General features: G+C 43.4%; 5 protein-coding genes and 1 pseudogene across 10 annotated transcripts; 3 read left to right on the top strand and 3 right to left on the bottom strand.

The window, feature by feature from the left end:
* The first annotated feature begins 12,591 nt into the window (after window positions 1-12,591).
* On the top strand, window positions 12,592-60,876 carry LOC311144796 (neurogenic locus notch homolog protein 1-like). 2 transcript variants are annotated; one of them, XM_084180931.1, is made up of 34 exons: window positions 12,592-12,677; window positions 14,521-14,602; window positions 26,602-26,864; window positions 27,066-27,404; window positions 36,601-36,723; window positions 37,057-37,290; window positions 37,582-37,737; window positions 37,961-38,146; window positions 41,307-41,420; window positions 43,273-43,386; window positions 43,517-43,750; window positions 43,887-43,997; window positions 44,792-44,984; window positions 45,214-45,359; window positions 45,500-45,613; window positions 46,474-46,593; window positions 46,767-46,919; window positions 47,174-47,402; window positions 47,690-47,891; window positions 48,155-48,308; window positions 48,456-48,640; window positions 49,071-49,203; window positions 49,740-49,997; window positions 50,366-50,478; window positions 50,655-51,226; window positions 51,483-51,914; window positions 52,206-52,354; window positions 53,331-53,544; window positions 53,900-53,990; window positions 54,411-54,576; window positions 55,924-56,222; window positions 56,365-56,512; window positions 56,814-56,911; window positions 57,914-60,876. In XM_084180931.1, the coding sequence occupies exons 1-34, from the start codon at window positions 12,620-12,622 to the stop codon at window positions 59,306-59,308; spliced, it is 7,578 nt and encodes a 2,525-aa protein (XP_084037057.1). In that variant the 5' UTR covers window positions 12,592-12,619; the 3' UTR covers window positions 59,309-60,876. The 2 variants fall into 2 exon arrangements, with proteins under 2 accessions (XP_084037057.1, XP_084037058.1); XM_084180932.1 differs by having other exon boundaries at window positions 54,414-54,576.
* A 1,087-nt stretch (window positions 60,877-61,963) lies between these two features.
* LOC311145036 (dipeptidyl peptidase 2-like) lies at window positions 61,964-65,940 on the top strand (annotated as a pseudogene). The gene is made up of 13 exons: window positions 61,964-62,047; window positions 62,092-62,221; window positions 62,349-62,445; window positions 62,694-62,703; window positions 62,809-62,969; window positions 63,318-63,441; window positions 63,521-63,602; window positions 64,291-64,457; window positions 64,577-64,635; window positions 64,939-65,052; window positions 65,541-65,606; window positions 65,647-65,717; window positions 65,895-65,940. The product of its transcript is annotated as a dipeptidyl peptidase 2-like (transcript).
* A 107-nt stretch (window positions 65,941-66,047) lies between these two features.
* Window positions 66,048-72,533, bottom strand: LOC311145037 (endoplasmic reticulum mannosyl-oligosaccharide 1,2-alpha-mannosidase-like; the record flags this gene model as incomplete). The annotated part of the gene is made up of 6 exons (XM_084181235.1): window positions 66,048-70,147; window positions 70,418-70,549; window positions 70,715-70,909; window positions 71,041-71,161; window positions 71,976-72,166; window positions 72,357-72,533. The coding sequence occupies 6 exons, from the start codon at window positions 72,531-72,533 to the stop codon at window positions 69,941-69,943; spliced, it is 1,023 nt and encodes a 340-aa protein (XP_084037361.1). The 3' UTR covers window positions 66,048-69,940.
* A 15,494-nt stretch (window positions 72,534-88,027) lies between these two features.
* On the top strand, window positions 88,028-90,074 carry LOC311145038 (dipeptidyl peptidase 2-like; the record flags this gene model as incomplete). The annotated part of the gene is made up of 6 exons (XM_084181236.1): window positions 88,028-88,048; window positions 88,211-88,371; window positions 88,687-88,810; window positions 89,007-89,088; window positions 89,777-89,943; window positions 90,063-90,074. 6 exons carry the CDS (start codon window positions 88,028-88,030, stop codon window positions 90,072-90,074), a joined length of 567 nt encoding a protein of 188 aa, XP_084037362.1.
* A 1,444-nt stretch (window positions 90,075-91,518) lies between these two features.
* LOC311144799 (endoplasmic reticulum mannosyl-oligosaccharide 1,2-alpha-mannosidase-like) lies at window positions 91,519-102,827 on the bottom strand. Of its 4 annotated transcripts, none has more exons than XM_084180938.1 (15): window positions 102,564-102,827; window positions 102,347-102,467; window positions 100,312-100,471; window positions 99,666-99,774; window positions 99,453-99,568; window positions 99,199-99,317; window positions 98,890-99,002; window positions 98,445-98,621; window positions 98,198-98,346; window positions 97,783-97,971; window positions 97,402-97,592; window positions 96,467-96,587; window positions 96,141-96,335; window positions 95,844-95,975; window positions 91,519-95,573 (listed from the first exon to the last, which is right to left on the bottom strand). In XM_084180938.1, the coding sequence occupies exons 3-15, from the start codon at window positions 100,414-100,416 to the stop codon at window positions 95,367-95,369; spliced, it is 1,923 nt and encodes a 640-aa protein (XP_084037064.1). In that variant the 5' UTR covers window positions 100,417-100,471; window positions 102,347-102,467; window positions 102,564-102,827; the 3' UTR covers window positions 91,519-95,366. The 4 variants fall into 4 exon arrangements, with proteins under 4 accessions (XP_084037064.1, XP_084037063.1, XP_084037061.1 ...); XM_084180937.1 differs by having other exon boundaries at window positions 98,445-98,624; window positions 100,312-100,453; window positions 102,564-102,826; XM_084180935.1 differs by having other exon boundaries at window positions 98,445-98,624; window positions 102,564-102,826.
* A 1,451-nt stretch (window positions 102,828-104,278) lies between these two features.
* LOC311144809 (collagen alpha-1(III) chain-like) lies at window positions 104,279-106,052 on the bottom strand (the record flags this gene model as incomplete). Its single annotated transcript, XM_084180951.1, has 5 exons — window positions 105,907-106,052; window positions 105,065-105,171; window positions 104,872-104,952; window positions 104,593-104,775; window positions 104,279-104,437 (listed from the first exon to the last, which is right to left on the bottom strand). The coding sequence occupies exons 2-5, from the start codon at window positions 105,167-105,169 to the stop codon at window positions 104,279-104,281; spliced, it is 528 nt and encodes a 175-aa protein (XP_084037077.1). The 5' UTR covers window positions 105,170-105,171; window positions 105,907-106,052.
* Between the last annotated feature and the right edge of the window lie 38,127 nt (window positions 106,053-144,179).

Raw genomic sequence — 144,179 nt, forward strand, 5'->3', positions numbered from 1 at the left:
CCTGTACTCTCTGTTCACCCATGACTGCATGGCCAGGCACGACTGCAACACCATCATTAAGTTTGCCGACGACACAACAGTGGTAGGCCTGATCACCGACAACGATGAGACAGCCTATAGGGAGGAGGTCAGAGACCTGGCCGTGTGGTGCCAGGACAACAACCTCTCCCTCAACGTGACCAAGACAAAGGAGATGATTGTGGACTACAGGAAAAAAAGAGGACTGAGCACGCCCCCATTCTCATCGACGGGGCTGTAGTGGAACAGGTTGAGAGCTTCAAGTTCCTTGGTGTCCACATCACCAACCAACTATCATGGTCCAAACACACCAAGACAGTCGTGAAGAGGGCACGACAAAGCCTATTCCCCCTCAGGAGACTGAAAAGATTTGGCATGGGTCCTCAGATCCTCAAAAAATTATACAGCTGCACCATCGAGAGCATCCTGACTGGTTGCATCACGGCCTGGTATGGCAACTGCTTGGCCTCCGACCGCAAGGCACTACAGAGGGTAGTGCGTACGGCCCAGTACATCACTGGGGCCAAGCTTCCTGTCATCCAGGACCTCTATACCAGGCGGTGTCAGAGGAAGGCCCTCAAAATTGTCAAAGACTACAGCCACCCTAGTCATAGACTGTTCTCTCTGCTACCGCACGGCAAGCGGTACCGGAGTGCCAAGTCTAGGTCCAAAAGACTTCTCAACAGCTTCTACCCCCAAGCCATAAGACTCCTGAACAGCTAATTATGGCTACCCGGACTATTTGCACTGCCCCCCCAACCTCATCCTTTTTACGCTGCTGCTACTCTGTTAATTATTTATGCATAGTCACTTTGACTCTACCCACATGTACTTATTACCTCAACTACCTCAACTAGCCGGTGCCCCCGCACATTGACTCTGCAACGGTACCCCCCTGTATATATAGCCTCCCTACTGTCACTTTATTTTACTTCTGCTCTTTTTTCTCTCAACACTTTTTTTGTTGTTGTTTTATTTTTACTTTTTTTGTTAAAAATAAATGCACTGTTGGTTAAGGGCTGTAAGTAAGCATTTCACTGTAATGTCTGCACCTGTTGTATTCGGCGCATGTGACCAATAACATTTGATTTGATTTGATTTTATACTGGATTAAGCGTACATTTTCGTTAACTGTAATTTCGTTAGTTATGCTCCAACTTTCCCTCCATCTTGTGCCAACATCAGTTCTTTTAAGTCTTGGTTCTAATAGTTTATTTTTTCTAAGAGATTGTCAGTTGGATATGCTTTCTGCAAGGTTTTGTATATCTTCCCTACATATTAACATATTTTTCGGACTCAAATAAGAATCCCTCAAGGTTGCTCTGATGTTCAAAAGATTTCAAATCGAAATTTTGTGATATGTAACTTTTAAGTTGCATGTACTGTATTTGAAACTATCTACATTGGTCAATCAAAAATGATTTTTGAAATCTGTCATGGAAATAAATGTAATTCCTTTATGGTTATTTATGGTTTCTATGCCTTTAGTTTTCCAAGTGGATAAATGTATCTGTGAATTCTGAAAAGTTATCCAAGGATTGTTCCATAAGGTTGTGTTTTTAGGAAGTGATATTGTTTCTTGTAGAATACATTTAATTTTCTTCCATATCGTTATAGTGTTCTTAACTATGAAGTTGTTAATGTTCTTACCTTTATCATTTGAAAATAGACACGGAAAACTATTCTGGGGATGAGCATGCACATCTTCAATATGTACCCATTGTTCCTCTTTAGTGTGTTTAACTATACGTTGCAAATAAAAGCCTTGGGTAGCGAGTTGATACAATTCCAAGTCTGGAAGGTTAAAACCACCCTCAGACTTAGGAAGATGTAAAACGTTCCTTTTTATTCTATGAATTTTATTTGCCCATATAAAGTCTGTTATGACCGAGTATACTTTTTAAAAGATTGCCTTCGGTGGGGTAATTGGTATTGCCGAAAATAAATACAAAAACTTTGGTAGCCATGCCATTCCAAAGAGGCTTCTTCTACCTGTTAGATTTATGGGAAGATTACTCAATTTAATTAGATCTGCTTTCAAATTGTTGAGTAATGGAATAAAGTTATCTTTCATTTGTTGTCACTTATTAAGTATCCTAAGTATGTAATTTTTTTGTGGTCCACTTAAAGGATTGCTGTAGATTGTGAGTTCTCTTTTTCTTTTTCCTATTGCCATTATTTAGTTTTTTTCCCACATAAATTTTATATCCTGAGATTTTTGAGTATTCTGAAAATATTTTCTGCAAAGGGGGCATAATAGAGTTTTCAATATTAGTCAGCTATATTTCAGGAGATCATCTGCAAATAAGTTTAGTTTATATTTATGTTTACCAATACTGATACCTGTTACGTTTGGGGTTCTGTCTAATTCTTTCTGCAAGCGGTTCAATTGCCAGTGCAAACAGGAGGGGGAGAGAGGACATCCCTGTCTTGTGCCCCTTTCTAAAGCAATTCCATCAGAAAATGTATTGTGTGTGTATATTTGTGCTTTAGGATATTTATATAACAGTTTTTATAAAATGTATGATTTCAGCTGGACAGTTGAAAGCTTCCAAAGTTTTTAATAGAAAAGGCCATTCAAGATGGTCGAAAGTCTTTTTGGCATCAACAGCCAATATTGATAAATCTATATATGATTTTTCTTCGTATTGTATTAAACTGAAACATGTTCTTGTATTTCTTTGTAAGTCTCTATTTTTAATAAACCCAGTTTGATTGATATGTGCCAAGTCTGGTAAGACTTTTGCCATTCTACTGCTTATAAGCTTTGTTATTATTTTATTGTCACAATTTATTAAACTTATGGGTCTATAATCCGCAGGGGACTCTCCAGATTTTCCTGTTTTTAATATAACTGAAATAACTGTTTAATACATGGAATTAGGAAGTACTGAATTTAGTGACGTGTGATGTCATTGGTCTAAATAGGGGGGGGGGGGGCTACTTTGTCCCAAAATGATGAATATAATTCTATTGGAAAGCTATCCATTCCTGGTGCTTTTCTCTGTGAGAATGTTTTAACAGTATTTAATATTTCTTTTTGGGTGATCTCTGTTTTTAGTGATTATTTTTTGTCTGCTGATAATTGCTTCAGAGTTGTTGAGTCTAAGAAGACTATAGAATCTGTCCAACTGTTGTTTAATTCTGATTTACACTAAGTTGACTGTGCCTTTAAACAGCTTGGAAAATTCCAGAAAATGATGTCATGGCTTTAGAAGATTCTGATAGGCTAATTGACATCATTTGAGTCAATTGGAGGTGTACCTGTGGATGTATTTCAAGGCCTACCTTCAAACTCAGTGCCTCTTTGCTTGACATCATGGGAAAATTAAAAGAAATCAGCCAAGACCTCAGAAAGAAAATTGTAGACCCCCAGAAGTCTGGTTCATCCTTAGGAGCAATTTCCAAATGCCTGAAGGTACCACATTCATCTGTACAAACAATAGTATGCAAGTATAAACACGATGGGACCACGCAACCATCATACCGCTTAGGAAGGTGATACGTTCTGTCTCCTAGAGATGAATGTACTTTGATGCAAATCAATCCCAGAACAACAGCAAAGTACCTTGTGAAGATGCTGGAGGAAACAGGTACAAAAGTATCTATATCCACAGTAAAATGAGTCCTATATCGACATAACCTGAAAGGCCGCTCAGCAAGGAAGAAGCTACTGCTCCAAAACCGCCATAAAAAAGCCAGACTACGGTTTGCAACTGCACATGGGAACAAAGATCGTACTTTTTGGAGAAATGTCCTCTGGTCTGATGAAACAAAAATAGAACTGTTTGGCCATAATGACCATCGTTATGTTTGGAGGAAAAAGGGGGTACTTGCAAGCCGAAGAACACCATCCCAACTGTGAAGCATGGGGGTTGCAGCCTCATGCTGTGGGGGTGCTTTGCTGCAGGTAGGACTGGTGCACTTCACAAAATAGATGGCATCATGAGGAAGGAAAATTATATGGATATATTGAAGCAACATCTCAAGACATCAGTCAGGAAGTTAAAGCTTGGTCGCAAATGGGTCTTCCAAATGGACAATGACCCCAAGCATACTTCCAAAGTTGTGGCAAAATGGCTTAAGGACAACAAAGTCAAGGTATTGGAGTGGCCATCACAAAGCCCTGACCTCAATCCTATATAAAATGTGTGGGCAGAACTGAAAAAGCATGTGCGAGCAAGGAGGCCTACAAACCTGACTCAGTTACACCAGCTCTGTCAGGAGGAATGGGCCAAAATTCACCCACCTTATTGTGGGAAGCTTGTGGAAGGCTACCAAAAACATTTCACCCAAGTTAAACAATTTAAAGGCAATGCTACCAAATACTAATTGAGTGTATGTAGACTTCTGACCCACTGGGAATGTGATGAAAGAAATAAAAGCTGAAATAAATAATTTGCTCTACTATTATTCTGACATTTCACATTCTTAAAATAAAGTGGTGATCCTAACTGACCTAAGACAGGGAATTTTTACTAGGATTAAATGTCAGGAAATGTGAAAAACTGAGTTTAAATGTATTTGGCTAAGGTGTTTGTAAACTTCCGACTTCAACTGTATATACATTTTCATATATTCATATTAATTGCGTTGTTGTTTCTAATTACTGCTTTTGTATCTTTATCTTTTAAAATTATAACTGGTTTAGCATGTATTCATTTTGTGAGAGTTGCGAGATATTTACCAGGTTTATTTGCCATTAAGTAGAATGCTTTATTTGAGTTGAACCTGTAGTTGTTGGCTCTCTTCAAAAGTAAAAGATCGCATTCCTGCTTAAATTCCGACATGTTATTTTTTATGGGCTTTTTCTAAGATAGTGATTTGTTTTTATTTGTATTCAATTTTTTAATCCCCCTAATATACTCCATAAAGGCATCCCCAATTATATCGGTGGTCGGCTTTTCTCTGTCCTCTATGTCTACATTTGTAATGGTAAAGGTTTTTATTTTTTCGTTTACGCATTTAATACATTTCAGGTCCAGAAGATGCGCTCTGTTCATTCTCCAAACTCTGTCGCTAAGTGTATTTTCTATTGGTGTGATTAAGAATGAAACCAGAGAATGATCTGATATTACTATATCATGAATTTTTGAATCCAGTAAATTGTTGAGTGCATTATTTGGAAATAAACATTAAGTCATTTCTTGAATAGTTTTCCTGACTTTGAGAAAAAAAAGGAATAGTCTTTTGAGGTTGGGAATAATAATCTCCAGTCGTCCTGTAAATCTTTTGTACAGATTAGATTTTTCAGCCTCTTTGGGGTCTCCCTAAATTTGCCTTTTTTATTACAACGTTTATTAATTTTTTGTATTATACCCTGCTATAATAATAGTTCCTGTCTGGATTTGATTTAATAAAGTTTTAATTCTATCTAAAAACCATCCTGGTGGGATATAAAATGAAATCAATGTGTATTTTTTCACCATGTAAGGTACAGTATGATTCAACATTCGAAATGGCCTTCTTGGTCAATGTGCTGAGATATAAGGGAAAATGGTGTATTCGTATTTATCAGGATCTGCTCTTACTACAGTAGATAGCAGCATAGGCCTCGCCAACCCAGCTCCTCTTTAAATGTTCAAGTTAATTTTTTTTAAATGTAACTCTCTGCTGAGTTCTAGAACCATATGCTTGTTTTCTCCATCATGGAGTCCGTGCACATTCCATGTGATTAGTTGGATTTTGTTGGTCTTTACCTTTATGTTCTGTCTATCATTAAAGAACCAAGTTAAAAAAAAAAAAAAAACAGGTACGGGACCGCCGAGTGCTGAAGCGCGTAGCCTGTAAAAATCGTCTGTCCTTGATTGCAACACTCACTACCGAGTTCCAAACTGCCTCTGGAAGCAACGTCAGCACAATAACTGTTTGTCGGGAGCTTCATGAAATGGGTTTCCATGGCCGAGCAGCCGCACACATGCCTAAGATCACCATGCGCAATGCCAAGCTTCGGCTGGAGTGGTGTAAAGCTTGCTGCCATTGGACTCTGGAGCAGTGGAAACATGTTCTCTGGAGTGATGAATCATGCTTCACCATCTGGCAGTCCGACGGACAAATCTGGGTTTGGCGGATGCCAGGAGAACGCTACCTGCCCGAATGCATAGTGCCAACTATGCATTCGGATATCAGTTTGTCTCTGTGAATGGTCTGTCCTCCGACAAATCAACTGTACATTTCGGTGTTCCTCAAGGTTCCGTTTTAGGACCACTATTGTTTTCACTATATATTTTACCTCTTGGGGATGTTATTCGAAAACATAATGTTAACTTTCACTGCTATGCGGATGACACACAGCTGTACATTTCAATGAAGCATGGTGAAGCCCCAAAATTGCCCTCGCTAGAAGCCTGTGTTTCAGACATAAGGAAGTGGATGGCTGAAAACTTTTTACTTTTAAACTCGGACAAAACAGAGATGCTTGTTCTAGGTCCCAAGAAACAAAGAGATCTTCTGTTAAATCTGACAATTCATCTTGATGGTTGTAAAGTCGTCTCAAATAAAACTGTGAAGGACCTAGGCGTTACTCTTGACCCTGATCTCTCTTTTGACGAACATATCAAGACTGTTTCAAGGACAGCTTTTTTCCATCTACGTAACATTGCAAAAATCAGAAATTTTCTGTCCAAAAATGATGCAGAAAAATTAATCCATGCATTTGTTACTTCTAGATTAGACTACTGCAATGCTCTATTTTCCGGCTACCCGGATAAAGCACTAAATAAACTTCAGTTAGTGCTAAATACGGCTGCTAGAATCCTGACTAGAACCAAGAAATTTGATCATATTACTCCAGTGCTAGCTTCCCTACACTGGCTTCCTGTTAAGGCAAGGGCTGATTTCAAGGTTTTACTGTTAACCTATAAAGCGTTACATGGGCTTGCTCCTACCTATCTTTCCGAGTTGGTCCTGCCGTACATACCAATACGTACGCTACGGTCACAAGACGCAGGCCTCCTAATTGTCCCTAGAATTTCTAAGCAAACAGCGGGAGGCAGGGCTTTCTCCTATAGATCTCCATTTCTATGGAACAGTCTGCCTACCCATGTGAGAGACGCAGACTCGGTCTCAACCTTTAAGTCTTTACTGAAGACTTATCTCTTCAGTAGGTCATATGATTGAGTGTAGTCTGGCCCAGGAGTGTGAAGGTGAACGGAAAGGCTGGAGCAACGAACAGCCCTTGCTGTCTCTGCCGGGCCGGTTCCCCTCTCCACTGGGGTTCTCTGCCTCTAACCCTGTTGCAGGGGCTGAGTCACTGGCCTGCTGGTGCTCTTTCATGCCGTCCCTGGGAGGGGTGCGTCACTTGAGTGGGTTGAGTTACTGACGTGATCTTCCTGTCTGGGTTGGCGCCCCCCCCCCCTTGGTTTGTGCTGTGGTGGAGACCTCTGTGGGCTATACTCGGCCTTGTCTCAGGATTGTAAGTTGGTGGTTGGGGATATCCCTCTAGTGGTGCGGGGGCTGTGCTTTGGCGGAGTGGGTGGGGTTATATCCTTCCTGTTTGGCCCTGTCCGGGGGTTTCTTCGGATGGGGCCACAGTGTCTCCGGACCGCTCCTGTCTCAGCCTCCAGTATTTATGCTGCAGTAGTTTATGTGTCGGGGGGCTGGGGTTAGTTGGTTATACCTGGAGTACTTCTCCTGTCTTATCCAGTGTCCTGTGTGAATTTAAGTATGCTCTCTCTAATTCTCTCGTTCTCTCTTTCTCTCTGAGAACCTGAGCCCTAGGACCATACGTCAGGACTACCGGGCATGATGACACCCTGCTGCCCCCAGTCCGCCTGGCCTTGCTGCTATTCCAGTTTCAACTGTTCTGCCTGCGGCTACGAAACCCCTACCTGTCCCAGACCTGCTGTTTTCAACTCTAAATGATCGGCTATGAAAAGCCAACTGAGAGACCTGAGCCCTAGGACCATACGTCGGGACTACCGGCCGTGGTGACTCCTTGCTATCCCCAGTCCGCCTGGCCTTGCTGCTATTCCAGTTTAAACTGTTCTGCCTGCGGTTATGGAACCCCTACCTGTCCCAGACCTGCTGTTTTAAACTCTAATGATCGGCTATGAAAAGCCAACTGAGATTTATTCCTGATTATTATTTGACCATGCTTGTCACTTATGAACATTTTTGAACATCTTGGCATGGTTCTGTTATAATCTCCACCCGGCACAGCCAGAAGAGGACTGGCCACCCCTCATAGCCTGGTTCCTCTCTAGGTTTCTTCCTAGGTTTTGCCTTTCTAGGGAGTTTTTCCTAGCCACCGTGCTTCTACACCTGCATTACTAGCTGTTTGGGGTTTTAGGCTGGGTTTCTGTACAGCACTTCGAGATATTAGCTGATGTAAGAAGGGCTATATAAAATAAAATTGATTGAAAATTGATTGAACTGTAAAGTTTGGTGGAAGAGGAATAATGGGCTGGGGCTGTCTCTCATGGTTCGGCCTAGGCCCCTTAGTTCCAGTGAAGGGAAATCTTAACGCTACAGTATACAATGACATTCAAAACAATTCTGTGTATCCAACTTTGTGGCAACAGTTTGGGGAAGGCCCTTTCCTGTTTCAGCATGACAATGCCCCTGTGCACAAAGCGAGGTCCATACAGAAATGGTTTGTCGAGATCGGTGTGGAAGAACTTGACTGGCCTGCACAGAGCCTTGACCTCAATTCCAGTCCTAATCGCCCAACATCAGTGCCCGACATCACTAATGTTCTTGTGGCTGAATGGAAGAAAGTCCCTGCAGCAATGTTCCAACATTTAGTGGAAAGCCTTCCCAAAAGAGTGGAGGCTGTTATAGCAGCAAAGGGGGACCAACTCCATATTAATGCCCATGATTTTGGAATGAGATGTTTGACAAGAAGGTGTCCACATACTTTTGGTCATGTAGTGTATTTCTGAGCACCTCCAAGATGTATGATACCTACTAATGATCTAGTTACTTTAGTCAGAAGCAAAAGTAAGGAAATTGGTCGGGGAGGATGGGTGGGTTTAATTCATGACTGTCCCTGGTTGCGTGTTCAAATTGTGTCGGGGACAACTGTAGCATTTGGTTGGTCGGGGTGGATGGTTGGGCGTAATACGGATGGGGGGCGTAATCCGTGACTGTAATCCGTGACTGTCTGGCAATCCAAAGGTTGCGCGTTCGAGTCGGGTCGGGGGACAACTGTAGCATTTTAGCTAACACTTCCCCTAACCTGCTACGTAAATTCACCTAACCTTTGTCGTTTTGTTCTCCTAACCTTTTAAGTAAATTATCCGCCAACGTAAATTCTCCCCATAATTCTCCTTTGTTGTTATGGCGCAACAAGCAACCTGGTCTCAGAGAAAGACGTATAATAATATATGTCCCCCAAGAAATTAACCAATAGATCTGAGACCTTAGGCTTGCTTACGGCTGCACAATAGGGTCGGACAGGACGTTTGCTTAAATTAAGACCCAGCAGAACCGTCACGAGATAAGGCTTGGAAAACATACCTCAATCCAGGGATGAGAAGTGCTTTGTACTCCGAATTGTCCCATTATCCCAACTGTTACACTGAGAAGATTGAATGACTACTAAGCAAGCCTAAAGTGTTGGTTCAAGAAATAAGATACACTTCGTCATCCAATTATTATGCTATTGTACGACTGGATAAAACGTATGATACTATACATCCTATAATTCGTATGATATTGTATATATGACAGCTTCCATTCATAATGTAACCTAATGAGTGTCACAGATTTAATTACAGAATAAACGAATTGCCCTGAGACCACGTTGTTTAGATAAACCATGTCAATGTTTGGTCATGCAGTTGTTGCTCTGAGATTAACTCAGCAATAATAAATCTCAACCTAAAACAAACAGAAACTAGAGCCTCTCCCAACAGTGATAAACTCAATTTGGAGTGCTAACAAAAACAACTTTAACAGGACAGGCACTAACAGGTAGAAAAACACAATTATTTTCCAGGTAGTGATCAAAATAGTGAGATTCTACACCGTACAGTAGTCTGTTTTCAGAGGCTTGAGTTGATAGTTGGTAAGAGAGTTCAATCTCCGTAGGGATCACATATACTTAAAGGTGGAATCCATACTTGGTGAAACTGCCACGTCCATTTGGGATATTACAACAAATAAGTTACTTCAAACAATGAACACAGTTTTTTTCCCCCCTCAGACATCATTGCACACGGGATAGAACACCAGTGTCACGACTTCAGCCGAAGTTGGTGCCTCGCCTTGTGCGGGCGGCTATCGGCGGTCGTCGTCACCGGTCTTCTAGCTGCCACCGATCTACGTTTCTGTGTTCTTTGTTTTGTCTTGATTGTACACACCTGGTTCCCATCACGTTATGATTATTTCCCTATTTAACCCTCTGGTTCCCTCATGGTTTTGTGTGTGATTGTTCTTTGTTTGGTGTTTATGACTGCTGTGAGCTGGTGTATTTCCCTTCGTGGAATTAGTATTTGTTTCTTTCCGAGTAACGTTTGTCTGTTACTCAGTTCTGTGTCCTGCGCCTGACTTCGTCCTACCGCTGCACACTGACAACCAGAATAGGTAATGCGATTTATTGTATTTGTTTTACTCTGCCGGACACTCCTCTCATCCGTTTCATCATCAAAACAAAAACAATAACAATCGCTGGGTTGAACCGTGGCACTGTTTCCCCATTTACGTATTTCAACTTTAAATAAAAATGTGTGTACTCTGAACAGTAAATTGCTTTGGATAAAACGATTTGCTAAGTGGAATATGATGGTCCTGCATCTGGAATGTAGGGCATTGAAATGGCTCAGGTCAAAACAATGACAAGCATGGCAACACAAATCCTGTTTACACTCAGCCTTGGAATGTGACACAATACAGATGTATATTTTTATCACACTGGACATAAAACCATAGCCGTTTATATCATTTACATAATTTTTATCTATGTTTTTCTGTAAAAGTTAGAAAAACAGGTTGTTATTGCTGTTTTTTGTCATCATCGCCACCTCAACCACTTTACCTTCTCTCCATCATATTCTCCCCCAACCCTTCACTCCTTTACCATTCTCTCCATTATCTCCTCTTCCAACCCTTCTCTCCATTCTCAGGCCCCAGGGCCACAGAGTTTGCTTCAGTCTTCCTCATGCCACACTCCAGGCTGTTGTTCTACCTGGAGGTCCTGTTGCGTATGCAGCTCCTTTAAATGCCATACAGTCAGAAATATGGATTCACCACTGAACAAATGAAGCCCTGCAGGCATAAAAACCACCAGTTGCTAATCTTTTCCCTTCTTTTTGGTTATGAGTAGTGATACTTCGAAAATGTTTGTACCAGTTCCAAATTAATTATAGCAAAATTTTGAAATGAATGAATGTTGTTTGTGAGTGGAAGTTGACATTTGTACTAACAAGCCTAAGAAACAAAAGTCACCATAAAAATACTAAAACAATCTCATTGAGGGCCTTCTTGATTTTTACCCATGATATTTAGGCATTGCAAAGCCTGTACCTGTAACAAAGGATAATATATATATATATAATCCTTTGTGTCATTGGATGGAATAAATTGTGTCATCGGATGGAATAAACTGGAAATCTGACCTCTGTTTTGCTGATTCAGCACAACCAGAATGTATTTACCTGTGTTTCAGGCCTACTGTCAGCATTTACTTATCAGCTATGGAGGATTAGATCTGTTATCATGGTTCACATGCTAGATGGCATATTTTTAATCATGCATACCTCTGTGAAAAACAAATACATTCTGAGAGAACTAGGGTTGTGATGCTCTACATTAGCTGTTCAAGAGAATTGGAATACATCCAACACATGGGGATTGGGAGATTAGGAACATTTCCTACAAGTGTGAGAGCAAAACAGAATGATTATGTTTGTATGTTGAGTATGTGAAGATGATTGTCACCAGAGAACACCTTCACTTGGGCTGCTTAAAGATAATATCTCTTCTACATTTGTATTTTAGTGATGTGAAAGCCACACTGTAAGATATGCATACATTCAAAGTGTGGGCCTCCAACAAAAAGATAAACAATGTAGGAATTGGTTATAATTTGGTTATTACATAAGACATACATAACACAAACTACATATTCTTCCAAACTAAGGGTAAATTGGTTTAACCTGGATTAATTGAGGATTCATTCTGTTATTTATGTTTTTATTCATAGAAATTAGCCTAGATTTACTGGACATTCTACATACTGTCGCTTTAAAGTATGTGTTTTGTCAGTGATTGCATAGCCTAACTACAGGAAACGCCTGGGATTTATTTTTAATTTTTTATGTGCTACTTTGATAGTTTTACAGGGTGGGCGTATTTTCAAACTGCTCCTCAGAACATTTCTGGATTCAAATAATGAATAGTCGTGGGTGAAGTAGACCTAGTGGCGCGGAACCCTAACGCCCCTAGATGTGGATACGGGAATGGAGTCATTTACAACTCGGAAGCTGGAGTGACAGCATCGCATGTACGAAGTTCACAGAAACGCGCCGCAAACGTTTACTTTTTTGGATCTATGAAATGATGAATTTGATTTTTTTTTAACTGTCGAAGAGGAAAATAAACAGCATATATGATAACTCCAAGTGGAATTATACATCAATTTTAAATCAGAAAAGAAGGAATGCATCATTTCTTTGTGAAACTAACTTTCCTGCTGTCGCTGGTTGCTCTAACACGAGGTAAGTGCAATAATAATATTCAACTATGTTTGGTTCGATACACAGTGGATAAATATTCATAAAATAAGTGATTGTACATTTATTACGGAGATGTTTTTCATGAATTCACTCATAAAATCGCATTAGTGTACAGTAAATGCTGATGTGAAGGAAGAACAAATAGGAAGAAGTGGCAATTATGATGTAGAACGATCTCAGAACGTTGCACTTGTTGCATTCGAACTTCAAAAGCCTTTTTTCAAAGGCAGTTTATCTTTGAGGATAGCTTGACAGGAGGGAATTGCTTACAATTGCGTCTTTAGATGTGACAGTTCAGAATTTAATCTACACAATGTCGGCTTCTTTTTTATTCCTGCATCAGTTTTCTTTATTTTCAATATGCTCCTGAGACCCGATTATATAAAAACAAATTTAAATATTGTTTATCGGTTATTGTAAGTGCAAAATTGTCCTCTGTAGTGGTCATTTGGACGTAAATATGAAAACGTTTACATTACAGTCAATGGGTACAGTGGGTGAAAAACATAGTTGCGGTGTCCGGGTGTCCACCACAGCGGACATTTCTTGATAAGCTCCTATTTAACTATTGTTTAATGTGAAAACATTATTAAACAGTCCTGACAACTCACTTAACTATTCCTGAGATATTCACTTACTAGAAACAATTTGAATATAAAACTCACAAAAATTATAATTTATAATTACACTTCTTTTCAAAAGTCCATAAAATATGATGCAGACATTTCTTTAAGAACCGGGAAGATAAAGTTGGCAAAGTCACACCCCCACACATGTGACATCATTGAAATGCCCAAAATGTCCTCTCAAGGGGACAACAGGACATAATATAGTGGCTTGTATGGCCTCAGAGATACAGACCAAGATCTGATGTCCACTAGAGGACAAAAATGATGGAGCTCAGGAGGATATGTAACTTTTTGGGTGACCCCACCAAATTGACATACAGTTGTGAGATATAGATCCGCCATGCTCAATGAAAGCAAGTCTGAGAAGCGTTAAATCTGTTCTATGTGCACTATTTCTATGCTTCTCGTGCTTAAGTTTAGTTTTGACCTTGTTTTACATTCGGTTTTATACACCAGCTGCACACTATTTTTGGTTATTTAAAATATATTTCACAGCGGTTTACATGGTAAAATGATTTTCTACACTATACATTCTTGTTTTGTCACAAACTGAAATTAGGCAAACTATTAAAATGTTAGCAATCAGGAAATGGCGGAGCGATTTCTGCATATTGCACCTTCATGTTTATTTTCCATTCACAAATAGCCAGGCAGGACATTGTATTGTCATCATAGGATCCCGGATAGCACTAACCGTTGCGCTCTCGGCTCACAGATGCAGCTTGCGCCAATCGCTGTGCTTTTGCCAGAAAGTTCACTGTTCAGCCTATAACTTCACAGGAATATCAAAACTCAAGCCTTAGCCATTGAGGCAGGTTTGAGTGGAGTTACACAGAACCATTTTGCAGCGCTATGTTACTCCCCAAATATAGTACATTCTTTGGGACAGCTGCAAAGGGAAGAATGCGCCTACCCGTGTGTCAAGTCCATTCACCACAAACTGCACTTCAAGGTGGCAGAAGTCACACCTAGGCCATACAATCATCATCATGAGGGATAGTTCTGTCATTTACTACTCAAGCATTTTGATGTTATTTTGTTCACGTCTAGCTGCTTTTCCAGAATCATCCATCGATGAGAATGGAGATGACTGTGTATATCAAAATCTTCTCCTCAATTGTGAAAAGAAAGAAGAGAGAACTAGGGTTGTGTGTGTGTGTGTGTGTGTGTGTTGTATTGACTCATTCTGTTTGCAGGCCTAAGATGCTCTATGTCCACCGAGTCATGTTTGAACCTGGGGAGGTGTGAGGCCACGGCTGATGGAAATGGAGAGTGCAAGTAAGTTTCAAATCCCTTTATTTTACATGAGGTAAATATGCACAGCAAACACCTGCATAAAACACATATTATACATTCCAGAGATCATTTAGTAAATGACATATCCAAGAAAGTGAAGTTGTTTAATTTTATCATGTTGAGCTGAGGCCCAGCTTGGGCCTCTGAAGGCATTTTCAGTTCTCTAAGACAGCAGCACATGCCTATTCTTGGAAGACAAATACAACCCAAGCCTGGGCCAGCCAATGAATGAGATGTGTGGGTTTTGAAGAGGACTGCACCGGGGGGTTGCTATGTCTGTGTGTCTTGCAGCCTGCCCAGCCCAGCCCAGCCCAGCCGACTGCTACTGAATGCAGGCTCCCTCTCCCCTCTCTCCAGCAGAAGTCTCCGTTGGAGACACTCACTCTTAGTCCTAAATCTTGTTTCTCCTTTCTTTCACGGAGCGACAGCTGGGGTTTGCCAGAAGCTCGGTGGCCATTGTTCTCCAGTCAGATTAATTCTGTGTGACTAATCTGGGTTAGGCTTCCCAGTGAGTGCTGGCTGCACCCTCTGTCCTACCCCACTCCCCCCTGTCCTACCGTCTCTCCTCCGTCCTACCCCCTACTCCCCCCTGTCCTTCCCCCGCTCCCCATGCTCAAGGGTTTTGTCCTCCTGTTGAATGGGCTTTCTCTTTCTGAGAGATTTTCATCAGAAGGACAGATGGCAGTAGAGGGTAATTAGACTGGATGGTTTTATAATAGGGAGCCGATACATAAGGAGACTGGAAGTTAGTATACAAGTTGTAATGCATATCTGAGGTTGTTGTTGTTGTTGTTCTCCATTTTTTAAGTGAAAGGAGCAGGTCAATACAAAGCGTTGAGTAGCTCTTCTACATCAACGACACGTAGAACTTCTATTGTCCCCTGACCCCTCTTACCCCCTGTTACACAAAGGCTACCTGAACATTGGCTGTTTCCAGCCTGTAATCGGAGTGCCAGTGTTGCCTTACTGAGCTGCAGTGGAGTGTGATGAAACTGGGCTGGCACGGCGGCTCAATCAGGCCGGGTCGGCTCTTGGCTCCTGCAGGCCCAGGCAGCCATTTTGGCTCTGGGCCACATCTTAATTCTGTCTGGCAGTGTTTCACCCCCCTTGTTGGGCCACAAAGCCATCATTGTGCCTGTCACTGTCCTCAGACTCTCCTAATTAAACATGGAGATTGTGATGAGTGGCCTGCTAGACTGGAGCACCATGTTTTTTGGAGAGGGCTGATATTTGTTTTTTACTAGACCTTCCTTTTGTGTATCTTTTACTATGCCTTCTTTTTTTGTATTATCCCGCGGTAACAAGAGTTGACAATCACACAATGTGTCTGGAATGAACAGGCAGAGGTCAGAGGTTGTGTTGTGTCTTCTCTAGTGTTCAATGCTGGAAATGTTTGTTTATGGATATACAGTATGTTTGGACAAACTTTAAACAGTGCTGTGATGTGAAAATGATAACTAAAATGGGAACATTTAGCAGAGCAAGCTAAGTGCAGCCTATCAGATTAATCTAATACTAATACTGTGGCCTAGTGTCAACAACGCTGCTAGTCTCTTTCCACAATTCTTCCACTAAACCTTCAACAAGCATTTCTCATCATGTAGGCTAACCTGGCTTGCTTTGTCTTTTCAAAATCAAAGAATTGTGTGGCAGGTCCTACTGAATTGTTGACAAATGTCAACATAAGTTAATGCCTGGAGGACTAACCACATCTAGGTGGGTTCTGTGGATAATTGACATGGTCCCTTTAGTCTTTTCAGGTTATAAGTTAGGCCTAATGAAGACCCATGAACCCACAAGATACAGTAGACCCAAGTCCTCATATTGGAGGTTTGATGAGAGAGAGAGAGAAAGAGAGAGAGATACAGACTCAGTGAGCATAGCCTTGCTATTAAGAGAGGCCGCCGTAGGCAGACCTAACTCTCAAGAGAAGACAGGCAATGTGCACGCTGCCCACAAAATGAGGTGGAAACTGAGCTGCACTTCCTAACCTCCTACCAAATGATGACCATATTAGAAACACATATCTCCATCAGATTACACAGACCCACAAAGAATTAAAAAACAAATCACATTTTGATAAACTCCCATATCTATTGGGTGAAATACCACAGTGTGCCATCACAGCAGCAATATTTGTGACCTGTTGCCACAAGAAAAGGGCAACCAGTGAACAAACACCATTGTAAATACAACTCATATTTATGTTTAGAGAGAGAGAGAGAGAGCAGGGTGGTGAGGTCTGTGTTACAGCCTGTCTGAATAATATAGGCTACAAAATTCCTTCCCTGAGCAGACAGTGTTTTTCCACGGCCATGTTTCCATTCCTGACAGGATTATGACCTTCCTTCACCTCAATTAAAACCATACCATTCTGAAGTCAAGACAAGTGGTATTCCCAGGTAAAGTGCTATCCAATGCTTTAGTTTTATATATACTGAAAAATATATAAACGCAACATGCAAGGTGTTGGTCCCATGTTTCATGAGCTGAAATAAAAGATCCCAGAAATTGTCCATACGCACAAAAAGCTTATTTCTCTAAACTTGTGTGAACATATTTGTTTACATCCCTGTTAGTGAGCATTTCTCATTTGCCAAGATAATCTATCCACCTGACAGGTGTGGCATATCAAGAAGCTGATTAAACAGCATGATCATTACACAGGTGCACCTTGTGCTGGGGACAAGGTGCACCTGTTTTGTCATGCAACACAATGCTACAGATGTCTCAAGTTTTGAGGGAGTGTGCAATTGGCATGCTGACTGCAGGAATGTCCACCAGAGCTGTTGCCAGAGAATTGAATGTTAATTTCTCTACCATAAGCCGCCTCCAACATCGATTTAGAGAATTTGGCAGTACGTCCAACCGGCCTCACAACCGCAGACCACGTGTAACCACGCCAGCCCAGGACATCCACAACCAGCTTCTTCACCTGTGGGATCATCTGAGACTTGCCACCCGGACAGCTGATGAAACTGTGGGTTTGCACAACCGAAGAATTTCTGCACAAACTGTCAGAAACCGTCTCAGGGAAGTTAATCTTCGTGCTCATCGTCCTCACCAGGGTCTTGACCTGACTGCAGTTCGGCGTCATAACCGACTTCAGTGGGCAAATGCTCCCCTTCGATGGCCACTGGCACGCTGGAGAAGTGTGCTCTTTACGGATGAATCCTGGTTTCAACTGTACCGGGCAGATGGCAGACATGGTGGTATGGTGTCGTGTGGGCGATGTCAACGTTGTGAACAGAGTGCCCCATGGTGGCGGTGGGGTTATGGTATGAGCAGGCGTAAGCTACGGACAACAATTGCATTTTATCGATGGCAATTTGAATGCACAGAGATACCGTGACGAGATCCTGAGGCCCATTGTCATGCCATTCATCCACTGCCATCACCTCATGTTTCAGCATGATAATGCACGGCCCCATGTCGCAAGGATCTGTACACAATTCCTGGAAGCTGAAAATGTCCCAGTTATTCCATGGCCTGCATACTCACCAGACATGTCACCCATTGAGCATGTTTGGGATGCTCTGGATCAACGTGTAGGACGGCGTGTTCCAGTTCCCGCCAATATCCAGCAACTTCGCACAGCCATTGAAGAGGAGTGGGACAACATTCCACAGGCCACAATCAACAGTCTGATCAACTCTATGTGAAGGAGATGTGTCGCGATGCATGAGGCAAATAGTGGTCACACCAGATACTGACTGGTTTTCTGTTCCACGCCCCTACCTTTTTAGGTATCTGTGACCAACAGATACATATCTGTATTCCCAGTAATGTGAAATCCATAGATTAGGGCCTAATGAATTTAATCCAATTGACAGAGTTTCTTATGTGAACTGTAACTCAGTAAAATCTTTGAAATTGTTGCATGTTGCGGTAATATTTTTGTTCAGTGTAGTACTGCAGGGATGCCTACTTTACATTCCATGCCATGAATACCGAGGTCCTCCCTCATATCTGGACTGGTGAGTGAGAGCCACTGGGATCAGGGCAGGCAAGGGTAGTTTATCTGAAGGAGGCCTCTCATCTAGTAAGCTGACATGACAGTAACAGAAAGCAGTGCAGTGTAGGGCCAATAAAAGCCAGAGAGAGAGAGATATGATCCACTCTCTGGGATGGCTAGAATCAAGGGGCTTAGCTTCAGAGCCTCAGCCAGAGAGATGAGAGGTACACGGTCTGGAGAGGGCTGCCGTGCCCAAGGTTCACATACTGTACCTCATTCGGCAGGCAAACAGAAGAGACGCCTCAAAATGTCTTAATTGTTTTGGACCGGCCATTGATACAGTGTGTCACGTGACCTCTTGTACTTCAGAGGAGGGCTTAGTCCCACACTGGAGAAGGGAGATTTGGAGGTGATGTGGTATGGATGAGACTGAGCCAGGGCATTTTGGGTAATATTGCTGTCTGTCCGTCACTCATCAACCTGTCCTGTACTGTAGATAGACCCATTCACTCAGGCTGTGTCCAAAATGGGACCCTATTCCCTATGTAGTGCACTAATTTTGCCTGATGAAAAGTTTTCTGCAGTAACAGCCTGTCTCCATCCCGCCACTCCAATATGTCACTATAGTCCCCAGCTTGCTGTTGATGTGATGATGCATGCTAAGTTGAGGCCTCAGTAATTGGAGAGTCACACCTTAGCATAGATGTCCCCTGTGCTGCCTGTCTGTGAGCCTGCTTGCCTGGGGAAATAAGTATTCTGCAGTAACAGCCAGTCTCCCCTCCTTCAGAAAGACATAAATAGCCCAGTTAGCGCCTGAGGCGAAGGTTTCCATGACAGGTTCTAATCTGCAGGCACTGTATTCAAAGAGCTGGAACTGATATAACCTCGGATAATCAATGTCTCAAGTGTTTGTCCAGGCTTTAATGAATTCCCCTTTGGATAGCTAGCTAGATGGCCTAGCTACGTGTGTGTTAAAACTCTCTCTCTGACTGAAGTGAAATAAGAAGCAGGCCCATTTATTCCCTGGCATGAGTGGTGTGGTGGTGACTGAATATAGTATAGTCATCATGAATGAAAGCCAGCCCTGGTCCTGGCCAGAGATGCTTCAATGCAACCTCTGTTTGCTACGAGGCAGATGAGTCCCTGCATTTTAGTCCCCCACCCCCCACACCCATCCTTTCATTCAGACACAGGAAACAGCCTCGAAGGACCGGGGGAAGAAAAGGTGCTGTATTGTATGTGATCATATCATCACACAGGGCCCTGGGCTTTCATGGGCCGCCGGGCCTGGGTCGGCATCCCTTTGGCACAAACCTCAGTGGAGAGAAGGAGGAGCTGAACTGAGCCGCTTTCTGTTCTGTTCTGTTCTGACTTCTGACTGATTGAAGTGACTTGATGTTGGGCAACTTCAACGCTGGATTAGAGATACAGTATTTGAGCCTGAGGGGTGACACATGACAAAGAAAAAAATTCACATACACTTTGATCACCGACTAATATGACTGACAGCGAGGCAGTCTGTGTGTGTGCATGTACGTGTACGTGAGTGCAGCGGGGCAGGAAAGAAAACAACAATAGAGGAACATTTCCTGATTTGATGAATTTGAGCCCGACCACCTGTCTTTGGATCATAACCGAACAACTGAAAGGGACTTGCATTACCCACAAGGCAGCACGCTCCATAATACCCATGATTACTTGTGGTTTTGCCATTCAACTCCAAACAGAATACTTCTGCCTCACAGTGGCAGGTGTTCTATGAACTTCCACACACACAAATTCACACAGGATACTCTTCACAAAGAGATCACAAAATGTAAGTTAATGGCTTTCTTCTGGATGGAGTGATAAGGAGTGCTTTAAAAAAGTTTGAAAAATGGCAACAAACAGTCTGAAATGATGTCTAAACTAAAGCCAAGGGCATCTGTTTGAATCACCTAAACTTCATAAAATGAATTAGAATTACTTCATTTTCTCATAGGTAGACCTCAACCAAACACAACACTGAGCTTAGTGTACGCTGTACAGGAACTACCTCGTCAGGGTCTGCTTCCGTGTCACACACCTTCAGCCACCTTTAATCACTTAAGAGGTTCCTAGCCTTGTAAAGCAGCAGGCTAAACAGGAGCAACACCACCACTAGTCATTAGGAGAAGGCAGCATGAGTCAGAAGTCCTCCAGGCAGCCTCCTTCCCTGGCCCTGTTCCTGTCTCTCTCCATAACTCCCCTGCTGCTCCTGTCTCCCTCCTGCCTCCCCCTGTCTCTCCTCCTGCCCCTTGCTCTGTGTTGTGTCCCTGTCCCTGGGGGAGTGGTTCCTTTCCCATGGGCTCTGTCAGTAATAGGGCCAAATAAACAGGCCTCTAATGAACGCTACCAGATGTGGGCTGGGAAGCTACGATTAGAGAGAGAGAGGCTGAGGCACAGCATCACAGCAGGCCCTGGGGGAGTGCTTTTAAACAGATCAGACAAGACTAAAGGATACTTAGCAGAGGCACAGACACCAAACAGACAGGAAATGAGAGTGGAGAGGAACAAGGCAGGGGAAAACAGTGTTCCTATCACAGTTTGACTCCAGGCTGGAGGCAGTTTAGAGAGAGGTGGAGGAGGCATGTAAAAGAGAGACAGACTGTAAAAAAACAAAAACACTTAATTAGCTCGAGGCCCAAAATGGTCAAGTTTGTCACTTTCTCGATTCTGTGTTGAAATTGGAAAAAGAAGAGGTTAAATTCTCAAAATGATTCATGGTGTTGTTGTGAAAATGTTATTGGAACCGGTCAAGTGTCTTTTTGTCTTATAGCACAGACAGACCAACCTAAACATCTGCCGTGCGCAGTTAATCATCTGCTGGGTGTCGACGAGTTTTGCGATTCAACATTTCCCGAATCGTCAGGAAATTAATAGAAAATGACGGCTGATGTTCAGTGGTCAGATGCGAATGGACGGCCACCCTGTGCTAATTACAGTTAGTCAGCGTGGTCTGATTGACCCTTTTAGAGAAACTACAGTACAATACTGTAGGTGAATGGTGAACACAGCTCCATGGCTGTCGTAGGCTGTATTGAGGAGTGGAGCCTGTACGTCTCTGTGCGTGTGTGTGTGTGTGTGTGTGTGTGTATATGTGTGTGTGTTCATATGTACGCCTGCGTGCCTGTGTGTCTTCAAAGCACAGTGCCTTTCTGTGCGTGGTGACCTCAGAGAGTGACAGATGGCAGATTGGGCCAAAAGTGGGGAAACCCCCAGAGTGGTGTCTGCTCCTGAGGTCAGATGTTATGACAACATCTGCTCCCCGCCTGGGCTGATCCTCGGCCGCCCGCTGCACACTGCAGCACAGACACACGAGCACACACACAGACCCTTTGCCACGGGCTACTTGTGGCCAAGAAGAAAAGCAATCTCAGCAGGACAATGGAGACTATTGGGGCAGGCAGGGAGGAACGACAGTCACAGGATAACAACAACAGTATAAGCCTGATTACAGAGGTTCCCCTGTTATACGACACCACTCCGGCCCGCCACACACCTGATATTTGAACAGCTTCTGATTCTTCTCCTCTTTTCAGGTTTTCTTTATTTAACTTTCTAGCAGATAGTTTACCTGCTGCCAAGATTAGCATACTCTAGATGACGGGGCCAGGAGTCTGTTGTAGCAGCTGCTTTTCACTGTTTGTTTTGAACGGTGCAAACTAAAGACTCCATAAAAGAGTAGCTGTGTGTCTTTTGTTTTGCCCTTTTATAGTCTGTGTGAGCCATTTAAGACGGTTAGCCATGTGTGTCCTGTAAAACGTATTTTGTTCTGTCTGCCTATTCGTCGACCTCTCACTAAGTTAAAGAGCAAACTGTTAGCATTCTTGGCTAGCGCGCGCTGAGGTTGACTCTGTTCAAACGCCAGGGCCAGAGTGCCACGTGGACCGAGGCAGAGGAGTGGGTGCTTTATGTATTTGTCTTTGAGGCCCCAGTGTGAGACATTGGGCTGTGTTGTGAGGACAGGCAGGTCTCTTGGCCCCTGTTTGCGTGTGCGTGTGTGAGAGACGTTGGGCTGTTTGTGAGAACAGGCAGGTCTGGGCCTGGTTTAAAAAGCTGGTGTGAGTTTTTGCAGAGCTCCGTGAAGTGAGGCTGCCAAGAGCCTCCATTGAGGACTGAAGTCCAGTGGTTCAGGGATAGGTACAGGAGACGAGTGGGGCGGGAGGGGGGGGGGGGGGGCTCTTGGCAGCCTCACTTTACGGAGCTCTGCAAAAACTCACACCAGATTTTTAAACCAGGCCCAGACCTGCCTGTTCTCACAAACAGCCCAACGTCTCTCACACACGAACACACAAACAGGGGCCAAGAGACCTGCCTGTCCTCACAACACAGCCCAAACCAGCAACCTCCTCTCTTCACTGGCTTCCCACTAACCCTCCATCCCCCCCTCCCCTCCAAAACCAGTTCAATTTACTTTCTTTCAGACAGCTTTTGTTTGTGTTTCTCTGCGTCGTTTAAGTGTGTTTGGGTTGACCAGTGAAAAGTAACACCCAGGTTCAAACTGAGGTTTTTGAAGCCAAGACCCAGTCGAGAGAGAGTCATAAATCCTAATATGGTGGCTTACAAAACCAGTCAACCCTATGGACGCCATGAAAAGAGAGAGGGGGGGGGAACAGTTGGCGGGAAAGAGAGTGAAAAAAGGTACATGGAGGAGGGGGGAGTAAACGGACGGTCAGTCGTACGAAGGCTCCATAAGGAGGAAGTGAAAAGAAGACCGAACGAAGGACCAAAAAAAGAGAGAGAGAGAGAGGCCAGATGGAAAGGAGAGAGGAAAAACTTGTTTGTGGACAGAGGGAAGAAGGAACAGAGAGGAGAAGGTTTAACAGCTGAATGCACACTCTCAGCTTGGAGGCTCCCGGCCTGCCTGTGGTCAGATCTGAATGAGGAGGAGAAACAATGGAGCCACTCATCCTACCCCCTCCACTGCTCCAGGGCTGAGGGTTAGGGGGGGCATTCAGATGCCTGAAGCCCAGTCCCCAGCTATTCTCCTGGGGGGATGAAGAGGGGCATGGAGGGCGCAGAAATGGGTGATGGAGGGAGGGGTGAGTGAGCGGTGGCCAGGCAGCAGCTGCCGTCCCCTCATTTACATGAACACCTGCTCCGTGGCTGCAGCCTTTTGGGAACGATGGTGTGACGCATGCTCTGCCTCACGACCCCAGCACCAGGCTCCCGCTATGTCTGCACTGTCCCCCTCTCTGGGAGACCTGGATTGGCTTATAGACTCTCACTATTTCAGAACTGCATTGCTATGAATGCTGCCTGGCAGAATGCTTCTACAATCTTATACATCTCTGTCATAATTAAAAAAGATAGTGAATTATCTGAACAATTAAAGGGCTTGTAGTGAAACTCTGGAGAGCAAGGATGAACTGAGCATGTGTTCTTCTCACCACAGGAAAATACATTTGATCATGTTTAGATTTAGAATAGTCCTAAAATAGCATATGGTGATGTTGGGACATTAGTAGATGGCCTTTTCTCCTCCTTTGCACTCCAGATCTCTCTAGAAAAAACCTGACAAACATTCTCCCTGTAACCCAAGAGGGATGATTCCATAGTATATCCCAGTGCTTGGAAACTAGAGGTAGCCTAGGCTACCATTAAAGCAGTGTGACATGCCATCGGGCCCTTAATGTTTGTGTAGCTAGTGCCCAGCCTAGCATGTGATGTTTTCTTTCCCTGGCCACCCTAATCCCGTGAGAGAGAGACCCTGTCTAAACACACGTCTGTCCCCACAGGGGGCCTCTGCTTGGCCCTGGGCCCCCAGCCCCGCTCACACAACCAACGGCCCCCTGGGAATGTTTGGGGAGGTGATTTAGTCAGCCCCATTAAGGCTAATAGTAATAGACTCATAGCTGTCTATGTTATAGTATTTTGGAGTGACAGAACTTTTAACGGTATTTAAAGGTTGCTGAGACATTCTAATACTATGGAATCCCCCAGAATGAGACACAGGAGCTATAATCAACAACCTCCAATAAAAATGACTCAGCTTTTTAGGGACTGTATTGAGTTTCCTTTCTTTTTCGGCTTCAGAACAATCCCTACTTCTCACTTAAAACATTGTTTTTGTGTTTAATTTTTCTTTGTTTTGCCTTGGAGGAATTGACAAGGAATTAGTGAAAGTTTCACTAGGAGGATGACTGATACCAAAAGTGTCTGTGTGGCTCTAGAGTTTGCAGTGCTATCTCTCTATATCCCTTGTCTCTGGCTGTCAGAGAGCGAGAGAGAGAAAGAGACTATACAGTAGAAGAATACAGGGCATTGAGGTGGAGGAACACTGCTTTGAAGTCTCCATAATGTTATCTCTGAGTTCAAAGACAGGCATAGACACTGCCTTGTCCTTTTGAATGAATGAGCCTGAAAAAAGTGGAGTGGAGCATATTTCTCGCTAAGAGCTGTTGAAGGGGGCCATGGTGGCTACTTTTGTCAAAAATGAGACTGGAATATGTACAAAAATTCAGTCAGCTCGTCAGAGTCCAGTTCAATGTTGTTGTGTAGTGTTGATGAAGGGAGTCAGTCTATCCATAATGACCACCCTCCAACCATGTGGAAAACAGTACAGAAACCCTCTGGATGACAAATGGGAGCATTTGGTAGCAGTGAGGTTCCAAACTGACAGTGGTGGGTTATCTCTTTCCACTGACCCTGACCACCTCCCTGATCTCACTAACCTCTCTGACCACTTCTCTGTGTGTGCGTGTGCTTGTGTGTCTGTGCAGTCTGTGTGCACATTGTGTGTGTGGCCCTTTGTTGGGATTTGACCTTGTGTCGCCTCGGGGGACTCTCCATGCCCTGTCATTGTAATAGTAAATGTGTGAATCCATCTCCACTGACGCGGAGAACGCTGTCCCCCACTCTCTTCCTCCCTCTCTTCTTCTCTCTTTGCCTCTCTCTTTCTCTCTCTCTCTCTCAATTCAATTTCGATTCAAGGGGCTTTATTGGCATAGGAAACATATGTTTACATTGTCAAAGCAAGTTAAATAGATAATAAACAATCAGACATTAACAGTAAATATTACACTCACAAAAGTTTCAAAAGAATAGAGACATTTCAAATGTTATATTATGGCTATGTACAATGTTGTAATGATGTGCAAATAGTTTAAGTACAAAAGGGAAAATAAATCAACATAAATATGGGTTGTATTTACAATGGTGTTTGTGCTTCACAGGTTGCTCGTTTTTTTGTGGCAACAGGTCACAAATCTTGCTGCTGTGATGGCACACTGTGGAATCTCACATTCTCTCTGGGAACCGTTTGCTGGGGGCCACTTTACGACTCTAAGAGGACCTGTGAGAAACATCACAGGGGTGGATGATGCCTCCTGTCCCACCCCCTGCCCCCCATGTCCTGCAGTCAATGTTTTATGGCCTAAAACACATTGTCTGAAAGGACAACAGTGAAAAGGCAAATGTGCTGTTTAGCTGCATAGTTTCTCATGGCTGCGTTGTAAAAACAGTCGGCTGGATAGAGAGAGAGAACATCCTGACTGAGCCCTCAGATCGTCTTTCACAGAGAGCAGGGACTAGTTAGTTACTTAGGGACTAGTTAGTTACTTAGTTAGTATCAGGCTGATGCTGTTTCCCAGGCTGCTGAAGGTTTATATTGATGAGCACACAATAGGAACATCTCAATAGCCTAAAGTGGCTTCCTCTCCTTGTTTGCACTGACCTCTGAAAACATCAGAGGTGAAAGTAATAAAGTGGATGCCAACTAGTACGTATTTGCTTTCACTCTTGCTGCTTTCCCATATCTTCCATCTGCTAAAACAGACAAAGACAGGTTGCATTGCACTGGCCACACATGCTTGACTCGTGTTAACTTAAAAAAATACATTTAGCGCTATGGGTTTTGTTGTCAGTCCATACCTGTTGAATACAACTTTTCCTTAACCCTTAGTGCTATTATTATTTGCTGACTCACCCTGCCTTTCTCTCTCTCTCTCTCTCTCTCTCTCTCTCTCTCTCTCTCTCTCTCTCTCTCTCTCTCTCTCTCTTCCAGGTGTCGGGATGGTTACGTGGGGAACAGTTGTCAGCACAGGGACCCCTGCACCTACTCTCCATGTAAAAATGGCGGCTCGTGTCGCGTGGTGCCCCGTGGGAATTCAGTGGACTTCACGTGTTTCTGCCGGCCAGGCTTCACGGACCGCCTATGTCTGACGCCCATCGACAACGCCTGTCTCAGTTCACCCTGCCGGAATGGTGGCACTTGCGACCTGGTCAACCTCAGAGAGTACAAGTGTAGATGTCCCCCTGGCTGGTCAGGTAAACACTGTCATATTTACTACTGCTGAATACTCTAGTAGTAACAAATAGCATTACTAACCGGTCTTCTGTTCTTTAAAATATTAAAACTGACCATGGTTACAACTAATTGTAGCACATAAAACAAAACAAGGAGCTGTCTATGTAAATAAAGATCAAAATCATGATTTTATTTACAAGATGTGTGTCTGTCTCTTTCAGGGAAGCAGTGCCAGCAGGCAGACCCCTGTGCCTCTAATCCCTGTGCCAACGGCGGGCAGTGCACCCCCTTTGAGTCCCACTCTATCTGCTCCTGCACCCCGTTCTTCTATGGCCAGACCTGCAAGCAGGACGTCAATGAGTGTGCCCAGAGCCCCTCACCCTGCAAGAATGGAGGCGTGTGTGTGAACGAGGTGGGCACCTACCGCTGCCAGTGTCCCCAGGAGTATACGGGCAAGCACTGCGATACCCGCTACCTACCATGCAATCCCTCCCCCTGCCACAATGGGGGCACTTGCGTCCAGAAGGGAGACACCACCTATGAATGCTCCTGTGTTCCAGGTACTGTTCTGTTTAATGTTGTCCCATCTGATCCACTATGGGCCGAAGCCTACATTTACAGTGCCTTCAGAAAGTATTTCTACCCCTTTTCAAAATGTTGTTGTTTTACAGCCTGAATTTAAAATGGATTAAATTGAGATTTTTGGTCACTGGCCTACACATAATACCTCATAATGTCCAAGTGGAATTATGTTTTGGGCAAATGTTGATATTTCTGTATTTCATTTTCAAGACATTTCTAAAACATGTTTTCAAATTATCATTATGGGGTATTGTGTGTAGATGGGTGAGAAAACAAATATATTTAATCCATTTAGAATTCAGGCTGTAACAACAAAATGTGGAATAAGTCAAGGGGTATGAATACCTTCTGAAGGCACTGTACATTACATTTTAGTCATTAAGCAGACGATTGTATCCAGAACGATTAACTATCAGGCCATTTAACTATGGGACATTTTGAGTTATGTGAGATTATATTAAGTTAGGATTTGACCATGTATGAACTTTCAAGTTGTGCAATCCATTTCCACTTAGGGGCTGCTTTAGTGTTTTCTCCACCAGTCTATCCAACTTAAGCCAAACATCTAAAACAGCTGTGAAATAAACTAGTGGTACGGTTCTCTAGTGGCTGGTCAGGATGATGTTATGATGTGAGTACGGGCGGAGGGAGCTTTGTGTAGTGGTTATACAATGCTGTGTGTGTGAGCTTTGTGTAGTGGTTCCACAGTGCTGTGTGTGTGTGAGCTTTGTGTAGTGGTTCCACAGTGCTGTGTGTGTGAGCTGTGTGTAGTGGCTCCACAGTTCTGTGTGTGTGTGAGCTGTGTGTAGTGGCTCCACAGTGCTGTGTGTGTGAGCTGTGTGTAGTGGCTCCACAGTGCTGTGTGTGTGAGCTTTGTGTAGTGGCTCCACAGTGCTGTGTGTGTGTGAGCTTTGTGTAGTGGCTCCACAGTGCTGTGTGTGTGAGCTGTGTGTAGTGGCTCCACAGTGATGTGTGTGTGTGAGCTGTAGGGCTGGGTGATATGGCCTAAAAATAATTGCAAAAAAAAATAATATATGGTCGATTCACAATATATATCTCAATGTTTTCTCTAAATAAGCTTTGTTGTACAATTAAAGGTCAAATAAATCAAATCAAATCAAATTGTATTTGTCACATACACGTGTGTAGCAGATGTTATTGTGGGTGCTGTAGGTGTCCTGGAGGGCGGGTAGTTTGCCCCCGGGAATGCGTTCGGCAGACCGCACCACCCTCTGGAGAGCCCTGCGGTTGCGGGCGGTGCAATCGCCGTACCAGGCGGTGATACAGCCCGACAGGATGCTCTCAATTGTGCATCTGTAAAAGTTTGTGAGGGTTTTAGGTGCCAAGACAAATTTATTCAGCCTCCTGAGGTTGAAGAGGCTCTGTTGCGCCTTCTTCACCACACTGTCTGCGTGGGTGGACCATTTCAGTTTGTCAGTGATGTGTACACCAAGGAACTTGAAGCTTTCCACCTTCTTCACTGCGGTCCTGTCGATGTGGATAGTGGGGTGCACCCTCTTCTGTTTCCTGAAGTCCACGATCATCTCCTTTGTTTTGTTGACGTTGAGTGAGAGGTTATTTTACTGGCACCACACTCCCAGAGCCCTCACCTCCTCCCTGTAGGCTGTCTAGTCATTGTTGGTAATCAAGCCTACTACTGTTGTGTTGTCTGCAAACTTGATGATTGAGTTGGAGGCGTGCTTGGCCACGCAGTCATGGGTGAACAGGGAGTACAGGAGGGGGCTGAGCACGCACCCTTGTGGGGCCCCAGTGTTGAGGATTAGCGAAGTGGAGATGTTGTTTCCTACCTTCACCACCTGGGGGCGGCCCGTCAGGAAGTCCAGGACCCAGTTGCACAGGGCAGGGTTCAGACCCAGGGCCTCGAGCTTAATGATGAGCTTGGAGGGTGCTATGGTGTTGAATGCTGAGCTGTAGTCAATGAACAGCATTCTTGCATGGGTATTCCTCTTGTCCAGATGGGATAGGGCAGTGTGCAGTGTGATGGCGATTGCATCGTCTGTGGATCTATTGGGGTGGTAAGCCAATTGAAGTGGGTCTAAGGTGACAGGGAAGGTTGAGGTGATGTGATCCTTGACTAGTCTCTCAAAGCACTTCATGATGACAGAGGTGAGTGCTACGGGGCGATAGTCATTTAGTTCAGTTACCTTTGCTTTCTTGGGTACAGGAACAATGGTGGCCATCTTGAAGCATGTGGGGACAGCAGTCTGGGATAGGGAGAGATTGAATATGTCCGTAAACACACCAGCCAGTTGGTCTGCGCATGTTCTGAGGACGCGGCTAGGGATGCCGTCTGGGCCGGCAGCCTTGCGGGGGTTAACAAGCTTGAATGTCTTACTCATGTCGGCTACGGAGAAGGAGAGCTCACAGTCCTTGGTAGTGGGCCGTGTCGGTGGCACTGTGTTATCCTCAAAGCTGGCAAATAAGGTGTTTAGCTTGTCTGGAAGCGAGACGTCGGTGTCAGCGATGTGGCTGGTTTTCCTTTTGTAGTCCGTGATTGTCTGTAGACCCTGCCACATACGTCTCGTGTCTGAGCCGTTGAATTGCGACTCCACTTTGTCTCTATACTGATGTTTTCTCCGTTTAATTACCTTGCGGAGTGAGTAGCTACACTGTTTGTATTCTTCCATATTCCCAGTCACCTTGCCATGGTTAAATGCGGTGGGTTCGTGCTTTCAAATTTGCGCAAATGCTGCCATCTATCCACGGTTTCTGGTTAGGGTAGGTTTTAATAGTCACAGTGGGCACAACATCTCCTAAACACTTCCTGATAAACTCAGTCACCGTTTCAGTGTATTCGTCCAAATTATTTTCGCTGTCACGATCGTCTGAAGGAGGAGACCAATGCGCAGCGTTGCGAGTGAACATGATGACTTTATTAACTTAAAGCAACCACGAAGAAAACAACAAATGACGATCCGTGAAGTTCTATACTGAATACTACTAACAGCAACAAAGAAACAATAACCCACAACACAAAGGAAAAAACACACCGAATATATATGGCTCCCAATCAGAGATAACGAGCCGACAGCTGACACTCGTTACCTCTGATTGGGAGTCATCGACCAATCACCACATGACACAAACAAAATGAGACTCACCCATTCCCAACACCACCAAATGAAATACACCCAACACAAGAAAATGAACAACCCTGGCTCAATATAAACGTCCATAGAGCCAGAGTGTTACAGTACCCCCCCCTAAAGGTGCGAACTCCGGGCGCACCAGCATACAGTCTAGGGGAGGGTCTGGGTGGGCGTCTGTCCACGGTGGCGGTTCTGCTTCTGGTCGTGGTCCCCATCCCACCTTAGTCACTCTCCGCTTCCGTCCTCCCTTCCTCATGACCACCCCCCCACTCAACCCCACAGGATTAAGGGGCGGCACCGGACTCAGGGGCAGCACCGGGATAAGGGGCAGCACCGGGACAAGGGGCAGCACCGGACTACGGGGCAGTACCGGACTAAGGGGCAGCACCGGACTAATGGGCAGCACCGGGATAAGGGGCAGCACCGGGACAAGGGGCAGCACCGGACTACGGGGCAGTACCGGACTAAAGGGCAGTACAGGACTAAGGGGCAGCACCGGGCTAAGGGGCAGTACCGGACTACGGGGCAGCACCGGACTAAAGGGCAGCACCGGGCTAAGAGGCAGTACCGGACTACGGGTCAGCACCGGGCTAAGGGGCGGCACCGGACTCAGGGGCAGCACCGGACTAAGGGGCAGCACCGGGCTGAAGGGCAGTACAGGACTAAGGGGCAGCACCGGGCTGAAGGGCAGTACAGGACTAAGGGGCAGCACCGGGCTAAGGGGCAGTACCTGACTAGATGGCGGATCCTGGCTGGCTGGCTCTGGCGGATCCTGGCGGGACGGCTCTGGCGGATCCTGGCGGGACGGCTCTGGCGGATCCTGGCGGGACGGCTCTGGCGGATCCTGGCGGGACGGCTCTGGCGGATACAGGCTGGACGGCTCTGGCGGATACAGGCTGGACGGCTCTGGCGGATCCTGGCGGGACGGCTCTGGCGGATCCGGGCTGACCGGCTCTGGCGGATCCTGGCTGGCCGGCTCTGGCTGATCCTGGCTGGACGGCTCTGGCGGATCCTGGCGGGACGGCTCTGGCGGATCCAGGCTGGACGGCTCTGGCGGATCCAGGCTGGACGGCTCTGGCGGATCCAGGCTGGACGGCTCTGGCGGATCCTGGCTGGACGGCTCTGGCGGATCCTGGCTGGACGGCTCTGGCGGATCCAGGCTGGACGGCTCTGGCGGATCCAGGCTGGACGGCTCTGGCGGATCCAGGCTGGACGGCTCTGGCGGATCCGGGCTGACCGGCTCTGGCGGATCCTGGCTGGCCGGCTCTGGCGGATCCAGGCTGGACGGCTCTGGCGGATCCAGGCTGGACGGCTCTGGCGGATCCAGGCTGGACGGCTCTGGCGGATCCTGGCGAGACGGCTCTGGCGGATCCGGGCTGACCGGCTCTGGCTGATCCTGGCTGGCTGACGGATCTGGCTGCTCATGGCTGGCTGACGGATCTGGCTGCTCATGGCTGACTGACGGATCTGGCTGCTCATGGCTGGCTGACGGATCTGGCTGCTCATGGCTGGCTGACGGATCTGGCTGCTCATGGCTGGCTGACGGGTCTGGCTGCTCATGGCTGGCTGACGGGTCTGGCTGCTCATGGCTGGCTGACGGATCTGGCTGCTCATGGCTGGCTGACGGGTCTGGCTGCTCATGGCTGGCTGACGGATCTGGCTGCTCATGGCTGACTGACGGATCTGGCTGCTCATGGCTGGCTGACGGATCTGGCTGCTCATGGCTGGCTGACGGATCTGGCTGCTCATGGCTGGCTGAAGGGTCTGGCTGCTCATGGCTGACTGACGGATCTGGCTGCTCATGGCTGGCTGATGGTGCTGGCTGGGAGGCTGGCGGTGGAGGCGGACCCCAGCCTCGGATAGCAGTCATCACCTCCAGCAGGGCGGCTCCCATCTGCAGGATCTGCTCTTTCTGGTTCCGAACCTGAGCTTCCAGTCTAGTATGGGCTGCGTCGGCTCCTGCTGATTCCATAGCAGGTGTCTGATTCTGTCTGGCGGACGGCTCTGCAGGCTCATGGCAGACGGACGGCTTTACAGGCTCAGTACAGACGGGCGGCTTATGCAGCGCTTGGCAGACGGGCAGTTCAGACGCCCTAGGACAGACGGCAGACTCTGGCCGGCTGGCGACGCACATCGTGGACCTGGTGCGTGGAGTAGGAACAGACCGGCCCGTACCGGGAACACCCACCACTGGCCTTAACTGGGGATCAAGAACGGACCGGACCAGACTGGGAACACACTTCAGTCTCTCATGCCGTGCCACAACAACTTCCCCCCTTCCACTCGCCAATGGCTCCCGTAATCCGAATGCCTTCTCTCCAGCTCTACCTGTGGCAGCCTCCTGCTGCCCAGGCGCCCAAGCCATGTGCCCCCCCCCAAAAAATTTTTGGGGAGTAACCACGGGCTTCCAGCCTCGACTCCGCGCTTCCTCTTCGTACCACCTCCTCTCGGCTGCAGCTGCCTCCAGCTCTTCACGAGGGCGGTGATATTCCTCCTCATACCACCTCCTCTCGGCTGCAGCTGTCTCCAGCTCTTCACGAGGGCGGTGATATTCCTCCGGTTGTGCCCAAGGACCCTTTCCAGCCCGAATCTCCTCCCATGTCCAAAAATCCTTAGGAGGCGTCCATAAATCCTGCGTAGGTAGGTCCTGTTGCCGCTTGTTACGCCGCTTGGTCCTCTTGTGGTGGGTTATTCTGTCACGATCGTCTGAAGGAGGAGACCAATGCGCAGCGTTGCGAGTGAACATGACTTTAATATGTAAAGCACGTGAATACAAAAACAACAAACAAGACGATGCGTGAAGTCCAATATAGACAACAACAGAAACTGAGACACTGGAACATGGAACAATAACCCACAACTAACAACAGAAAACCTACATCTTAAATATGGCTCCCAATCAGAGATAACGAGCCGAACAGCTGACACTCGTTACCTCCGATTGGGAGTCAATGAACACAAACAAGCACAATCACCCAACATAGAAATACCACAACCTAGACACCCCAACATAGAAATACACCCAAAACAAATGAACATGAACACCCCTGGCTCAAGAATAAAGGTCCGTGGAGCCAGAGTGTCACATTCGCCATCTACCCGGAACATATCCCAGTCCGCTTGTGAAATTATATAAATATAAGCCTTCCACAACCATAAGGTCCACTAATAATGTATTTATTTTATCAAAATAGTGTAACCGGCTTTTTTGCAATAATCACCGATCTGGCTTTCAAGTCTGTCTATGAAAATGCCCTTTTTGTTACAAATGTAACCAGAACCATGCATAATGCACATTCACTAATAATAACTAACTTCTTATAACGGGTATTATAGAAAATTAACACAGGTCTCATAAACTCTCTCTCAAGCACAAGCCCACATGCTAGTGAGTGGCCAGCTAATCTTTATATTTCAAGTTTAGCTAACTTGGATCTATTTGCTAGCTAACAAGGTAGAATAGTTGAATTATTATGAACACACCCTTATGGCCGTCTCCAACTGTTTGAACAGCATGCTATGATGTTGAAATCAAGTGGCCTACCTTATTTCTCAGAATGAGAATGAGTTGCACATTCCTTATATAGTTGTGTTTTATGCTTATTGCACATTTATAAAACACAGACTAGACTGCTAGTATAACAGTCTTTGGCTAAAATGCTGCTAGTGGTACCACAATGCCACACGCAACAAACTGAGGATACATATTCCTGAATCAATGTTCATTGATTGTCCTGTTTTAGTGGTGTCTGCCCTGTGTGCAATTTGAAGAGTTGAAACACAAAAAGGTTATCGTTAGAAAGGTTAACTTCTCCTCTATTACTGTAAAATAATGTCTCAATGTGTTTCGGTGTCCATATGACCGATTCTGTTGGACCAAACCTCAAATGCAAATAGCGAGTTGAAACCGCTTGCCAGAGAGGAAGAAGTGATCTCTCATCTTTGTTGTTGTGAGTGGCAGGTGGAGGGGCTTGGTGTGCGTGTGTAAATGGGAAGGTGTGCACAGCCTACAGTCATTGCACATGGCACAGAAGGAACGAAGGAGACGAGACCAAAAAGACAACATGAGAACAAGTGGACATAAACGCTCAACATTTTTTACAGAACTAGATTCTTCCGATGCAGGCATTTGGAATATCGCGCAAAAACATACATTCAAATTAATTTGATATATCACCCAGGCCTAGTGAGCTGTTTGTAGTGGCTCCACAGTGCGAGTTGTGTGAACAGAGGGGAGCAGGAAGCCATTGGGCCTTATCGTGAGGAAATGGCTGAATGAAAACATCCTCGGAACAGAGCCTTCTAGTCCTGTAGACAGGGTTACCACGACTGGTCGTCCTCTCCCCTCTCTCTACTCCCCACACGTCACCACTTCCAACCTGCCCTGCTCCAACGCCAGACTGAGCTAGACCTCCACTGAGTTCCCAGTAAGCACCACACCACTCTCTTTGTGCCTCACACACTGTTTTGGCCGTTAAACATGGCTCTCACAGAAACGCCACTGCCAAAGATAAATAATTGTGAATCAAGAGAAGTAGTAGCATTGTCAACAATCCAATGGTGCTCAGATTCTACCTACACAAAATTGGCAGTATAACCTCCTAAATGTCCCTTTTATTTTCTTATGCAGCCAGGCTGCCAGACAATACTGTGGTGGTGTGTTGTGTAATGCCAGAGCAGGATTGTTGCTGTTATATGAAGGGAAGCTGTGGTCTGGCTGGCTGTTTGTTCTGACTGATACAGACCAAAGGAGGGCTGCCGCCGCTGCCATTCGTTCCCCTCTGAAGAAGGAGGCCGTTGACTGCTTTAACTGTAAAATAGTTTCCCCTTGTTTTGAAAGGATCCAACCAGGCAATTTTGAAACTAGGAAAAACAAAGCAATTTTGGCGGGGCTGTGTGAGAGAGTGATGCAAAGAGACAAAAATACTCAGATATAGAATAAGCTTCCTTGATATCAAATCAAATTGTATTTGTCACATGCTCCGAATACAACAGGTGTTTTTACCTTACCGTGAAATGCTTACTTACGAACCCTTAACCAACAATGCAGAGGTTTTAAAAAGTAAGTAAGAAAAATGTGCTAAATAAACTAAAGGAAAAATAGTAACACAATAAAATAGCAATAATGAGGCTATATTCTAGGGGTACCAGTACCGAGTCAATGTGCAGGGGTATGGGTTAGTCGAGGTAATATGTACATGTAGGTAGGGGTAAAGTGACTATGCATAGATAATAAACAGAGAGTAGCAGCAGTATATGTGAAGAGCGTGAAGGAATGTGTGTTTGTGGCGTCAATATGCATGTGTGTGTGGTCCGTGTGTGTGTGTGTGTGTGTGTTGGAGTGTCAGTGTAGTATGTGTGAGTGTGTGGTTAGAGTCAAGTGAGTGTACATCTAGCCTGTGCGAGTCAGTGAAAAAAATAAGAGTAAATACTAATAAAATATGGGGGTCAATGCAAATAGTCCGGGTAACCATTTGATTAACTGTGCAGCTGTCTTATGGCTTGGGGTAGAAGCTGTTAAGGAGCCTTTTGGTCCCAGACTTGGCGCTCCGGTACCGCTTGCTGTGCGGTAGCAGAGAGAACAGTCTATGACTTGGGTAGCTGGAGTCTTTGACAATTTGTATTGCCTTTCTCTGACACCGCCTGGCAGAGGTCCTGGATGGCAGGAAGCTCAGCCACGGTGCTGTACTGGGCCGTACTCACTACCCTCTGTAGAGCCTTGCAGTCGAATGCAGAGCAGTTGCCATACCAAGCGGTGATGCAACCAGTCAGGATGCTCTTGATGCTGCAGCTGTAGAACTTTTTGAGGATCTGAGGTCCCATGCCAAACCTTTTCAGCCTCCTGAGGGGAATAGGCATTGTCGAGCCCTCTTCACGACTGTGTTGGTGTGTTTGGACCATGATAGGTCCTTAATGATGTGGACAACAAGGAACTTGAAGCCAAGGAAATATTGCTCCTCTGTTCATGAAAATGTAACATGACCCCTTCTGTTGAGATGGGGCTGATTTAAAAACTACAGTGTGTAATATATGTGTATTTAACATTATGTCCTGTCCTCTCCAGGCTTCTCAGGTCAGAACTGTGACGCCAACATTGATGACTGTCCAAGACACGATTGTCAGAATGGAGGAACCTGTGTGGACGGGGTTAACACCTATAACTGCCAATGCAAACCTGAATTCACAGGTAACTATACAGTAACCCCCCCCCCCAACCCACCCCACCACCAACCAACTCATTTCTACGCTCATGGTAGAAGTTTCTCATAAATACAGATCTAGGATCAGATTACTAACCCTCGATCCTAACCAAGACCATTGGGCGAATAAAAACATATCTGACCTTGCATCAGTGATTAGGGGGTAACTTTTACCCGACTCCGATCTCTATAATGGAAGCCTCCTTTCTTTTGACTCTTATGATTACTATTAATATTTTGCTCTCTTTGACTCTTTTGACTTGTTTGTGTGCACTGTGGCCTGTTGACAAGTGCATTTTAACCCATGTTCTCCCCTATAGGCCAGTTCTGTACAGAGGACGTTGACGAGTGCCAACTGATGCCCAATGCATGCCAGAATGGAGGAACGTGCCACAACATCTACGGTGCCTACCAGTGTGTGTGTGTCAACGGGTGGACGGGGGATGACTGTGGAGAGAATATTGACGACTGCGCCAATGCTGCCTGCAATCAGGGTGCCATCTGCCACGACCGTGTGGCGTCCTTCTTTTGCGAGTGTCCCCATGGTCGCACAGGTGAGCCGATGAACTTTGGTCTTCTTAATTTCTCATAGATTTTCCATTTATCTGACCCTGAGCTTTGCACACTTGTATATCTACTAATTTATGCTAAATCTCTTGTGGTCACTAGTGATACTAAATAGCGTTTCCTTGTCCAGTGCCAGCAGCACAGATAGTTTCACTGCATTAACAGTAGCTAGTTATTATATGGTTGAAAAGCAACAACTAAATAAATACCTTTAACGAAGTAAATAACTGCAACGATTGAACCAATCAACGTCTCCTGTTGTTCTTGTGCTGTGCCAGGTTTGCTGTGTCACCTGGATGACGCCTGTATCAGTAACCCCTGTCAGAAAGGCTCCAACTGTGACACCAACCCCGTCAACGGCAAGGCCATCTGCACCTGTCCCCTGGGCTACTTTGGCGCCGCCTGTGACCAGGATGTTGACGAGTGCTCGCTGGGTAAGTAGACTCAGACCAGTGAGGGATGCTTTTCATAAACACACATTAGATCATTACAGGAATAGGTTTTGTAAGTCATTAACTAGAAATGTGAATCACTCAACATCAGAGAGGGCAGAGACACAGACAGACAGACAGGTAGCAACCACTACACAGCAGCATGAAGGAGCACGCCCTGTAACATGTTACTTAAGGTACACTCCATGTCTCCCTCTGTGTCTAGGTGGCAACCCCTGTGAGCACGGAGGGAAGTGCCTGAACACCAAGGGTTCATTCCAGTGTAGGTGTCAGCCCGGCTTCTCTGGGGCTCGCTGTGAACATGACGTAAATGAGTGCCTTTCCAACCCCTGCCAGAACGAAGCCACCTGCCTCGACCAGATAGGAGGCTTCCACTGCATCTGTATGCCAGGTAACTGACACACACAAACACACACGCTCGCACGCAAGCACACACACACAGCTAATTACCGACATCAGTATAAGTTCTTCTTGTTAGCAAGTTTAAAGGCCCCTTTTTAATCAAAGGATGACAACAAATGGAAAAGGAAAGTAGAAGGGGGAAAAAGTAAGGAACTTGTCTGTCGGCCTTGCATTAAAGAATATAATTTGTTAAAGAAAATTGTGATAAATAAAAAAGTATACCAGTTTCATTTAAGGACCAAAGGATTGACAGCCGTCCCATATAGATTGCAAAATAGTTCGGAAGAGATTTTTGACGTACCGATTCCATGGCATAGTGTTTATGAATTGATATGCAAAACGACGCCGGATTCAAAAATATTTTATTTAAAAATCAAAATTTTTAAATTTAAATTATTTTATACAATTCTTGCTACCAATATAATGTTATTTATATGGGGGATACAATCTTCCCAGCTCTGCAGATTTTGCTGCGAAGAGACAGAATCATTAGATCATTTGTTTTGGTACTGTCCATTTTTAGCTTGTTTTTGGACACAGGTCCAGGAATGGCTAAAGGATTGCAATATTTACCTGGAGCTAACCCTGCAGATAGCACTACTGGGTGATCTGAAAAGTCATAGTCAATCGATCAATAATATGATAATACTTTTAGAAAAAATGTTTATATTCAATTTACGATCTGTAGAAACAATGAGAATAGAAAAGTTCAGAACTTTTGTAAAACATCACAGTACAGTTGAAAAATATATGGCAAATAGAAATCCAATATGGATGGTGTTAAGATATAGATGGGAGGTGTTGAATGGAGCTGAAGGATGGGACTAATAACAACAACTAATAACAACAAGATAACTAATGTAAAGTATACTGTGTCCATAATAAGTATATAGGTTATAGGTTGAGAGCTTTTGTGAAAGAGCACAGTTAGAAAAATATGGCATATAGAAGCAAACCAGATGGACATCATGAAAATGATCGGAGGAAGTTCAGGAGTAAAAACAAACAAAATATAATTATTGTAGAATTTGACTGTGTCCATAAAATGTATATAGTATGAATGGGCTAGAAGTAGAGGCCTAAGCGTTGTTGTTCACTAGTTTACTCCAATTCGGGAAGGGGTGGTGGTATATGAAGGGAAATATAATTTAAAAAAGGATATGTGTGTGTGTATGGATGCATGTATATATGTGTGTATGTGTGTATATATATGTGTGTGTGTGTGTGTGTGTGTGTGTATGTGTGTGTGTATATATATATATATGTATGTATATACACTGCTCAAAAAAATAAAGGGAACACTTAAACAACACAATGTAACTCCAAGTCAATCACGCTTCTGTGAAATCAAACTGTCCACTTAGGAAGCAACACTGATTGACAATAAATGTCACATGCTGTTGTGCAAATGGAATAGACAACAGGTGGAAATTATAGGCAATTAGCAAGACACCCCCAATAAAGGACTGGTTTTGAAGGTGGTGACCACAGACCGCTTCTCAGTTCCTATGCTTCCTGGCTGATGTTTTGGTCATTTTTGAATGCTGGCGGTGCTTTCACTCTAGTGGTAGCATGAGACGGAGTCTACAACCCACACAAGTGGCTCAGGTAGTGCAGCTCATCCAGGATGGCACATCAATGCGAGCTGTGGCAAGAAGGTTTGCTGTGTCTGTCAGCGTAGTGTCCAGAGCATGGAGGCGCTACCAGGAGACAGGCCAGTACATCAGGAGACGTGGAGGAGGCCGTAGGAGGGCAACAACCCAGCAGCAGGACTGCTACCTCCGCCTTTGTGCAAGGAGGAGCAGGAGGAGCACTGCCAGAGCCCTGCAAAATGACCTCCAGCAGGCCACAAATGTGCATAATTATTGTAGAATTTGACTGTGTCCATAAAATGTATATAGTATGTATGGGCTAGAAGTAGAGGCCTAAGCGTGTCTGCTCAAACGGTCAGAAACAGACTCCATGAGGGTGGTATGAGGGCCCGACGTCCACAGGTGGGGGTTGTGCTTATAGCCCAACACCGTGCAGGACCTTTGGCATTTGCCAGAGAACACCAAGATTGGCAAATTTGCCACTGGCACCCTGTGCTCTTCACAGATGAAAGCAGGTTCACACTGAGCACATGTGACAGACGTGACAGAGTCTGGAGACGCCGTGGAGAACGTTCTGCTGCCTGCAACATCCTCCAGCATGACCGGTTTGGCGGTGGGTCAGTCATGGTGTGGGGTGGCATTTCTTTGGGGGGCCGCACAGCCCTCCATGTGCTCGCCAGAGGTAGCCTGACTGCCATTAGGTACCGAGATGAGATCCTCAGACCCCTTGTGAGACCATATGCTGGTGCGGTTGTCCCTGGGTTCCTCCTAATGCAAGACAATGCTAGACCTCATGTGGCTGGAGTTTGTCAGCAGTTCCTGCAAGAGGAAGGCATTGATGCTATGGACTGGCCCGCCCGTTCCCCAGACCTGAATCCAATTGAGCACATCTGGGACATCATGTCTCACTCCATCCACCAACGCCACGTTGCACCACAGACTGTCCACGAGTTGGCGGATGCTTTAGTCCAGGTCTGGGAGGAGATCCCTCAGGAGACCATCCGCCACCTCATCAAGAGCATGCCCAGGCGTTGTAGGGAGGTCATACAGGCACGTGGAGGCCACACACACTACTGAGCCTCATTTTGACTTCTTTTAAGGACATTACATCAAAGTTGGATCAGCCTGTAGTGTGGTTTTCCACTTTAATTTTGAGGGTGACTCCAAATCCAGACCTCCATGGGTTGATAAATTTGATTTCCATTGGTAATTTTTGCGTGATTTTGTTGTCAGCACATTCAACTATGTAAAGAAAAAAGTATTTAATAAGATTATTTCATTCATTCAGATCTAGGATGTGTTATTTTAGTGTTCCCTTAATTTTTTTGAGCAGTGTATATATTTGCGAGAAAAAAACCATATGGGGGATTGGAAGTGATGCAGACAATTACATTGATGGAAGTTACAATCTATCTGAAATATTCAAGCTGATCTACCCCCTAAAAAAGAAAAAAAGGATGACAACAATCTAAATGTATAGCTGTGAAGTCAGGAAATCTGGCATAGTTATTGTACCCTAACTAACCGGCCCTTGTTTCCCTTGCTAATTGGTTACAGGCTACGAGGGACTGTTCTGCCAGATCAATACGGACGAGTGCGCCAACAACCCCTGCCTGAACAATGGGAAGTGTATCGACAAGATCAACACCTTCCACTGCCAGTGCCCCACAGGTGAGCCCCGGTGCGCCGCAGCGGGAGGAGGGGGGTCGATCACCCCCCCCCCCCCCCCGGACAGGACGGGCGCGGGAGGCGGACTCTAATCCTTGCCTCAGGAAGGGCTTTACCAGGCCAGCGCCCGACGAGGAGGAAAATCCATAAAGAAGGGCTTGAGGAAGTTTACACTTTGAACAAGTTTTTACTCTCAACTCTGATGAGTGTGCACTTAAACTTGGTTTGGATGTAGCTAGCCACAATAACGTTAATTGAGAGAGAACTAAGGAAAGAAGGACTAAGAATAGCAGCTGAAATAGTGTTTTGTTTCCACGTATTGCATTTCTGTGTAGTTGGAGAAGCTGTTGTGGTGAGCCTCTAGTTTTGTGTGTAGTGAAGTTTTGAATTTAGATGATTTCATTAGGTATTTCTCCAGGGGTTCCATTGGGGTTAGACTATGTGACGAGAGGCATTGAGGGTTTTGTTAGCAGAGGAATGCTCTGATAGAAAAACGTGAGGCCGACCGACACAGAGGAAGGTTTCTCACCCTCTTTCACCAGGCCTACTGAGGTGGAAGTAATTGTGGAGGAATTGAGTGCAGTTCTCAGTCGGATCGGATCAAAGACAGTTCAGAGAGAAAGGCAGGAGGCTTCTTGTGTTGAGAAAGTGCAGTTAGGAAGCTGAGGAATTAATTGTAGGGAGGTACAGCAGAGAACACAAGAGCTTAGCTGCTGAAAAGCACCCCCCCACCATGTATATGAGACAGGGGTGAGGGGGGCCTGAATGAGACAGTGGTGAAAGTGGAAGGAGGTGGGAGGCAGTGTTGGGGTACTGGAGGGGACTGAGACACACAGACGGTTATGCTCTAGGGGGGGATCCGAGGGGAATTGCCTTCTTGAGATGTAAATTTGTTCTTGTGTAAGCCCAGGCTGGGGTAGGGTAGGGTCCTCGCCTTTCATTTCTGTACACACCATCTCCATGGAAACCCCACTGGGGCGGTTTGAAATGTGTGATTACAGAAACCTGGGCTAAATCCCCTCTCTGTGTTGTGTGTGAGGTAACGTTAACATGGACAGTCTAAAGCGAAAGGGGCCCTGTGTTGTGAATCCACTGGGAGCAGAGCTAACAGCTAGACATGTAGCCACTTCCTATCTGGGTTAGTGACCACTGGGATGTCTGGCTGGCTGCTTGGCTTAGAACCCCTGTGTGTTCCAATAGGGGGGGGGAAGCTTCATCTCTTTATCAAACAGAATCCATCTCCTTACCGCTTAGAATTCAAATGTGCTCCAGCGACAGAAGTTGGAAGAAGAAAAAAAAAATACAGATTAGAATAACTAGAGAAAAAAAGGGAGCCTGCTGGTTGATTTTGAATGATGAGGGATTTGAATAGCTGAGTTCAGAGGTCAAGCTGGCCCTTTTGGGAGAGGTGGGCGGGGAGAGGGGCGAAAGCAAGACGGGAGAATGCACATTGTGATGGAAAAGTTTTGGGGGACAAAAGAGGCAACCGGCTCGGCTTCGCGTTGCATTGAGCAGACAGTCCCCCCTTTGTCTCTCACTCCTGGTCATGAGGCCTTGGAAGTTTTTCTCCCCTTCTTTTCACCCCCCCCCCCCCCCCCCCCTCAGATGCAGTTTCTTTTTGGGAGAAGTGGTGAAAAGGAGTAGAAAGAAAAGAAAAGGGAAAACGGGGATGTTGATTAATATGCAGCCACCTCTGTCGTTGAGGGCTCTCATAATGTATGTAGGCTTCCAGGGAAAGAGTGGGAATAGTTTGGGCTTGGTGAGATCACTCTAACGACCCCCCCCCCCCAACCACCACCACACACACACTCACTCACGCACACAAACTTACCCCCACCTCTTCTTGTTTTTCTAGGCTTTGCTGGGAATCTCTGCCAGATAGATATTGATGAGTGCGCCAGCACGCCTTGCAAGAATGGCGCCAAGTGCACGGACGGCCCCAACAAGTACACCTGCGAATGCACTGAGGGTATACAAAACAACAACAAAGCAACAACAAAGATAAAAAAATATACCAACACTGATTGAATGTTTTATGGATCCTGAACAGAATGGGGAGAAATTAGACAAAAGTGACCAACTTCATCTCTTTCTACCAGGTTACACGGGGCAACACTGTGAGACTGACATCAATGAGTGTTTCTCGGCCCCCTGTCACTATGGTACCTGTAAGGACGGCCTGGCCTCCTTCACCTGTTACTGTCGCCCTGGTTACACAGGCCGGCTGTGTGAGACCAACATTAACGAGTGTCTTAGTCAGCCCTGTCGGAACGGAGGCATCTGCCAGGACCGCGAGAACTCCTACATCTGCACCTGCCCCAAGGGCACCACAGGTCAGACACACATACACACACTAAAAGACTTCTCCTCTCAACTCAAAATTGTCCTTGACAATACAATCACCCAGATGTATTTTCATCTGTGAAAATGTTATTATAGAAACTTTGATGCTAATTTCTTTGCTCCTAGGTATAAACTGTGAAATCAACCTGGACGACTGCAAGAGCAAGCCATGTGACTATGGGACATGCATCGACAAGATCAACGGTTACGAGTGTGCCTGCGAGCCCGGCTACAGCGGTAAGTAGCTACTGTAGCAGTTTGTCTGACTGTGGCAACCCAGGTTGAGGTTTGAAGAGGGTACTCCTACCTCCACGCGAGTCTGTCTCCTATTCAGACCTCTCAGGCGAGGGCAGGACAACAAGGGCGTAGCGGGCAGGATGAAGGGATGGAAGAGAGGGAGGGGTAACAGATGGTGAGCGAATGCACTCCTTTTGAGGCCATCAGTGGCGGTGTCACTTTCCAGCCCCTCCCTGTCCACAACCTGCTGCCTAGACACACAAACTGGCCTCTCTCACCAGGCTCTGAAAGGACCAACACTCACTGGGGATTTTATAGGAGAAAAGATCCCCTGAAATATTCCCGAAAGTTGATCTTTTAGAAGGGGAGAAGTTGGTCCCTGCTTTAGGGCTAAATGGCCTCTCTTTATGTTATGCGTGGCACCGGCTGAATGGCTGCGGTGCTTCAATTGACCGACAAAAGCAGACTTAAAAACCCCATGTTTCTCGAGGTGGATGCATTTACTGTGGGGATATAGAGGCCATTGTCTGGTCCGTTGTCTGGTGTAGTATGGGTTGTGCTTTGCGTTCTACTTCAAAATGATATCTTCATAGAAATCTAACCAAGTACAAACTCCAAAGACTACCAAATAATATTATGTTAGTTCTAACCATAAAGTATTATTAATTTGTATAATTTTTGAAAAACCAATTTAATGCGTTTGTAAACTATAAACGTTCCTAGTGCTAAAAAGTTGAGACACTACTGTATGAGGGGTCGGAGAAGTAAACATGTTCATGGGTTCTGGTTCACAGGGACAATGTGCAACATCAACATTGATGAGTGTGCCCTCAACCCGTGTCACAACGGTGGCACCTGCATCGATGGCACCAACAGCTTCACCTGTATGTGCCCAGAGGGTTACCAGGACACCACCTGCTTCTCCCAAGTCAACGAGTGCCTTAGCAACCCCTGTATCCATGGCCACTGTCAAGACAAAGTCAACGGGTGAGTCTGCCTCTCTCATCTGTCTCCATAGCTCCTCTGCCAAGAAAATTACATAGTTGTGTTTCATTTACATCTAGAAATCTTCCCTACATGTATGGTATGGAACTATGAATATACAGTATCTACAGTAAATCCCTAAGCATTCATAAAAGGTGTGGATTTTGTGTGAGGAATCAAAGTGAAAGTTAATGTCTTTCTCTAATATTTAGCTTTTCTATGTTGTCTTTAGTTACAACTGTCTGTGTGACAATGGCTGGAGTGGCAAGAATTGTGACATCAACAACAATGAGTGTGAGTCCAACCCCTGCATGAACGGAGGCACCTGCAAGGATATGACCAGCGGATACGTCTGCTCCTGTAGAGTGGGCTTCACTGGTGAGTTAGTGTGTTTGTGTGTGTGTGTGGTCCTCTACATTGCACTCCCACCATCAATACATTGTACTGTTTTGATCTATTTGACCCTGACTCAAACTCCAACTCATGTGCTTCATATCTTCTTGACCTTTTGATTCCAGGTCCAAGCTGTCAGACCAACATCAACGAATGTGCCTCCAATCCCTGCCTGAACCAAGGGACCTGCATCGATGATGTCGCTGGCTACAAGTGCAACTGCCTACTGCCATATACCGGTATGAACATATTTGGCTATTGTGAAATAGTTGTCTGAGTGTCTGTCTAAGTGTGGTGTTTTGTTTTCCCTTGCTATGGGGCTCTAAGTTGTATCTTCTTCAAGGCATTGGACATACAGGAAAAACATGCTCCGGAAGACCAAGCTGTCGATGAAAGTTCAGCAGCAATACTTCCTCTTGGCTAAAAGACTCTTGTGTCTGTTGTGTTGACCTTGGACCTCCATGACAAGTGTCCATGATAACAACCCAATATTTTTCAGCAGTCCTCACGTCCTTTCCTTTCCTCCCTTGTCGTATCATTTGAAAAAACAGATAATGATGGACTGCCTTTGGGCAAGCACATTTTTTATTTATTCCCTGAGTCTTCTTTTTGGAAAACTCCACACAGCTTTGGGAGCTGGAATAATAGCGGCTTTGGTTGTGTGACGGACGGGGTGGGGAACGAACGGCCCGGCTGCTTGACACATTTCCTGTTTGCAGACTTCCTGTCTCACAGAACAGCAAATGCCTTGACAATAGCAGGAAACGCCAGCCTGCTTCCTGTCCGCGCTGGGTGTCGTGAAAACAGAAAGGGAATTGTCTCCACATGCCCAAACAGCTCTGCTCTCTAACACTCACAGACCTTTACACTGTGGTCAAGAAGCCTCCTGATATCCTCCTGAATGAAGTGTGTGTTTAAATGTCCAATAAAAGCATTATGTATGTAGGGCAGTCTATCCAGACACCCACTACTTCCAGTCATGATACTCTGGTTCCGAAAAACAATAGTATTAGACATTTATATTAATATGAGAATATTAATATTGAGCATAGTTGATGTCCATTATCTAAAAGTTTGTTTGTGTGTGTGTGTGAGATAGGTGAGAACTGTGAGACCCTGCTGGCACCCTGCAGCACCAAGCCCTGTAAGAACACAGGTGTGTGTCAGGAGTCTGAGGACTACGAGAACTTCTCCTGTGTGTGTCCAGAGGGCTGGCAAGGTGAGGGAGCAATATCTTTATAGTAGAATGGTCATTCTTATGCATTTATATACACATATGTCAGTATATCGATATATGAAAATAGGCAAAATATCTCAGAAAATGGCCAAATGATCTCAGTGATGTGTGTGTAGTAAGCCTTCCCCCTCCCTCCTCTGCCTCACCCTCTATAGGCCAGACCTGTGAGGTGGACATTAATGAGTGTGTGAAGAACCCCTGTCGCAATGGGGCCACCTGCGAGAACACCAAAGGCAACTACCGCTGTGGCTGCAAGGCCGGCTACACTGGCCGCAACTGCGAAACCAACATTGACGACTGCAAGCCCAGTAAGTCTCCTTTCAGGTTGATATGAGACAGTGGCCATGTCTCAATACTCTAAAGTTGCTCCCTCTCATTGGCTCTTTTCTTTTATGACTGATAGGTTAAAGACTAGATAGGCCTCGAAAACATCGCTATAACATCTGCCTTGTTATCAGTGGGGAAAAAAGAAAGAAGCTAGTCAAGACTATTGAGCCGCAGCCAGTGTGCTAAGCTATCAGCTAACTTTTCTCCCTACTCTCTCTTGTCTCTCCCGCCTTAGACCCCTGCAGCAATGGAGGTTTCTGTCGGGACGAGGTGGACAACTTTGTGTGCACCTGCCTGCCTGGTTTCCGTGGCACTAAGTGTGAGGAGGACATCAACGAGTGTGACAGTAACCCATGTAAGAATGGCGCCAACTGTACAGACTGTGTCAACAGCTACACCTGCACCTGTCCCTCTGGCTTCAGTGGGATACACTGTGAGAACAACACACCTGACTGCACTGAGAGGTAAAGAGAGCTTGGATTCCTATTTCTTTTTGATTTATCTTCCTCACATGGCCTGTTGCATCTCTGTCACAAACGATGAATGTAGCTCATACCTAACACTGTTCTCTTGTCCACTTCTGCCCCCTGTGGCAGAAAGTATAATAACACTAAACGACAATCCCATTATAGCCCAAGATATTCACACTTAAGTCACTTTACTAATTGGACTAATAAAAACATTGAATCCGGCTTTAATATGATACATCTGGTATTGCTTTATTGATGTTTTGATGTTATTTTTTCCGCAGCTCTTGTTTCAATGGTGGGACGTGTCTGGACGGCATCAACACCTACACCTGCCTGTGCCCACCTGGCTTCACTGGCAGCTACTGCCAACACGACATCAACGAGTGTGACTCCAGACCCTGCTTGAACGGAGGCACCTGCCAGGACAGCTATGGAACCTACAAGTGTACTTGTCCCCAGGGCTACATTGGACTCAACTGCCAGGTACAGTGTATGCCTAGTGACACTGACTTTATACTGGCTGTAGGCAATATACCATGTTGCTATCGTCATATAAAATGTGCTTTTATTAATCAAATACTTGGCTAAACAAAGGTGGTAGGAAGACATTTAAGTTAACACGCACTACAAACGGTAGCTATAATGATGTTTGTAGCTGTGAAACAAACGTGTACATTTCTAGTTACTTTCACCTGTCTACTCACCTAGTGACTAACTGTGTCTATGGTGTGTGTGTTTCTCCTCAGAATCTGGTACGCTGGTGTGACTCGTCTCCCTGTAAGAACGGGGGCACCTGTTGGCAGACTGGCACCACTTACAGCTGTGAGTGCCAGACCGGCTGGACAGGGCTCTACTGCGATGTGCCAAGCGTCTCTTGCGAGGTGGCAGCCAAACAAAGAGGTAACACTAGTTAAGGAGGGTGTGTGTGTGTGTGTGTGTGAACGTCTGCATGTGTGTGTGTTTTTTTTTGGTGTTAGTATCAATCTCATACCTGTAACAAAAACACTTGACTACATGTTCTCCATCTCTCTGACCTCCCCCCTCCAGGTGTGGAGGTAGTTGCTCTGTGTCTTAACTCAGGCCAGTGTCTGGACGCTGGGAACACCCACTACTGCCACTGCCAGGCGGGCTACACAGGCAGCTACTGTGAGGAGCAGGTGGATGAGTGCACCCCCAACCCGTGTCAGAATGGAGCCACCTGCACTGACTTCCTAGGAGGGTACTCCTGCAAGGTAGGCTGCTCACTATGAACACAGCATGCTCCACTTATTTCTCAGGTCCTGGGTGAAACGCATAACAAATGTAGCCTAATGTTGAAACGATACCTAGGCTCAACAGTGATTCTACACCCCCAAACATGTTTATTTATAAGTGTTTCCTGGTCTTGGTCTGGTAGAAGCATTGTCAGACATTCTCACTTTGAAATTATTGTCACATTTTTGGGTAGTGTAAATAAGTGTGTTGGTATCCTTTCTAAATGATTCTCCCTATTAAAACCCTACTGATGAAGGCTGTTTATAAACAGACCCACAAACTGCTCATTTATGGAGCTCTCTGATGAAAGAGAATTTGCTGACCTGTGCGTAAAACTGGCAAAAACAGCCAGGTAAACAGAAACTGCCTTGTTTCATGTCAGTCGTTGATTTTTCTCTCCTCTCTCAGTGCGTGCCAGGATACGTCGGGACCAACTGCTCCAACGAGATCAATGAGTGTTTCTCCCAGCCTTGCCAGAACGGGGGCACCTGCATTGACCTGATCAATACCTACAAATGCTCCTGTCCCAGGGGAACCCAAGGTCAGGGCCCGACCACCCACCTCCACACACATCCTCTCCCTCCTTCTATCCCTCCATCCTCTCCTCTGGTCTCTTCTACCTTTCTCTATCCCTATCTCCTCTGCTCTTCTCCACCCTCCCACTCTTTCTTACTCTCTATCCCTCGCTCCTCTGGTCTCCTAGGTTCCTCTCCGCACTCCCACTCTATCTGTCTCTCTCGCTCTCTCTCTCTCTCTACCTCTACCTCTCTCAATCCACCACACTTCATTAATTAGGGCTTAACAGCGTCCAGCACATGTCTGAAACTCTACTCCCCGCCTGTCAAATGCAGGATTGATTTATCTCTTGGACATAAAGGGTGTGTTTCTTGTAGGTCAGCTGAAGTACTGTTGAAATTAATGTTGCCAAAAAAAGGAGCAAACAAGAGAAAACATTGTGAAACTGTAAATTAAAATGTATATTGAACCATTGCAGGTCATACATCTATCCTCCTATGATCCCCTGATGGTGTCCCATCTGAGTGTTTAGGCTGACTGTTCCTCCCCTCTACCTCTCAGGCGTTCACTGTGAGATCAACATAGACGACTGCAACCCCTTCACAGACCAAGTCACCAACGAGCCCAAGTGCTTCAACAAGGGGAAGTGTGTGGACAGGGTGGGAGGTTACCACTGCATCTGTCCCGCGGGCTACGTAGGGGAGCGCTGTGAGGGGGACGTCAACGAGTGCCTGTCCAACCCATGTGACCCCCGCGGGACACACAACTGCATCCAGCTCACCAACAACTACCGCTGCGATTGCCGCACTGGATACACAGGTAGCATTTAACGTAGAGGAGGCAGATATGTTGGATCTGGCTGGAGAGTGACTGCAGGGTTGGGTTTAGTTTCATGTCAATTAGTTATTTCATGGGGTTGAGTATGGGAAAGCAAAGACTAGGGGAAAATAATGTAGACTTTTTTTTTTAAATAATTGACATTCCTGTCTTTTTCGAGACGAATCACCTTGGACTTGCAGGAGAAATGTTACAACTAGGGTTGGAGTAAAAACCTACAGGAGGGTAGCTCTCCACGAACAGGGTTGGAGACTCCTGCTCTATGGCATTACAAGTTAACCTGTGATTGGCTTATTGATAAGGGAACATTTCAGTCCTTGATGTAACCTGCTCTCTATGTGATCCTACAGGACAGCGTTGTGACACAGTGTTTGACGGCTGTAAGGGCAAACCCTGTCGTAACGGAGGGACATGTGCCGTAGCCAGCAACACTCCTCACGGCTTCATCTGCAAGTGTCCACCTGTAAGTTCACACACAACCACAGCTGCTGGCGTAGTTCTGCCAAAGACACTGTATAAGAGACATGTATAAAGACATTCAGCAGATGTGTTGCACTGTGTTTTCATTCATTCAACATACTGTAATACATTTAATAGTAATATTAACATTGACACATTTCCTCTCCTTCTCCTCTACAGGGATACACTGGCTCCACCTGTGAGTACGATGCCCACTCCTGTGGCACTCTTCACTGTCGGAACGGTGGCACATGCATCTCTGGACACAAGAGCCCAAAGTGTCTCTGTACCTCCTCGTTCACAGGGCCAGAGTGTGAATACCCCACAGACAACCCTTGTAACACCAACCCCTGCTACAATGGGGGAACCTGTGAGTACAGCTCAGAGGCTCCATACTACCACTGCGTATGCCCCACCAACTTCAACGGCCTGCTATGTCACATCCTGGACTACAGCTTCCTGGGCGGGTTCGGCCGTGACATCACGCCCCCGCCGGAGGTGGAGGTGAGCTGTGAGATCCCCCAGTGTGAGGAGAGGAAGGGGAACAAGTTCTGTGATATCTTGTGTAACAACCACGCGTGTGGCTGGGACGGGGGCGACTGCTCGCTCAACTTCAATGACCCGTGGAAGAACTGCACGACATCCCTGCAGTGCTGGCGCTACTTCAACGACGGGAAGTGTGACGAGCAGTGTAACAACGCCGGGTGTCTCTACGATGGCTTCGACTGTCAGAGCCTGGAGGGCCAGTGCAAGTGAGTGAGACGCTTGCCATCAGGGTCTGAATACTGAATAATCGATAAGGGTAGGCCAATCCACCTTGAGACCTACTGGCTATGCAGGGTTCTGCTCCAGACCTATTTTAACTCACCTGATTCCGCTAATGCTGTAGATAGTACATCAAGTCTGAGTAGCAGTTCAAGGCCTGAACAACAGTCTGAGCTTTTCTTTAAACAATATACATCCCATTAGAAGCCATACTGAATAATGCTCTTTACTCTGTCTCTCCAGTCCTCTGTACGACCAGTACTGTAAAGACCACTATGCGGACGGCCACTGTGACCAGGGCTGCAACAACGCAGAGTGTGAGTGGGACGGTCTGGACTGTGCCAACAACATGCCAGAGAAGCTCGCTGTGGGCCGCCTGGTCATCGTGGTCCACATCATGCCCGACCAGCTCCGGAACAACTCGTTTGGCTTCCTGCGAGAGCTGAGCCGCGTGATCCACACTAATGTGGTGTTCCAGCAGGACGCTAAGGGACAGATGATGATCTACCCGTATTACGGCAGTGAGCAGGAGCTGAAGAAACACAACATGAAGCGCTCGGTGGGCTGGACAGAGATCCCTGACACTGTGCTCAACTCCATGAAGAACAGCATGTATACTATAGCCAATGGAAGCAGCCGCAGACGCAGGGAGCTGGACCCCATGCAGATCAAAGGGTGAGACAAATGTTCTGGAAACAATCCTCATTTGGAATCTGGATTTCAATGGAATTTTCATGCAAACCTCACATTTACGTGAAAGTCTAACTAGTTTCTGTGTGAAGTAAACTGCCCTTCCACATATTCGGTAGCGATTTGTTGTATGATCATCCATTGTGATGGAAAACCAGTGTCTGGCTTTTTAAGAACTGCTGCTAGTTCCCTGCACAGAAACCATGGTGCTGTCCTTTCTTCCCTCTGGGTTTTAGATCAGGTCTAATGTGTGTAATGTGACTCTGTCCGCCACAGCTGCATAGTGTACCTGGAGATTGACAACCGCCAGTGCGTCCAGCAGTCCACAGAGTGCTTCCAGAGTGCCACTGATGTAGCAGCCTTCCTAGGGGCCCTGGCCTCCAGTGGAAACCTCAACGTTCCCTACATCATAGAGGCAGTTCACAGTGAGTTTCTCTCTTCTTCCATTCTAACAGTCACCAGGGGCCAAGAGTACTGCTGCAACACCCCCGGACTGCACCCCTAATGCCACCCTACTCATACCCCAGCCCTACATACAGACACACACACACACTGTGAAGGTATTCATCCCCTAGGTCTTAACCCTCCAACACCACAAAGGGATGACGGGTTGTTCTTTGATTGTGTATTTGGTATTCAACAATGGAACAAATGTACTTGTGAATCACATGGACTAAACAATCAATGCAGCAGTCTGTGTTTAAATCCAATGGCTTCAGGCTCCAAAATGGTTAATTGTCGTAAATCAACTCATCCAGCCCCCTACCCCATCCACATACCATTCTAATGCGCACACACACACACACACACACACTTCATCCCACACTGTGAGGCTGCTGCAACCTTCACCTCGCTGAATGTAATACCAGGACTTAATGCATCTCTAAGGGTTTGGGTTGAGAGAGTTTATCATTTCAAAATCGTTAGTGGAAAAAAAGCGAAGGGGAAGAATTGATCGGGAGTGTGCTAGAAGTTGGGAGTCTTTGTTATCTTGAAAATCCTAATAAATCCTTGGTCTTTACAGCTTAAAGCGCGTGCAGTAATTTGAAGTTCATTAATCCCTCCCTTTTTTCCCCTTAAAGAAGAAATGGTAGAGTTGTCTCCTGGTACCCTGGGCTGAGAGGGGAGAGGAGGTGGTGGTGGTTTTTTATATTTGATGAGAAGTGGTTAGCAATTCTGATTATTACAGAATAGGACCAACCTTGTTTTACAAACAGCGCTCCTCATTCCCATTGTAGCTCTGGCTGTGGACAACTAGGACTAGGCTCCAGGAGGGGGTTTCACTAGACTAGAGGAGCTGGACTTGCAGTCCTCCTGCGACCAACCCAACACCTGTCTGCCTGCCTGGGTTCTCAGGCTCCGCTGCTGTCCGCCTTACCATGTTGTCCCTTTCCCCTCCAGGTGAGGTTGACCCCCAGCTTCCGTCGGAGCTCTACCCCATCTACGTGGTCCTAGCCGGGCTGGCTTTCCTGGCCTTTGTGGGCGTGGGGATGGTCGCCTCACGGAAGCGTCGTCGCGAGCACGGCCAATTGTGGTTCCCGGAGGGTTTCAAGACCAGTGAGCCCAACAAGAAGAAGAGGAGGGAGCCCGTCGGGGAGGATTCGGTGGGATTGAAGTAAGTTTCCTGGGTTTCCATGCGGCACCACATCGTCTTCCCACCATGGGTCACAGTTTGTTTGTCATGGATTTGGTCGTAGCAGGGTGTGGAGCGGTGACGAGAGTTTTTGGGGCTGAGGGGGGAACGGCGTTCGTTCGGATCATTAATGATAATGATGCAGCAGGTTTAGGTAACGGGCACATTAATTGACTTGTCGGAGTGATAGTGTTGGGACGGGACAGGATGGGGGGCTCAATCAATGCTTTTGTTTCGGTGTTGGTGCACTGCCACTGAGGAAGAGGGCTCAGCTGGGATAGTTGGCTAGCTCACTTGCTGCATCAGGATTTTCAATGGGATTTCTCTCTGACCACAGGCCACTGAAAAACTCCTTGGACATATCACTGATGGACGACAACCAGAATGAATGGGGAGAAGAGGAGCCTTCAGACGCCAAGCGCTTTAGGGTAAGGAGTCTAAGGACCCCACATACTGGCATTGGGACCTACTGTTGGAGAGAAAGACAGGAATTAGAGTAGAACATGGACTTCTTAAGAAATACGTAAAGAAATATATGAAGATTTTCTATTTTTCATCATTGATAATGGCCTTCAAATATCACTTGATTCCAGTTTTGTTTCAAGATTTATGCATTTACATAGGCTATTCAATTTAATTAGCTTTAATTTAATATCCACCAATATTAAGATATTGAAAATGTAGAGTCTCCTTTGTGTTGATTTTTGGTTTTATTGTCCAGAATGTCAGCATTTTAATACATAAAAGTTGGTTAGTTAAACCTTAGTTTTCAAATAGGTTTGAGATGAAATGCTTTAGATGCGGTGTGAGCTAATTGATTGTCCGTCCACCCCCTGGTCTGATTACAGCAGTTTGAGGAGCAGGTGATGCTGGACCTGGATGACCAGACGGACCACCGCCAGTGGACCCAGCAGCACCTGGACGCGGCTGACCTCCGTATCCCCTCCATCGCCCCCACACCCCCTCAGGGGGAGATCGAGAACGACTGCATGGACGTCAACGTACGGGGACCAGGTGTGTACACAGCCGCTCGTTTCATCATTAGGGAAATTAGGACAGATTTTAGCTGTGAACTTGACTGATTTTGGGGTGATTATAATCTATTTTTATTTTTATGTCTACTGACAAGGATTGAGTTGATTATTACATTTCATGAAATTGTATTATTTTGGGTGAATACAGAATGTATGACCATTTAATTTGGTGTGTATCAGGTGTGTAGGACTTCAGTAAAACTGTTTTGTGGAATTGCTGTTCTTATATTTAAGGTTCATGTTCCAATATTATTTTTGCGTCACATTTCAGTTGTCAGTACTGGTACAGAGTGCAGTTAGAAAAAGGAGAGATGAAAGGTCTTCATAATTATGAGTCATCAGAAGTGGCAGGAAAAATGTGGATACAAATATTTAAACAAATATTAACAAAGTATTCAAATATTATCAATATAATAATTTGTATTACTCACTAAATATTGATTCCTATTTAATTGTATTATATTACCTTCAAATCTTGCTTTGTATAGACGTCAAACTAAACTTATGGTCATGTTTTAAGTTATTATTCTGCCTAAAATATTAGCTGATTAATTTACACCTCTGAGTGAGCAATGGCAAGAGAGAGAGCGTGTGTGTGTGGGTAGGAGTAGCTAAAGCCCTGTGTCCTCAGGGTAAGAGGATCCAGATCAAAGCATGCGGCTTGAAGCCCTGAGCCCAGGGGAAAACTCCCTTCCTCATTCCTGCTTACATTCATTATTGGACCACTAATAGGCATTTTTCTTCAAATGCTTTATTAATAAAACCAATAACGGACCAAAATACAAGAACACACTTTTATTAAGTGTCAAACCCCCTGAAGAGTGTTTAAGAAAATCAACAGTAACACGCTCCTCGAACTAAAGCACAGCATACACACACGTTTTCTCTCCCTAACCGATCAATGAGCCTGAATCGAATCTGTGAGATCTGGGGCTCGCTATTCTTTTGAAGAGGAGAAACCCATCCAGGTCGACTTGCTGAGCCTCCCCTCAGAGATGATAATGCTCAGTTTTCCAGCTGCCTAGGTTTCACATACACTGGCCCGTTTCCCCAAGCTCCCCAAAGCCGGGCTCGATCAGAATCCGTTATCGAAAAGAGAGCTGTGATGATTCACCCAGGCAAACGCATCAAATCCACATTCGATTTGTTTGTTGCTTTGTTTTGATCTTCCCCATGCTTTGAAGTACTGACTCTTACCGTTTGTAGCAGGAACTGGGCTCTGTCTCATGCTGACCCTGCACTAGTGCACTGAATGCCAATGCTGAAGTATAGTTAACTCCCCTGGTACTAAAGTATGGTCCCTCCCTCCCTCCCTCCTTCTGCCCAGATGGCTTCACCCCCCTGATGATCGCCTCCTGCAGTGGTGGAGGTCTAGAAACAGGCAACAGCGAGGAGGAGGAAGATGCTTCTGCCAACGTGATCAATGATTTCATTTACCAGGGTGCCAAACTCCACAGTCAGACGGACCGCACAGGGGAGACCGCCCTCCATCTCGCTGCCCGCTACGCCCGCTCTGACGCTGCCAAGCGTCTCCTGGAGGCCAGTGCAGATGCAAACATCCAGGACAACATGGGCAAGACCCCGCTACATGCTGCCGTGGCTGCTGATGCTCAGGGCGTCTTCCAGGTTGGGGTCAAATGCAGATTAATTTGTGTTTTTGAGTAGCAAAGAGATCTACTGTATTGGATTGGCAATGTGCACTTTCTTCCTTAGTATCTCCATAGATAATCTCATACAAGGTTAACCAACTCATTGTGTCTTTCTGTAGATTTTGATCAGAAATCGTGCCACAGACCTGGATGCCCGCATGCACGATGGCACCACCCCTCTGATCCTGGCAGCCCGTCTGGCAGTGGAGGGCATGGTGGAGGAGCTCATCAACTGCCACGCTGACGTCAACGCTATCGATGACTTTGGTAGGGCTCTTATGTCAATGTTGTATCTCTATTGGCTCCTTGGCCTCATCCACTCTTTCAATCAGAGCTAGAGTAGAGGTGAAGCACTTTCGATCCAGAAATGCAATCAAACGTTACATTTGTAATTGGAAACGGGCAGAATAAAATAAGAAATGTAATTCTAATCCATGTCCTTTTACAAAATGTTTAAATAACGTGGGGTTTGGAAAAGGAATGATAATCAGGTTCCTTTAGGTCAGTTTAGACAGGCATGGGTTGATGTGGACTGAACGTTTGTCTCTCCATGTCTCTCTTTCACCAGGCAAATCTGCTCTGCACTGGGCAGCAGCAGTGAACAACGTGGATGCAGCTATCGTACTACTGAAGAACGGAGCCAACAAGGACATGCAGAACAACAAGGTAAGGAATCTCTGCCGCCTGATAAATTACCATAGAATAAGATATCTCCATAAGCTACATTCCTTTTCCATTTAACCTTTATTTATACAGTTTATTCTCAGTAGCTAGGTTTCCATCCAATTGCCGACATTTTCATGCAAATATTCTAAAATCCGCATTAAGAAAATATGCATATTTTCCCACCAGTGGTGTGTTTCCACCAAACTGACTTGTTGCGATTAAAAATCAGTGCGTGATGACGTAGTGCACACAAATGTACAGTACTTTTTATCCTACATTTTCATCTACCGAAAAAAGATCGGAAGTTCAGTGTGTTTCCATCACATTTTCAACTCTACCGATAGTTCTGTCACAAAAACTGTTGCGTTAAATAGCAAATGTGCCTAATCTGGTTTTGTTACGTGCGCTCTAGCCAGCAGCTCGCAGATACAGTGTGGGTAGGCTAGTCTACATGATGAGATTATTATGGATAGGAGCGAGAGTATTTGTATTTGTCAAACGGCAGCTAAGCATCGATCATCATGTCCCCAGAATAAGACCCTCGATATTTATTGGAAAGGAACATCAAGCTCATCACCTTGCACATTCACCACCCTGTGAAGTTCATCATATCTTATTTCATCTGTAGCCTAATAAACTGCATGCTTTCCCGAGTCGTAGTGGGAGGACCACACACCATATCATTGCGTGAAGTTTACTTCTATATGATGGTTATAATGGCGTTTCCACCGCCATTTCTCACATAATTACTTTTACCAACACAAAAAGATCCCACCATGTCGAACGAACAAATTATCTGTCGGCATTTCTGAAATTGTACCGAAACGTCCTATTTCCATCACAACTGTCGTGATTTTTTTTTTTACATGGTATGACTTTACTTGCATAAAAACTAAGGATGGAAACGTGGTTACTGAGATTAAATCTATTTTGCAAGAAAGAGCGGTCTGTCTGTGGCCCACTGTAAACATGTTTCTCACTGTGTGTCTGTGTCTTCCTCAGGAGGAGACCCCTCTGTTCCTTGCTGCCAGGGAAGGAAGCTACGAGACCGCCAAGGTCCTGCTGGAGCACTTTGCTAACCGCGAGATAACTGATCACTTGGACCGGTTGCCCCGAGACATTGCGCAAGAGAGGATGCACCACGACATTGTCCGTCTCATGGACGAGTACAACCTGGTCCGCAGCCCGCCCATGCACAGCCATGCCCATGGAGGCTCCATGGGCACCACCTTGTCTCCCCCTCTCTGCTCCCCCAACGGCTATCTGGGCAGCATGAAGGTCCAGGGCAAGAAGGCCCGCAAGCCCAGTGCCAAGGGCATCGGCTGCAAGGACGGCAAGGACATGAAGAACAAGAAGAAAGCCTCCCAGGATGGTAAGGGAGGAAGTCTGCTGGATAGCTCAGCTGTTCTGTCCCCTGTGGACTCCCTGGAGTCTCCACACGGGTATATCTCTGACGTGGCGTCCCCTCCCATGATGACGTCCCCCTTCCAGCAGTCCCCGTCCATGTCACTCAACCACCTCCAGGGGATGTCCGACCCCCACATGGGGGTCAACCACATGGGCATGCCCAACAAGCAGGAGCTGGCACACATGCAGTTCGACCCACTGCCGCCCCGTCTCACCCACCTTCCCGTGTCAGGCTCCAACGGCTCGGGGGGCATGAATGGCCAGTGTGATTGGCTCTCCAGGATGCATGCCAGCATGGGCCAGCCCAGCCAGTTCAATCCCATGAGGGTTGGTCCTGTCGGGGGGCAGGGCGGTCTGCACCAGGGGGGTGGGCAGCAAGGCATGATGACCTCTCTCCACAACGGGCTCCCCACCACCAGCCTGTCCCAGATGATGAGCTACCAGGGCCTGCAGAACACCCGGCTGGTCTCGCAGCCCCACCTTCTGCAGCAGGCCCAGCAGCAGATGCAGCAGCAGATGCAGCACCAACAGAACCTGCAGCAGCAGCTCCAACAGCAGCAACAGCAACAGAGCATCCAGCTGCAGCACCAGAACTCTAATACTGGCACCAGTGGCAATTCCATCAGCCAGAACTTCATCAGCAGTGAGCTGAGTGGCTCAGAGCTCCAGCAGGGCACAGGGAACCAGGGCTCCATGCCCATCCACACCATCCTACCCCAGGAGACCCAGATCATGAGCCAGAACCTGCCCAGCACCCAGTACCTCACCCCTCCCTCCCAGCACAGCTACTCTGGCCCTATGGACAACACCCCCAACCACCAGCTACAGGTCCCCGACCACCCCTTTCTGACCCCTTCCCCCGGGTCTCCCGACCAATGGTCCAGCTCCTCCCCGCATTCTAACATGTCTGACTGGTCGGAGGGCATCTCGAGTCCACCAACCAGCAGCATGCAGTCTCAGATCGGACATATCCCCGACCAGTTTAAGTAGAGAACTGTATCGTTATGACAAGATGGACTGATTTTGATATTTTTGTATGAAAAGGCACTCTTGAGAAAACAGAACAAAAAGACAGAGCTATGAACTGATTTGACCGAAGGATCTTTTTAAATGCTTTTATACTAACAGTAAGAATTACCTATGTTTTATTCATTCTGTTTTTATTTATTAATGTCTTATTTATACTTTTTTTTTTCATGTGCTTACAGAAATGTTGGATCCAAGGTGTCAGGCCATAGTCAGGGGAAAGAAAGTGAAACTTGTAGGCATACTCTAGCTTAGCTTATTTTTTTATGTAGTGCTTTTGTCTGCAGTATACCAAGTTATTCTGACGTACACTGGGTATTTATTTTTGTAGAATTTTTGCCTTTTAATTTTCATCACATTTTTCATCAATATCTTGTTTATATTTGTACTTTTTTTATATATATATAATCTTGTAAAAACAACCATGATTTAAGGCATTCTATAGAGCACATTCTTAAATCCAGTGTTATGTCAATGTGTTTGAGTTTTGTTAAATACTCTAGTGAATTCAAGAACTGCATTTATTTGTCGAAAGAGCAAACGTTCATAGACGTCAGTCTTATTTTTCCCATTTGTGGTGTCAGGGATGCTGTATGTATGAATAGTATATATACTACATTAGCTGGTTTCCATGTTCACATTTCAAACAGGTCCTCTGACCAAAAGCAAGATTCAGCTAAATTAGGTGCTCGTAGGTGTAGGTAGTTATTGGATCAATGGAGCATAAGCTTCTTGATTTGATTGTTTGAATGTATGTGGCGCGTGCATGTGTTTGTATAAGTTGGGGGTAGGGAGTATGGTGGGGTAATGTACAGCATAACGCAAGCTTGGAGATTGGCAGTTAATAGACTGGGCTCGAGTCTCTGTAAGTTTGTGTCCCTTGTTACTTTTAGTCGTTCAAGAAATGGCCAGGTGGTCAAAATGTTTCAGATGTTATTCTGAGGGATCATTTGGAAATGAACTTTCCCTCGCTCTCCAATTGTTTGAGCCTGTGGCTGGTGTTTCAATGTAAATATGAATATGCATTTCCCTTGTAAGCAGGATTTTGTTTCAGAAATCTTAAGTCTTAAGCATGCCATTCGGATAAGAGGTTTCACAATGATCCACAGTAATAAAAAAAAATATATACATACAGAACATATATTTTACTCAGTATCACTGAGGAAAAGAAGTCTGAAAGATGTATACAAACAACATAAATATAGATATTTTAAGCCCTTACAGATAAAGAATAACAGAAATATTGAGGCGTTATAAAAGTATTATTTATTGACTGTTTCTGTGATACAAAATAATTCACAGATCACTATTTGGACCATTGTTGGATGAATTTTTACTCTGTAAAAAGGAAGACTGAGGTGTCCTGGTTCTATATCGTGTCCTTCCCTGATACTTTGTGAGACACTCTGAATGGTATAAGTTCTCCATGTTATTCATTGAAATCCTAGGCTCTAGTACTGCAATAAAATGTTACCTTCCTGCAAAGTTGTAATTTGCATAAAATGTATTTTTCTTCCTCTACCTGACTGTCAATCTGTAAAAAAAAGAAATAAAAAAAATCTTATAATAAAAGACATCATTGCATCTTGATTTGAACTTGTCCTCTGTGGTCTTTGCTTTCTGAAAATCAATTGACTGGAGGTAATAACTCCACCTTGTAAAGTATACCAAGTCTTACAGTTCATCTCAATATATAAACATTGGTCTACTAAACCCAGTCTGCTGTAGTTGACCAATTTGGACTCTGCAACCATGCAAGCACAATCAAACTCAATTGATAATACTGATACAGAAAGCGACAGTGTGTGTGTGTGTGTGTGGGAGGGAGGGAGACAAACAATCATGACATGCCTCTCCAAATTGATACTTAACGTTATTAGGAGAGTTTTCACACTCAACAGTCATCTCTAATGAATTACAGAGATTTTCACATTGTCTTCAAAGACTATACTTTTTTCCCACCAACATTCACATCTTATTGGTATCTATTGACAGTATCTGGACAAATTACATTTACATTTACGTCATTTAGCAGACGCTCTTATCCAGAGCGACTTACAGTTTTTTTTTTTTATACTGGCCCCCCGTGGGAATCAAACCCACAACCCTGGCGTTGCAAACGCCATGCTCTACCAACTGAGCTACATCCCTGCCGGCCATTCCCTCCCCTACCCTGGACGACGCTGGGCCAATTGTGCGCCGCCCCATGGGTCTCCCGGTCACGACCGGCTACGACAGAGCCTGGATTCGAACCAGGATCTCTAGTGGCACAGCTAGCACTGCGATGCAGTGCGTTAGACCACTGCGCCACTCGGGAGGCAAATATTGAAGTAGTCAAATATTGAAAATTAATTTATTCCCCCATGAGTCCGATGCTGTAGCTGCCATAATGGGATACCTTAGTGGGGCAATATTTAGTAGTGTGTCTCCCTTGTGATAGTGCCTTTTAGGACTTCACAGCTGAGTCGATTGAAAGAACTACAACTCCCAGTGTGCACAGGGCCCAATACGTTGCCTGGGTTCAGAGGTCAATAAACAAACCTATGTTATGTGATTCAGACAATTAACATTTCATAAAAACAGTTATTTGCAGAGGCTTTCACAAACAGGCCTTTCAAGATGCCAACTCTGTGGTTTATTACCATTGTTTTGTTGCTCTCCCTCTACTCCAAGACGCAGGGGCTTCCACACAGGTGTTTTCAGGTAAGACATCAGGTTTTTTCCTCTGAACATCTCATGCTTATTAGGTCAAGAATCATGGGCACAGCACTTACCCAAAACCCCAGTTTAAAGATAAATACTTTCCCCAAATACTGGACCACTTCAACTTCAACAGCATGGGCAATGGCACCTATGAGCAGCAGTACCTAATCACAGGTGAGCAATGAGCAATGAGCAATGAGCATCCATCAATTGACATTTCACACACTTCATACTGACCTATCTTATTCTGTCCAACCTGCATGCCCACTTTTGACTATTGTCATGCTCTGTGTCCTTCTAGATGAGTACTGGAAGAGAGGCTATGGACCCAACTTCCTCTACACAGGAAACGAGGGAGACATCTGGGAGCTTGCCCTGATCCTTACTTTGCTGAGCATGTAAGAAGAGGCCATGATGTGTCACATGTTCATGTTGAAGCTTGTGACCATGACAGAACTGTGGAAGTTACTCAACTATGTCACAGAAATAGCCTGCTCTCGTATCCAAAAAGCGTCTCAAGAGTAGATTGTATGTACAGATCCTAGATCAGCACTCCTACTCTGAGATGCTTTATGGATATGGGCTCTGGTATCAGATAAGTTTGTTCTTAGTCAACCTCTCTCTGTTATGATCATTTTGATACCAGACTACAGAATGTACTTGAAAAGGGCAGGACAAAACTCAAGCAGAGCTGGTAGCTGCAACATGATGCATACAGTTACCTTGAATATTTGAATAATGTTACACGTTTCTCTCCACAGAGATACTATGGCAAATCACTCCCGTTTGGCCAGGACTCGTTCAACATCCCAGAGGTTGGGTTACTGAAGGTGGAACAGGCCCTGGCAGACTATGCTGTCATAATCACAGAACTGAAACAGCAGCTAGGAGCCTCAGCATACCCAGTTGTCTTTGGTGGGAGGTAAGAGCTCAATAACAGGCCATTGGAAATCATATTGAATGATTTCAGTATTGGTTACAGTGATCTAAAATCTAAGGTAATTTTTATTATTCATAGCTAAACTCAAGTTCCACTTTTTTGGTACAAAGCAAACTGTTACAATGCATTTAGATAAAAATCCTAAGTAATTGCGGTGCCAAATATATTCTCCAATAATAAAGGCATTATGATTCTCTACAGATCCAGTTAATTCCCAATTCTGTGCTTCCTAAGTATTAGTCTGATACTCAATGAGACAACATCATCAACTTCAGTAGAGATAGGCTAGTCTCTCATACAAAGGTTGTCTTTTCTCTGTCTCACCTTCAGTTATGGAGGAATGCTGTCGGTGAGGTACCTCAACATCGTAGCAGGGGCTCTGGCTGCCAGTGCTCCCATCCTGTCCACTGCAAAAATGGGGGAATCCACACAGTTTCTCCAGGATGTCACATCTGTAAGTTCACACTTGACCTGCATTTTCTACAATCTTCATTTCTCTGTTAACAATATCCCCCCAACATGTGTGTGTATAGGATTTTGAGAACTCTGCCCCAGAGTGTAGGGATGCTGTGAGAGGGGTATTCCAGAGGTTGCAAGACCTGGCTCAAATAGAAGGTAAAGTATGCATGTACAATATCAGATGAGCCCCTGTAGAAATGGGGTCATCATTTGAATGTGCCTTTGCAACCTATGAATGTCATCACGGTTGCAACATGTAAAGAGTTGGTTCCATGTTTCATGAGCTGAAATAAAAGATCCCAGAAATGTTCCATACGCACAAAAAGCTTATTTCTCTCAAAGTTTGTGCACAAATTTGTTTACAGCCCTGTTACTGAGCATTTCTCCTTTGCCAAGATAATCCATCCACCGCAGACCACGTGTAACCACGCCAGCCCAGGACCTCCACATCTTGCTTCTTCACCTGCTGGATCGTCTGAGGGGGGGTGGGGGTGGGGGGTGCTCCGGAGTATTTATGTCTGTAATAAAGCCCTTTGGTGGGGAAAAACGTATTGTGATTGGCTGGGCCTGGCTACGAAGTGGGTGGGCCTATGTCCTCCCAGGCCCACCCATGGCTGCACCCCTGCCCAGTCATGTGAAATCCATAGATTAGGGCCTATTTAATTTATTTCAATTGACTGATTTCCTTATATGAACTGTAACTCAGTAAAATCTTAGAAATTGTTGCATGTTGCGTTTATATTTTTGTTCAGTATAGCTTTGAAACTACAGAAGCACTGTGTGATCTTCCATCATTACAGTAATGGTGCATGGTTGTCTCCTTTCCATGTTTGTCCCACTTCAGACTATGGTCGTATCCAGTCAGAGTTCTCCCTGTGCAAGACTCCCTGCTCCCATAAGGACATCCACCAGCTGAATGGGTTCCTACGTAATGCCTTCACCTTTATGGTCATACTGGACTACCCCTACAGCACCCACTTAATGGGTAGCATGCCTGCCAACCCAGTCAAGGTACTGTTGCTCACTAACACCAACTCATTGGAATTTCACCCCTACTATGTCGTTCAACCCATACTATGTTGTTTGTGTTGAACTAAAGTGAGAACTCTATGTGCTTGTTATTATTGTAGGAGGCCTGTGATACCATGTTGGGTGGAGCTGATATGCTGCATTCCCTCAGACACTGCAGGTAAGTAGGCGACAGGACTGTCCAGTAAGTTCTCAATGAATCCTTCAAGGATCCTACCATTTGACTTTTGTATCACTCAGAGGCATTTCATATCAGTGTTCACTAGAGGGTGCTCCTCCTACACTTCCCCCAGCTGCTCCTCAGGCAGAATGGCTATAAAGCATAATTCCCAATCAACCCAGAAATCACTGTAGAACTGATGATCTGTATAGCAGGTGCTCACATTTCCTCATCAAAATTCTATGTTAGGTCTACCAGCAACTGTAATGGTGTAATATGTTTTTTATGCTGAATCTCCTACAGGAATAGTGTACAACTCTACAGGAGATTTGACCTTCTTTGACCTCTACACCCTGTATGTGGAGTGTGCTGACCCAACTGACTTCAATAGTCTGACCTGGGACTACCAGGCACACTGTACATCACCAAACGGTTGTCACTTGCTCTTTGCTCAGCATGTGAGCTGGTTCTATTCTTTTTGGCAATTTTCTGGTGTAAAACTGAGTGGGTCAAGCAGAATACGTCAACCCTGTTCCCACAGATAATTAATTTAAATAAAAAAAATTGCCACATTCAATTGCCACTCCCTGTTTCACACTTCCATTCCCTGTCACCAGGGGATTTATGGCTGATTTAAGATGAAGTCATCAACCCTGTTACTTTATTTGGCACTTAATAGGCACTTACTATAGTCTTTTTAACATTTTATTTAACCTCTTGAGATGGCACCTGATTGGTGGAACGACCCTGCTGCCTTGCTCATTTCAACATAATTTGAAATTCCCACACAGTACACATGGCTTGCTTCTAGAACAACTTCTCTGTAGTGCCACCCTAGTCTGCTTGTTTTTTTCCATAGTACGGTTTCCTCAGTTTATGTTTCTGTTCTTTTTTGCCTTGATCAGCCCTCTCCACGGCCAGCAACATTCTTTTCTCCAATGGAGATCTGGACCCATGGATAAAATGGAAGGGTAAGATATTAATCCAATTTGTAAGATTTCTGTTCTGTAGGTGAGAAAGTCCTTGAGCTCATCACTAATTGCAATCAACATCTCAGAGGGGGCTCACCATTTGGATTTGAGGTGAGAGGACTTGTCATTAAAATCACACTTGACTTTCTTCCACTCCACAATCAACTACTGTAAATTCAAACAGTATACAATTATTTACTCTATAATATTACTTAGTAATATACAGTACAACCACAGGCATGGTTGCAATTCAATGCTAATATTATCCTATGTGATCTTACCTCCCAGAGAGGCCAATGTCGCTGATCCGGCATCAGTTATAAAAGGCCTGTAAGATGGAGTCAGACACCATCGCCCAGTGGGTGAAAATGGAGAGGGACAGATACAGATGAAATGCCTTCAACATGGATTGTAATGATCGACAGTGACAGAGTTGTAAAATGTTGTTCAATAAGTGTTTTAATGTTGACATATACAAAATTAAAGCAGGTCCATCGTTTTATCGTAAACCAAGTGACATGATTTGTGACACATTTTGAAAGTTCATGATTTAAACAGTTCATAGACCCAGAAACACTGGTCCCATTAGCTCCCAGCCCTTGGTTTAGCATGTTCATGCCCAAGTTGAAAGATAATTAAATCAAGACATGGGTGTACTACTTTCCAGCTGAGTCACTGGTATTGCAGTCTCTCATCACACAGGCTATTCCGAAATACACTGTCGCAAATGACACAGGCGCATAGTTTAATTGAAATGAAGAGATTCTGACCAATGTGATACATTGATTGTAAATGTCCACAATATTGCAAGAATCTGACCAATGTGATACATTGATTGCAAATATCTACAATATTGCAAGAAAAATACAATAACTTATTTATATTTCTTATTTTGCCTTGAGGTCCCAGGCGGGTGCCACAGTTGGGTATATGGCATTAGTGGTTCGAAATAAAATGTTCCTCCACAGCTTGAGGGCTGAGTGAATCAGAACAGCAGACTTGATTAACCAAGACAGTATTAACACGCTGTTGACCTTGGTTAACCAAGACAGTATTAACACGCTGTTGACCTTGGTTAACTAACAGCTGTCAGCAGGCAGCAGCTGACTCCAGATGCTGTATCAAAATCTCCAATAGTATTTAATTTTCATTGTTATAAAACATGACTTAGGAAAATGGCTTATTTTGTCATTCCTCACAGAATGGGTAGAATAATTCCAGGTTCCAGTTATTGTAATAACCAGTATATCTTTGGTTTATAAAAGTTTAGAATCCATTTTGAGAAACATCTGAGTTCTAAAAAAGGAATCAGAAATCCGACCAGCAGTATACTAACTGATCAGAGATGTGAAAGAGGGAAAGGAAGCTGATAGCCCTTAGTTTCATGATATGTACTATAAAGTTTATGCATAGTTTGAAAGTTATGGAAGTATATCCATATGGTTGAAAGACTGTTGGAAAATGACATTGCTTATTCCACAACCACACACTGAATATGTAAAAAAAAAAAAATGTTGCACAACTATCCACAGCAACTATATACATTTCAATAACAAAACAGCAATTTATGAATGATATGTCAAAATAGTTTCATAATGTTGTCCAGAGCAACGTTGAAGGCACAAGTGAAACAACACTGAAGGAGGGGAGAGCTGAACATTGAAAATGGGAAGAAAACTACATCTCACACTATACACCTAGGATGTTGAATGTGGTCTCAAAAACTCTTAAATAAAAGACCACTACAAATAGAATCATCAGAGTGAAAATGTGCATATTACATTCGCAATAGATATTTACAGGAATGATGGTGAAGTACGGGAGCTACAGCCTATCCAGATATACAGTGCCTTCAGAAAGTATTCACACTCCTTTACTTTTTCCACATTTTGTTGTGTTACAGCCTGAGTTTAAAATGTCTTGAGTCAAGTATTCAACCCCTTTTGTCATGGCAAGCCTGAATAAGTTCAGGAGTAAAAATGTGCTTAACAAGTCACATAAATTGCATGGACTTGCTTTGTGTGCAATAAGTGTTTAACATGATTACCTAATCTCTGTACCCCACACATACAGATAATTGGAAGGTCCCTCAGTCGAGCAGTGAATTTCAAACAGATTCAACCACAAAGACCAGGGAGGTTTTCCAATGCCTCGCAAAGAAGGGCACCTATTGATAAATGGGTAAAAATACAAAAAGCAGACATCCTTTGAGCATGGTTAAGTTATTACACTATAGATGGTGTATCAAAACACCCATTCAATACAAATATACAGGCTTCCTTCCTAACTCAGTTGCCGGAGAGGAAGGAAACCGTTCAGGGATTTCACCATGATGCCAAAAATATTCCAAAACATGCATCCTTTTTGCAAGAAGGCACTAAAGTAAAACTGCAAAAAATGTGGCAAAGAAATTAACTTTATTTCCTTAATACAAAGCGTTATGTTTGGGGCACATCACTGAGTCCCACTTCATATTTTCAAGCATGGTGGTGGCTGCATCATGTTATGGGTATGCTTGTTATCGGCAAGAACTAGGGAGTTAATGCTAAAAATAAACGGAATAGAGCTAAGACAGGCAAAATCCTAGATGAAAACCTGGTTCCATCTGCTTTCCAACAGACACTGGGAGACAAATTCACATAACCTAAAACAAGGCCAAATACATACTGGAGTCGCTTACCAAGATTACATTGAATGTTCCTGAGTGGCCGAGTTGCAGTTTTGACTTAAATCGGCTTGAAAATCTATGGCAAGACTTGAAAATGTCTGTCTAGCAATGATCAACAACCAACTTGACAGAGCTTGAAGAATTTTGAAAATAATAATGTGCAAATATTGTACAATCCAGGTGTGCAAAGCTCTTAGAGACTTACCCAGACAGACTCACAGCTGTAATCACTGCCAAAGATGATTCTAACATGTATTGACTCAGGGGTGTGAATGCTTATGTATTGAAAAAATATATATATTTGCTAAAACGTCTAAAAACATGTTTTCACTGTCATTATGGGGTATTGTGTGTCAGTGGGTGAGATAATACATTTATTTAATCAATTTTTAATTCAGACTGTAACAACAAATTGTGGAATAAGTCAAGGGGAATGAATACTTTCTGAAGGCACTGTAGTATACCACAATACAATACAAATTAATTCAAATTATATTAACTAAATTCAGCTTAAATCTCACAAACATATTGGTATAACTAAAACTACCCAAACTTCCACTCCAACTTGCACTAGTTTGACACCACAACATAAAGGAAATAATGACAAATAAGGAAAAAGAAAACGTAATATTCATTAAATATAATAGCAGCTGAGTCAGTCGAATTCAAACACAAGGAAATGAAACAATAAGTGCTTGTAGTCCCCATACACATAAAGGTTCACAGTATGCAATTAAATCAGACTATTCTATTCCTGACATGACTGATTCTCTTTTCAAAATCTTTATAAACCATTTCTTAAGAATGCAATTTGTGCCACCCATAAGTGAGAAACCTACATGCCATGTATAGATCATAGATTGTGTTCCCTACAGGTTATAGAAAAGAGTAGATGCTCTGAACTCTCCATTCAGACCCCAGCCAGGTTATGGAAAATGTGCTTCATTAGTATTTCTCCAGTAGGTTTCCTGAAGGAGAAAGCCTCCCCTTCTATGTCAATGATAATAAAACAAAAACACTATAGTAAATACAACAGTATACTACTGTTTTCCTTTACTACAGTATTTATAATATAGCTAACTGTAAATACTACAGTATACACTACAGTGATTTATACCATAGTATACTATATCATTCCATGATAGGGACTTGGTCACTTAGCGCCCTATTCTGCCAAACTAGCACTTCCACTTCCTCTCAGGCTGCTGCTGCCTCCGACTAAGACACAGCTTGGAGACCAGTCACGCTCATATGTTCTAGTGTTGGTGCACGAAATAACCACGATGAGCCAAGGACACAGCTTGGCTGGCTCTCATGTTTTCCACTCTTCCTTCAGACTAAACAACTGTCATTATCAGAGGACAGACAGGCCCCGCACCAGCAATGTGGCGAGAACAGAAAGAGAACAAAGCTACTATACCTCAATCTCACCCCAACACTGCTGATATCCCCCATGGATATAACAATCACTAAACAAACAATGAATTCCGGCTTTAAAAAATAGGCATTTTTCCAGAGTTTTCAAATTGGGAGAGGGTAAACCGACCCAAACTTGAGTCACTGAGATATATAAAAAGGAATAACAAGATATCTTGGTGTTAGCCAAGCCCTGAGCTGTGATGTATTACTGTATATGTGCGTCACGTTGACTTGCCCTGTGTATCTCTCACTCTGCAGTGGGCCAGATGGGCAGGGGGTGGGCCTCTGTGTTGAACACATACTTGTCCAGACTGACCAGCTCCGGGTCATCTGAGAACAGCAGGTAGAAGTATTTGAGAGTCTCCCCCAGGAAGAAACTCTCCATCTTGTCCCGGGGGCTAGGGTACTCTGGGTCCCGTACGTTGTTGATGGACGTGTAGCCACCAGTAGAAACCTGGTGAGACACAGACCATCACACATGGTATTATGAGAAGGATCCATCATCTCTGGGGAATACTCACTCAATTAACACATACAGATTTATCATTAACTTTAACAGCATGTGACAATATCTCAAACAATGCATTTCTCAGTAGCCTGGATCCAGATCAGTGTGCGGTCTTGCCAACTCTTTTTGTCATGCAAACAGATCTGGGACCAGGCGAGTTCATTTACTTACAGTATTAACAGTAGTCTAGGCTGGTTAGTGACTGTGCTCTCTCACCTTCGTGTACTTGTTGAAGTTTTGGAGAATCTCCCAGCCCCAGTCCCTATACTTCCTGTCTTTAGTGAACCTGTACAGATAGAATAGGCTCTCCACCGTCTCAGGGCGCAGGAGGTTGTGTCTGTCTGCAAGCTGAGGAAATGACACACACACACGAGAAACAATCATATCAATTGCATCAAAAAAACATACACTTTACAACAGTGAAATAAATTGTCAGGAACCAAATAGCACTTCAGTTGGGTATTGATTATAACCATATCTCTGCTGTGAGTGTTGTTCAGTGCACATCCCTACCTTCACGTCTACATCTCTGATGCTGCCCTCGTGCATGTTAAAGTGGACAATCTCAGGGCTCAGGCCAGTCTCCATCTGGGCATACATCTGGTAGCAAGTCTCCATCAGCTGCTTGGCCAGCTCCATGTGGTCCGCTGGCAGGCCGTGGTAGGCCCCTAGAGCCAGGGTCCCAGGGAGGAAACACACCAGATGATCCTGACACAGATACAGAGGGGGGAGTCAGTGGATAACTACCCTGTCCATGTTACAGAATGGAGTCCACAATCTAGAGAAAACAGCAGCCTTTTCACACACACTCATCTGGTGTGCATAGTCAGTATCCTAACCATTTTGGGGCTGAACTGGCCATGGGAAAGCTCCCCTACGAAGGTCAGACTGTTCGGAGAGGACTTCTTCAGCAGGTTCTTCTTCACTCCCTCCATGGCTTGCAGGTAATCCTCCAGCAAACTGAGGAACACACAGTCACGGCTTTATAGCCAAGCACTCTGGAGCATAACCTGAGGAACACCCATATAACCACAGCTTTACAGCCAGGCACATCAGTTTATTTGTACTGCTCTGTATAACACAACACTGCTTTGACTTAAAGGAATATGGTCTATAACTATACAAATACTGAGAAGAATAGTCAGCTTAATGGTACTTGCGTAGTTTTCTGTTATTGTTTTATACGTGTCCCATAGAATCCACCGTCAACACCAACTCATACAGCACTGAGCCAAGAAAAAATATATACAACTTCATGAACTACTTTAAACATAGTACAATAACTCAATCTGTCCTCAAGCATCAAAGTCCTCAAGCTGTGCTGGGTCTGCGAGAGCTGTTCCAACTGAGGATAAATGTTTTATAAAGCAGCTCTGAAGACCTAGTTGTGCATGAAGTTCAGCAAATATCACCAGACAAGAGTCATTAATATTTCAGTCTTATGCACAGCCTGATACGACATACAGCTGTTCCGCCACATCCACACAGCTTGTCCAGGACTGCAGGTAACAGAGAGACGGGGCTGTTAAAGTCGTGTCAGTTACATCAGGTGAGGGACAGCTCTGCTGTCAAACATGACAGCAAGCTAGAACAGTGACAACTCTGCTGCCTGCCCCCAGTACTTAGCAGGGACCCTAGACAAGATGAGTAGGACTTGAGTGGCTAGACCTGACTCAGAGAATTAGCGTCAGCTTAAACCTCATATACAGCCTTGAGAAAAGTAGACCGGAATGTGTTTAGAAAAGAAGTCCAGGAATTAAGGAATTCGACTCACTTGGTCTCCTTCTTGCCTCCCTGGATCCACTGTTTGAGGAGGTATTCGTAGTAGCTGTCTGCCCGTGCGCCCAGCGTGAACATCCCCAAATGGGTAAACTGGCCGCTGTTGGTGTTGATGAACATGGGGACAAGGCCGTCCTGCTTCCCCTCCAGCTTGTGGACTTTCTGCATGACCTCATCCACTGCAGCCTGTATAAGGAAGAAGGGGAAGGAGAAATAAGTCTGTTTAATGTCGTCAGAGATGATTGATAGAGTGTTGAATAATCAAACCTTGAACAAAAGGCTGACATGAATCGAGTCCTGCCATTAGAACATTGCTTTTGAGTGTTGGTATGAATATTACCAACAGATCCTGATACTGTGTTGTCGTTGGGTTTACCTGGTAGCGTGTGTCCTGAGTGAGGCGACTCAGCTCCCTAAATTCCAGCTGGATGCTGGTGACCTCAGCAACAGTGCTGTCCGATGTCCATCGAGGGGGGTGGGCCGTACCCTTCCCAATGTTCACATCTGAGTAGGGGATCTTGGACGGGGTGTTGAAGCTACATTGCTTTTCCATTTAACCTTTATTTATACAGTTTATTCTCAGTAGCTAGGTTTCCATCCAATTGCCGACATTTTCATGCAAATATTCTAAAATCCGCATTAAGAAAATATGCATATTTTCCCACCAGTGGTGTGTTTCCACCAAACTGACTTGTTGCGATTAAAAATCAGTGCGTGATGACGTAGTGCACACAAATGTACAGTACTTTTTATCCTACATTTTCATCTACCGAAAAAAGATCGGAAGTTCAGTGTGTTTCCATCACATTTTCAACTCTACCGATAGTTCTGTCACAAAAACTGTTGCGTTAAATAGCAAATGTGCCTAATCTGGTTTTGTTACGTGCGCTCTAGCCAGCAGCTCGCAGATACAGTGTGGGTAGGCTAGTCTACATGATGAGATTATTATGGATAAGAGCGAGAGTATTTGTATTTGTCAAACGGCAGTGTCGTAGTAAATATATAATGTTATAGCTTGGTCTGACTAAAATCTTGTGCATGACCCATCTTGTGTTGGGCCTTTGTATTTAATACAATGCACAAAAGACTTCTATCTTGTCAGCCTTATCAGCAGGTGGCTATGGACAACACCCACGCCATAGGTCTCTCAGTTCTTCCAACTCACGAGTTCTTGCTCTGAGGACACACACACACACACACACACACACACACACACACACACACATCATCACTGATAAACACACACACACACACACACACACACACACACACACCACTGATAAACACACACACACACACACCACTGTTAAACACACACATACACACACACACACACACACACACATACACATACACACACACACACACACACACACACACAAATCCTCTTCTCTTAGGCTGAACATCTGAAGACAGAGAACCCGACTCAGAGCCAATGCAACAGTGACACTAACCTGGAGGGGACCTCGCCCAACTCATCAGGACCAATCAGAAGATCAGAACTACTAGAATCAACCTACTTCATTTTATTGTATAAAATGTCAGCACACAATGTTTAGGGGCTCTCTCAGATATCTCCCTACGAGATTGACGAACGGGTCCGTGCACGCGATTCCAGATATCTTTACCTCTGAATAAACTGCCTTTTATTATACAATTATCCACCTTGTCCAAAAGTCTCTACTTGGTCTCCGTTCTCCAGTAAACTTGTTTTATCAACAAAATTGGTAGCAGAGGATGGTTTTCTTCTCTGAATTCGGTCCATAAAAGTTGATAGAGAAAGGAGACAAGTATGAGACGGATCAGAAAGGACGGGTGACCTGTTCGCAGGAGCAGCCGGGAATCCAGCTCGCCTCAGGAAACTGATCTAGACGGCCGTCAATACAAAGGTAAGCAGAACCTGTTAAAACAAAATCTGCATATTGTATTATAGGATAAACCAAAATTAAGATCAGTAGTACTGAGCGTGAGTATGGATTACTGTTAAATTTATAACATATCTATTATGACTCAAAAGGCACATGTGTAAAGATATCTGAATTCTTTAGGTTTTTACTGTTGAAATGTGACTCTCTAGGTGAGGAGTCTAGTTACAGTGGTTCACAAGAGAAGGACCCTTTTATTTTTACTGTTGAAATGTGACTCTCTAGGTGAGGAGTCTAGTTACAGAGGTGGTGGTTCACAAGAGAAGGACCCTTTTATTTTTACTGTTGATATCTGAAATCTTAGGTTTTTACTGTTGAAATGTGACTCTAAGAGAAGAAGTCTAGTTACAGTGGTTCACAAGAGAAGGACCGACTTTTATTTTCTGTTGAAGTGTGGCTCTCTAGTGAGGAGCCTATTACAGAGGTTTTGGTTCACAAGAAATGGACCCTTTTATTTGATCCACAAGAGAAGGATCTGGTGACTTGATAAAAAGATTCAGATAGTCGGGTTGAGTTAATTCCGTGAGAATCCAAGTCCAGAAAAGGTTCTCCCGACTAGACGCCAGTTGAATGGTTTAAACGACTGGGAGTCTCCTTGAGGAGAATCAATAAAATAAAATAAAAATACAAGTTCAGATAGTCGGGCAATGGTTGACTTGGCACTCAACTAGATGTACTGTGAGGAACTCAAACTGAATTAATGTGTTGATGCTGATATGTAATGCAAAATGTAAATGTTGAAATGTTAACCTGAATGTTGTGTAAGATTGGCCGTTTCATGAGACTAACTAGTTGATAACTTTTAAGAGGACCACCGAGTCCTATTCGGCATGTTATGCAGCCGCTACGCTGAAAGCTGACTTGTACTTTTTCCCTCTTGTGGTGTTGGTATTTCCCTAAATTCTAAAATTAAATTGATAATTATTTTTCGGAGCGCTCGAGTTTGTTAATATATTGTTCCAAAAGGGCGATTCTGATACCTTTTGGGAAAATATATAATAACTCGAATAACTGAAAAACAATAATAACTTTTGCAAAATAATTCCTAGGATACAATTGATAATTATTTTAGAAGCGCTCGATTTTGTTAATATATTGTTCCAAAAGGGCGATTCTGATACCTTTTGGGAAAATATATAATAACTCGAATAACTGAAAAACAATAATACCTTTTGCGAAATAATTCCTAATAATAAATTATTGAAAATTCTTTGTGTACGAGGGAGGGACATCAGAGATAAGTCTGAGTCAGCGCCAAGAATACATTGCTGGTTTCGGCCAGTGACGGGATAAGAAGTTTAGAAAACAACACACCTAGTATGATGTTTATAAAGCCTTGTTGTTTCAATTTTGGAGGGTTTTCAGCAGGTCAAGGGTGATAGGTCTTAGAGAAGCACACAGTGAATTTTATGGAGTTTTTTAGGTTTTGGCTGAGTTTGGGGTATATATGATTTCTTATGAGAATGAATGTCATGAGGACTTAATGAACACTTGGGATAACTAACATTTATGAAATATTTAGAATAATGGTAATTGTTTAGTATACTATGGGATTAAACAGTTCGTTAAATGATTTCAATGGCCTCTGAACTCTGTTTTAACATTCTGGTGTTATTTTAATCATCCACACTAGTAAATTCTAAAGGCATGAGAGGAGGACTTTAAGATAGTTTATTTTACTAAGTTGAGGGTAATTTATAGTACTGTGAAAATTGTGAAGAAGATTATAATTTGGTAATAATATATTTGATTTGAACCATAAATAACAGAAGAGAGAGTGGAGGAATGGCAATTGGATAATGAAATACCAATATTAACTAAAGTGATTGTTTAGGTAGGTGGTAATATTGACACATGGCCAAATCATGTGTCAAAGAGGGGGATGGTTGGATTAAATATTAAATATATACGAAGGAGAGGACAAAATACTTTAAAAAAACACACAAAAAACATGTATGATAGTTTATTAACCACACCTGTATGTCAGAGGTTTTGTGCCCCACAGGTGAACTAAAGGAGAAGGTGACCCACTCTATCTAACCAGGAGACTGAATCAGGCCTGGCGGGAAGGGCCCTACCAAGTACTGCCTTTGCCAGCAGAATAGCTGAGAGATCCATCTGGGTCCATGTCACACACTGTAAAAAGGCAAAACCAGCTACACCTGGCGAACAAACACAGAGTTAGGAGAAAGATCCGATTACCACTAGGGCTCGGGGGTTGGCTCCTTAACGAATATTCCCTTACCCTGTCTGATCATCCCTGTGTGAGTTCGATAGAAGGTAAAGCAATGGGTTGGCCTCTGGCATCTGACATGTTCTCAGGGCAAGGGTGGGGATTCACAGGTCTCCCGACGGTAGGTAGCTGTCTGATTGTGGGGGCCATATTCCTAGCACACACGGACCCTCCTGTTTCAGCCAGAAGTGGTAGTTAACCTAACACAAGTTGAAAAGGCATAGGAGACAGCTAGACGTAGGGAAAGGGGAAATTCTAGAGTAAACCTCTCTGAGGGAGGTAGTGAGACCGGGGCTGTGATAAAGATAGTGCAAAACTATAGACCTGGAGGAAGTAGTACAGGTGGAAACGGGGTATAGAAATCTTAACCTGTGGTTGGAATGGATTCAGTATATGGCAAAAACGATGTCTAAAGAGGACTGTTTTGCCTGTGGGACAGCCAAACCAGGGTTAACAACTACTCCGTTCCCCTTGACAGGCTTTAACTCTCTGTCAGGTTTTTCCTCCATGCAAGCCACCTGGGAATGTGGTGAAAGAGTCTTATGGTAACTTGCACTATCTGTTTCCCCCGATAACAAAGTCATCCCGACCTGGGTTGCCTCAGTTTGAAGTCAAAGGGGATTCTAATTGTTTTTCTAGGACTAGTAAGGATAGGATACAGGGTAGGGCCTTTTAGCTCCTGCTCCCACACAGAGAATGTCACACCTAAAGAGACCATGACTAATCTCTCCTCTTTGTTGCAGCGAGAGGATTTTAGGAGCCAAAAAACCAGACCCGTGCTGACATCTGATGGATGTGTGGTGATAACTGATTGTGAACTCACCTACATACGCAAACAATCAAACGTGTCAGAGACTGGTGAGTTGTCACATAGAAAGTAGGACCTCCTCCCGGGATCCTTTGATGAAAGGATATATATTGATGGGATCCACAATCAGATCGCAGCTGGGTTTGAATCAAGTATTTTCTGGTGGTCAACAATTAATAAAACTGTAGATTGGATAAATTATATTTAATATAACCAGCAAAATATTTATAAACCACACTCGTGATGCAATAAAGGGATTAGCTGAGCAGACAGCGGCAACTAGCTTAATGACATGGCAGAATAGAATAGCTTTAGATATGCTTTTGGCTGAGCGGGACGGGGTTTGTGTTCTGTTTGGATATATGTGCTGTACTTTCATCTCCAACAATATAGCACCGGACGGGCCCGTGACCAAAGCGCTTGAGTGACCATCACCACGCTGGAGAACGAACTGGTTGAGAACTCTGGTATTGATAGCTCCATAGACGGTTGGTTTGATAACATATTTGGTAAATGGAAAACTATTGTTGTGACTATTCTGGGTGAACTTATGGCCTCTATGGGTATACTTGTTCTTTGTGGATGTTGCCTTATTTCCTGGCTGAGTGACTGGTTTGGTGAGTACTCTTCTATTGTGGTTACTGGATTTCTGACCCTAGTAATTGTGTTTTTGCTGTTAATGTGTTGTGCTGCTTGCATCGTCCCCTGTCTCAGGAGGTCAGTGGTAGGAGTGGTGCAGGCGTCAGGTATGATGCTGTTGTTACCGGCCCAGGATGATGCAGGTGACTCTGCTACTGACTCTGAGACCAAGCTGGATGATCCATGTTTTGCCTAGTAAAATACATACACGCATTTATTTTCAGTTCTTGCTCATTTATTACCTTATGTTTTTTCTAACCACTGTGATTGTTTATTCTTCCTGATGTGAAGGTAAAGGATTCCTGGGTGGCTGGTAGCCAACTCAGTACATGTTAGGTGTAGGGGAGGAATAGTGTTTTTTTTTATAAACATTAAATGTTGTGATTTAATTTCCATATCCTGTTATTCTTAAGGGTGATTATACTCTGTTTAGAGTGACACCATAAAATTGTTGGCTTTTATTTTTAATCGGATCTGTATGTGATGAATAGCTTGGAAGGAATGCATTAAGGAGGAGCACTGTACTGATATGGATTGTTTCACATAACAGGCTGATAAAAACACTCTCTCTTTGTTGTCTGTGAAACTGTCCTTGAACATGTGTACATGGAGTACAGTTAGTGTCTTTTGGGTGCTGACTGTTATACCATTAATAAAAACTCGATAGAATTAACTACATACATTAATGTTCGAAAATTAGGCAATTGGACACAACAAGGTTTTGAGGAGGTGCATGGCCAGTTGGCTGCAACCTCTCTCATGGCTTTCCAAAATCGTATTGCTGTCGACATGCTCCTGGCTGAAAAAGGAGGAGTATGTGCTATGTTTGGTGAACAATGTTGTACCTTTATTCCCAACAATACAGCCACAGATGGCAGCTTGACTGTCGCCCTGGAAGGGTTACGAACTCTTAATGGCAAAATGAAGAGCCACTCAGGGGTGGATACTTCAATGTGGGACTCTTGGATGGATGCGTTTGGTAAATATAAAACGCTTGTTTCTTCTAAATATAAAACGCTTGTGGTCCTCTGTAGCTCAGCTGGTAGAGCACGGCGCTTGTAACGCCAAGGTAGTGGGTTCGATCCCCGGGACCACCCATACACAAAAGATGTATGCACGCATGACTGTAAGTCGCTTTGGATAAAAGCGTCTGCTAAATGGCATATTATTATTATTATATTATTATTCTATACTTGTATCCATCTCTGTTTTTGCTGCAATTCTAGTGCTTTGTGGATGCTTTTGCATTCCATGCATACGGACGCTGACAACCAGGATTATAACCACCGCTATTGATCCACATCCTGCAGATAACGGTCAGATGTTTCCTTTGCTTGCTATTGACGATGCTGACCAAGGATATCTGGATGATGAATAGCATTTAAGCTTTTTGTCACGTCTCTTGTGAGACGTGAAGAGGGGGAATGTAAAACTTTATCTTCTGATAAAGTTTTCCCTATTTTGCCAATTGCAGGATTTAAGCTTTTTGTCACGTCTCTTGTGAGACGTGAAGAGGGGGAATGTAAAACTTTATCTTCTGATAAAGTTTTCCCTATTTTGCCAATTGCAGCATTTAAGCTTTTTGTCACGTCTCTTGTGAGACGTGAAGAGGGGGAATGTAAAACTTTATCTTCTGATAAAGTTTTCCCTATTTTGCCAATTGCAGCATTTAAGCTTTTTGTCACGTCTCTTGTGAGACGTGAAGAGGGGGAATGTAAAACTTTATCTTCTGATAAAGTTTTCCCTATTTTGCCAATTGCACTATTAAGCTTGTGTCACGTCTCTTGTGAGACATGAAGAGGGGGAATTAAAACTTTATCTTCTGATAAAGTTTTCCCTATTTTGCCAAATTGCAGCATTTAAGCTTTATGTCACGTCTCTTGTGAGACGTGAAGAGGGGGAATCAAAACTTTATCTTCTGATAAAGTTTTCCCTATTTTGCCAATTACACTGTTAGCTTGTGTCACGTCTTAAGCTTTCCTTCTTTACTGTTACTTGGTCACGTCTCTGGGGAGACGTGAAGAGAGGGATTTGTCGTAGTAAATATATAATGTTATAGCTTGGTCTGACTAAAATCTTGTGCATGACCCATCTTGTGTTGGGCCTTTGTATTTAATACAATGCACAAAAGACTTCTATCTTGTCAGCCTTATCAGCAGGTGGCTATGGACAACACCCACGCCATAGGTCTCTCAGTTCTTCCAACTCACGAGTTCTTGCTCTGAGGACACACACACACACACACACACACACACACACACACACACACACACACACATCATCACTGATAAACACACACACACACACACACACACACACACACACACACACACACACACACACACACACACACCACTGATAAACACACACACACACACACACACACACACACACACACACATACACACACATACACACACACACACACACACACACACAAATCCTCTTCTCTTAGGCTGAACATCTGAAGACAGAGAACCCGACTCAGAGCCAATGCAACAGTGACACTAACCTGGAGGGGACCTCGCCCAACTCATCAGGACCAATCAGAAGATCAGAACTACTAGAATCAACCTACTTCATTTTATTGTATAAAATGTCAGCACACAATGTTTAGGGGCTCTCTCAGATATCTCCCTACGAGATTGACGAACGGGTCCGTGCACGTGATTCCAGATATCTTTACCTCTGAATAAACTGCCTTTTATTATACAATTATCCACCTTGTCCAAAAGTCTCTACTTGGTCTCCGTTCTCCAGTAAACTTGTTTTATCAACAGCAGCTAAGCATCGATCATCATGTCCCCAGAATAAGACCCTCGATATTTATTGGAAAGGAACATCAAGCTCATCACCTTGCACATTCACCACCCTGTGAAGTTCATCATATCTTATTTCATCTGTAGCCTAATAAACTGCATGCTTTCCCGAGTCGTAGTGGGAGGACCACACACTATATCATTGCGTGAAGTTTACTTCTATATGATGGTTATAATGGCGTTTCCACCGCCATTTCTCACATAATTACTTTTACCAACACAAAAAGATCCCACCATGTCGAACGAACAAATTATCTGTCGGCATTTCTGAAATTGTACCGAAACGTCCTATTTCCATCACAACTGTCGTGATTTTTTTTTTTACATGGTATGACTTTACTTGCATAAAAACTAAGGATGGAAACGTGGTTACTGAGATTAAATCTATTTTGCAAGAAAGAGCGGTCTGTCTGTGGCCCACTGTAAACATGTTTCTCACTGTGTGTCTGTGTCTTCCTCAGGAGGAGACCCCTCTGTTCCTTGCTGCCAGGGAAGGAAGCTACGAGACCGCCAAGGTCCTGCTGGAGCACTTTGCTAACCGCGAGATAACTGATCACTTGGACCGGTTGCCCCGAGACATTGCGCAAGAGAGGATGCACCACGACATTGTCCGTCTCATGGACGAGTACAACCTGGTCCGCAGCCCGCCCATGCACAGCCATGCCCATGGAGACTCCATGGGCACCACCTTGTCTCCCCCTCTCTGCTCCCCCAACGGCTATCTGGGCAGCATGAAGGTCCAGGGCTAGAAGGCCCGCAAGCCCAGTGCCAAGGGCATCGGCTGCAAGGACGGCAAGGACATGAAGAACAAGAAGAAAGCCTCCCAGGATGGTAAGGGAGGAAGTCTGCTGGATAGCTCAGCTGTTCTGTCCCCTGTGGACTCCCTGGAGTCTCCACACGGGTATATCTCTGACGTGGCGTCCCCTCCCATGATGACGTCCCCCTTCCAGCAGTCCCCGTCCATGTCACTCAACCACCTCCAGGGGATGTCCGACCCCCACATGGGGGTCAACCACATGGGCATGCCCAACAAGCAGGAGCTGGCACACATGCAGTTCGACCCACTGCCGCCCCGTCTCACCCACCTTCCCGTGTCAGGCTCCAACGGCTCGGGGGGCATGAATGGCCAGTGTGATTGGCTCTCCAGGATGCATGCCAGCATGGGCCAGCCCAGCCAGTTCAATCCCATGAGGGTTGGTCCTGTCGGGGGGCAGGGCGGTCTGCACCAGGGGGGTGGGCAGCAAGGCATGATGACCTCTCTCCACAACGGGCTCCCCACCACCAGCCTGTCCCAGATGATGAGCTACCAGGGCCTGCAGAACACCCGGCTGGTCTCGCAGCCCCACCTTCTGCAGCAGGCCCAGCAGCAGATGCAGCAGCAGATGCAGCACCAACAGAACCTGCAGCAGCAGCTCCAACAGCAGCAACAGCAACAGAGCATCCAGCTGCAGCACCAGAACTCTAATACTGGCACCAGTGGCAATTCCATCAGCCAGAACTTCATCAGCAGTGAGCTGAGTGGCTCAGAGCTCCAGCAGGGCACAGGGAACCAGGGCTCCATGCCCATCCACACCATCCTACCCCAGGAGACCCAGATCATGAGCCAGAACCTGCCCAGCACCCAGTACCTCACCCCTCCCTCCCAGCACAGCTACTCTGGCCCTATGGACAACACCCCCAACCACCAGCTACAGGTCCCCGACCACCCCTTTCTGACCCCTTCCCCCGGGTCTCCCGACCAATGGTCCAGCTCCTCCCCGCATTCTAACATGTCTGACTGGTCGGAGGGCATCTCGAGTCCACCAACCAGCAGCATGCAGTCTCAGATCGGACATATCCCCGACCAGTTTAAGTAGAGAACTGTATCGTTATGACAAGATGGACTGATTTTGATATTTTTGTATGAAAAGGCACTCTTGAGAAAACAGAACAAAAAGACAGAGCTATGAACTGATTTGACCGAAGGATCTTTTTAAATGCTTTTATACTAACAGTAAGAATTACCTATGTTTTATTCATTCTGTTTTTATTTATTAATGTCTTATTTATACTTTTTTTTTTCATGTGCTTACAGAAATGTTGGATCCAAGGTGTCAGGCCATAGTCAGGGGAAAGAAAGTGAAACTTGTAGGCATACTCTAGCTTAGCTTATTTTTTTATGTAGTGCTTTTGTCTGCAGTATACCAAGTTATTCTGACGTACACTGGGTATTTATTTTTGTAGAATTTTTGCCTTTTAATTTTCATCAAATTTTTCATCAATATCTTGTTTATATTTGTACTTTTTTTAAATATATATATATAATCTTGTAAAAACAACCATGATTTAAGGCATTCTATAGAGCACATTCTTAAATCCAGTGTTATGTCAATGTGTTTGAGTTTTGTTAAATACTCTAGTGAATTCAAGAACTGCATTTATTTGTCGAAAGAGCAAACGTTCATAGACGTCAGTCTTATTTTTCCCATTTGTGGTCAGGGATGCTGTATGTATGAATAGTATATATACTACATTAGCTGGTTCCCATGTTCACATTTCAAACAGGTCCTCTGACCAAAAGCAAGATTCCGCTAAATTAGGTGCTCGTAGGTGTAGGTAGTTATTGGATCAATGGAGCATAAGCTTCTTGATTTGATTGTTTGAATGTATGTGGCGCGTGCATGCGTTTGTATAAGTTGGGGGTAGGGAGTATGGTGGGGTAATGTACAGCATAACGCAAGCTTGGAGATAAGTTAATAGACTGGGCTCGAGTCTCTGTAAGTTTGTGTCCCTTGTTACTTTTAGTCGTTCAAGAAATGGCCAGGTGGTCAAAATGTTTCAGATGTTATTCTGAGGGATCATTTGGAAATGAACTTTCCCTCGCTCTCCAATTGTTTGAGCCTGTGGCTGGTGTTTCAATGTAAATATGAATATGCATTTCCCTTGTAAGCAGGATTTTGTTTCAGAAATCTTAAGTCTTAAGCATGCCATTCGGATAAGAGGTTTCACAATGATCCACAGTAATAAAAAAATATATATACATACAGAACATATATTTTACTCAGTATCACTGAGGAAAAGAAGTCTGAAAGATGTATACAAACAACATAAATATAGATATTTTTAGCCCTTACAGATAAAGAATAACATAAATATTGAGGCGTTATAAAAGTATTATTTATTGACTGTTTCTGTGATACAAAATAATTCACAGATTACTATTTGGACCATTGTTGGATGAATTTTTACTCTGTAAAAAGGAAGACTGAGGTGTCCTGGTTCTATATCGTGTCCTTCCCTGATACTTTGTGAGACACTCTGAATGGTATAAGTTCTCCATTTTATTCATTGAAATCCTAGGCTGTAGTACTGCAATAAAATGTTACCTTCCTGCAAAGTTGTAATTTGCATAAAATGTATTTTTCTTCCTCTACCTGACTGTCAATCTGTAAAAAAAAAGAAATAAAAAAAATCTTATAATAAAAGACATCATTGCATCTTGATTTGAACTTGTCCTCTGTGGTCTTTGCTTTCTGAAAATCAATTGACTGGAGGTAATAACTCCACCTTGTAAAGTATACCAAGTCTTACAGTTCATCTCAATATATAAACATTGGTCTACTAAACCCAGTCTGCTGTAGTTGACCAATTTGGACTCTGCAACCATGCAAGCACAATCAAACTCAATTGATAATACTGATACAGAAAAACTGAAAGCGACAGTGTGTGTGTGTGTGTGTGTGTGTGTGTGTGTGTGTGTGTGTGTGTGTGTGTGTGTGTGTGTGTGTGTGTGCGTGCGTGCGTGCGTGCGTGCGTGCGTGCGTGCGTGCGTGCGTGCGTGCGTGCGTGCGTGCGTGCGTGCGTGCGTGCGTGCGTGCGTGTGTGAGGGAGGGAGGGAGGGAGGGAGACAAACAATCATGACATGCCTCTCCAAATTGATACTTAACGTTATTAGGAGAGTTTTCACACTCAACAGTCATCTCTAATGAATTACAGAGATTTTCACATTGTCTTCAAAGACTATACTTTTTTTCCCACCAACATTCACATCTTATTGGTATCTATTGACAGTATCTGGACAAATTAGTCAAATATTGAAAATTAATTTATTCCCCCATGTGTCCGATGCTGTAGCTGCCATAATGGGATACCTTAGTGGGGCAATATTTAGTAGTGTGTCTCCCTTGTGATAGTGCCTTTTAGGACTTCACAGCTGAGTCGATTGAAAGAACTACAACTCCCAGTGTGCACAGGGCCCAATACGTTGCCTGGATTCAGAGGTCAATAAACAAACCTATGTTATGTGATTCAGACAATTAACTTTTCATAAAAACAGTTATTTGCAGAGGCTTTCACAAACAGGCCTTTCAAGATGCCAACTCTGTGGTTTATTAGCATTGTTTTGTTGCTCTCCCTCTACTCCAAGACGCAGGGGCTTCCACACAGGTGTTTTCCTCTGAACATCTCATGCTTATTAGGTCAAGAATCATGGGCACAGCAATTACCCAAAACCCCAGTTTAAAGATAAATACTTTCCCCAAATACTGGACCACTTCAACTTCAACAGCATGGGCAATGGCACCTATGAGCAGCAGTACCTAATCACAGGTGAGCAATGAGCATCCATCAATTGACATTTCACACACTTCATACTGACCTATCTTATTCTGTCCAACCTGCATGCCCACTTTTGACTATTGTCATGCTCTGTGTCCTTCTAGATGAGTACTGAAAGAGAGGCTATGGACCCAACTTCCTCTACACAGGAAACGAGGGAGACATCTGGGAGCTTGCCCTGATCCTTACTTTGCTGAGCATGTAAGAAGAGGCCATGATGTGTCACATGTTCATGTTGAAGCTTGTGACCATGACAGAACTGTGGAAGTTACTCAACTATGTCACAGAAATAGCCTGCTCTCGTATCCAAAAAGCGTCTCAAGAGTAGATTGTATGTACAATCAATTCAATCAATTTTATTTTATATAGCCCTTCTTACATCAGCTAATATCTCGAAGTGCTGTACAGACACCCAGCCTAAAACCCCAAACAGCTAGTAATGCAGGTGTAGAAGCACAGTGGCTAGGAAAAACTCCCTAGAAAGGCGAAAGCCTAGGAAGAAACCTAGAGAGGAACCAGGCTATGAGGGGTGGCCAGTCCTCTTCTGGCTGTGCCGGGTGGAGATTATAACAGAACCATGCCAAGATGTTCAAAAATGTTCATAAGTGACAAGCATGGTCAAATAATAATCAGGAATAAATCTCAGTTGGCTTTTCATAGCCGATCATTAAGAGTTGAAAACAGCAGGTCTGGGACAGGTAGGGGTTCCATAACCGCAGGCAGAACAGTTGAAACTGGAATAGCAGCAAGGCCAGGCGGACTGGGGACAGCAAGGAGTCACCACGGCCGGTAGTCCCGACGTATGGTCCTAGGGCTCAGGTCTCTCAGTTGGCTTTTCATAGCCGATCATTAAAGAGTTGAAAACAGCAGGTCTGGGACAGGTAGGGGTTTCGTAGCCGCAGGCAGAACAGTTGAAACTGGAATAGCAGCAAGGCCAGGCGGACTGGGGACAGCAAGGTGTCATCATGCCCGGTAGTCCTGACGTATGGTCCTAGGGCTCAGGTTCTCAGAGAGAAAGAGAGAACGAGAGAATCAGAGAGAGCATACTTAAATTCACACAGGACACTGGATAAGACAGGAGAAGTACTCCAGGTATAACCAACTAACCCCAGCCCCCCGACACATAAACTACTGCAGCATAAATACTGGAGGCTGAGACAGGAGCGGTCCGGAGACACTGTGGCCCCATCCGAAGAAACCCCCGGACAGGGCCAAACAGGAAGGATATAACCCCACCCACTCCGCCAAAGCACAGCCCCCGCACCACTAGAGGGATATCCCCAACCACCAACTTACAATCCTGAGACAAGGCCGAGTATAGCCCACAGAGGTCTCCACCACAGCACAAACCAAGGGGGGGGCGCCAACCCAGACAGGAAGATCACGTCAGTAACTCAACCCACTCAAGTGACGCACCCCTCCCAGGGACGGCATGAAAGAGCACCAGCAAGCCAGTGACTCAGCCCCTGCAACAGGGTTAGAGGCAGAGAACCCCAGTGGAGAGGGGAACCGGCCCGGCAGAGACAGCAAGGGCTGTTCGTTGCTCCAGCCTTTCCGTTCACCTTCACACTCCTGGGCCAGACTACACTCAATCATATGACCTACTGAAGAGATAAGTCTTCAGTAAAGACTTAAAGGTTGAGACCGAGTCTGCGTCTCTCACATGGGTAGGCAGACTGTTCCATAAAAATGGAGATCTATAGGAGAAAGCCCTGCCTCCCGCTGTTTGCTTAGAAATTCTAGGGACAATTAGGAGGCCTGCGTCTTGTGACCGTAGCGTACGTATTGGTATGTACGGCAGGACCAACTCGGAAAGATAGGTAGGAGCAAGCCCATGTAACGCTTTATAGGTTAACAGTAAAACCTTGAAATCAGCCCTTGCCTTAACAGGAAGCCAGTGTAGGGAAGCTAGCACTGGAGTAATATGATCAAATTTCTTGGTTCTAGTCAGGATTCTAGCAGCCGTATTTAGCACTAACTGAAGTTTATTTAGTGCTTTATCCGGGTAGCCGGAAAATAGAGCATTGCAGTAGTCTAACCTAGAAGTAACAAATGCATGGATTAATTTTTCTGCATCATTTTTGGACAGAAAATTTCTGATTTTTGCAATGTTACGTAGATGGAAAAAAGCTGTCCCTGAAACAGTCTTGATATGTTCGTCAAAAGAGAGATCAGGGTCAAGAGTAACACCGAGGTCCTTCACAGTTTTATTTTAGACGACTTTACAACCATCTAGATGAATTGTCAGATTTAACAGAAGATCTCTTTGTTTCTTGGGACCTAGAACAAGCATCTCTGTTTTGTCCGAGTTTAAAAGTAAAAAGTTTTCAGCCATCCACTTCCTTATGTCTGAAACACAGGCTTCTAGCGAGGGCAATTTTGGGGCTTCACCATGTTTCATTGAAATGTACAGCTGTGTGTCATCCGCATAGCAGTGAAAGTTAACATTATGTTTTCGAATAACATCCCCAAGAGGTAAAATATATAGTGAAAACAATAGTGGTCCTAAAACGGAACCTTGAGGAACACCGAAATGTACAGTTGATTTGTCGGAGGACAGACCATTCACAGAGACAAACTGATATCTTTCCGACAGGTAGGATCTAAACCAGGCCAGAACTTGTCCGTGTAGACCAATTTGGGTTTCCAGTCTCTCCAAAAGAATGTGGTGATCGATGGTGTCAAAGGCAGCACTAAGGTCTAGTAGCACGAGGACAGATGCAGAGCCTCGGTCTGACGCCATTAAAAGGTCATTTACCACCTTCACAAGTGCAGTCTCAGTGCTATGATGGGGTCTAAAACCAGACTGAAGCATTTCGTATACATTGTTTGTCTTCAGAAAGGCAGTGAGTTGCTGCGCAACAGCTTTTTCTAAAATTTTTGAGAGGAATGGAAGATTCGATATAGGCCGATAGTTTTTTATATTTTCCGGGTCAAGGTTTGGCTTTTTCAAGAGAGGCTTTATCACTGCCTAGATCAGCACACAGATCCTAGATCAGCACTCCTACTCTGAGATGCTTTATGGATATGGGCTCTGGTATCAGATACGTTTGTGCTTAGTCAACCTCTCTCTGTTATGATCATTTTGATACCAGACTACAGAATGTACTTGAAAAGGGCAGGACAAAACTCAAGCAGAGCTGGTAGCTGCAACATGATGCATACAGTTACCTTGAATATTTGAATAATGTTACACGTTTCTCTCCACAGAGATACTATGGCAAATCACTCCCGTTTGGCCAGGACTCGTTCAACATCCCAGAGGTTGGGTTACTGAAGGTGGAACAGGCCCTGGCAGACTATGCTGTCATAATCACAGAACTGAAACAGCAGCTAGGAGCCTCAGCATACCCAGTTGTCTTTGGTGGGAGGTAAGAGCTCAATAACAGGCCATTGGAAATCATATTGAATGAGGTAATTTTTATTATTCATAGCTAAACTCAAGTTCCACTTTTTTGGTACAAAGCAAACTGTTACAATGCCTTTAGATAAAGATCCTAAGTAATTGCGGTGCCAAATATATTCTCCAATAATAAAGGCATTATGATTCTCTACAGATCCAGTTAATTCCCAATTCTGTGCTTCCTAAGTATTAGTCTGATACTCAATGAGACAACATCATCAACTTCAGTAGAGATAGGCTAGTCTCTCATACAAAGGTTGTCTTTTCTCTGTCTCACCTTCAGTTATGGAGGAATGCTGTCGGTGAGGTACCTCAACATCGTAGCAGGGGCTCTGGCTGCCAGTGCTCCCATCCTGTCCACTGCAAAAATGGGGGAATCCACACAGTTTCTCCAGGATGTCACATCTGCAAGTTCACACTTGACCTGCATTTTCTACAATCTTCATTTCTCTGTTAACAATATCCCCCCAACATAATATAATATAATATATAATATGCCATTTAGTAGACGCTTTTATCCAAAGCGACTTACAGTCATGCGTGCATACAGTTTTTTTTGTGTATGTGTGTGTATAGGATTTTGTATAACATGTGTGTGTATAGGATTTTGAGAACTCTGCCCCAGAGTGTAGGGATGCTGTGAGAGGGGTATTCCAGAGGCTGCAAGACCTGGCTCAAATAGAAGGTAAAGTATGCATGTACAATATCAGATGAGCCCCTGTAGAAATGGGGTCATCATTTGAATGTGCCTTTGCAACCTATGAATGTCATCACGGTTGCAACATGTAAAGAGTTGGTTCCATGTTTCATGAGCTGAAATAAAAGATCCCAGAAATGTTCCATACGCACAAAAAGCTTATTTCTCTCAAAGTTTGTGCACAAATTTGTTTACAGCCCTGTTACTGAGCATTTCTCCTTTGCCAAGATAATCCATCCACCGCAGACCACGTGTAACCACGCCAGCCCAGGACCTCCACATCTTGCTTCTTCACCTGCTGGATTGTCTGAGGGGGGGTGGGGGTGGGGGGTGCTCCGGAGTATTTATGTCTGTAATAAAGCCCTTTGGTGGGGAAAAACGTATTGTGATTGGCTGGGCCTGGCTACGAAGTGGGTGGGCCTATGTCCTCCCAGGCCCACCCATGGCTGCACCCCTGCCCAGTCATGTGAAATCCATAGATTAGGGCCTATTTAATTTATTTCAATTGACTGATTTCCTTATATGAACTGTAACTCAGTAAAATCTTTGAAATTGTTGCATGTTGCGTTTATATTTTTGTTCAGTATAGCTTTGAAACTACAGAAGCACTGTGTGATCTTCCATCATTACAGTAATGGTGCATGGTTGTCTCCTTTCCATGTTTGTCCCACTTCAGACTATGGTCGTATCCAGTCAGAGTTCTCCCTGTGCAAGACTCCCTGCTCCCATAAGGACATCCACCAGCTGAATGGGTTCCTACGTAATGCCTTCACCCTTATGGTCATACTGGACTACCCCTACAGCACCCACTTTATGGGTAGCATGCCTGCCAACCCAGTCAAGGTACTGTTGCTCACTAACACCAACTCATTGGAATTTCACCCCTACTATGTCGTTCAACCCATACTATGTTGTTTGTGTTGAACTAAAGTGAGAACTCTATGTGCTTGTTATTATTGTAGGGAGGCCTGTGATACCATGTTGGGTGGAGCTGATATGCTGCATTCCCTCAGACACTGCAGGTAAGTAGGCGACAGGACTGTCCAGTAAGTTCTCAATGAATCCTTCAAGGATCCTACCATTTGACTTTTGTATCACTCAGAGGCATTTCATATCAGTGTTCACTAGAGGGTGCTCCTCCTACACTTCCCCCAGCTGCTCCTCAGGCAGAATGGCTATAAAGCATCATTCCCAATCAACCCAGAAATCACTGTAGAACTGATTATCTGTATAGCAGGTGCTCACATTTCCTCATCAAAATTCTATGTTAGGTCTACCAGCAACTGTAATGGTGTAATATGTTTTTTATGCTGAATCTCCTACAGGAATAGTGTACAACTCTACAGGAGATTTGACCTTCTTTGACCTCTACACCCTGTATGTGGAGTGTGCTGACCCAACTGGCTATGGACTTCAATAGTCTGACCTGGGACTACCAGGCACACTGTACATCACCAAACGGTTGTCACTTGCTCTTTGCTCAGCATGTGAGCTGGTTCTATTCTTTTTGGCAATTTTCTGGTGTAAAACTGAGCGGGTCAAGCAGAATACGTCAACCCTGTTCCCACAGATAATTAATTTAAATAAAAAAAATTGCCACATTCAATTGCCACTCCCTGTCACCAGGGGATTTATGGCTGATTTAAGATGAAGTCATCAACCCGGTTACTTTATTTGGCACTTAATAGGCACTTACTATAGTCTTTTTAAAATCTTATTTAACCTCTTGAGATGGCACCTGATTGGTGGAACGACCCTGCTGCCTTGCTCATTTCAACATAATTTGAAATTCCCACACAGTACACATGGCTTGCTTCTAGAACACTTCTCTGTAGTGCCACCCTAGTCTGCTTGTTTTTTCCATAGTACGGTTTCCTCAGTTTATGTTTATGTTCTTTTTTGCCTTGATCAGCCCTCTCCACGGCCAGCAACATCCTTTTCTCCAATGGAGATCTGGACCCATGGGCAAATGGAAGGGTAAGATATTAATCCAATTTGTAAGATTTCTGTTCTGTAGGTGAGAAAGTCCTTGAGCTCATCACTAATTGCAATCAACATCTCAGAGGGGGCTCACCATTTGGATTTGAGGTGAGAGGACTTGTCATTAAAATCACACTTGACTTTCTTCCACTCCACAATCAACTACTGTAAATTCAAACAGTATACAATTATTTACTCTATAATATTACTTAGTAATATACAGTACAACCACAGGCATGGTTGCAATTCAATGCTAATATTATCCTATGTGATCTTACCTCCCAGAGAGGCCAATGTCGCTGATCCGGCATCAGTTATAAAAGGCCTGTAAGATGGAGTCAGACACCATCGCCCAGTGGGTGAAAATGGAGAGGGACAGATACAGATGAAATGCCTTCAACATGGATTGTAATGATCGACAGTGACAGAGTTGTAAAATGTTGTTCAATAAGTGTTTTAATGTTGACATATACAAAATTAAAGCAGGTCCATCGTTTTATCGTAAACCAAGTGACATGATTTGTGACACATTTTGAAAGTTCATGATTTAAACAGTTCATTGACCCAGAAACACTGGTCCCATTAGCTCCCAGCCCTTGGTTTAGCATGTTCATGCCCAAGTTGAAAGATAATTAAATCAAGACATGGGTGTACTACTTTCCAGCTGAGTCACTGGTATTGCAGTCTCTCATCACACAGGCTATTCCGAAATACACTGTCGCAAATGACACAGGCGCATAGTTTAATTAAAATGAAGAGATTCTGACCAATGTGATACATTGATTGTAAATGTCCACAATATTGCAAGAATCTGACCAATGTGATACATTGATTGCAAATATCTACAATATTGCAAGAAAAATACAATAACTTATTTATATTTCTTATTTTGCCTTGAGGTCCCAGGCGGGTGCCACAGTTGGGTATATGGCATTAGTGGTTGGAAATAAAATGTTCCTCCACAACTTGAGGGCTGAGTGAATCAGAACAGCAGACTTGATTAACCAAGACAGTATTAACACGCTGTTGACCTTGGTTAACTAACAGCTGTCAGCATGCAGCAGCTGACTTCAGATGCTGTATCAAAATCTCCAATAGTATTTAATTTTCATTGTTATAAAACATGGCTTAGGAAAATGGCTTATTTTGTCATTCCTCACAGAATGATGGGTAGAATAATTCCAGGTTCCAGTTATTGTAATAACCAGTATATCTTTGGTTTATAAAAGTTTAGAATCCATTTTGAGAAACATCTGAGTTCTAAAAAAGGAATCAGAAATCCGACCAGCAGTATACTAACTGATCAGAGATGTGAAAGAGGGAAAGGAAGCTCATAGCCCTTAGTTTCATGATATGTACTATAAAGTTTATGCATAGTTTGAAAGTTATGGAAGTATATCCACATGGTTGAAAGACTGTTGGAAAATGACATTGCTTATTCCACAACCACACACTGAATATGTAAAAAAAAAAAAAATCCACAGCAACTATATACATTTCAATAACAAAACAGCAATTTATGAATGATATGTCAAAATAGTTTCATAATGTTGTCCAGAGCAACGTTGAAGGCACAAGTGAAACAACACTGAAGGAGGGGAGAGCTAAACATTCAAAATGGGAAGAAAACTACATCTCACACTATACACCTAGGATGTTGAATGTGGTCTCAAAAACTCTTAAATAAAAGACCACTACAAATAGAATCATCAGAGTGAAAATGTGCATATTACATTCGCAATAGATATTTACAAGAATGATGGTGAAGTATGGGAGCTACAGCCTATCCAGATATACAGTGCCTTCAGAAAGTATTCACACTCCTTTACTTTTTCCACATTTTGTTGTGTTACAGCCTGAGTTTAAAATGTCTTGAGTCAAGTATTCAACCCCTTTTGTCATGGCAAGCCTGAATAAGTTCAGGAGTAAAAATTTGCTTAACAAGTCACATAAGTTGCATGGACTTGCTTTGTGTGCAATAAGTGTTTAACATGATTACCTAATCTCTGTACCCCACACATACAGATAATTGGAAGGTCCCTCAGTCGAGCAGTGAATTTCAAACAGATTCAACCACAAAGACCAGGGAGGTTTTCCAATGCCTCGCAAAGAAGGGCACCTATTGATAAATGGGTAAAAATACAAAAAGCAGACATCCTTTGAGCATGGTTAAGTTATTACACTATAGATGGTGTATCAAAACACCCATTCAATACAAATATACAGGCTTCCTTCCTAACTCAGTTGCCGGAGAGGAAGGAAACCGTTCAGGGATTTCACCATGATGCCAAAAATATTCCAAAACATGCATCCTTTTTGCAAGAAGGCACTAAAGTAAAACTGCAAAAAATGTGGCAAAGAAATTAACTTTATTTCCTTAATACAAAGCGTTATGTTTGGGGCACATCACTGAGTCCCACTTCATATTTTCAAGCATGGTGGTGGCTGCATCATGTTATGGGTATGCTTGTTATCGGCAAGAACTAGGGAGTTAATGATAAAAATAAACGGAATAGAGCTAAGACAGGCAAAATCCTAGAGGAAAACCTGGTTCCATCTGCTTTCCAACAGACACTGGGAGACAAATTCACATAACCTAAAACAAGGCCAAATACATACTGGAGTCGCTTACCAAGATTACATTGAATGTTCCTGAGTGGCCGAGTTGCAGTTTTGACTTAAATCGGCTTGAAAATCTATGGCAAGACTTGAAAATGTCTGTCTAGCAATGATCAACAACCAACTTGACAGAGCTTGAAGAATTTTGAAAATAATAATGTGCAAATATTGTACAATCCAGGTGTGCAAAGCTCTTGGAGACTTACCCAGAAATACTCACAGCTGTAATCACTGCCAAAGATGATTCTAACATGTATTGACTCAGGGGTGTGAATGCTTATGTATTGAAAAAATATATATATTTGCTAAAACGTCTAAAAACATGTTTTCACTGTCATTATGGGGTATTGTGTGTCAGTGGGTGAGATAATACATTTATTTAATCAATTTTGAATTCAGACTGTAACAACAAATTGTGGAATAAGTCAAGGGGTATGAATACTTTCTGAAGGCACTGTAGTATACCACAATACACTACAAATTAATTCAAATTATATTAACTAAATTCAGCTTAAATCGCACAAACATATTGGTATAACTAAAACTACCCAAATTTCCACTCCAACTTGCACTAGTTTGACACCACAACATAAAGGAAATAATGACAAATAAGGAAAAAGAAAACGTAATATTCATTAAATATAATAGCAGCTGAGTCAGTCGAATTCAAACACAAGGAAATGAAACAATAAGTGCTTGCAGTCCCCATACACATAAAGGTTCACAGTATGCAATTAAATCAGACTATTCTATGCCTGACATGACTGATTCTCTTTTCAAAATCTTTATAAACCATTTCTTAAGAATGCAATTAGTGCCACCCATAAGTGAGAAACCTACATGCCATGTATAGATCATAGATTGTGTTCCCTACAGGTTATAGAAAAGAGTAGATGCTCTGAACTCTCCATTCAGACCCCAGCCAGGTTATGGAAAATGTGCTTCATTAGTATTTCTCCAGTAGGTTTCCTGAAGGAGAAAGCCTCCCCTTCTATGTCAATGATAATAAAACAAAAACACTATAGTAAATACAACAGTATACTACTGTTTTCCTTTACTACAGTATTTATAATATAGCTAACTGTAAATACTACAGTATACACTACAGTGATTTATACCATAGTATACTATATCATTCCATGATAGGGACTTGGTCACTTAGCGCCGTATTCTGCCAAACTAGCACTTCCACTTCCTCTCAGGCTGCTGCTGCCTCCGACTAAGACACAGCTTGGAGACCAGTCACGCTCATATGTTCTAGTGTTGGTGCACGAAATAACCACGATGAGCCAAGGACACAGCTTGGCTGGCTCTCATGTTTTCCACTCTTCCTTCAGACTAAACAACTGTCATTATCAGAGGACAGACAGGCCCGGCACCAGCAATGTGGCGAGAACAGAAAGAGAACAAAGCTACTATACCTCAATCTCACCCCAACACTGCTGATATCCCCCATGGATATAACAATCACTAAACAAACAATGAATTCCGGCTTTAAAAAATAGGCATTTTTCCAGAGTTTTCAAATTGGGAGAGGGTAAACCGACCCAAACTTGAGTCACTGAGATATATAAAAAGGAATAACAAGATATCTTGGTGTTAGCCAAGCCCTGAGCTGTGATGTATTACTGTATATGTGCGTCACGTTGACTTGCCCTGTGTATCTCTCACTCTGCAGTGGGCCAGATGGGCAGGGGGTGGGCCTCTGTGTTGAACACATACTTGTCCAGACTGACCAGCTCCGGGTCATCTGAGAACAGCAGGTAGAAGTATTTGAGAGTCTCCCCCAGGAAGAAACTCTCCATCTTGTCCCGGGGGCTGGGGTACTCTGGGTCCCGTACGTTGTTGATGGACGTGTAGCCACCAGTAGAAACCTGGTGAGACACAGACCATCACACATGGTATTATGAGAAGGATCCATCATCTCTGGGGAATACTCACTCAATTAACACATACAGATTTATCATTAACTTTAACAGCATGTGACAATATCTCAAACAATGCATTTCTCAGTAGCCTGGATCCAGATCAGTGTGCGGTCTTGCCAACTCTTTTTGTCATGCAAACAGATCTGGGACCAGGCGAGTTCATTTACTTACAGTATTAACAGTAGTCTAGGCTGGTTAGTGACTGTGCTCTCTCACCTTCGTGTACTTGTTGAAGTTTTGGAGAATCTCCCAGCCCCAGTCCCTATACTTCCTGTCTTTAGTGAACCTGTACAGATAGAATAGGCTCTCCACCGTCTCAGGGCGCAGGAGGTTGTGTCTGTCTGCAAGCTGAGGAAATGACACACACACACGAGAAACAATCATATCAATTGCATCAAAAAAACATACACTTTACAACAGTGAAATAAATTGTCAGGAACCAAATAGCACTTCAGTTGGGTATTGATTATAACCATACCTCTGCTGTGAGTGTTGTTCAGTGCACATCCCTACCTTCACGTCTACATCTCTGATGCTGCCCTCGTGCATGTTAAAGTGGACAATCTCAGGGCTCAGGCCAGTCTCCATCTGGGCATACATCTGGTAGCAAGTCTCCATCAGCTGCTTGGCCAGCTCCATGTGGTCCGCTGGCAGGCCGTGGTAGGCCCCTAGAGCCAGGGTCCCAGGGAGGAAACACACCAGATGATCCTGACACAGATACAGAGGGGGGAGTCAGTGGATAACTACCCTGTCCATGTTACAGAATGGAGTCCACAATCTAGAGAAAACAGCAGCCTTTTCACACACACTCATCTGGTGTGCATAGTCAGTATCCTAACCATTTTGGGGCTGAACTGGCCATGGGAAAGCTCCCCTACGAAGGTCAGACTGTTCGGAGAGGACTTCTTCAGCAGGTTCTTCTTCACTCCCTCCATGGCTTGCAGGTAATCCTCCAGCAAACTGAGGAACACACAGTCACGGCTTTATAGCCAAGCACTCTGGAGCATAACCTGAGGAACACCCATATAACCACAGCTTTACAGCCAGGCACATCAGTTTATTTGTACTGCTCTGTATAACACAACACTGCTTTGACTTAAAGGAATATGGTCTATACCTATACAAATACTGAGAAGAATAGTCAGCTTAAATGGTACTTGCGTAGTTTTCTGTTATTGTTTTATACGTGTCCCATAGAATCCACCGTCAACACCAACTGATACAGCACTGAGCCAATAAAAAATATATACAACTTCATGAACTACTTTAAACATAGTACAATAACTAAATCTGTCCTCAAGCATCAAAGTCCTCAAGCTGTGCTGGGTCTGCGAGAGCTGTTCCAACTGAGGATAAATGTTTTATAAAGCAGCTCTGAAGACCTAGTTGTGCATGAAGTTCAGCAAATATCACCAGACAGAGTCATGAATATTTCAGTCTTATGCACAGCCTGATACGACATACAGCCGTTCCGCCACATCCACACAGCTTGTCCAGCACTGCAGGTAACAGAGAGACGGGGCTGTTAAAGTCGTGTCAGTTACATCAGGGGAGGGACAGCTCTGCTGTCAAACATGACAGCAAGCCAGAACAGTGACAACTCTGCTGCCTGCCCCCAGTACTTAGCAGGGACCCTAGACAAGATGAGTAGGACTTGAGTGCCTAGACCTGACTCAGAGAATTAGCGTCAGCTTAAACCTCATATACAGCCTTGAGAAAAGTAGACCGGAAAGTGTTTAGAAAAGAAGTCCAGGAATTAAGGAATTCGACTCACTCTGTCTCCTTCTTGCCTCCCTGGATCCACTGTTTGAGGAGGTATTCGTAGTAGCTGTCTGCCCGTGCGCCCAGCGTGAACATCCCCAAATGGGTAAACTGGCCGCTGTTGGTGTTGATGAACATGGGGACAAGGCCGTCCTGCTTCCCCTCCAGCTTGTGGACTTTCTGCATGACCTCATCCACTGCAGCCTGTATAAGGAAGAAGGGAAAGGAGAAATAAGTCTGTTTAATGTCGTCAGAGATGATTGATAGAGTGCTGAATAATCAAACCTTGAACAAAAGGCTGACATGAATCGAGTCCTGCCATTAGAACATTGCTTTTGAGTGTTGGTATGAATATTACCAACAGATCCTGATACTGTGTTGTCGTTGGGTTTACCTGGTAGCGTGTGTCCTGAGTGAGGCGACTCAGCTCCCTAAATTCCAGCTGGATGCTGGTGACCTCAGCAACAGTGCTGTCCGATGTCCATCGAGGGGGGTGGGCCGTACCCTTCCCAATGTTCACATCTGAGTAGGGGATCTTGGACGGGGTGTTGAAGGCAGGCATTAACCTTGTTCCTATATCTTTCTGCAAGGTCATCAAAAATAAATAAACAGAACTGCCAATCAATATTGGTTTTCCTAACCAGACCCCCTTCTCCCACAGATTTAATTCATATGACCAGCAGCAGCATTATCAGCAGCCCATGAAAGGGTCTTTGAGAGGCAGAATGACTGGAGGAGGAAGTGCCAGAGGCCCAGCAGCAGAAACAGTAAGTGCCAGCTCTCTGTAGGTCTCTCTGTATGTGACTCACAGCCTTGTCCAGGAACAGAGTGTCTCCAGTCAGATGGTAAGTACTCAGCAAGCCGCCCAGGATACGGATGGTGCTCTCAAACAGGTTCACGTCCACGTTCTTATTGAAGGACAGCTCTGTGGACACCCAGGTCTTAGCCTCCTCAAACTCTGTCCAAAAGAGGGCAAACAACTTTAGTGGTCTAACTCCATGCAAACTCTCTGATACAGCAGGTATATAGAAAAGCTGGATCATTAATGTACTGTACCTTTTTTGAGGTTGAGGATCCACATGGTGTCCAGTGCATCAATTAGGGTCAAGCCCAGGCCAAACCACTCTCCATAGGACTTAGACACGGGCCTCAGTTCATCTTTGCCCCAGGCAAACTCTTTGTAGCCCTTCCATGCATGTCTGAAAGCATCACGTACTGCCTCAAGCCTATCGACTTCTGAAACACACGCGTGCCAAGATAATTAGCTACCATCCAAGTCCGTTCCAGAATTATGAATTCATTACTTCTATTTAAGTCTCTTTCAGGCCATGCACATTTCCTGTCAAAGCTCTAGTTTGCCCTCTATCAAACTCAACGTGTGGTTAATAAACTCAACTGTTGTTCATGGTCATGAAGGGGGCTATGGAGGGTTTGAGCAGGGGGATGACAGAGAGACAGAGAGAGAGAAGAGAGACAGTAGAGGCAGAAACATGGCAAAGACCTGGCTCCTTGTGTGAGTGGACCTCTTGCTCAACCGCTGGGACATCCACCTTGTTCTCTGCTTCCTTGGCAGTTCCTCTTTCAGCGGCTTGGTCAATCATGGCCCCACGCCAACTAAACACACATAGGGGTCAGTCAAGATAAGAAGACCAGAAAACATGTTTATATTTGGTTGGAATCGAGTTGTATATTTTATTCAGATTACTCATCACAATCCACTTCTCTAACGCATGCAATAAAGGCTTATGTATCAGTATTTTGTTATCAATCAGTCCATCAGTTATCTCCACTGATTAGAGACTAGTCTTACTTAACAAGTAGCTTCTCTCCCTCCTCTTTCTCCACCTGGGTATCTGACATGTTCCCTTTATTTTGCAGGCGGTTCTGCAGGCCGGGTGGCCCCCGCTTGTAGGGTGCCCTCTTCTGCTTCTAAAGGAAGAGACATGGTAAAGGGAGGGAAGTGTTTAATTCAAAAACACAGCTTACTGTTTGTGTCACTCCAGATATTTTGTCATAGTCAAAGGTTGGCTTTAGTAGCAAAGCAGAGGAGTGGAATGTACCAACCTCTGAAGGTGGCTCTGGTACTAGCGGTTGGTTCAGTTTGTCTGACTCAGGTAGGACCTCAGTGATGACAGCTTTCAGAGCATGGTCCCCTTCCTCCTTCGCAACAACAGTAAGGCCTGGGGAGGATGCAGAGGGGAGAATGCTCAGTCTCTGGTGGCTCAAAAACAGTCACCACCATACATTATAACAATTCCATTTTTTTGCTGGCCTTACCTTGGAAATGTTCTGTGACACTGGGATAAGCAGCAATCCCACAAACTAACATGAGAGCTACGGTGAAGAGGATTAGGTTGCGCTGCAATCTCGATAACTGTTTCCATTTCTGTGGATATATGGGTGCAATTTGGGTGAGAGAGAAAATGGCAAAGCCGTAAGCACAGAGTGAATTAGACAAACGCTCAGTTATAATTGACTGCACTGGCTTGTCTGTCAGGAGAGACATGTACACTATAAACAAGAAATACAGACGTATCACTAAATGTCACACAGTGCTACATGTCTGATCAACTGCGTCATTATAGTAACATGCTGCTACTATACAGAAGCACTGCAGTGTCATATTCTTCTGATAAACAACACAACCATGGTGTCATACCTCTACTGACTAACAGTGACAGGTCTGAGCTACAGTCATTTCCTTTCTGTCTATCACATTATATTATGGTTATGATCATAATTATGTCTTCAGACATTTTTTCATTCATTTAGTAAGCCATTAAAATGTCATGCTACATTTGCGGTACAAAACATTCAGTGCGCTATCTCTTAGAGCATATAAATCAACTGGAAATAGTAAGTAATCGGATCAGTGTGTGATTGAGATAAGAAGGTTGGTTGACTTCCTTCAGCAATCACTCACCCTCCAGCAGGACTGTCTTCTCCACTGTTTACTGTTATTATAGTTGCCACTTGCATGTCCAGTGAGGGTTAAAGACACAAAGTCCTTCGTTGATGGTGGGTGCATGTCTCCAGCCCACCCCACGGTGAAGTCATAGACAGTGCTAGAATGGGAAAGTGGGCTGCAAATGACAAACGAAAGCAGATGCAATATATAGGAGGAAGGCCACTGTGTGCAGCTCACCCTGCACTAACATAAAGAACATGAGCACATCTACTGCTGCTAAGCTTCCCAGTAAAGCAATAAAAACAAGTAAGCATCCCAGAAGAAAAGTGCTCAAAATAGCCCATGTTAACATATGTAGCTTAAGAAACAAGGTTCATGAAATCAATAATTTGCTAGTATGGCAAGGAATAAGTTAGTTCTAAATATTTCCAAAACTAAAAGCATTGTATTTGGGTCAAATCATTCACTAAACCCTAAACCTCAAATACATCTCGTAATGAATAATGTGGAAATTGAGCAAGTTGAGGTGACTAAACTGCTTGGAGTAACCTTGGATTGTAAACGTCATGGTCAAAGCATATTGATACAACAGTAGCTAAGATGGGGAGAAGTATGTCCATAATTAAGCGCTGCTCTGCCTTCTTAACAACACTATCAACAAGGCAGGTCCTACAGGCCCTAGTTTTGTCGCACCTAGACTACTGTTCAGTAGTGTGGTCAGGTGCCACAAGGAGGGACTTGTGAAAATTGCAGTTGGCTCAGAACAGGGCAGCACGGCTGGCCCTTAAAAGTACACGGAGAGCTAACATTAATGACATGCATGTTAGTCTCTCCTGGCTTAGAGTGGAAGACAGATTGACTTCATCGCTGCTTGTTTTTTTAAGAGGTGTAGACAAGCTGAATGTACCGAGCTGTCTGTTTGGAAAGCTAGCACACAGCTCGGACATCCATGCATACCCCACAAGACATGCCACCAGAGGTCTGTTCACAGTCCCCAAGTCCAGAACAGACTACGGGAAACGCACAGTACTACATAGAGTCATGACTACATGGAACTCTATTTCACATTATGTAACTCAGTCAAGCAGTAAAATCCTATTTAAAAAAACAGATAAAACTACACTTTATGGAACAGCACGGACTGTGAAGAGACACACATACACACACACAGGCACACACACACAGCATTCGCAAACACATGCACTCTACACACACACACACACATTTTAATATTGTTATCTTGCAGAATTATTTATTTTGTATTGTAAATATGTTATGGTAGAGTAGTGTGTAATAAGGGGTTGTGTTGTGTATTGTTTTATTGTATGTAAATTGTGGTTGGACCCCAGTGGTTGGACCCCAGGATGAGTAGCTGCTGCCTTGGCAGCCGCTAATGGGGCTCCGTTTTAAATACAAATACAAAATAGGCTACACATGACCTTCTCTAATACAAACTCAACTGTAGAGAGATGTGCTTCATTAGACCAAAACAGATTAATGGACACATGCATAACATACATATTTACATTTACATATTTAGTCATTTAGCAGACGCTCTTATCCAGAGCGACTTACAGTTAGGAGTGCATACATTTTTCATACATATATGGATCACTTTGTTTTAATAGAGAACTAAAACTTAATCTGAAAACAAAGCAATGCAGTTTCGTTTACAAACCCTTTATTGATCAATTATGACATGTTTAAAATTATTCATGTCACTCACTGCAAATTGTTGAATATGTACATTATAGTCACTGTCACTTAATGCAGCCTGTCAGCCACTTGTCCTCACTATTGACAATATTTCTTAAATTTGTTTCTAAACAGGTCAAATGCGTTTCAAAAGAAAATAAATTACTTTAGTTGTATAATACTGTATGCCATCTGACGAGAGGATGCCTGAAGGCTGAAGGCTACTCACTCCTGGCGCAACAGCAGATAATTACGATGGAAAACATCTGCGCAAACCTACACAAAAATTTGCTGGCTGCCAATAAAACGTAGGCTAAAACTACAGACGTTGAATTTAGAAATACATTTCCTTTACCTTTTAGACTACAATGTATCGTCTCTCATGCTCTTCGGAGCTCCCAATTCCAATGGATCTTGAGCGAGTCTTGACCGATTCACAGAGCGACTACAGACCGAGGCATTACAAGGCCTACAGCCTAAAAACAAGCAGTTACACGAGTAGTCAATTTACTACAAACGAGGAGCATGTCTTACAGGATAAACGCAAGTGTTTGTTTAAAATGATTGCATACCTTGAAGAGAATAATCCTATACCCAACAGCAGCAGAAATGTCTATGTCAATGTCAGAAAGTCACCTGAGCGAACAGAGCGGAAGCAACAATGTCTGAGGATGATATATTTTAGTTATCGCCTTTCTCTCATGTCAACACTTCGCCCGATTATTTTCATGAAACATCATAGCTACATTGGTAGTTAATTTTCATTAATCTAATGTAGTGAAATCACATCCCTTTCTAATTGCTTTAAGTTTGAATGAAAATAAAATCGCGTATATTTTCCACTTGTTTGTGTGCTTTTTGGAGAGGGGGAGGGACAATACGAATTATGAATAAATTAGTACAATACCTTCATTTATTCATGAATTTCATGAGATACCAGTTACTGGTATCTCATGTGCATATTACAAAATATGAGAGAATATGAATTACATATACATATATATATATATATATATATATATATATATATATATATATATATATATATATATATATCATTGAATGGATACTTAAAACACTTGAAGAAAAATGGCCAGCAAATAAATTAAGTAAATCACACAATTACAAACACATCTTTAAGCAAAGCTGAAACTGAGCAAAACTTTGAAGATACATTTGTCTCTGCCATTGAAGTTCCATACCATGTTCATAGCCTGCTGCATGCAATCCAGTATCAATCGTAAGCACATTATCAAGAGCATCCATCACATAAAAAAGTCCCTCCTGGAGTATTTCCATTCGAATCAGAACTGTTTTTCACAGAACTGAGGGAGTCATTTTACCCTTGTCAAAGCTTCTCAGGTTGGGGTTCATGGTAGAAGAAAGCCAGGTCAGGGTGTAAAATCATGTGGTACATTGAGGGACAAAGATAAGCCTCTAGCAGGGACATCAAATAAGGTGCAGTGAGGTAAAAACACTGGAGACAGAAAGAATCTACAGAAAACGTAATCTTTGGTCTTCTTGAATGACCTTTGACAACATGTTTTATAGTACTACATTGTTACTCTGTCTGTATCAACAGACATCAAAACATCACAATTTCACAAATGGTAGTTAGGCTACTGCATCTATCATGTGCTGCAAGAATGCATAAAATCTTATCACCAAATACAATGAATTAATTGTCATAGCTCCTAATAATCATCATTGTATTAGTCTTCCTACTTTTTGACCAAGGGATCAATATTGATATGTTTCTTAGTTTCTAACTGGGGATGTAAGGGTAGAGTGAGCACAGATTTGGGACACATTGTTAAGTTGCAGCAGTGAAGGTTGTATAAACCACAGTGCTCTTTGTCAAGAACATACCTGAATTAAGTATAAGAATGTATGTGAAAACAGAATTATAGCACCTTAAACATATAAGGGAACCTGCATCATTTAAACCAATACATAAATATGCATGTTTCAATATCACAAATGAAATCAGTGTACGCAAAATACAAAGACACTTTCTCTCAAGAATATCCCTGGCCACAGACCAACCAGTTCATGTTTGTTAACTGGTTAACCTTTGGAGAGAGAAAACAGACACTTTGTCCTGTTGGTTGGTACTTCTACTTTGTCAATAAACAATTCCGTCATGAGAAGTGGAGAGATGCTGCTGCCTTTCTCTGTCTCTCTCCAGTTTCTCTGAGTAATTTCCCCACTAGCTGGAGGTTGTCTGGTGGTTGTCTCATTATTGTCTTTGCTCTTGCCAGTCCTTAGAGAGAGTGTCTCTCTTCCTTTAGCTGAAGCACACAGGCCCGACAGTGAATCCAAACTCCTGCGTGAGGTCACTGCTTCCGAACACTGCCAGATCTCTCAGGGGAAGCAGATCAAGGTCCTCACTCTCAAACTGAAACCCTGACTCACGACGGTCTCCGGAATCCAGCTCCTCAGATGACTGCCAAGAAGGAAACACAAAGTACATTACAAGCATTGAAGTGACTCTTTCTTCACCATACCTCAACAGCCTCCTCTTCATCATCATCATCATTATCATCATCATCACCATCATCTAATACAGTACATGGTAATCATTATAGTCTGAAAACATACCACACAATCTCGTAATGTCCCCAGGTAACTTTGTCTTCGTGTGTCTGCCATGAACTTCACCTCTCTTTCCCCTGGTCCCTGTCTGTTCCCAAGCTGGCAGGAGTAGGTAATGTTCTGACTGGTGAGCCTGCTGTTTAACCTAAGGAACCTCATCTGCACCACATCCGGTCCTGGATACTCAAACTGGGAGAGAGAATGGAAGGAAGATGTGTTTTCAAAACTAAAATCAAACCAGGGACATGGGAGCAATACAGAATCAAGGTTGGATTTGAGCCTCACCTGAAAGCCTTTTTCCATTGAACTCAACCAATGAAATGAGTTATTTGTCCCAGAATCCTTCAGCCATGCCTTCATTGGCACCTGAAGTTTGAACGTATTTCATTTCATACACACATATAGCATATGTTATTACCACATTATATAAGATCTATAGTTGAGAGGGTCCCAGAGCCAGGGGTGTGTGTGGAAGTACCTGAGGATGGAGTGGAGACAGACAGGTCTTTGGTGCTGCAGTGAAGTCACAGTAGACCAGGAGGGCATCAGCTGGGCTGCCCTGGTTAGGATCAATGTAAAACATCCCTGGAACATGGATCAACCTTTATGTCAGAACCTGAGCAGGGTTCAATCTCTCTGCTGTTGTACAGTACAACTGCTCCCACACAAATCCATTAAACATAAACATATTGTACATTTAAAATGCTGTTAGAATATAAATGGAGAAGGTGTCACATTGTGATGAAAATAATGAAATCAATGTAGTTCCGGTCAATGATTCCTCTCATTTTTTTCGGCACTGAGCAGATTTTAGGTATGTCTGCTGAGCGCAAACTTTAGCGTTGTGAAAATTCTGTGCAACTTCCAGTGCGCATTTACTGTGAACACTGAGGCTATAGCCGCTTTATATTACAGTTTTAACAGTGGCCAAGTAGGCTAATGTGGCTATTTGATCATAATGTAGGCCTACCATCAAAAACAATGGATAAAATGCATCTCATAACATTTTAACAAAGAAATAGCTGTTCTATCATTCAGCCTACAGTAACAGCCAACGTGTGGTGTTCAATGTAGGCCTACATTCCATGAGACTTTTGAAAAAAACATGCAGGGCTTGACATTAACCTGTTTATCCACTGAACTTGTTGTGTTGTTTGATGCAAGAATCACTTTACAAAATAAAATGCATTATCATTCCCATACCATTATTACAGAGAATCAGACAAATTATGCTACCCTCTGCATATTGGCTACTTAGCTTATTCAAGCCTGTCTCAAAATACAACACTGCCTATTTAAGACCAAAAAAAAGCTAATTACCTGCTTATTAAACATGTCTAGAAATTTACAGGTTTTGTGCTCTTTTAGGAAGTAACCACTCCCCTATTGCTGACTACAAATTCTCTATAACTGGGCTAATAACTCACTAACTAGCAAAGGATATGAACAAAATGTGCACATGTGGCTACATGCAGCTCTTGCTTTGATCTCAAAACAAGCTCATCTACTCATGACCACAGCTGTAAACACAGTCCAGTTCAAAGTAAATGGCACATATCCATATATGGCAATAGTCTATTTGCGTATAGGCCTACTGCAGCTCTGATTGTTTATGCCGCAACAGTCTGTGTAGAGTACGGGCTGAGTCGTGTGCAATAGAATCCTACTCCGATGTGTTGTGCCTACAACAAAATCTCTTGCATAGTTCGTTTTGTTTCGGTATGTTGAATTGAAAGTGGCAATATTGCATTGATTTGATCACAATTGCCACAGTAAAGGGAAACATTGATAGTGTTAACTAACAGAGAAAACTCTAGAAAGTTGAGTGAAGTTCAATCTACTGCCTCTCTCCGTGGGCTGGTATGTCTTCTGTGGGCTAATATTTATTCTCACAGCAGTCCATTGGGAGCTGCGTGGCAGTCCCGGGCTACAGCGAGCCCGTGCATGCACGCAGCTGAGAGGGAACATTGCTTCCTGTGGAAGAAGCCCATACCGTTAGTGAAGTTGGGCTGGGACAGCCAGAGCTCCAAGCAGGTGGTAGCCGGGTGTTCTTTGGTGCCATCTGGTGGATCTATGAACAAGCGCAGGTCCTGGTGCAATGAATCCAGCAGAGTCTGGATCAGGAGGTAGTTGGGCTTGTCTGACAAGTACATGAGGTCCTGGTCAGGCAGGGGGCAGAACAAGGAGGTGTTGTAAAATAAATAGTCATGGCTGAATTGGCCAAAATTGCATTAGAGTTTCAAAATTCAAGAGAGTTCCAAACTGAAATGAAGTATTTCGATTTGCTTTAATAGATTACCAACGACTTACCTTGAGCTGTGCCAGAGTAAGATTCAGAGAGGTTCCAGGGGGGCCAGGGGGGCCAGGGGGGCCCTGACACAAACAAGGAAAAACAAGCACAATATAAAAGTTAAACTCATTGCCCCGGGATGCTTCCTACCTTCAGGCTATGCTCAAACCCTACATCCCAACGTGAGCACTCCATTCTGCCACAAGAGGTCAGCTCCCACTCAGCCCAGTCAAAGCTCTTCTCTGTCCTGGCACCCCAATGGTGGAACCAGCTTACCCTGATGCTAGGACAGCAGAGTCCCTGCCCCTCTCTGAACCTTGATATGACTGTGATATGTGGTTGTCTCACCTAGCTATCTTAAGATGAATGCAACTGTAAGTCGATCTGGATAAGCGTGTCTACTAAATGACTAAAATGTAACGTAAAATGTAGATTGGGTCAGGAATAATTTATATTTCATTAAATAGATGTAACACAGCTGGTAATGTGGTGTGATGTGAGGAAGATCATACTCACAGGCAGGCCTCTCACTCCAACAGGACCTGATTTTCCGGCAAATCCTTTTAGACCCTGATATTTAGGTAAATAGTCAGTGCCCTCAGTCAATCCACCAATCTCCAAATAATACATGTACAGAACACAAAGGTATGCATAAAAAACTGAACAAATGTGGTTATTTGTATTTAAAGTAATATACCTTTTCTCCAAACAAACCCTATAGAAAGAGAAAATAAAACACATTAGAATTTAATTATTCTCTGTATAAAAAGCCTACTATATTTTCAGAAATGTAAGGGAAATAGCAATAGCATATCACTGAAAAAGGACAATTTACAGGCAGTCCAGGTAGACCTGGGATCCCCCATCCCCCATGAGGACCAATGTATCCCTACAAAGACAGAACACATAAATCACAGTCAATACAACTCAATAGCAATGCCACGATTAACGTTACATACTTAACAGAAAACACTGAGTCAAGCTTTCAGAGGAAGACCAAATAGACAGACAGATACTAGAAAGTACATCTCACCTGTTCTCCTTTTAGGCCATCGCTCCCTGGCTCTCCCAAAGGGCCTTGTGTCCCCTGAAACAGACACTCAACTGACTCAATACATCATGGAGCTGTGTCCATCATTGAATACAGGAAATGTATAGGGATATGAACATGGGAATGATGGAGGCAAAATGTATCTATAGTGACTCTAAATAGATCAATTCACGCACAGTACATCTGACTCATGTGTAATACGCTTCTTGGGATAAATGAAGGTACCTTCAACCCCTGACCTCCAGGAGGGCCTGTTAGTCCCATCTTCCCCTTCTCTCCCTGCAAGTTCAGGGGAAAGACATTAGTCTCACATTTAATGAGCTTCTAGGCCAAGTATGGTTCAAAGTGCTGTACTTCTTGAATCATATGGTCACCCTGTTGAGGCTTCATTCAAGGTCTTACCTCTACTCCTGGTTCACCCATTTCACCCTTCTCTCCTTGTATGCCAGGTGTCCCCTTTGAGAGACAGAGAAAGAAAGAAAAATATATAGAAACAAGGGTAGTTATTTCCTGAGTTTTGGGGACACAGTGATTGAGTTGTACAGTTAACCACCTGGCATTGAAAAGAGCACACAGCATTTCCAAAACAGATCAAATTATATGATTACTAAAAATAACCTACGTAAGGCCCTTGTCTTCCTGGAGGCCCGGTTGAACTAAAATCTCCCCTCTTTCCCTGTAGGCCAAAGAAAAGGTAAAATGTTTTTTATTTTTTATTTTTTAGGGGGTAGATCAGCTTTAATATTGCAGATAGATTGTAACTTCCATCACTGTAATTGTCTGCATCATTTCCAATCCCCCATATGTTTTTTTCCCTCGCATACACTACCGTTCAAAAGTTTGGTGTCACTTAGAAATGTCCTTGTTTTCGAAAGAAAGGCCATTTTTTTGTTCAATAAAATTACATCAAATTGATCAGAAATACAGTGTAGACATTGTTAATGTTGTAAATGGCTATTGTAGCTGGAAACGGCTGATTTTTAATGGAATATCTACATAGGCGTACAGAGGCCCATTATCAGCAACCATCAGTCCTGTGTTCCAATGGCACGTTGTGTTTGCTAATCCAAGTTTTTCATTTAAAAAGGCTTATTGATCATTAGATAACCCTTTGCAATTATGTTAGCACAGCTGAAAACTGTTGTGCTGATTAAAGAAGCAATAAAACTGGCCTTCTTGAGACTAGTTGAGTATCTGGAGCACCCACTAATGCTGATGCTACAGATACTCAACTAGTCTCAAGAAGGCCAGTTTTATTGCTTCTTTAACCAGCGCAACAGTTTTCAGCTGTGCTAACATAAATGCAAAAGTGTTTCTAATGATCAATTAGCCTTTTAAAATGATAAACTTGGATTAGCAAACACAACGTGCCATTGGAACACAGGACTGATGGTTGCTGATAATGGGCCTCTGTACGCCTATGTAGATATTCCATTAAAAATCAGCCGTTTCCAGCTACAATAGCCATTTACAACATTAACAATGTCTACACTGTATTTCTGATCAATTTGATGTTATTTTGATGGACGAAAAATGTATTTTCTTTCGAAAACAAGGACATTTCTAAGTGACCCCAAACTTTTGAACGGTAGTGTATACATACATATACACATACATACATACACACACACATATAAATACACATATCCTTTTTCCAAATATATTTCCCTTTATTACCCTCCAACCCCACCACCCCTCCCCTAATTGGAGTAAACTAGTGAAAAACAACGCTTAGGCCTCTACTTCCAGCTTATAAATACTATATACATTTTATGGACACTGTCAATTTTACAATAATTATATTTTGTTTGTTTTTACTCCTGAACTTCCTCTACCCTCAACCTCTCCGATAATTTTCATGATGTCCATCCGGTTTGCTTCTATATGCCATATCTTTCTAACTGTGCTCTTTCACAAAACCTCTCAACCTATAACCTATATACTTATTATGGACACAGTATGCTTTACATTAGTTATCTTGTTGTTATTAGTTGTTGTTAGTTATTAGTCCCATCCTTCAACTCCATTCAACACCTCCCATCTTTCTCTTAACACCATCCATATTGGATTTCTATTTGCCATATATTTTTTTACTGTACTGTGATGTTTCACAAAAGTTCTGAACCCTTCTATTCTCATTGTTTCTACAGATTGTACATTGAAAATAAACATTTTTGCTAAAAGTATTATTATATTATTGATCGATTGACTATGACTTTTCAGATCACCCAGTAGTGCTATCTGCAGGGTTAACTACAGGTAAATATTGCAATCCTGTAACCAAAAACAAGCAACAAATGATCTAATGATTCTGTCTCTTCGAAGCAAAATCTGCAGAGCTGGGAATATTGTATCTCCAATATAAATAACATTCTATTGGTAGCAAGAATTTTGTATAATAAGTTTTGAATCCGGCATCGTTTTGCGTATTAGTTTATAAACACTATGCCATGGAATCGGTACGTCAAAAATCTCTTCCCAACTATTTTGCAATCTATGTGGGACGGCTGTCAATCCTTTGGTCCTTAAATGAAACTGGTATACTTTTTTATTTATCACAACTGTCTTTAACCAACTATGTTCTTTAATGCAGGGCCAACAGACAAGTTCCTTACTTTTTCCCCCTTCCACTTTCCTCTTCCATTTTAGCGGTAATGCTGCAATTATTTGGTTGTAATTGTGGGTAGAGCAGACATTTCCATAGGTTTTTGTTAGCTGCATGTGCGACATAACTCCACCAGTACTACCTATGATATCATTTACGAAGATTATTCATTTTTTAAACATTATTTCAAAAAATAATGTTTTTTTATCAATTAGTATATTTGAGTTGAACCACAATATTTGCTGCATTATTTGTTATGTCGTTCCTGGAGGATTAAATTGAAATTGCAACCAAATTTCTATGGCTTGTTTTAGATATAGTGATATTTGGGAGATGATTTCCTTTTAAAATAACTGAAAGTGAGAGGTTGTAATCTGAATAAAGGGAAAAAGGCCATTCTTGAACATGGGGTGAGACAATCTTACTAATTTGCTAGAGAACCAGTTCGGATTGAAGTATAACTTTTGTATGACTGAAGCTTTTAGTGATAGGTCTAATGCTTTAATATTTAATAATTTCTGTCCTCCGAATTCATATTCATTATATAAATAGGCCCATTTAATTTTGTCTGGCTTGCCGTTCCAAATAAAATTGAATATTTTTTCTCATATAATTTAAAAAACTGTTTGCTAGGCGTAGGCAAGACCATAAGCAAATAGGTAAACAGGGATAATATTAAAGAGTTAATCAGGGTGGTTAAATCTTGTTAAAAATGTTATACCCTGTTGACCTTACACAAAATCGCACCGCTGTAAAACATTAGCAGTTTATTAAAGGTTAAAGAAACATTATACTGTATGTTATTGCTAGTGCATAATCATGCCCCAGTTTCTCACAGTCAATAGTGATTACTGACCTTTTCTCCTCTCCCTCCTCTTAAGCCTCTGCTTCCAGCTTTCCCTCTTTTCCCCTTACATGGAAACAAAAACAGCTTTTAAAATCAAGAAGCAAGATCCGTATAAATTGAAATGAGAAATTGTAATATGTGAAAAAGAGAGGGCAGAATAAGCAAGGGTTTCATTCTGACCCTCCTCCCAATGTGTCCCATCTTTCCTGGATACCCATTTCGACCATCATACCCCTAAAAAAAAAAGCAAGAAAGCAATCTACAATCACATAGCTACAGTAAGTGTAGATTGTGAGCTGGATTTGATATAGGTAGGATGTCAGAGTAGGATAAATAGTGTAACATGCGTAGATGTATAGACAGGTGAATTGTGAAGCTTGACCTGACCTTTTGACCTTTCTGGCCTTGTCTCCCCTCAGGGCCTGGTCGACCTTTTGGTCCCTGAAGAGAAAAAAAGGTAATGCTGACTTATCTAAAAACGCCATAGACATTTCTTTCTGGTGATCACATTTGAAAATGCATGTGTATATTTTGTATCTGACATTATATTATTGTAGCACTGACCAGAGGTCCTGGTGGGCCAACTGTTCCCTGAGGCCCCACTTCACCAGACAAACCCTGAAAGTTAAGATGAGGACAAAAGACGTCAACCAACAGCTAGAGAAGTATTGTTTATTTCAGATACAGTACTCTTGTCTCTGTGTTCTGTGTTCTTACCTCCAATCCAGGGGACGCTTGGGGCCCTCTGTTGCCCGGCAGACCCTCTGGCCCCTGGACACAACATAGACATTCAGACTTACTACTGAACATCATGTAACAGCTGGTCTCCTGAAGAGACAAATACATTGTAATGACTAACTCACCTGCTCTCCTGGTTCTCCTTTCTCTCCTGGCTCACCTTTGGGCCCCTCATGTCCAGAGAAACCCTTTGGACCAATCTCACCCTGTCTCCCCATGCCTCCCACCATGCCCTGGAATACACAGACATAATGTGATAACGTTATCACAGAAAATGTACATACAAGTACACTACCGGTCAAAAGTTTTAGAACAGGGTTTTTCTTTATTTTTACTATTTTCTACATTGTAGAATAATAGTGAAGACATCAAAACTATGAAATAACACATATGGAGTAATGTAGTAACCAAAAAAAGTGTTAAACAAATCCAAATATATTTTAGATTTTAGATTCTTCAAATAGCCACCCTTTGCCTTGGTGAAAGCTTTGCGCACTCTTTCTCTCTACCAGCTTCATGAGGTAGTCACCTGGAATGCATTTCAATTAACAGGTGTGCCTTCTTAAAAGTTAATTTGTGGAATTTCTTTCCTTCTTAATGCGTTTGAGTCAATCAGTTGTGTTGTGACAAGGTAGGGGGGTATACAGAAGATAGCCCTATTTGGTAAAATACCAAGTCCATATTATGGTGAGAACAGCTAAAATAAGCAAAGAGAAACGACAGTCCATCATTACTGTAAGACATGAAGGTCAGTCAGTACGGAACATTTCAAGAACATTGAAAGTTTCTTCAAGTGCAGTCGCAAAAACCATCAAGCGCTATGATGAAACTGAGGACCACCACAGGAATGGAAGACCCAGAGTTACCTTTGCTGCAGAGGATAAGTTCATTAGAGTTACCAGCCTCAGAAATTGCAGCCCAAATAAATGCTTCACAGAGTTCAAGTAACAGACATCTCAACATCAACTGTTCAGAGACTGTGTGAATCAGGCCTTCATGGTCGAATTGCTGCAAATAAACCACTACTAAAGGACACCAATAAGAAGAAGAGACTTGCTTGGGCTAAGAAACACGAGCAATGGACATCAGACTGGTGGAAATGTTTTTGTGAGACGCGGTGTGGGTGAACGGATGATCTCCGCATGTATATTTCCCACCGTAAAGCATGGAGGAGGAGGTGTTATGGTGTGGGGGTGCTTTGCTGGTGACACTGTCTGTGATTTATTTAGAATTCAAGGCACACTTAACCAGCATGGCTACCACAGCATTCTGCAGCGATACGCCATCCCATCTGGTTTGGTCTTAGTGGGACTATCATTTGTTTTTCAACAGGACAATGACCCAACACACCTCCAGGCTGTGTTAGGGCTATTTTACCAAGAAGGAGAGTGATGGAGTGCTGCATCAGATGGCCTGACCTCCACAATCCCCCGACCTCAACCAAATTGAGATGGTTTGGGATGAGTCCGACCGCAGAGTGAAGGAAAAGCAGCCAGCAAGTGCTCAGCATATGTGGGAAATCCTTCAAGACTGTTGGAAAAGCATTCCAGGTGAAGCTGGTTGAGAGAATGCCAAGAGTGTGCAAAGCTGTCATCAAGGCAAAGGGTGGCTATATCAAATATATTTTGATTTGTTTAACACTTTTTTGGTTACTACATGATTCCATATGTGTTATTTCATAGTTTTGATATCTTCACTATTATTCTACAATGTAGAAAATAGTAAAAATAAAGAAAAACCTTTGAATGAGTAGGTGTTCTAAAACTTTTGACCGGTAGTGTATATGTGCAATCAAGGATGCTGTGCGTGAGGTTTAGATTTGCAATCTTATCAAGATAAATTGCAATAGGATTTGGATATACTACCTTTGGTCCAGATTTCCCCATATCACCATTCGATCCTCTGCTCCCTGACACCCCCTGTCATTAGAAGACAACAGCTCACTAAAACCAATAAAACCTACAGTATGTGTGTTACATAGCTTTCTGTAATTCATACATGAATACAACATAAAAAATAAAATACTGGCAATACGTACCTTAAGGCCTGAGTTTCCAGAATCCCCAACCGCACCATAAGGGCCTTTGTCCCCCTAGAGAAATTGGAAACTTCATGTTATTGTCCAGCTACAGCATGATATCATCACCATGATAACGACATGGTTACATCATACCTTCTGCCCTTGTGGTCCATCAGCCCCAGCCAATCCAAAAGGACCTTGAACACCCTGTAACAATAACAGGTTGACAGAATATTCTACAAAGCCATTACAGACATTGCGAGTACTGAGTAATAACAGTTTTCCAAACATTGTGAGTTTTCCCTTTAATGCATCCCAGTCTACTTCAAACCTACTTCCAATCCAGAATAGCCTGACGGTCCAGCTTCCCCCATCAACCCCACCTGGCCCTGATGAACAGAAACCGAACACTGCTGTAGTGCCAAATCAACATATCACATAGATCATCTACTATATCACCTACTGTATATCAGTAAATCATCAATTATTAGGATAGAATACACTTCATTAGTCACTCACTCGTAGTCCTACGTGGCCCTTCCTTCCTTTCACTCCTCTTTTCCCATTGTCCCCAAGAACTCCTGAGGGCCCCTCTAACCCTGGGAATCCACGAGGTCCTATTGCCCCCTGGAGAGGAAATACAACAACTTAGAAGATATTAAATGGGATTTGGGAGCAATAAAATGTTTTTGAAGGCTTCAGAAAATCTTAACAGGCAGTACATATAGAACCGCACATTAAGCATATATGTATATTCTGTTAATTCCATTGCCTTTAGTCCTTTAGGACCAGGATCTCCTCTGTTGCCGAAACCTCCCATCTCTCCCTGCAACAGACAATCACAGAAAACCATGAAACCACATTCCAACCTGATCATGGCAGCCTGTGCCTGCAGATGAGCTTGGTAGAGAGGGTAATACAGCTGACCTCTTTGCCCATTGGCCCAGGCTCCCCCTGCAGCCCCGGGGAGCCCTGTGGCCCTGGCTCTCCCTGGAGTCCCTTGGGCCCTGGCTTTCCAAAGGTACCTGGAGCACCCTGCCTCACAGCAGCAGAGACGGAGTCAGAGTGTTAGGGATAGAGTAGGAAGGGATCTTATTAACACATTTTAACTGAACTAGTGAAAAAGGGATGAAACCCAGCTATTGACCTGTTCCCCCTTTTTCCCAGACAGCCCCTCCTCACCAACTGTTCCTGGGGGACCCTGGGGGGCAGGAGAATACAGAACAGGGTCATCAATGTCAGCCATGATAGTACAATTGCTATTGCAAAGGCATTGTATGATATGCCACACTTACCACCATGGAAACAAGAGCACACAACACCAGTCATATTGAAGGTGGATGGGTACATCTAAGAACAGACACCCAGATCCACTGCCCACCTGCTGTCCGTCCAGTCCAGATGGCCCACTGTCCCCAACAGGCCCCGCTGCTCCCTAAACAGACACAACAGTGCATCACTCAATGCAATACTGACTGTCATGATTCATGCTCTATTCCTTTCAATCTATCATTGAAAAACAGAAAAACGACAAGAGCTAGGGCTGGCATTGCACTCACCTGCTCTCCTTTTTCTCCAACCTGCCCCATCACTCCATCCATCCCAGGAGTGCCCTGGATACAGTAAATAAAATACATTACCAGACTCAAAAGTGACTGTACATTGATAATACAGTTTAATCTCTGTGATGTAAAAATATATAATCAACATTGAATAATTCAGTTAGGCCTGTCAATTATACATTTTCCATTGGGATGAAACAAGGAGGACGTTGAAAAGTACCCACTCACTGGAAACCCGATGGGCCCGGCTGACCCCTGTGGCCCCAGAGGCCCCTGGCTTCCTGAAGGGCCTGGCTTCCCTGTCCTGCCCTCTAGCCCTGGGAGGCCTGGATGACCCTAAAACCAGTTACACCCCATCAACTTCTGTAGTAAACACTTAAAATGACCAAATCATCATATAGTTGTCAAAGTGCTATCTAAGCACACATACACCAGATAGGTGCAGTGAAATGTGTTGTTTTACAGGGTCAGCCATAGTAGTATGGCGCCCCTGGAGCAAATTAAGGTTAAGTGCCTTGCTCAAGGGCAAATCGACAGGTTTTTCACCTTATTGGCTCAGGTATTCAAACCAGTGACCTTTCGGTTACTGGCCCAACGCTCTAACCGCCAGGCTACCTGCCGAGGACAATGACATGATTTAAAAGTGCTACTCACAGGTGATCCCTGTATGCCACTGGGTCCAGTCTCTCCTTGACGGCCCTAAGGAAGACAAACTAGAGAAATCACAATTGACTCACAATTGAGTCAGGTTGTATACCTAGAAGAACGACTCAGCCAGTATGTCTGAAACTTCAAATGAGTGAAGAGCTTTGAAGGACTGATGTTTCCTCACCTGAGGTCCAGTTGGCCCTCTCTCCCCATGAGGTGCCTTCAATCCCTGTTAGACAGCTCAAAATCATCAACTGTGTATCAATTTACACCAATATCAGTTTAGACTATTCTCTCCATAATGTAAGTGTCAGTACAGTGTACTAACCAGTGGTCCACTCTTCCCAGGTATACCAGCGGAGCCTCTCACACCAGGGTCTCCCTTGAGGTAGAAAGACAGGCAGGTGGCATTCACGCAAACGAACAACCGTTGTTATTAACATACCAATGCTAACATTCTATAGGACTGTAGGGGTTCTTACCCTCTCTCCAAAATGACCAGGTCTCCCAGTTAAACCCACTGCTCCTGGATAACCCTGTACAAGGAATGGGTTTCCACAGTTACAATCGGTCCACAAAAAGTTAGTTGTTGGCAACAGTAGGTACCACTACACTAAGATTATGATAATAATTGGTTTAAACATCTATCTTTTACACTTTGCTTTGAAAAAGAAAAGATTACAGTAACACGTACAGAGCATGAACTCACAGCGGTATTTTACAAAATAATTTTCTAAGCACATTAAGATAAATGAAATGTAGGCTAGTAATCCCACTAGCCCACTCGAACACCTTTTGGGGGTGGACTGGTAACACTTACATACATGCCCACTGGCCCCTGGGGACCCTCCATGCCAACATTCCCTGTGAAGCCCTAGATAACAGAGAGAGACTCATTAACGTTGAGAAATGTAGGTCATTTCGTTTTGAGACAGAGGCTTTTGGCCTACAGTACTCACCCTATCACCATGTGGCCCAGGACTGCCATCTTGTCCAGACTTTCCTGGAGGACCCTGTTAAAATCACGAAATAGTTACAAACAGAAGGTAAGAATGAGTAGGAGTTGAGGGCGGTGACAGAATGTGCAGATTCAACAATTATATTTTTTTGTTGGACATACAGGAGCACCTGGGGGACCTGCTCGTCCTGGCTCTGCCCCCAGACCTGAGAATCCCTGGATTTATGACAGAGACAAGGGAGGTTAAACACACATTGACTGTTGAATTTACAACCCTGTAGCAACAAATCAACACCCTAATGCAATGTGCCCTAGCAGCATCACAGATCAAGACCTTACAAAGCAGTGTTGATGACCTCAGCTCATCCTTGGCTGCGCAATGCTGAATGTGTCTTACAAGGACACAGACCGACTCAGCCTACAAACCCCTGGGGATTCTCAGGGCTTTGTAAACCTTTTACTGGTACCCAATCTCGTCTTGACTGACATTTACGTGCTCCTATAAATAGGAGAGCTGTAACAGCACTAGCCACCACAGGTCCACAGGCAGGCGATTACATCTGTCTAAGGATAATCTGATATCTTTTCTAACCAACCAACAACTCACACTTCCTCTCTTTATTGCTCAGGTTTATGAGAGTTCAGTGATGATTGAGCCTTTTGTGTTTTTATCCTTTTTACTGTTGACCTCTACTTGTTTAGAGCTGATTGGTTACAGGAATATGACTCACTCTGTCTCCTTTAGATCCACGAATGCCAGCAGAGCCAGGAGCACCCTGTCAATTACACATTACACTATTCTCTTTTATCATGTCATACATTCATTTGTACACACACATGTATTTGTTTTTAGGCTATTTATTGGTTGGTTGAAGTAACTGAGTTAGTACCTGTTCAAGGAACTAAATTGGAAATACACACTAGACAATTAAGGAGTCAGTTGAAAATCATAATAAGTGATATTAAAATATGAAAAGCTATAAAATGGGAACCTGTGTACCAGGCTTTCCTTCTGCTCCCTCAGTCCCAATGTGGCCTCTAAAACCCTGCAACAGAACACACAGACATAGACACAAACACGTCTGGCACACATAAACACACAGCAAGGAGAGCTGATTGTTACTATAGCTACAGTATCCATCAAGGTTTGTCTGTTAGGTAATATTCATATGAGAATGAGTACTCTTCCCTTACCGGGATTCCAGGTATACCAAAAAGACCAGGCTGTCCAGTACGACCCTGGAAATAGAAGACATCAGAGGGAGAATGTGATGAATCTCCCAACAACATCCTTCAGCAGATGGTATAGTCCTTTATCTACAAAGATGATCTATTAGATCAGGGGTTTTCAAACGAGAGTCTGCGGCGCAGGGGTCTGCAAATTATTATAAATTGTTTTTTAAAATATATATATTTTATGAATATCGCTAGCTGTAACAGAATACCATTGTGGATACAACTTTCACCTGACACAAGACTGACACAACAGTTCACCTGACACAAGACTGAATCCAAACATTACACTTGATTTTATGTGCGTTTTAGATTTTACATTTACTGTACTTTTTGCCGTATTTGTTGATAACGAAATCTTAAAATACTCTGGATGCATTCAGTAACATAAGATGTGGGGTAGGTGCAACATAAGACAAAAAAATTACAAGGGTTTGAGTGAGAGGACTAACTGGTGTCTCCGAGTGGCCACACACCTCTCCAAAGTGTGCACAGTTTCTAAGTAATTTCAATGCACTTTTATGGCTCAAAGAAGAGTCTTCATCTATAAGGTGAATTTTAGAGCTCTCCTAGCTGTGCCATTGAGGAATTAGAGCAAGCACACTTGTAGTTGTTTTGTTTGGAACACAACCCTGCATCCCCGTCATCACACAATTACTGTTGTTGTTTACGCAATCCAAAAACCATCCATTATAAATCGTATTCTGGGTCAGGTGGGCAGCATTTGAAAGCTTGTTCTATTGCCAACATGACTAGCAAAGTTATAAAATGTGATCTTACAGTGTTAGACTTTCACAGGGCAATTAAGAGAAACAGATCGTAATTTTGGTGCGCATAGAATGGAGTCATGCATGCATTCAGGTGCGTGTTCCGCAGCAAATTTTCTTCACAATAGACAAACATAGGCTCATTCTGTTCAGAACAACCCAGGGATTGACGCCATGTCATCTTGTAACTGTACATCAAACATAGTGATCATAAACATTGACACTGTAAATGAAATTAGTTTTATATATGGAAATGTGAAGTGCACATTTGGACTCATGGGTGTTTGGCTTGCTTGTATGACATCAAAGTGATATTTATTATAATTCTCAACGTCTCATCTTTCAAAATATATCTAGTTGTCACATTCGTTGAGAGACGGGTCAGACCAAGGTGCAGCGTGATATGCGTACATATTTATTAATACGAATAAACACTTGACAAAATTACAAAACAACGAAAATGTGAAGTCCTATGGGCTATACACACAACAAGCCTAACAGGAACACAAACAAGATCCCACAACTAAGGTAGGCAAAATGGCTGCCTAAGTATGATCCCCAATCAGAGACAACGATTGACAGCTGCCTCTGATTGGGAACCACACCCGGCCAACATAGAAATACAAAACTAGATATACACATAGAAATTCACACCCTGACCAAACCAACTAAAGACAACCGGGCTCTCAAGGCCAGGGCGTGACACTAGTCCCTTTAATTTACAGCATTTTCCTCACTCAGACAACAATTAGCGGGAGGGATGGATGCAACTACTTGTTGCATGCAGTGTTCAAGTTCAGAATGGCTTTCAGTCAAAACCTATACAGCACAGTGAAGCACAGAGTCTGAGCTCTGACGTCATTTATAGCATGCCACTGTACAGCTACTGCGTTCTAATTTAGGTGCTTATCAGTGCCCAAATCTGCCATTTTCAACCCGTATACCGGTACGAGTTTAAAGGGCTACACGACCAAACCAGATAGAAAGCATGCAGAAAAGATATTGAACTACAGTGGGGAAAAAAAGTATTTAGTCAGCCACCAATTGTGCAAGTTCTCCCACTTAAAAAGATGAGAGAGGCCTGTAATTTTCATCATAGGTACACGTCAACTATGACAGACAAATTGAGAAAAGAAATCCTGAAAATCACATTGTAGGATTTTTAATGAATTTATTTGCAAATTATGGTGGAAAATAAGTATTTGGTCACCAACGAACAAGCAAGATTTCTGGCTCTCACAGACCTGTAACTTCTTCTTTAAGAGGCTCCTCTGTCCTCCACTCGTTACCTGTATTAATGGCACCTGTTTGAACTTGTTATCAGTATAAAAGACACCTGTCCAAAACCTCAAACAGTCACACTCCAAACTCCACTATGGCCAAGACCAAAGAGCTGTCAAAGGACACCAGAAACAAAATTGTAGACCTGCACCAGGCTGGGAAGACTGAATCTGCAATAGGTAAGCAGCTTGGTTTGAAGAAATCAACTGTGGTAGCAATTGTTAGGAAATGGAAGACATACAAGACCACTGATATTCTCCCTCGATCTGGGGCTCCACGCAAGATCTCACCCCGTGGGGTCAAAATGATCACAAGAACGGTGAGAAAAAATCCCAGAACCACACGGGAGGACCTAGTGAATGACCTGCAGAGAGCTGGGACCAAAGTAACAAAGCCTACCATCAGTAACACACTACGCTGCCAGGGACTCAAATCCTGCAGTGCCAGACGTGTCCCCCTGCTTAAGCCAGTACATGTCCAGGCCCGTCTGAAGTTTGCTAGAGTGCATTTGGATGATCCAGAAGAGGATTGGGAGAATGTCATATGGTCAGATGAAACCAAAATATAACTTTTTGGTAAAAACTCAACTCGTCGTGTTTGGAGGACAAAGAATGCTGAGTTGCATCCAAAGAACACCATACCTACTGTGAAGCATGGGGGTGGAAACATCATGCTTTGGGGCTGTTTTTCTGCAAAGGGACCAGGACGACTGATCCGTGTAAAGGAAAGAATGAATGGGGCCATGTATCGTGAGATTTTGAGTGAAAACCTCCTTCCATCAGCAAGGGCATTGAAGATGAAACGTGGCTGGGTCTTTCAGCATGACAATGATCCCAAACACACCGCCCGGGCAACGAAGGAGTGGCTTCGTAAGAAGCATTTCAAGGTCCTGGAGTGGCCTAGCCAGTCTCCAGATCTCAACCGCATAGAAAATCTTTGGAGGGAGTTGAAAGTCTGTGTTGCCCAGCGACAGCCCCAAAACATCACTGCTCTAGAGGAGATATGCATGGAGGAATGGGCCAAAATACCAGCAACAGTGTGTGAAAACCTTGTGAAGACTTACAGAAAACGTTTGACCTGTGTCATTGCCAACAAAGGGTATATAACAAAGTATTGAGAAACTTTTGTTATTGACCAAATACTTATTTTCCACCATAATTTGCAAATAAATTCATTAAAAATCCTACAATGTGATTTTCTGGAATTGTTTTTCTCATTTTGTCTGTCATAGTTGACGTGTACCTATGATGAAAATTACAGGCCTCTCTCATCTTTTTAAGTGGGAGAACTTGCACAATTGGTGGCTGACTAAATACCTTTTTTCCCCACTGTATATATTTTATTAGTTTGGTTTTTATTTAAAAAAACAGGCATTCAGGGCACATGCCCATTGGTTTTGTTATAATGTCTGAGCAGAGGAACACAGCACTAGCCATACCAAACTGTGTAGAATTGCTGGAAATTAGCTTCAAAACTGCAACATTTTCTCTCAGCTCAATGGAAAAAAACACCACCAAGATGTCTTTCTAGCTAATAGACTATGTTAGAGTTTACACTTCCTCTGTCAATGGACTGTGGGGAGGTCAAAATAATGAAACTGTCGAAACTATTCATTTAAAAAATGTTGATTACTTCTACTTACCTTTATCATTCACCTGATTATAAGAGAACACATGATTTTTCTTTTTTTCTAACATATAATGGGGGTCCCTGGGTCGCCAGTTTGGCTTGGGGGGCGTCCCTGGGCAAGAAAAGTTTGAAAACCCCTGTATTAGATGACACAGGAGACAGTTACCCTGGGTCCTTTAGGTCCTGACTTCCCATTGTGGCCTGGAGCTCCCCTGTGGCCCTTAGGAGCAAACAAAGAGAGACATTCAAAATCAAGATTATCAGTCTGTATGATATGACATGTGATGCCAATGTATAAGAAAATGACATGACATAGCTTGGTTGTGCATCAAAATCTCAGTCAGTATTGTACTGTATTCAAACTCTATATGACTAAATACAGCTATTATCTTTGGGAAGCTGACCATACAATATTGGCTCATTTAATGCAGGTGCATGTAGACTAGAACAGAGGAGAGATCTAACAGCACAGCTCTAGTTGTTCCCTCGAGAAATGAAGTTCCCTCAGGAAAAGTCATTCTAAGTCTAGTTTGTTGTAATCACTCCTCCAGACTGCAATAAACTCTCCTTACCTTTGACCCTTCCTTTCCAACACCTCCCTGGAGGCCGATCTCTCCGTCTTCACCCTGCATCAGTATGTAACAGCAAATGAGGTACAGTAGGAGGATAGGCAGAGTTGTATTATGTTAATAAAGGCTGTGAATTGCAGGTGTGATCCTGATGTTTACCTGGATGCCTTGGGGACCAGCATGACCTCTGAGACCAGGAAGCCCTGAGAGGCCACTCTGACCCCTCTTACCCTGACTGCCTTGGATCCCTGACGCACCAACAGAACTCTGAGGAAATAAATACCAATGGTATCAAAACACCATATGATATGCAGATTGATGTTCTTCAGAAAAATACATGTTACAAGAGCTTCATGAACATGACCTTTGTGACCGTCATGATTCATTTACTACTGCTTCCAAGAGAAGGCTTTCCAAACCAATAATCAAGTCCTTACCCTGTCTCCTTTGGGTCCACTATCTCCTTTCTCTCCATCTAGTCCTCTGAAGCCCTACAGGAAAAGTCAGATCTGATCAGATAGGAATCATAAAATAGAACATCACACCTCTCTAATGATGACACTTCTGTTTAATAAACAAGATAATAATTCTATACATCTTACCGTGCAACCTGGAACCCCCATCAGACCTGGAATTCCAGCAGTTCCCTAAAATACAGACAGATAAAGACAGAGAGGAGAGGGGGTAGAAAGAGATAGTGAAATGTGGATATGTTTCACTCATAAGGTCACACAGATGCTTTAGATTCACAATGTATCCCAGTGTATGTAGCTACGGTGGCTTGCGAAAGTATTCACCCTCATTGGCATTTTTCCTATTTTGTTGCCTTACAACCTGGAATTAAAATGGATTTTGGGGGGGTTTGTATCATTTGATTTACACAACATGCCTACAACTTTGAAGGTGAAAAATATTATTTATTGTGAAACAAACAAGAAATAAGACAATAAAACAGAGAGCCACCTTTTGCAGCAATTACAGCTGTAAGCCTCTTGGGGTATGTCTCTATAAGCTTGGCACATCTAGCCATTATTTAAGGCAAAACTGCTCCAGCTCCTTCAAGTTGGATGGGTTCCTCTGGTGTACAGCAATCTTTAAGTGTGGTCCTGTATAGCTCAATTGGTAGAGCATGGCGCCAGGGTAGTGGGTTCGATCCCCGGGACCACCCATACGTAAAAATGTATGCACACATGACTGTAAGTCGCTTTGGATAAAAGCGTCTGCTAAATGGCATATTATATTATATTAAGTAATACCACAGATTCTCAATTGGATTGAGGTCTGGGCTTTGACTAGGCCATTCCAAGACATTTAAATGTTTCCCCTTAAACCACTCAAGTGTTGCTTTAGCAGTATGCTTAGGGTCATTGTCCTGCTGGAAGGTGAACTTCCGTCCCAGTCTCAAATCTTTGGAAGACTGAAACAGGTTTCCCTCAAGAATTTCCCTGTATTTAGCGCCATCCATCATTCCTTCAATTCTGACCAGTTTCCCAGTCCCTGCCGATGAAAAACATCCCCACAGCATGATGCTGCCACCACCATGCTTCACTGTGGGGATGGTGTTCTCGGGGTGATGAGAGGTGTTGGGATTGCGGCAGACATAGCGTTTTCCTTGATGGCCAAAAAGCTCAATTTTAGTCTCATCTGACCAGAGTACCTTCTTCCATATGTTTGGGGAGTCTCCCACATACCTTTTGGCGAACACCAAATGTGTTTGCTTATTTTTTTCTTTAAGCAATGTCTTTTTTTTCTGGCCACTCTTCCGTAAAGCCCAGCTCTGTGGAGTGTACGGCTTAAAGTGGTCCTATGGACAGATACTCCAATCTCTGCCGTGGAGCTTTGCAGCTCCTTTAGGGCTATCGTTGGTCTCTTTGTTGCCTCTCTGACTAATGTTCTCCTTGCCTGGTCTGTGAGTTTTGGTGGACGGCCCTCTCTTGGCAGGTTTGTTGTGGTGCCATATTCTTTCCATTTTTTAATAATGGATTTAATGGTGCTCCGTGGGATGTTCAAAGTTTCGGATATTTTTTTATAACCCAACCCTCTTCTGTACTTCTCCACAACTTTGTCCCTGACCTGTTTGGAGAGTTCCTTGGTTTTCATGGTGCTGCTTGCTTGGTGGTGCCCCTTGCTTAGTGGTGTTGCAGACTCTGGGGCCTTTCAGAACAGGTGTATATATACTGAGATCATGTGACAGATCATGTGACACTTAGATTGCACACAGGTGGACTTTATTTAACTAATTATGTGACTTCTGAAGGTAATTGGTTGCACCAGATCTTATTTAGGTGCTTCATAGCAAAGGGGGTGAACATACATATGCACGCACCACTTTTCCGTTATTGATTTTTTTGAATTTTTTGAAACAAATTATTTTTTTCATTTCACCTCACCAATTTGGACTATTTTGTGCATGTCCATTACATGAAATCCAAATAAAAATCAATTTAAATTACAGGTTGCAATGCAACAAAATAGGAAAAACGCCAAGGGGGATGAATACTTTTGCAAGGCACTGTAGCTAATATCATGCAATTCTACACATTTTGCCATGGGGCAGAGACAAAGATATATGCAGTTTTATAGCTTCCCCCAACCCCCCAAAAAGGAAAAGAACAAATCTGGAAGAATATCCTTTTAAAAAGTCACTACAGCTGACCTTCGTTCTACAAAAACAATATCCCGGAGACACTGGGGAATCCAACCTTATGCATCTATGACAGTCTATATTGGCAAGTTGATTATTCCATGCAGAATGTCTATTGTGTGGGTTTTATCCTACAATGTGTATTCTTTTCAGCCGCATGTCTCCAAATGAAAATGTAGAGTAACATGCAGCTCATCCACAAAGGACTCACCATGGGTCCTTCAAGGCCTGGCAATCCCTTCATGCCAATGGGCCCCACTTCACCCTTTAGAGAAACAGAAGTAGATATAATCAAATAGAATTTGAAGTTGATCAATGTAATTTGTGGAAAATAGAAAAGAAAATGCCGCACAATGCTGCTCATGCTCCCAGGTGATATTTATTTTTAACAATGTTTCGACCCTTAGGTCTTCATCAGGCATCCATATCCCAGGTGGGGGTGGAAGGTCCTATATATAGGGGCAGTACTCAGTGACATCACTTCCTGAAACAGGAGGTAAAACAATTTATAACATAGGTTCACAATATTAACATTCAATGTATCAAAATATATGATCATACACATGGAATGTCATCAATATTTACAGTACTATACATACAATATTTAATTAGGATTTTTTTATTTTACATTTTGAAACTATAAAAATTGTTTCAAGTCAAACTCCTCGTTAAGGCCAAGAGGAGACAGTGTGCTGAGCCTGTGGATCCAGAAAGATTCCCTTTGAAGAAGTTTCCTCTCAATGTCCCCTCCCCTGCGTGACATCTTGACCATTTCTATTCCAATATATCTCAGAGAACTAATAGGATGTCCAGCTTGTACAAATGAACAGCAACCTGATTTTTTGTCTCACCTGTCCGTATATTGCTGCGGTGCTCACTGATCCATGTCTTAAGGCTTCTACGGGTTTTCCCTATGTAAGACAGACCACAAGGACATTTCAACATATAAATAACATTGGTGGACATGCAGGTAATCAGGCCTTTGAATTTAAATCTTTGTCCTGTGGGGGGTGGGTAAATGAGTTGCATTTGTACGTGAAGCTGCATTGAGCACATTGGCCACATTTGTAATTACCCTCCGGAACCTTGTCCAAGAAAGTTTCCCTTTTCTCTGGTGGGTAATCAGATTTAACCACAATATCTCTCACGTTTGGGGGTCTTTTAAAGACCATACGTGGGGGATATTTTTCTTTAACTTTTGGTTGAAGGCTGTCCAACTGTGTTAGTCCTTCAAAACATTAATTGGCCTGTTTTACCCAATTGTCTTTGTACCCCCATTCCTTAAACCTTTGTGTGAGGTCCGTGGTCTGTTTCTGATAAGAAGCATCAGAGCTGCATATACTTCTGATGCGACTGAATTGACTTAAAGGGAGACTTTTAATAAGTGGACGTGGATGAAAGCTGTCACCTCTAAGGAGGGTATTCATGTCCATAGGTTTCCTATAGAAATATGTAGAGAGGGAGGTTTTGTCCTTAATAAACATCACATCAAGAAAACTGATTTGTGATAGGTCATAGTTAATGGTGAAATTAAGGTGTTCTTCCTGGGTCCCTGTATAGATCACGAAAATGTCATCCAAATATCTCTGAATTAGGAGAATATTGGAGAGAAAAGGGTTAAGGTCTGGATTCTGCACCACCTGTTTTCAAACATTCCTAGATATAGGTTAGCATAATTAGGGGCCATAGTGCTCCCCATCGCTGTCCCTTTGGTCTGGAGGAAAAAGTATCCTCTGAAGAGAAAATAGTTGGACGTTAGTACCAGTTCAGCCAGGTCCACAATACAACTGGTGCTGGGAAGAGCATTAGGGGGACGTTCATTGAGGTAGAACTTGAGGGCCTCTAGGACTCCCTGATGGGGGATCTTAGTATATAGACTGGTATCATCAAAAGTACACAGAATATAATTTTCTGGATATGGTCCACAGATTTCAAAGAATTAATAAAATCAATAGAGTCTCTAGTATACGTGGGGAGGGAAACAGACCACGGACCTCACACAAAGGTTTAAGGAAAGGGGGTACAAAGACAATTGGGTAAAACATGCCAATGATCGTTTTGAAGGACTAACACAGTTGGAAAGCCTTCAAGCAAAAGTTAAAGAAAAAGCAGAACATGTCCCCTCATGCTTCACCCAATACTCACCATTGGGGAAGGCATTTAAGGATATTATCAGGAAGCACTGGTTCATTATTGATACTGACCCACAATTGAAACCCATTTTTAAATATCCCCCAGGTATGGTCTTTAAAAGACCCCCAAACGTGAGAGATATTGTGGTTAAATCTGATTACCCACCAGAGAAAAGGGAAACTTTCTTGGACAAGGTTCCGGAGTGTAATTACAAATGTGGCCAATGTGCTCAATGCAGCTTCACGTACAAATGCAACTCATTTACCCACCCCCGCACAGGACAAAGATTTAAGTTCAAATGCCAGATTACTTGCATGTCCACCAATGTTATTTATATGTTGAAATGTCCTTGTGGTCTGTTTTACATAGGGAAAACCTGTAGAAGCCTTAAGACACGGATCAGTGAGCACCGCAGCAATATACGGACAGGTGAGACAAAAAATCAGGTTGCTGTTCATTTTGTACAAGCTGGACATCCTATTAGTTCTCTGAGATACATTGGAATAGAAATGGTCAAGATGTTATGCAGGGGAGGGGACATTGAGAGGAAACTTCTTCAAAGGGAATATTTCTGGATCCACAGGCTCAACACGCTGTCTCCTCTTGGACTTAATGAGGAGTTTGACTTGAAACCGTTTTTATAGTTTCAAAATGTCCAAATTGGGTTTTTTAAAAATCCTAATTGATATTGTATGTGTATGTATAGTACTGTAAATATTTATGACATTCCTTGTGTATGATCATATATTTTGATAAATTGAATGTTAATATTGTGAACCTACTGTACAGTTGAAGTCGGAAGTTTACATACACTTAGGTTGGAGTCATTAAAACTCATTTTTCAACCACTCCACAAATTTCTTGTTAACAAACTATAGTTTTGGCAAGTCGGTTAGGACATCTACTTTGTGTATGACACAAGTAATTTTTCCAACAATTGTTTACAGACAGATTATTTCACTTATAATTCACTGTATCACAATTCCAGTGGGTCAGAAGTTTACATACACTAAGTTGACTGTGCCTTTAAACAGCTTGGAAAATTCCAGAAAATGATGTCATGGCTTTAGAAGCTTCTGATAGGCTAATTGACATCATTTCAGTCAATTGGAGGTGTACCTGTGGGTGTATTTCAAGGCCTACCTTCAAACTCAGTGCCTCTTTGCTTGACATCATGGGAAAATCAAAAGAAATCAGCCAAGACCTCAGAAAACAAATTGTAGACCTCCTCAAGTCTGGTTCATCCTTGGGAGCAATTTCCAAACGCCTGAAGGTACCACGTTCATCTGTACAAACAATAGTACGCAAGTATAAACACCATGGGACCACGCAGCTGTCATACCACTCAGGAAGGAGACGCGTTCTGTCTCCTAGAGATGAACATACTTTTGTGCGAAAAGTGCAAAACAATCCCAGAACAACAGCAAAGGACCTTGTGAAGATTCTGGAGGAAACAGGTACAAAAGTATCTATATCCACAGTAAAACGAGTCCTATATCGACATAACCTGAAAGGCCGCTCAGCAAGGAAGAAGCCACTGCTCCAGACTACGGTTTGCAACTGCACATGGGGACAAAGATCATACTTTTTGGAGAAATGTCCTCTGGTCTGATGAAACAAAAATAGAACTGTTTGGCCATAATGACCATCGTTATGTTTGGAGGAAAAAGGTGGACACTTGCAAGCCGAAGAACACCACCCCAACCGTGAAGCACAGGGGTGGCAGCATCATGCTGTGGGGGTGCTTTGCTGCAGGAGGAAAAAGCTTTATGCGAGAAAGGAGGGCTACAAACCTGACTCAGTTTCACCAGCTCTGTAGGGGGAATGGGCCAAAATTCACCCAACTTATTGTGGGAAGCTTGTGGAAGGCTACCTGAAACGTTTGAACCAAGTTAAACAATTTAAAGGCAATGCTACCAAATACTAATTGAGTGTATGTAAACTTCTGACCCACTGGGAATGTGATGAAAGAAATAAAAGCTGAAATAAATAATTCTCTCTACTATTATTCTGACATTTCACATTCTTAAAATAAAGTGGTGATCCTAACTGACCTAAGACAAGGCATTTTTACTAGGATTAAATGTCAGGAATTGTAAAAAACTGAGTTTAAAAACCGACTTCAACTGTATGTTATACATTTCTTTACCTCCTGTTTCAGGAAGTGATGTCACTGAGTACTGCCCCTATATATCGGACCTTCCACCCCCACCTGGGATATGGATGCCTGATGAAGACCTAAGGGTCGAAACGTTGTTATAAATAAATATCACCTGGGAGCATGAGTAGCAGTGTGCGGTGTTTTCCTTTCTGTTTTCTCCAGCACCTGCAGCTTTTGTAAATCAATTTAATTTACCACACACAATATGACCAATTTGAGACAGACTAAACCAACTCCCTACCAGGTGCCATCGACAATTGTCTAGGGGATAGAGGTAGCGGTTGATTTATGGCTGGGCCTATGTATCTTTTGCCAAGAGATTCGTTGAATTAAAGTAACGTGGCTGAACATACCAAGTCACCTTTTTGACCCGGAAGACCATCCATCCCTGGATGTCCCTGAGAACAAAATACATGACAACATTCAATACTGTTTCAGCAAAATAAAATGTTGACATGATGAAGCTACAGTATATGCTGGTAGGCCAATTGTATGCACACACATTGTGTATGTCAGAGCCTGTTACAAATAGATAATACAGTACATCTAAATCATCATACGCATCATTGCAATACTAAACAATATGATTATAAGGCCTGCCCCAGGACCTGAATCACATGGTTCTGTCTTTTCATGAGGCCATCTGGATATGGTTAATGTTGCACTAGACTGAGACTAGCCAGGAGATGGATATTTAAAAGAATAGGTTTTCACCTCTACACCGCCGTCTTACTCTGCTTGCCAGGAGCCAGCGTTCGGTGTGCAGGAGCAGTCATTAGGACTAGACCATGCCAAATACTAAAGAGTTAACTGGACATTTACTAAGAGAATACCAGGAAAACACAACAAGTAACCTCCAATGTCTGATGCAGCTGGCGAGAACATTGAGATTTTCACCAGTGCCATTATTGTATCAACTGAAAATTATTATCTATAATCACATAATGTCACCTATTTTCTTGACTCATTATATCGAAACTCATAATGATCAAGTGAAAGTTATAGATACAGAACCTGTGTATTTGCTGTGCAAATGAGCTGGGACGTCTTACTTGGATTCCTCGAAGTCCAGGAGAGCCTCTCTGTCCTGACAATCCTATGGGATCCTATGAGAAGAACAATACGTGAAGAATTACTGGTTGGCCTTGTTGATTCGCTTTGAATAAATGTCTAAAGGAAAAAAGGAAGACTCAATGACAGAAATAAAACAGACACATACTGGGGCCCCTTTACAGCCAGGTGGTCCAGCTGGCCCTGCTTCTCCCTGTGAGGAACACATACAGTACATGTGTGAATATGCAAACATTAAAAAACAACAACCATCATCCATTGTCTTCCTCTGCAAGTGGTACGTCTGCACTGATTTGCCAAATCAAGTGTGTGCTGACTGCGGAGGTAAGGTAGGTAGATGAGATAGTGAACCGTCAGTGTTTGCATGGCACCCCTACACTCACCGTTGGCCCAAGTGGACCTTGGGCACCATCATACCCGGAATCGCCCTGAAAAACATAGTTAACGAGAAGAGAGTCATGTAGAGGGCGATCTAGAAGACCCCACCATCAAATAGTGTGTCTGCATGGATTGTAACACAGCTGTGTGCCGTAAGGATTATGGATTGTTATGCAAAGTCTTACCTGGGGCCCAGGTGGCCCTGAAAACCCTTGGGCTCCTCTTTTACCAACCGGCCCCTGAAATTAAAACAGTTAACTTTTTTAATTTGATTCAATTCAATCTGGTATGAGAACGGTAGCCTCGATCTGCAAAAGCAGGATGTCTGCAGAAAGCTGAGTATCTTGGCTATTGATCGGTGCCTTCAAATCTTTGGTATGACTTACTACCATATATGGGCATACGGATTTATGAGGGCAGGCTGAGCCGATGACCTCATTTCAAGATGGCTGCTACCTACATTTCGGTTAGCGTCGTGAAGCATAAACGAAATAAACACGGAATACGTTGATACACACCGAAAGCTGGGACTCCACAGATCATGAAGATATCTTATTTGTCTGCATGTGACCTACCGTTATTGATCACCAGCCCCGAGAGTCAAAATGTTTATTTTACACAACGTTTTCACCAAACAGCAAACATCTTACAAGGTAAGCTTCGATTTGGTCTGTGTTTGAGCTATAGCTACATGGGGGGTATCAAATGTATTCCTTAGATTGGTAGGAACAAATCTAGCCTATTGCTAAATATGTTATCTGATGATGTATGACTTAATGGCAACATCGAATGTCCACCGAGTGACTATATCTTTGCGCATAAAAAATATGATGCTGCTTACACGCTGTAGGCATCCATAACCCCTGTATGTCCCCCGACACCACCACAATGTTGTAGATAGGTTGGTGTTGTAGAAATTTAGTTTTTATAGTAAACAATAACTTTTAGGCATGTCCAGTGTGCACAGACAGTGCAATTACCACATTCAGACACTTTGGAGAGGTTGAAAGGACACTTGAATGTACCCTGGATACTACATAACACCACCACAATGTTTTAGTGAGGTTGTTATGGTAGAAATTGTGTTTTTATACTGAACAAATATCATTTAGTGATTGCAAATATGTAATAGCACTGGAATGATCTAATTTACAGACATATACCACTTTGGAGAGGTTTAGGGACACTTGGAAACGTCCCGTGACCACACCTGACATCACTTACTAAAACATCTGCCCATTTCTAGTTGTTAGGTCTATCAATCCCATTTTTTTTCCTGATATTGTTCACATGTTGTGGAAGCCATCTGATGTGTTTCCAGCTCTATCAGTCAATAATATACGTATAGCTTGTCAATGAAATATGACTTTCAAAATAGAAAAAGTAAAAAACAGTTCTTTTGTGTGTGCTTGATCTTGTGTATTCTGAACTATGTAACTCCTATCTATCTTCTGATCATTTTCTCATAATTTCCCAGATATCTTCTTTCTAAATATACCAACTTTTTGCATGTCAGAATCATGTAATTACACATAATTAGAAAATACTTTTGGGTATGTCTATTTAGGCGGAAATCTACATTTTTGCCATTACATTTACAGTACCTATTTTGTTACCTTACAACCTGGAATTAAAATTGATTTTTTGGGGGTTTATATCATTTGATTTACACAACATGCCTACAACTTTGAAGGTGCAAAATATTTTTTCTTGTGAAACAAACAAGAAATAAGACAAAAAAACTGAAAACTTGAGCGTGCATAACTATTCACCCCCCCCCCCCCCCCCCCCCCCCCCCCCCCCCCCCCCCCACACTATTATTCTGACATTTCACATTCTTAAAATAAAGTGGTGATCCTAACTGACCTAAGACAGGGAATTTTTACAAGGATTAAATGTCAGGAATTGTGAAAAACTGAGTTTAAATGTATTTGGCTAAGGTGTATGTAAACTTCCGACTTCAACTGTATGTCCATTACATGAAATCCAAATAAAAATCCATTTAAATTACAGGTTGTAATGCAACAAAACAGGGAAAACGCCAAGGATACTGAATACTTTTGCAAGGCACTGTAAGAGGTTTTAATTAATAAATCACACCATCTTTATTGCCAACAGCACAGTCAATACAGCAGCACTTGACAGCACTTGAGAGCCAGAGGTTGGAAGTGTTCTACTCACAATTGGGCCAACAGAACCCAGTTCTCCTGGCTCCCCTTTAGAACCCTGGAGAACATAGCAAGAAATATGTCTACACTTAGGGAAAACTACAGTACTACCTACGCATAGGCTACAGATGAGCATGAAAAGTGAATCAGTATAATCAATATAATTTAGACAACTATTCTAAGTATGCCTTTGAAAGTGAAAGCACAAAAAATACAAGCATGCTCCTAACAGGCTATAAGCTCTTGTGGTGAGCAAAGCATCCATCCAAAAGAGGGCAATGCAATAACACTCGTATGTACATATCCAGCATAACATACACCTACTTCCACTTTGAGTATAACAAAGTTGGATCCTGAAAAAGTTCAAATAAATTGGATATTTAAAAAGTTACCTTCTCTCCAGTCTTTCCTGTGTCTCCCCATGGGCCTGTCTCACCAGTGAAACCCTGTAGTTGAGTGGGGAGAGACACGGGAGATGCCAGTGATGTTACTATAAACTAGTGGTTCCCAAACTGTGGGGCGAGGGGTCGGCAGGGGGAGGGGGGCGCGAAGAGGTAGGGGAGATGAACAATCGCAGAACAAGATTTATGACGAAAAACACTAACCTACTGTTTGGAAACCAGGCAGCTTTTGTGTGGAATTGGTCATCATCATCATAGGGGAATAGAATCCAGTAACTAACAGAATGTTATAGACTCTAAATGATGACGGCTTATTACTAGGGCCTGATGGTATTCCAGGTCATCTGGTCAGGAAAAACTCCTGGCCCTAAAGTAATTCTGGTTGTTTCCACTGACTGGGTATTTTTTTACATTTACATTTGAGTTATTTTGCAGACGTTCTTATCCAGAGAAACTTACAGTAGTGAGTACATACATTTTCATATTTGTTCGTACTGGTCCCCCGTGGGTATCAAAACCACAACCCCGGCATTCCAAGTGTCATGCTCTACCAACTGAGCCACACGGAACATATACTCTATGACATATGAGATCTGACAGTAGGCATATTTTGGAGAAGAGTGCTTGTTTGACAGCCACTTCCCTGCACTAACCTGACATTTTGCTACTGAGTAGTACTGAGTACTGTGCAGACATGTAGTGTACCTTCAACTGCCATTCTCACCTCATCTCCTCTCCCCCCTGGAGGAGAATTCTCTCCCTTATAGCCTCTAGCACCCTGAAATAGAAACCACCACCATTACAGCTCTAGCTACTTAGTTTTTTTCTCCTTTCAATCCAATAAAATCTTGTCTTATATGAGTTAACACAGTAATGCCTTTGAATTTACTCAATTCAAATGTATTGACTGGCGTTAAATATGTAACATACATGCCATCTGAATGTATTTGGTGTTACCTGAAGGCCAGGGAATCCCGGTGGCCCTGGCTGTCCATCCAGGCCATGCCCGCCATCTCGCCCCCAGGTTCCTGCTCGCCCTTGCACGCCCTTCGGCCCAGGGTAACCCTGGCACATAGACATAACACCAGGCATGATTCATATATTTAACTGCTTTTAGAAAAAGGCCACAAAGTCTAGCAGATTTCAGACGGTAGAGAATACTGAGTCTTGTAAACGCAACTAGAATTAGATCTTCAACTAGAAGAACATCTGTATAACAAGTTGCTAATTGCATTGTTAATATTACCATGTCTCCCCTGTGTCCTGCCATTCCTCTGTGGCCAGGATCTCCAGGAATTCCCTGCACAAAGACAGCATCTATCAGTCATCTACACTTACATCAATGGCTTTGTATTAATAGGTCCATGCAAGGGCATATGACTCATAGTTCATTAGTGATTAGTGTACTGTAAATGGATATACCACTCACTGGTAGGCCAGGCTTTCCCATTTCCCCTATCGGTCCAGTAAGACCCTGTTCTGTCTGAGGATTTAACAGGAAGAGGTCCATTAGTAACACACTCAGACACACACAGCATCTCTGACTCACTGTATTACAGTACTCATAGCTGAGCTGTGATACTTACAGGCCAGCCTGCCCGCAGCAAATGGTAGAAGGATGATCGCTGGAAAAAACAAGCAGAGGTCATTGAAATAATATGAGACAGAGAGGTTACATCATGTGAACGAAACCTGCAATAAGAAAATAACACTAACAACAGCATGTTAAAACTACACTGTAATGCAGATGCTGCTGTATGTAAGGGTAAGCACACTAATGCGGTTCAGATGTTATAAGAGTTCCCAGGTAGATTTGGGCTCATACAGGCTCAACTACTACACTATTACAGTATATGGAATAAAAGTCAGCTACTTCACCAATACTGCTGAGAGGGAAACATGCAAGTGTTGAGAATGGTAGTAGACTGTATTGCCACCCCTATTTTATATATCTTTAACCAAAGCCTAAAGGAGGGTCTGTGTCCACAGGTGTGGAAGAAAGCTAAAGTAATTCTAGTTAAAAATAGTAAAGCACCCTTTGCTGGCTCTAACAGCCGCTCAATCAGTTTGCTGCCTGTTCTTGGTAAACTGATGGAGAGAATTGTGTTTGACCAAATACAATGCTATTTTTCAAAGAACAAGTTAACTACTGACTTTCAGCATGCATGTAGAGAAGTGCACTCAACTTGTACTGCACTGACTCAGATTACTAATGATTGGTTAAAAGAAACGGATAACAAGATGATAGTTGGAGTTGTATTGATAGATTTCAGTGCAGCCTTTGATGTTATTGATAAATCGATAAATTATAATTGAAGAAAATCACTTGCTATGGCTTTACATCAACTGCCATCACATGGTTGGAGAGTTATTTATCCAATAGAACCCAGAGAGTTCTTCAGTATAATTTCCATACCACGTCTTGCATTGGAGTCACATTCTATTTTAGGAGAGTTCTTCTAACATCAGATATGTACAGTTCATTGTCCCTCAGGGCAATTGACAGATATGTACAGTGCGGTGTCCCTCAGGGCAGTTGCTTTGGGCCGTTACTCTTCTCTATTTTTACAAATAATTTGTCACTGCTCTTACAATGACTATGTATGCGGATGATTCCACACTCTACATGCATTTCAGCACCCAAAGCCAAATTCGAAATAAGGAGTTACAGTCAGTATCAGAATGGGTTATTAATAAATAAACTGGTCTTAAATACATCTTAAACTAAAATAGTTGTATTTGGTTCAAAACATTCTCTAAGATCTAAACCTCAACTGGAGTTGCGAATAAAGGGTGTGAACATTGAGCAAGTTGAGGAAGCTAAACTCCTAGGTATAACATTGGATGGTCAATTGTCATGGTCAAGTCATATTGACAAAGTTGTTGTGAAGATGGGGAGGGGTATGTCTGTTCTAAATATTTTACACAAAAATCAACTGTACTAGTTGTTCAGGGAGCTGGCTCAAAACAGAGCAGCACGCCTTGCCTTCACTGCACATACAGAACTAACATCAACAACATACATGCCAGTCTTTTCTGGTTGACGGTTGACGAGAGACTAGCTGCTTCTCTTCTAGTTTTTATGAGAAATATTACTGTGATAAAAATTCTGGATTGTCTGCATAATCTCAGACACCCATACATACCCCACAAGACATGCCACCAGGGGTCTCTTCACCGTCCCCAAGTCCAAAACGAATTCATAGCAACGCACAGTAATTTACAGAGCACAGGAGGTTGGTGGCACCTTAATTGGGCAGGACGGGCTTGTGGTAATGGCCATAGCAGAATAAGTGGAATGGTATCAAATACATGGTTTCCATGTGTTTGATGCCATTCCATTGGCTTCGTTCCAGCCATTATTATGAGCCGTCCTCCACTCAGCAGCCTCTACTGATACAGAGCCATGATCGCATGGAACTCCCTTCCATCTCCAATAACTCAAGCAAACAGTAAAATTACCTTTAAAAAACAGAATAAACAGCATCACTTGGAACGGCGGGGATTGTGAGGGGACACACAAACACACAGACACGCTAACATGCACATTATTTATTTTTTGTATTGTTTGTATGTCATTGTATTTAAAATGTGTGTATCAGTGTTTCGTTACGTGTCATGCTTTTTTGTTTTTTTTGTGGACCCCAGGAAGAGTAGCTGCTGCTTCTGCAAAAGCTAATGGGGATCCAAATAAACAAATAAAATGTTTGCTCAAAGTCAAATCTCAATCTGTCACAGACCCCAGTGTGCTCCCAGCTGCCAGCAACACCGTGGAACATTCACACAGCTCTGGGCCTGTAGTCACTGGAGAGAGAGGGGGAAACCAAAGCACAGGGGATAAACCGTGGCATCATACTGGCGGTTACAATGCACCATCCGCTGACACATCAAGCCTCATTACTGTAGCTAGCTACATCAGTGTTCCTGACGGAGCTGGGACATGCTTTAGTCTCCTTCATACTTGCCTAATCTAATCACATAGCAATGTATTTCTGTCACGATGAGGTTGGGGAAATACACTCCAGCATCAAGATGTGAGAGATAAACACGACTCAAGAAAGTACTGTGTGAATACAACGTATCCATTTAAAAATTAAATACAACTTTTCCTGTTGATCCCTAAAATATACTTCCAGTAACTTATCTGCCACGTTGACGCACTTACAAAATTGCAGCAATCAACTTTAATCATCATAAGATAACATATACAACAGCCTTCAATTACAGCAACCTGGGTGGAGTTGAGGACTGTGGTATTAAGGCAGGCTGAAATTTCCAGTCCGAAATAGCCTGACAGGGGAGTCTGGTGAGAATACTGCCATGGCTGGGTCAGTGTCAGGGCCAGGGCCAGGACCAGAGCAGTGGGCGGTCTTGGCTGCTGCTCTGCTGTGACGCACATCCAACACCATGTTCTGGTGAACTGGGAGATCAAGCTATTCTTTGACAGCACATGCGCCAAAACTGCATGGTTACATTAAGTTTCATAACACTCCCAGGCAGGCTGCTGTGAGATAGGTGGACAGTGGACACTGGAACGACAGAAAGAATCTTACCCTGAAGGAAGTCCAGTCCACCTGGGTGTTCCTCCACAGGTAGAGGGTGGGGAGGCCTGGAGGACCTGGGAGGCCTGTCTCACCTCTACTGCCCTCCTGCCCTCTGACACCCTGAGATCACAGATAACAGAGCAGTCTATGACAATGAGTGATGATGCTCAACCAACTGCAAGTCACAACACAGACTTAAGAAATACGTTCACATACCAAAAAAATTACATCCATAAGTCATTCTTATTCATCATTACTCAAAAATGTTCCAAACAATTATTTCACCAGAGATCTATTCCTTTACCTTCTCTCCTTTAAACCCAAGATGACCTTCTCTGCCAGCACATCCCTGCAGGAATGACAATGTGGTGAACATAGGGACAAATATTTACAGGAAGTTATAATAATACTGGAACAACCTGAAAAGATCACGGTTTGGCAATAGAACTATAAGATGATGCAACAGAGTGGCAAAGTGTACATTTTGGTCTGCAGTACCATATTAATGCCACATCTTTTTGAGATGCTTATTTCCTCTCCTGTAATTTTGTAAAGTGCATGAATCCTGTGTCCATGTCCTATGGGTAGATTCAACCACAGCATTTGTACAGTATTTCCGTAACCTGTACTTATAGCAATAAAAAAATTGAAAGATTAAAGGGAGTTAGTTTTTTGGCATTACGTGAGCTGCAGTGGGAAATATTTGAATTAAAATTAGAGGCAGTTATAAACCACTGATGTTTTCATTTTCCAATAGAGACAAAGATATCAGTGTTTTACAAGAAAACCATAGCTGAATAAACCCCTGAAGACATACAGTACTTCTCATGAGGATGACTGTTCCCTATTCTAAGTTCCCCTCTCAATTGTCAGTTTCTTCTGCTTCCTGTCTCCATAAAATCATATGCTCAGTAAACATCTCTTTGTTTGTGTGAAATCACTGACTTTGGTTGTATGTGGAGTATGAGTCCTGATTATATTTATATGAGCATTTCTGACTCTAAAAACTGTGTGTTTCGCTGAGAGATTCTTACTCTTTTTCCTGGAGGGCCAACTGGCCCTGGAGGGCCACTCAGGAGCCTGTAAATCCTATTGTCAGATCCAATTATGACATCAACCTCACTGGGTGCCACTGTCAGCAAGCCTGTGTGGTCAGAGCCAGCCTGCCCGACCCCCTCACTCTTCCCCTGGGCCCTCTGTGTGAGAGAGCCACTGTTAGTCCTTCCCTGCTCCACTGCAGGAGGCAACAGGTTCTCCTCCATTAACACACTGGGGTCAGGGTGGCCAGACTGGGATGGGCTCTTCCGATCAGGGCGTTTCCTCTGGAGACTGGGCGAGGGTTCGGGGGAGTCCAGGTCGATGATGCCATGTTGTGGCCAGTCATCTGCGTCTGTGGTGATGTTCTCATCCAAGGCTGTGACTGTAAAGGGGTACTTGCTGTCATGGCCACCTATTCCAGGGTGGTGTAAGGTAAGGATAGAGGGGTCTGCATCATCAACTACCACAAGCCCATTCCCTTGTTGTAGGGTGGCTGAGTGCTGGGAGATAGGAGAGTTGCCTTCTGGGAGGGAGGGATCCTACAAAGAGAGAAAGAGAAAACTATGGTTAATGGTTGCAGCCACATAAGATGCCCCTCATACACAGCATCTAGAATGGTCACTCACCCACAACAGATACATCTCTATCAAACAGTTCCATAAAATGAACAACAACAAATGACTGAGACAGCATAAAATAGATCAACATTTCCCCAATTACATATATACCCCCCATCCTCAGAACAGCCTCAATTCATCAGGGCATGGACTCCACAAGGAGTCGAAGGCGTTCCACAGGGATGCGGTGTTGTTGACTCCAATGCTTCCCACAGTTGTGTCAAGTTGTCTGAATGGCCTTTGGGTGGTGGACCATTCTTGATACACACGGGAAACTGGTGCGCCTGGCACTACCATACCCCGTTCAAAGGCATTTACATTTTTTGTCTTGCCCATTTACCCTCTGAATGGCACACATACACAATGCATGTCTCAGTTGTCTTAAAGCTTCAAAATCCTTCTTTAACCTGTCTCCTCCCCTTCATCTACACTGATTGAAGTGGATTTAACACGTGACATCAATAAGGGATCATAGCTTTCACCTGGAATCACCTGGTCAGTCAAAGTCATGGAAAGAGCAGGTGTTCTTAGTGTTTGTATACTCAGTGTAGGTGCATAATATAGATCTCTCTCTCTCTCTCTCTCTCTCTCTCTCTCTCTCTCTCTCTCTCTCTCTCTCTCTCTCTCTCTCTCTCTCTCTCTCTCTCTCTCTCTCTCTCTCTCTCTCTCTCTCTCTCTCTCTCTCTCTCTCTCTCTCTCTCTCTCTCTCTCTCTCTCTCTCTCTCTCTCTCTCAAACTATTTGTCCAACTAACCTCCTTAACCTCCCTATAGCTCTGCCTCTCATCTCCAGGCTGAGCCACAGAGTGGAAGCACTGTATTACAGAAAGAGGCAGAGCAGTAACAGCATGATAGCGCAAGGGAGAGCCTTGTGCTATACATGTTAAGCACAAACCTCCTATAGGAGATTTGATGACGTATGGAAACACTAAGGGAAATCACACTTAGCATATGTAACAGAGAGGCACCATACTTGGCCTACTGCCAGTGGCTGCAGCAGAACAGAACAGACTAGTGCAGTGAGTGAGTGGTTTGTGGGAACAATTGGTCTGGGGGCCTGGAGCTCTGCTCAACAGTGTGACCTGGAGGTGAGCATGTGGCCAAGGAATACAATACTCTGTACTCCAGACTCTTTGATCTCTGCAATGGATCAATAATGACTCCCTCATATTCATCTCAGAATAATACAGGACTTACAGTACAAACTCACATTGATTATAAAGTCATAAATCATGCATCTATTTCTAAACACATCTTGCCAGATAGACACACAAAACATTATAAGTACATAAAGGATAATTAGCTTTTAGTGCAAGCAAACACAAAACCCTGGTGAGTGATCCTTTGGGTAATATCTAAACTTAAACCATGTATGATATGTATACAACCCCTTACAGTCTACGCCGGGGGAGGGAGGGGGTTCTACTAAGCTATATGGAATTGTTTTAAGAAGGTCATACCAAGGATCATTTTGCTATTTGATTTTGAATTTTAAGACCCCTTGAAGTATCCCCAAAAATATTTAACAAATATTTCACGAAAAATTGTATTTCGCCTTACTGCCATAAGCCCATTGAAGTGCATTGAATAACATATTCACTACATGGAACAACAAATAGTCCTCAAAAACAAATCAAAAGGAAGTTTGTTCTGAAGTGTCTGTCCTATATATATATTTTTGTACATGTATTTAACTCCTTATTTTGGGCATTAAACAGTCCCCACATACAATATACTTCCATTCATTTTTTCAACTGGTACCGGGGGACCTTCAGACGAGTCTTGTGAGGCCTGTGGTCGTCCTAGAGCAAAACAACCGACATGTACGTGTTCGTGAGTCTTAGAGGGGTCATATTAGTGTGTAGCCCAAACTGTTTGGATGCTACAGACAGAAGTTGGCAGATCGGCTGTACCGACTTCAGACGAGTCCCAAACGCTTGTGGGGGTCCCAAGACGCTCATCTTTCCATAGAGGGGTCATAATAGTTTGTAGGCCAAACCGTTGTGAGAAGACCGATTTTCGGGATGTCTCAAGGTCTGACAAACACCTCTCTAGCTCTGTCACCTTTCGCCGCAGATGCGGAGGTGTGACATAGGCGGATGCGGTGGATTGAGTCGCATCCAATGCAAGAAAAACATATATTTCTAGCTTAAACTGACAGATTTTTATGGGGATTTTTTTATTATGCTAATTACATTTCCACGGGGGTGCGGACATCGACTTAAGGGGGATAAACGAGCTCTAATATTTGTATTCTTTCTGAACAGTGCTTGACTGATGAGACGAGTGCATTGTGCCTGTATCATGTAGCAGTGAGGTTTGAATGGGGACCGGTGCATTCTGCAGCCAGGAAATCTTTTCATTAGAGGGAAGACGTTTAGCTAACAAGGTCATCTCTATCTACTGGTCAGACTGGAAGATTTATGTCAACAAAGACCATTTCACCCAGAGACTAGTATGATGGAGCACCATGTGAGAGATTCCTGAAGAAAAGTCTGTCCCCCAGGCAGGGGATAAATCTGTATCCGATGGGCTGACCTAACAGTAAATGATGATGAGGACCATATATCAAAGGCTTAGACACAGGTATGAGGATGCTCTTCACCGGCCATGTGTCTGAAAATGCAGCTGGGCAAATACACTCCATCATCCCGAGCTATATATAATCATCAGAGATGTTATGAGGAAGTGTATTATTAGAGGGGGAAATTGGATATTTGTAAAATAGTAAAAAGGGGGATGAGCCATGATATAATACAGAGATGCGGTACAACAGTGGGTTCAAAAGATGTCACAGGCCCCTAGAATAATAAGGTGTTTTAGTTATAATATATTTGACATTTTCCTTTGTTCTGTAAGTATAATTTCCATACCACGTCTTGCGTTGGAGTCACATTCTACTTTAGGATAGATCACTAAAGATGGTGAACTTCAGATTTTCTACAACAAGGCCATAAGAAAACCTTTTCTTGACAATGACGTACCCACATGTGCTGGCAAAGAAACAACTTGTGTCATATGCATCTGTTTAGTGGAGTCTCTGTTTAGTGGAGTCTCTATCTTCAGGCTAAAGTATAATGCCCCAATGGCCAACTAAACAACAGCAAAGAAAATCTTAACAAGGCAAAAGCATCTCAATGTCTATGAGACGTAGGGGAAGTCAAATGTATTTGACATTAAAATCTACAACCTGATCATGACTACTATGAACTATAGTTAGTGAATTCTCCCGATAGTATCTACAGTACATTTCCTGGTGGTTCCCTACCCTGTGAGATGATCTCCATCGACCCTCCAGGCATAGTCCAAGCAGGAAAGAATCCATCATTAAGCAGCCCAGTATCCAGGTAAAACACAGCATGGCTACAGGACAGTAAGAGGTGAGCACCACTCCTACTACGCCACTCCTAGTCCACAGGAGTCCTCCCAGGCAGAGTATGCAGTGCTCTCTCCCAGTGCTCTCCCTGTGAGCAGGAACACATAGACACACCCTGGGCTGAGCTCCCACTCACTCCATCACGCTATCACAGCTGCCCAGGGCACAGGTGGATCTTAGGACTTCCAAGTACTAAGTGATATGAATGTGCTAATGTTTGTTTTTGTTTTTTTATTTAACCTTTATTTAACTAGGCAAGTCCGTTTGTAATGAAACCCTTTGTATGATTTAACATACCAAGGGGTGAATGAGATAACTTGGTGGGAAAATAGAAAGGATCACACACATTCTGTAACTGGAGTCTAATTACTAATAGCAAAGGGACTTCAGAGCCGTTGCAATGGCACAGAGAGGCCACAGAGACAGATATGTCATATGAAACTTAGTAGAAAACCGTAGCTGTGATCGGCTAATGATCTGACAGAGGCTAATTTGATTTAAAAATAAAAGGATTATGCTGGTGACCTACAGCCTTCAGAATCAAATCAGCAGTAGCCACAAGGTCATTAAAACAGGAGGGATTTTCGGAATTAATGAGAAACCATGGCAACAGCATCAACCAAGGGGAAGCCACTACAGAATATGCTTTACTTGAGAGTGGGAAAAATCCCTTGAGGTTTTCCCGATTTTCACTAGACTGGAGACTTAAGAGGAAAAGCCCTTAGCAAATAAACTTCCATCAGTCCCAACACCTATCTACACAGGCTAGATAACTGCTTCCAGAGCCTCTGTCCATGGAATACGCTGCCCTCTACACTTACCACATGGAGGCCAGGCCACAGTATATGACATGTGTTTTCCATTAG

This window comes from Coregonus lavaretus, assembly GCF_964263955.1.
Source record: "Coregonus lavaretus genome assembly, chromosome: 17".
Lineage (NCBI taxonomy): Eukaryota > Metazoa > Chordata > Actinopteri > Salmoniformes > Salmonidae > Coregonus > Coregonus lavaretus.

Bases quoted from the DNA above. Each gene is read 5' to 3' on its own strand.
- LOC311144796 (XM_084180931.1), top strand. From the start codon at position 12,620: ATGCATCATTTCTTTGTGAAACTAACTTTCCTGCTGTCGCTGGTTGCT. The intron at 37,291-37,581 runs GTGAGCCGATGA...GTGCTGTGCCAG, and splicing joins GTGTCCCCATGGTCGCACAG to GTTTGCTGTGTCACCTGGAT. The intron at 47,892-48,154 runs GTACAGTGTATG...GTTTCTCCTCAG, and splicing joins ACATTGGACTCAACTGCCAG to AATCTGGTACGCTGGTGTGA.
- LOC311144799 (XM_084180937.1), bottom strand. From the start codon at position 100,416: ATGCACCCACCATCAACGAAGGACTTTGTGTCTTTAACCCTCACTGGA. The intron at 99,569-99,665 runs GTAAGGCCAGCA...CATCCTCCCCAG, and splicing joins TGTCACAGAACATTTCCAAG to GCCTTACTGTTGTTGCGAAG. The intron at 97,593-97,782 runs GTAAACCCAACG...TTCCTTATACAG, and splicing joins CTCAGGACACACGCTACCAG to GCTGCAGTGGATGAGGTCAT.